Source organism: Haemaphysalis longicornis, unplaced genomic scaffold, assembly GCF_048455015.1.
Source record: "Haemaphysalis longicornis isolate Haplotype H1 unplaced genomic scaffold, Haemaphysalis longicornis Haplotype H1 scaffold_6, whole genome shotgun sequence".
NCBI lineage: Eukaryota > Metazoa > Arthropoda > Arachnida > Ixodida > Ixodidae > Haemaphysalis > Haemaphysalis longicornis.
In genome coordinates this window covers 94,256,487-94,373,055 of record NW_027526407.1, presented here as the reverse complement: position 1 = coordinate 94,373,055, position 116,569 = coordinate 94,256,487, and the positions used below count along the sequence as shown (strand labels likewise).

The window sequence follows — 116,569 nt, the reverse complement described above, 5'->3', positions numbered from 1 at the left end:
AGCCCGAAGCAGCGCTAGTATTAAACCAAGAGATATATTAAAAAATATTAAACATAGGTATATTAGTCCTTTTTGGTTAGATGACATGTCATCACCCCGCTACAAAGGGGACACCTATGGCGATCAGAGGTCAGATCAGATCATCATCAGATCAACGTAAAGCCCCTTGCGCACGGACATCGCCAGACATCGGCACGGACATTGCGAGGTCCTAAAGGACTTCGCCCATAAAAGTGCGTACCCAGCACCTCTACCAGATGTCATGAAGCCAAAGACGACGCAGTTGTCGCGAAGGAAAAACAAGTTCATTGGATCAAACTTCTTGTGCTCCCCTAACAAGTCAAAGAATGCACGGGTGGTGAAGCAGCAGTCAACTAAGTGACGTGCGCAGGCGAGTGTCGGCGAATCGAATACCGCGGCGTGTGCTCTGTAGGCATTTTATCTTTCGGCGCGAGCGTTTCTCGGACCGTCGAATTACATTCATAACACTGTAGATCAAAGATTATTCTGGGCTTGTGATGTTCAAACACTCGCTATCAAAGGAGATAACACGTGCGGCATAAAAAAAGAATGGAACACACGCTTCACTTGGCACACAGATAACAGAGCCCGGCGCACCCGGTCGGTAAAACGTAAATAAACAAACCCAATGCATGGTTCGTGGAAAGATATGTGTATAAAGGCTTTACAGATTATTTTAGTAGGGTTTAAAACCATCTTGAGGGCAAATTCAGCCACAAAAATATCTGGCATATCTCGCACGTAGGGAAATTGGTGGAAAAAATGCTATGGCAAGTGCATTGAGAAATACCAGACGTAATGAGAAACCCTCCACAACTTAATGTTACCCGCCGCGGTGGATCAGTGGCTAAGGCGTTGTGCTGCTGAGCACGAGGACGCGGGTTCGATTCCCGGTCGCGGCGGCCGCTTTTCTGATGGAGACGAAAAGCAAAAACGCCCGTGTGTACGAGATTTCGGCGTACGTTAAAGATCCCCAGGTGGTCAAAATTAATCCGGAGCCCTCCACTACGGCGCGCCTCATCGCCTGCGTTGCGTCGGCGCGTTAAACCCATCAATCAATCAATCAGAACTTAATGTTTCCTGCAAACTCGTGGTCAACCGCACTACCATTTCTTGAAGCGAGCGCTGGTTAATGGGAAGAGTCAATGCTAAGAAGATGCATTCGATAGACATTCCATGAAGGCTAGTGACAACTAGATTGCGAGTTTTCAAATGTAATCTATATTCTCCAGCAAAAACTAATGGTCTTATATTGCATTTGTAGTTGCAACCAGAAATACCAACCCCTTGTGCATAGGGTGACGGAGCATGAAATTTGCCTTGCTGCCAGACCAATGTAAAGGATGGGCAAACCGATGTCCACAAACCCACACTTCTGTCATGCAAGGCAGGTGTTCCCCTTACTACCAGCAAGAGTGGGCTCAGCCTCTGCGACAGCTGGCAGTAACTGGCTTGGCTGCAAGATGAGTCATTCGACCGGTTGAATCCGAGGCTGTCCAGCCAGGCCAGCTGCCACAAATGGGCAGGCCAGTACCATCAAGTGGGGTCGGAAACACAGCGATGTGTTCTACAACGTCACTGCAGCAGCAGCAGAGCTCAAACAGTCAGAAAAGGAGGCATATATAGCTTCTGAAATTATGAAAGTCGCAGGCAAGCTTTAATGCACCACCTGACAGCCAGGGTTGAGACACGTGCATCAGAGCCAGTTCCTATAAACACTAAAAATAGTAAAATCACTGGACTGTCCTCGACATTACTTTTTTCCACTAGTTCGGCAACAGGGGAAACATCGCGGTATTTGCACCGACCTATTAAAACTAAATCTTACCGGCACTCGCCTACGGGGCAGAAACTTGGAGGCTCACGGAGAGGGTTCAACTTAAATTCAGAACGACTCAGCGGGCAATGGAGCGGAAGATGATAGGTGTAACATTAAGGGACAAGAAGAGAGCGGAGTGGGTCAGGGAACAAACGCGTGTTAAGGACGTATTAGTAGAAATTAAGAGGAAGAAATAGGCGTGGGCAGGGCTTGTAATGCGAAGGCAAGATAATCGTTGGTCATTAAGGGTAACAGAGTGGATCCCCAGAAAAGGCAAGCGTTGGATTGGATTGGCAGATGAGATCAAGAAGTTTGCGGGGATAAATAGGTCGCAGTTAGCACAGGATCGGGGTGATTGGAGATTAATGGGAGAGGCCTTTGCCCTGCAGTGGGCGTAGATAGGCTGATGATGATGATGACCTAAACTCCACCTCCCGCGCTTTCTGATCATATACCACAAGGCCGCCTTGCTGAGATGGTGTGGGAGCATCTCTTGTTCACCTCTTGCTCCCTGCCCTTTCTGAGCCCCGCCTTGCATTGCAAAAAACGCCAATGGCTTAGCCTACACCATGCGGCATCATCACAGTTTTTCGCTGCTGTGTTTGCAGAACGGCACGGAAATAAGAGCACCCGGCAAAATTTTCCCGGCGCCCTTGTTTATTTTAGTACCGTTGTCAACAGTGCGTGCGATATACGAGCAGCAAACGATGCAGTGAGTCGAAAGAAATGCTTTTGAGAGTGTACAGAAGAACTGCCTCTGCATTGCCCGCCACACTGCCATGGAGATGGCAAGTGTAAGCATGTCACGCCAGCTTCCCGTGCCACGTGGAGGCTCGTGACTCCCGCAAATGCTTGTACACGTCGTGGAATGGAGTCCGCAGCCACTGTGGACAGCAATAAAGAAAGGACAGGGAACGACGGCTACGAAATTTGAATACCGGCGGGCGACTAAAGAGCTACAGGCGGCCAATGCCGCTGATTAAGCAAGCAAACGTAACCACTAAAAGTGCTAAAGTGCGCTATGTACCAGGGATGTGTGAAAAGTGCTGTATCGCGTACTTGCGAAAACAGAGCAAGGTATGCGCTTATGTAGAATACATTTTTTTTTGCTCTCTTCACGCTACCTCGGGTCAACTGTTTCATTACCGCGGGAAGTGGACTGATTTCGAAGGGTCTAACAGAACATTTTTTCTGCGCTATACATATTGGTTAGGCGCACATTGGAGTGACATAAAATGCAGATGTACCACGCGTTTTCCAACGACACCAGTTTTATTAGTTTTTCATAAATGTTGGTTGCAAAAAAATTATCAATATTCAAATTTTTTGTCCAGGTACTGAAGAAAATAAAAAAGGGAACTTGAGTGTATAATAAACCACCAGTAGTAGAAAAAAATTGGAATATATATTTTGTACGTAAACATTTCAAAAACCCGTCCTAGAAACAAATTAGTTGCGGGGAACAATTTATCAGATGCAAAAGAAAATGTTAATAAGCGGGGTGCCCGTGCCTTGTGGTAAAGCCCAACCTCTCTTTCAAATTTTTGCAATTTTGGATGCTTCTCTTGAAGAAATCTGGTGGGTTGATGATATTGTACGTGAAAACGCCTTGTCATTGATTAAGGCCAGCACAATACCCAACCAAGAAAGCAATACGAGAAATCCACTCCTAGTTGACCATCCACTCGATAAAGGATGGTTGTTGAAGCTAGATCTGATCATCACTTATCAGTAAGAACTTTAATTTGCGGTTCATTATCACCTCCTGACTCGCTATTGTAGCCCTGCTCGCAGGAATAATTGCGATGCGCTAGAATCGTGCCCAGCAAGCTTTCACCAGGCAGCTGTCGCGCTGTGAAGAGAGTTCAGCACTACAGGCCCCTTACGCTAGTGCGCCACCAAACAATTTCGCAAAGATACAATATCAAGCCTGTTGGAGACTGTCAGAATGGACAGTTCTACTAAGAAGTGACAGTCGACCTCCTGAAATACCCTCGTACGAAAATGAAACTGGCTGCATGCTGAACATCTGGCGATGTTGAAGGCTGATTGGAAGCGTTCTCCTCGTCTGAACTGTGGCCGTATTATCGACTGCACATATTCACCATGGAGGAAAGAAAAGTTTAGTTGGGAGCGTCACGTGACAATCGTGAAGCCTAGTCATAAAAAAATAAAAAGGAAAAACTGATGGGAGTTCCACTCTCACGTGACAGGCAAGCGGTAGTTCTTTGCGCCTCATGTGGCCCTTCGCGGACGCTGCGTGCGTGCGTGCGTCTATCCGTTTGGTTGCCGGGCCGTCCGCGTATTCGAGATTCGGAGACGAGTCGTTGCGCGCAGCTCTGCCTGCAACCCGAAACGCGCAGCGGCCTGATCGTGCGGGCAAAGTGGTCGGACGGAAGCGGCAGAAAACATCTTTGTTTACTGAGCTTTCGGACCCTTCGAAGTTCACGCCACAGACGGAGAGTTGTGTGCCGCCGCCGCGTGCAGAAGTGGAGATGATCTTTTAAGCTTTGCCGCTCAGGAGAAGTTGAAAAGATCAGGCATTCTAAGTAATCAACCATTTATTGCCAAGGCGCAGTCAGTCCACAATTCAGCAAGGTCCCTCCCAGGCGTAATCTAGCATTCGTTTTTTTTTTCATATACGTATCGCACCGATCGAGCGGTCCTCGGCGGACAAACAGCCGGCGTACTGCTTGCGACGCGAGGTGGTCACACCCAACATAAGGGTTCTGAACCCTTTGTTTTCCAGTGCACTGCAAAGCTAGTCTCACCACCTCCCCGCCGACACGACACTCGTTACGCGCGATGACTCAGCAGAATGCCAAACGCAATCGTCACAGCACACCTGGCAAACACCGCGCAGCTGTAGGCCGCTCCATGCTTGTGAATGTTTACGGCGGCGCGTTCGAGCGATCCAACGTCAGAAGTGAATTCGGCTTGCAGCTAGTGAGGGTGCTTCGTAAGAATGCGATCGAAGTCTCGCCTTGCTTTGAACAGCGACAGCGGCAGTACTTCCACGACACGAAGCTTGGAGCGCAACGCTGGCGAACAGTCTTGTAAGTTGTACGGCGCCTTCGGCGATGGCGCTCGCCTCCACCTCCACCGGCAGCCAGCCGGAGCCTCTAAATGCTACCGCGGGCCTGAGCGTGGTGAATTTTCCATAATGCATTGCGCGGGAGGAGCCCGAGGAGAGGAGAAAGCGGCTTCAGAGGAGGTTGGCTTGCCGAAGCTGGGCCGCCTGACGTCATGCTCCCTCCTAACATTTTTCTTCCTCCATGATATTCACCATGGAGGAAAGAATACTCAGGAGAGGCCCCTATACTCGGTTACAACTCAAGAACGGCACCACCTCATCTAGTGTATCACTCCGCCAAAGCGCCGGACCCGTGACGTCTGTGCGCGCGCGTTTTGAGAGGGGTTTGCTATGAATGCGTGATATCGTCTGCCTTGTCTCACGCAGTTTGTTTGTCGTCACTGGAGTCGTTTATAAGCATACTAAGCATACATACATAAGCATACATTCTTTCAGAAAGGAAAATTTCTACGATAATTCCCAGGGCAGTGCTTTGCTTTTTGAGGCTAGAGCAGGTTGCCTGCGAACTAAGAGTTTTGTGGGGAAGTATTCACAAAATGATGGGGTATGCGTGGTCAGCGGAAAAGAAACAGAAACTAAGCGGCACATCGTGTTAGAATGTGAGGGTATCCATCCAAATCTACAAGAAGGGAATATTGGGCTTTCAGAAGCCCTAAGATTTAAAGGTATCACAGAGGAAGTTAACTTCAAGGCTGTCGAGGGGACGAAAAGAAGATTAGAATGCTGGTGGACGAAAAGCAGAGAGGGGAATATTGCCTAGGACAGTTACCACCTGTAACAGAAAAAAAAAGTATTTTGTGCCTAATAAGCTTTTTGTGCCTGCCCTAAGCAGCGCTAGTATTGAACCAAAAGTGTAAAACATAGGTATATTAGTCCTTTTTGGTAAGATGACATGTCATCACCCCGATACAAAGGGGAAACCAATAGAAATCATCATCATCATCATCGGTGCCGTTAAATGCATTGCGAAAAGTGTGGAGGAAGTCACATGATTTTTTTTTGAGCCCATAGACAATGTTGCTTACGTTTAGAACTCCGGCGGCCAAATTTGGGCGAATAGAACGGACAAATTTCTCAGGCGCTTGGTATGTGGCTACCTCGATACGCTTGCAAACCAGCGCAGTCGCTACGACAAACGTTTTTAGATTAGGCCAGTTTGAAAACTTTGCCGTCGGAGGCGGCCTTAACTCGTACCCCGGCCGCAGCGGCGCTTACGTCGCGTCGAGATTGGCGGAGCTAAGGTCTCGCCGCCTTTCGCCCTCGCCCGCGCTCCTTTCCTCCTTCGTTTTTTGCCATTTTCTTCTTCGCCGGTGAACGCCGCGCGCCATTGGCCAACGGCCAGTGACGTAGTACCTCGTACCCGCGTTGTTCGTTTTTTCTTCTCTTCGCCGCCACTGTCCATTTAAATTCGCCATTTTAGTCTCAGCTGCCTCGGAGCAGGCCTTATCGAAGCCGCCAGCGTATAACAACCGATAACAACCGAAGAGTCAGCTGCTCGTTTCAAACAAGTGTTGCGTCGGCGTCACTTTATGTAGCTTCGCGATGCCGAGTTGTGCCTTCGGCTGCTCGAATAAGGTCAGTGCAGTCACGGCCAGCTCGGCTGTAGCAAGCTGTAATTTATGAAAGCCCACTCATGAATCAATGTTAGCTGTACAGCATAAAAAGGATTCACAATTGCGCTTGTTAGCGCGCTTCTGGCCTTGGAATACGGTAGTTATAGAACTGGGCACTACAGCTAATTATAAGCGGAGCGCATTCTTTACCTGCGCGTTCTTTGTGCCAGCTTTTTCCAGATATGCCCGACAGGGCCTTACTCGAAGTAATTGTGAACGCCAATCGCACGAACATTGCTATGCCACGGACGTACTGCCAAAAGTACAGCCGTCATGGGCGAGGCCAACGAGGAGACGCGAGAACTTTGACCCTGACAGCAGCCTATTACGACGTGAAGGTGACATATATTTTGCAACAGCGTCAAAGCACCGGAAAGTGCACGGAATAAAGGTGGCATGAATGTCAGTAGCTAATGCGGGACGCATACTGAGCGCTGCCTAATGATCTACAACTAAGGCAAAAAACGCGAACGCAAAAAAGCCAGCGCAGCGCTCGAACTGCCGCGAACCAAGGTCACCGCGAACCATGCGCAAGCCCTCTGTGCAGCGCTTGCATGACCACAATTTAATCACGCAAATGCAAGAACGGAATTACTGTAACAGAGCAATTTGAAACGTCCACGTTCGATCATTTCGCGTTCACGAACTATCCTGAGCATGCCGCACACGTAAACAAACACCGCGCTGACCGTATGCGTCAGCGGCATCCATCCCGCAAATATCCCCTTCTACACAAAAATATACAACAAAACAGCCTCACTTAGGGCGTGTTGGTAAAACGGGGCTCTAGAAATACTATTAATGCTACCAAAGAGCGATTGCGGCGCGAAAACAAGAGCAAACTGCACGAAAAACTGGAGCGAGTGGCCCGAAGCGTTGCGAGGGCGTCTGCTTTCAGGAGGGCAGCGGAGAACGAGGGAGCAGTTGGCGCTACCTTAGTAATTTTAGGGATCTTAGGCGGAGCGAGCCGCTGCCGCCGCCGGCGACCTGCGGGGAAAATCCCCTTCGCTCAGCGTTGGCGAGAGCCACAGGTCGTTCTTTGCTCATTTTATGTTTCTTCGTTGTGAAGTGAACTGAAATTTATCGCTCCTGAGACGTAGCGCGCAAAGACCGCAGTGCTGTACGACCCCAAACAATGCTCCCGTCGTCTGCGTTAGCCATCCCGCGAGCCTGCTGCTATGACGACGACAAACGCTACTTTGCCAGGCTTAAGAGCTGAAAAATCGTCCTTCTATCTCAAAAACGAAGGCCGTTTTTCGATTGAAACTTTGGGTGAGGGTTAGAATAGGCAAATTGAAGGCGAGATCAACAGCTTAGAACATGACATCGCGCCGAGGAATTAGCGACGAAGCTGTTTTCGCTTCGAAGCGGGAGGGCAGGGTGACGCCATGTTAGTCAAATCAAACCGGAGACAGCAAATGATGATGGGATAGAGTGCTGGGCTCGGTGGGCCCAAGTCATGGCGGGAATCGGCTTCACAAATGTGACGTCAGAGCCTCTCCTAACCTTTTCTTTCCTCCATGATATTCACAGTGAATTCGCCATGTTTATTGCGTAAGCACAACGTAAGCAATCAGTAACGTCATACACGTATAGCTATGACGACCTGCAGTGTAATTTGATGCTTTACTCATGAGACGACGCCTACGCGGTGGTGGCGGTGCGAGCCGCCACGGGAGAACTACTGAGCGCCATCAGCGTGCGCGCCAAGTCCGCCAGACAGGCGGAGGAGGCGGCGATCGCGCTGGCCCTGCTCCACCCGGGGACGAAGACGGTGTTCAGCGACTCCAAGTCCGCGATAGCCAACTTCGCCAGGGGCACGGTGTGCAAGACGACGATGCGCGTCCTTTCCGGCATCGGAGATGGAGTGCGCAAGAACACCAGCACGACCATCCGGTGGTTTCCGGCTCACATGGGCCGGGAGCTCCGCAACGGCCACCGAAACGTCAACGAGGTAGCCGACGCCGCGGCCCGTGATCTCGCCACGTGCCGAGCCGCGCCAGCGACGGACGCCGACGTCGACGAGGAATCGAGCGAAGAAGGAGAAGGCTACGACGCGGAACCCCTGACCACGTACGGCGCGACGCTGCGCTGGTACAGGGAAGAGAGGCGGGCCTACCCTCCGCCCCATCCGGGGCTCGCGAGGAGGGAGGCCGTGCTTCTGCGGCAACTACAGACTCGGACGGTGCTGACGCCGGCGCTCGCGCGCCACGTGTGCCCGGACCTGTATGAAGACTGTGTGTGCAGTGCTTGTGCGTGAGTGACCGCGGACCTGACCCACCTGATGTGGGGTTGTGAAAGACACGACGCGAGTGACGGGAGGCCGACCCTCCCTCCGGACGTTACGGACTCGATCGGCTCTTCGGAGCGCGAACACCAGCTAAGGGCTATCCAGCGGCTCGAGGCTGCACTGGGCAAGCAACGGCGAAAGGAGAACCCGCACTCCTTACGGCCTCCTCCTGCGGGAGCGAGGGCTAGGGGAGACAGCGGCGGCACTCCAAGTAGCCCGCGCCGACCAGACGCAGGCCTCGGGGTCGGCCCGACGCCGCAGTGAGCGGCGAAGACTACGGGACAGTGACGGCCTGCGAGGCCTAACCCGTCCCCGACCGCAGGAGATCCAATAAAGTCGTTTCTCTCTCTCTCTCACTCATACGGATCACAACTAAGGTATCAAATATTGCGCATAAAAGATGTAATAACAGTTGGCATGTATTATAAAAATTAAGGCGGTAGGTGAGGCTTGCAAGGGGAACTTATTCTGCTGGTCAAAATTGGCGTCTACACCGAGTAACGTTGATCCAAAAAACGAGAGAAAGGGCATGTTGGGCTAAAAAACATCACACAGGGCCCCATTCACGACTGCACAAATTCCCAGGGAACTGGGGAATTAGCCGGAAGTTTTTTTCTGATTGGCTTTCAGTTTTGGTCACATGCTTCCGGTTTACAAAGCGGTTGTGTGTGCTTTTTTCATTTTGACGTTTCATGACGTTTACGGGCACGAGTGCTAAAGTTTGCCCTATTTCTCTTTACCGAAAGCGCATAATTCTTGGCCGGCAATGAAAAACTTGGCTAAATGCACCGGACATGACAACGTAGGCCTGTCTTTGCTATTCAACAACAGTACTGATTATAATACATGCCCTCTCTGTGATTGGCTGAGAAGGCGTGACGTAATTTAAACAGTTGGCGGGAGTAATCACGTCACACACTGGCAGCTTGAGCATGCGTAAAAGTGACGCAGTGTTACGTAACGGCCTAAAAATGGCGGCTGCTTTTGCCCCGAAGTAGGCCAGAAATCTCACCGACCTTCGGCGCCGCAAAATATCTGGGAATTTGCAGCAAGCGCCGTTTCGCATGACGCGCAGTTTAAAGCATGTTTTCTACCTAAAGAAATAATAGTTTAGACTGTTTCCAAATCAGCGATCACGGAACATACAAATAACGGGCAGTATTTTACTTTTATGACTGGCAGTAAAATAAAAATGATTTGTTTGGCGTAACCGCAACATAAGAGGGCAGTACAAGCCTCGCCATGACAACGAGAACCCAGTGCATGGCATTTGTCCATTCCTCTTAGTAAGCTGCTGGGTCACATGATCGAACTCAAGAGAAAAATTCCCGCGCCTTCCCGCGAGGGGAACACGAGTAAATGCAGAGCATTGGGGCCTCAGTACTGGTTGAAGGCAGTGTTGCTTCCATCACTTCTTCCGTGATGCTGGAGTAGCAGACACGAGTAAACGTGGGAGCGAGCGTCAACCAAGGAAGGAAGGAGCAACGCAGTGACTGAAGCACGAGCGACCGCTAGCGGCTTTATATTTGCAGCGCGCGCAGTAGAGGGAGAGCGGTACGGGGGGGGAGAGCGCGCATGCGCAAGCAGCGCGCGCTCTTCTACGCCCCACCGCGCGGCTATCACGCACCTGTTACGCCGAGACACGGCCGGACTGGAGGAGCGGCGAGCACGCACTTTCATATGAAAGTGCGCGCCCACCGCTCCTCCAGCCCGGCCGTGGCCGAGACCGCGACGGAGCGTTCCGGGGGTGACGAGCGAACGGGCTGACTACGACGCATGCGCGCACCTGCTGCGGACGCGGAGCTGTGGACGCCGTTAGACGCAGGAAGAGGCGAGGCTAAGAAATGCTCTGCATTTAATAACAAAATAAAGTGACTGTTTTATGCATTACTGAGCTGATTGAAGTCGAGCTTGACGAATGAGTGAATCGGCGACATCGGTATACTCATGCCATAAACATGTAACATGGCAGCAGACGATAGCGTGGCGGCGGTGGCGGCCGGGAAGGTGATAGCGCACCAAAACTTCCATTGAACAGAGAGCTCAACTATGTTACCTGTCTTCAACCTGTCTTCACCGAAGTCAGGCGCCAAATAGACATCCTCAGGCAACGCGACATACACACTTATTGAAAGAACTCGACCGGTCACAATTTATTGGCTTCATGCATGCGTCAACCTAGAATATTATCTTCCTTCGCGCTCAACATGTTTTTTGTGATCGCAATATGTCTAACTACGCGCGGCCATTTAGAAAGTGAAGAAACTGGCTTGGCATGGCTTCATTTGACTACAATAACAACTTGAGTAGCCCAACGCTGCCGTGCATTTACTTTACAATACGAGGTACAGAAAAACCGTTTTCCTCAGTTCTCTCCGTGATCCAATTTCTCAGCATCGCGATTCTGAGAAAACAGATTTGGTTGACAATATAGATTTGAAAGTTTACTATGTAGCATCGTATTAAATGCTTTCGCCAGATTACGTTCGTGGCCTCAAAAATTATAAATGCTGCAATGAACAGGTGGAAAGTGTAAAATGCCCTTACTTATTTTAGAAAGAACGCTAAAATTAGAACCTCCCTTCCTGAGAACACGGGATGCTCTGAAACAACTTTACGGCTGATATTTTGAGGACGTACTGTGTACGTCATTCAAATAAACTTTTGAGTACACTCGGCGAGAAATATACTAAGGACATGCTGGGGACGTTTAAGGAAATGTGAGGACGTTTGTGCCGTTTGAGGACGTCCTGTGTATGCTGTGTGTTGTCTGGGGATCGATTTGAATAGGCGTGGTTGCGAGGCGGACAATCACGTCCAAGTATCGGCAGAGCAGTTATTCCGCAGCACGTTTCCTGAGCTCTGCAGTTTCCAAAGAGGAGGTGACGACTCTAGGCGACGATTTTTGTGGCATCAATTTTTGTGATCGCGAACTCTTCGGGAGCTTACTGGCAATTATTTTTTGTTTATCTCCATGTCTCAATCTACTGGCGTCCTCAGGAAAAGGAAAAGCACTGCGTGCCTTTACTGGTTGTGCCCACTCCTCCTAAGGTCTACACTATCATTGGGCTACCAGTATCGATGTTGATCGATACTGGTATCGATGAGGGGTGGAGCGGTGGCGTAGAGGCAAAGCATCCGCCTCGCGTGCAGTAGGGCCGTTTCTCGAATTCCGGTGCCGCACAATTCCAACGGGAATAAATAAAATCCGCGTGTTGATGGAATTACAGAAGGAGGCTATGCAGGAGGCAAACGAAACTAATCATTCCGAGGTCTGGTACAGCTACCACTTATGCTTTAAACAGTACATTCCAGAGTTACGTACAGCTAAAGCAAAAAAATTACGCCCCCTTCCCTCGCGGGAACCCTGTGTAGATGCGACACATCGTGGGTTTCCCTCGGCGTTTCCGTTGGGTTTATTCTCCCACCGCATGAAACGTGCCATGAACGCGTACAATGCATTTCCGTCTACTACGGGGTTCCCGCATCCCGTGCACGTCGCTTTGCAGCCTCATCGTCGGTGGTGCTAGCAGTTCTGTTATTGGGCTGGCCGGTGCTTGTTGCGGTTGCCCCGACCATCGCGATAGCAGGCTTGTTAGTCTCAATTCAAAGCAGCGTTGGACATCGGAGCACCGGCGCTGGAACGACGGAGCGGAGCGGCGCAGGTACCGCGTTGTATACCGCCGCATAACGGTGAGGGGAATGAGAGAGAGCAGCGCATGCGCATGCGTTAACCGAGCGCTAGCGCGCGCCGACGCACAGCTGGCATTGCGAGGAGCGAGCGCTAACCCGCAGATAACACTGTGGTGAGAGCGGCGGAGAGCGCATGCGCAGCTGGCGCGGACAACGACGACAACGCCGGATGGATGGAGGGATGCATGTATGCATGGACAAGGTGAGTGATGAAATGCAGTCGCATCTAAAATTCTTCTCTACAGACCTGTTAAATATTCTTACATCTAACGCCGACAAGTTTTGGCGCATGATTAGCAATAAGCCCGGCTCTAATCTAACTTACAGACCAAGGCAACGAGCCAATAAATAACGATGAGTGTTCAGATGCCCTAAATGGCTATTTTTGTTCCATTTTTTCCGCTAGTAACACCGCAATTTTTTCCCCAACTTTCAACACTTGCGGGAGCTCGACGCCCACTATCCCAGTTAGCGGTGACTGAATTTTCAATCTCATTAAAGAACTCAAGTTGTCGTCTTCTGCCGGATGGGATCAAATTAACAGTAAATTGTTGAAAAACACTCTTGTTATCCAGCCAGATTTTTTTCCTGATATTTTCGTTATCCTTAGAATCTAGCATCATTCTCGACGATTGGATGGTTGCACATGTTGTGCCGCTGGGAAATCGAGGAAACCCCGCCAACTATCATCCTATTTCGCTCACAACAGTCCCCATGCAAATTGCTAGAGCATATAATAGCATCTGCCCTTATGAATTATCTGCAAACAATTAACTTCTTTTATCTACATCAACACGGTTTTCGCAAATCATTTTCCTGCGAAATGCAGTAGCAGAATTTACATATGACAACTTTTACTACAAAAAAGGCAACCTTCAAGTCGCAATATTTCTGGATTTTTCAAAGGCGTTTGACCGGGTCCTCCATAATCTTCTCTTGCTTGAGCTCTTTTCTCTTGGAATTCCCATTAACATACTACTCTGGATTGAACCCTTTTTACAGGGCCGCATGAAATATACTATTGCTAACAACCAACGCCCAGGCGCCAGCCTATCACCATTGTTGTTCCTATATAAATAAGCTATTTAGCGACCAATATTACAACAAAATTACGATTATTCGCTGACGACTGCGTCATCTATAACCCCATCCGCTCTCCATCCGACAACAACTTCTAGCAACACGATCTCAACACAATTTCTACATGGTTCGATAAATCCCTCATGCCATTAAACCTCGGAAAATGCAAAGCCTTGTCATTCTCCCGAAAGCACACAATTGTTGAACACATGCACACAACTAAATCAGTACAGTAACCCCCGCCACCACGCACAAATACCTTGGTGTTCATCTCAAGTCATCGTTGTCATGGGTGTCCCATATTGAATCCATCTGCTCAAACGCTTCACACACACTTGGCTACCTCCATCGCAACCTTAAAGGGGGCCTGAGATGGATTTTAAAGTGTTTTTGTTTGTGTCAGAAATCTACTCTATAGTTCTTGTAGAAACAAGTCCAAAAATAGTAAGCATATTCGCTCACGCTAACAAAAGTTGTTACCCCGACGAGACAGAACTATTTGTTGGCTCGGCGGCTTGCGATGACGACATAGTCCGACCTCGTCCGAGGCGAAGCACTCATTTCATGGTTGGCCGCCGGAATGTCCGCGATTTTTGACGGCGGCGGTTTGGTTTAGAGCGTCTTCGTTACCATGGTTACTTCAGCGAGTGGGTCGCGCATGAGACGACGACGACGTCCTTTTTTTTTTTTTAAGCTACGTTTTCAGTCTTTCCGGACTTTGAGCAGGAGATACTGGTGATCGCGGAAGTCGACCTTGCATGCGCGAGAGTTTTCGTGAACGGTAACTTATTTTTACCGTCGCTACATAGCGATACAGAGGCTAGAATTTCTACCGAATGTAGTAGCGAGCCCCCTGCGCCGGCGAAATGTACGCTCGCGTTTTGATTAGATTACCGGAAAGTTCCGAGTGAACGCCCTCCACCGAAACATCGCCCACCCCCTTTTATGGGTGAAATATTCAATTTACTGAAAGACGCGCGCCCACCCCGTAAAATCCATGGCTTTAGCGCCGATGAGTGAACAAAACAAACCCGAATCATCTCTTCATGTGTAGATGCGGTCACTTATTCGTCCTTTCCGCGCTTGACCCGAAATTTCGCCCATCTCGTATTTTTTTTCTTCCGGAACTTTACGGCACAGCAAATGCGCTGTGCTCTGCGCTTCATGCAAGCAATCTTAGTTGATGTTGTTTACTACATTCTTGCTAAATGATGATCAGGAGCACGATAAATGACAATTTTTTTTAGAATGAGCGAGCAAAATTTCCGCCCCTACTCCAGCTTTCCACGCTTCCAATGGTTCAGATGCCTTTATGAACTAGCATAGCTCTTTTATGCTTTCAAAATCGTCTTGGGCAAGGTAATATAGGTAACTGCGGAATCATTACAATATATCTTACTCATTTTATATCGAAATGTTTAGCGGTGGCGTGAATTCTGGTTAATGCCATGTTAATGCAATACTTGGTCCTAATTGTTCCGACTAGATGGCGGCGTCAACGTCATGTTTTCGATTTTTTAAGCTCTACAAAGTATACGGCTCTTTTAAAAAAAAATTATTGTATTGTGAGAGTTCAATCTAAGACGTCGAAGATTCAAGCCATTTCAAGCGTAAGCGAACAGCTCTGGGCAACAAACGTTTGTGTCATTTGCTTTGCGACAAATTCGCCAGATGTCGCTACTCAGCAGAGCCGGTAAGCCGGAATGCAGAAACCGCAGAGTGCAATCCTTTCGTTTTCAGCGGCAAACGGCTACTCTTGCTTCATTTAACACGGTAAACGGTAAAGCGCGCTAAGGACACTAGGCAACATGTTCATTCAGAAGGCCGGTGCAGCAAACCACACTTTTCCTGCGATCATGACTTGATGGGAAGCAATGAAATGAAACTCTTTGGCAGTTGTCGTTACGGGATGAGCATGCTCTTGCCCTTGTCGCGACCGCCGCAGAGAATCAGCTGCGACAGCGTTTGGGCTTGAACTGATTTATTCAGCCCGCGTGAGCGCACTTGAGCGTGCGCCTCGTGATCACGAGCAGTGCCCGGCGTCGTCCAAGCGCTGCGTGCGCAGCTCCTCCTTCGTCGTCGGCGCGGCGCTCCCTTGGCGCGCCGTTCGTTACCACTTCTGAAAGAACGTCGAGGCTACGCTCGAAACACAGATGGTGCAAAGAATCATTTCGGGTACAGCGTTCAAGAAAGCAAATGCAAAGAAAACTGATGATACTCTAACACCAGACACGAAGCGCTGAGCGATCACGCTGGCTGCAAGCGTCGTTGCTCCTGCGCTCACTGTATCCTTCCGCCGAGAACGGAGGAGCGTCAAGCCCGGTTTGGCCCGGTGTGTAAGTGCTTTACACTCCGGTATAAAACAAATATGTGTGACTGTGTAAAAGCACCCACACACAAAAGATGTTTTTTGTAGCTTTCTGATGTTTTTACGCTCGTAAAAAATTGATTAAATCAAGAGCGCACAAACACGTCACGATTAGTTCAAGAAATAGCCGTTGCGCTCCGATACCATCGACCCCCCAAAAACCCCCATCTCAGGGGCCCTTTAAATCCGCATCTCCCGGCACTAAAAAATTTGCTTATCTAACTTTCGTTCGACCAAGGCTACAATGTGAATAATAAATTTGGAACCCCTCGCAATCGTATCTTTCCCACGATTTGGAATCGATACAAAACCGTGCCCCCCTTTTTATAACATCACAGTACTCGCACACAGTCACTGCGATGTCACTCAAACAGCCCATCAACCTCCCCACCTTTGCTAGACGCCGCATTATCGCTCGTTGGTGCCTTCTACTCAGCTTTTACGGCCTGTCGCTAGCACGACATGTTTTATTGATGCCCCCACCAAGAGATTTCTGCCCGTCTGTACCACAGGCACACTATCTAGAATCAAGTACCGTTACTTATCAATGAATAGTTCTTTTTTTCCTCACGCAATAGAAATTTGGAATTCGCTGCGCAATGTCATAGCTTCGTGCCCTAACCGCAAAATATTTCGCCTTGAAACTACGAACCTATCATCCTTCACCCAGCACCTGCAAGTATTTGTGTCTCGGTGTTCATTCGCGGGGAATGTGCTGCGTAGTGTGGCTGTCGAGCGAGTAACGTAAGCGTGAGCCAGAGTGTTGGAATGCGTGTGCCGTGGGTTTCCATCGGCGTATGTGAACAGCTGTTTACTGGCGGCGAAGTAGCGTAGATAGTATCCCTTTATGTAATGAATGGGATGAAGAAATCTCTTGGTTTTGCTTTCCTTGAATTCCTGTGTTTAAGCCTTTTGTGAATGAAAACTGGCGAAGTGTTTGCAATCGCAACCTTGCACTCCCCTTATATCGCTGAAGTGTTCACGGAGCATATATTGCAGAATGCAGCTAGGCACACAACCTAAGTGCCACAGGAGAAGTTCTAGAGATCTGCTAGGCTATATGCTAGCATGGCAGCGTGCTAATAATTTCACAGGGGCTGCTGCTGTCGCTGTGTTTGAAGTAGTGGTGATTCTCTTCTGGCTGCAGCCCATGCAAAAATATCGTATGGTCGGCTATTGAAAACCCTTCTTATGGTTGTCTTTAGCTATTTGGCCCAATTATCTTTAGACATTTCTATGGCTGTCTTTAGCCATTACAATCGACATTCCTATCAGTGTCTTTAGCTTTTTCTATAGCCATAGTGATATCAAAAGTACAGCTAAAGACCGCCGTAGGACGAGCTATAGAAGAAGCTAAAGATACCCATGGGAATGTCGATACGGATAGCTAAAGACGACCATAGCACCGGCTATACAAGAAACTAAAGACACCCTTAGGAATGTCGATACGAATATCTAAGGACAACCACAGAACCGGCTATAGAAGACGCTAAAGACACCCATAGGAATGTCCATACGAATAGCTAAAGACAGCCATAGAACCGGCTATAGAAGAAGCTAAAGGCACCCATGGGAATGCCGATACAAACAGCTAAAGACAACCATATAATCGGCTATAAAAGAAGCTAAAGACAACCGTAGAACCGGTCATAGAAGAAGCTAAAGACACACATAGAAGTGTCGATACGAATCGCTAAAAGCAGACATAGAAAGGGCTAAAGATTATTGGGCCAAATATCTAAAGATGACCATTAAAAATGATTTTCTATAGCCGACCGTACAATATTTTTGTATGGGAGATCAGTACATTCTGTAGCGGGAAAGGCTAGGCTCGGATGGTCGCTGCTATTTTCGTTCAATTTCTGCACCAGTGGAACGAAAATTGCGTCCACGGAAAGAACGCATATATGCGCGCAAAGAATAACCCCATTATATTTACTCCGATCAAGAGGAGGAAACCAGCATGGCTGCGCGTCCAAAATGTCACGACGCCGGTGATTTTCAGAACATGGAAGTCACACAAGCGTGCACAATTTCCGAAAAATTATTGGGATTTCCGCATTCTTAAATAGCAATGAACAGTAAAAAAATTGAAATTGCCACTTGGTGTAACCGAAAGTAATTGAATCAAATATTGTTGTGAGAGCTGAGAGCACGACCCGTGGCTTCTGCAGCCGCGATGGTTCTCTTGGAAGGTAACACAATGCCTCGCTCGCTTCCGTTTGCCATTTGCCTAGCCCGAAATGCTATAAAACACGAGGGATAACGTTTCTGAATGTGTACTTTCGCGAAAAATAAAGCTCCTTTCACCGCTGAACAAACGGTGAAAGTGATGCGAGGCAGTTGAACTTTAGTCTGAGCAAAACGTGACAGCTGCTTTTGAGTCCCCTGAACAATCATAAGCGCATTTGCCATATAGTAAAGAAAAATAATACTTCCGCAGTGCACCTTAAAACCACAGTAAACGTGATAATCCCTACTAACGAATGTGCATTTTTTTCAGCGGATCTTTTTCTAGTTTATCGTACCGGCTCTACAGCTGGTTATCGCGAGAGTATATCCGTGATTTTTTTGTTGTAAAGAACCTCTAGCGTTCGACACACTAGTCATTGAACGCATTATTAAAAAGCTTAATGTTTAGTTCTATGGGGGTGTTGGCAACTTCGTTATTACACTGAATATTGGACTTCTATCACGTTTAGAAAACTGTTCACTTAGTTCTTTAGGACAAAATTCATCCCTAGTGACTGGAAAATTTGGAAGAGAACTCTGTTTTACAAATTTGATGATAGATCTTCTCCTTGTAACTGGTGGCGTTTCTCATAAGCTATATGTTTTTTGAAAAATTGTGGAAAATGCCAATTACAGAAATATTTTACGATTTCTTGAAGTTTGATTTTTTTTAGTGCAGGCCAGCTTGGCTTTTCAAGAACATGTTCTTGTGAGACCCAGATAAGGGGTTCAACTCATGATGGACTTTCTTTTCTTTATGGCACATTTTTTACAGACCGCATATTCTTATATTAACATAGCGATTGAAAGTCGGTTCCGCCTAATTTACTGTTGATAAAACTTTCCGAACTGAACTTGTATCATGATGTATTTGCGAATTTGCATTCGTTCTTTACTAATAAATATGAGCTTGCGGGTGTAAATTCTACACACTCCCCTGCTTCTATGGTTCACTCAGGCGTACGGTAAACATCACTCCTGTGATGTCTCCGATTTTTAATTTACACAAATAACCTCCCAAAGTGCATCACCTCGTCGGTCAGTTGTTTTGGCAAAACCGGTTTTGTTTGCAGAAGAAATAACCAAGGATGATGACCGAATGCTCAAACCAGATATCCACAGTATTTCACATTGGCGTGAAATATGAAAAATAAACTAATTAACGTCATTAAATAAAAGTCATCAGGAATTATTTATGTAAAGCTACAGCTCCTGAATACTTTTTAAACAATGCTCGCCTCGAAACTGTGTCGTCGTAAATTTACGTGTGATAGCGTGATAGAGATAGTCCTAGAAATTTTGCCACGAATATTTGTATGTTATGCTAACCGTATATTTGGATAAATTCGCAGGGACATTATTTCTTCGACTAGTTCACTTAAACTAGCCCTATCGATAATTTTGTTACGTTCAACAAAGTTACCTTTAACAAAACAACAAAATTAACAAAACAACCTTCTGTGTAGCATTCTCGTATTTCATTGCTCACTAACGAACTGGAAGTGGTTCAAAATTGCTCAGGTGGGTTTATACATTCAAATTTTCGCCGCACGTCACTCGTCCCGAGAATGATAACTTTAACACTTTTTTCTTTTTTTCTATGTCACAAAATATACCACAGAGATTTTCGCTCACTACTCAATCTATTGTGTATGTGAGCGTGGGTTAATCCCCTATTCAAACAAGGCACATCTTGTTATTTACAAAAGCTCTTTACGATTCATTTGTACCATGCGTCTGCCTCTGTTAACGGGCATCCACTGCCACATGCAGTTGTGGAAATGTTGGAGGTCGTAAATTTTTAAGTGAACTACGCAGATTACTTGAGTAAAAAGGTGTTTGTTATTATGTTCTTGCGTACCCTACATGGAATATGGCTGTTTTGACTTTTCAAGTAAAGGATGGTTTTAGCTATATTACGGGTTCTACCTGTGCAGTGTATATTGTGTTGAAGAAAAAAATGCTTGTAAGATTCAGTTCACCATATGTGCAACGCATGCTTTTTTAGTTAGCAGCTTCTTGCTGCTGCAATATTTTTTGCTGTTAATGTCGCAGTTTTTGGGTCCTGTCTGTATAGCTGCTTGTTATTCGTTTATTGCTTGCTCAATCTGTAGAAATAATTTTGTGAGTTCCTACTCTGCTCTGTAAAGACCTTGGACCCGGGTGCGTGATGAACGAACAAAAATAATTGCAACAATAAATAAGCGTCGTTTTTCTTCCGGATAGGTTCAGTCCTCTGCTGTGTGGTTAGTATGCACTAGGCTCACAGAAAGTATTGAGGAACGATAAATAAAAGGTTACTCTCAACTACAACGGACACAGACTTGTTCTCGCGGTATTCTTTCGAAATGATTAGTTTCGCTTTTGTAGTGGCAGTATATATCGCAAATGAACTCGCAAGGCACTTTTCGTACACAGGTTACCAGGAAGAGAAATACGCAAGCTTCACACAAACACTGGTATAAAATGCACTGTCGATTACTGTACTCCTTAATGCGAACGTTGTGTGCAGCGTGAACTGTAGGGTTCCCGGTCATGGCATATATTGGCGTGGTGTCAGGAAGTCATCTCGTGATCAGCTAACGCACGGTGGCGCCCGCTACTCTGCCGTTATCTAGTATCGCTTCGCTGCCGCCGGCCAGGACGTTGTTGCCAATCGTGTTTAAACCTCCAGCGCAAATGCCATGCGACTATGTTGAGCCACAAATGGCGGAGAGCAACTGGTGAAAGGGTTGCGGGGAGGCAGTGAGACGTACTGAGTACTGAGTCTGGGCGACAGGATTGGAGAGGACGCGTTGGCAGCGCGTGCCGCCTTTCTCTCACAGCGCGTGCCGCCCCCCCCCCACGCCCCCCCCCGCTTCGGCAGATGCTCCTCTGCGACTTTTTTCTGCTGGAGGTGCTCGTATGTTCATTCGTTCGTCGCTTTCTTCGATCGGACGTGCCTCGCAAAGCTCCGCCAACTTTTCGAGTGTTGAGCTGAACCGCCCTCTCAGGGCCCTTAAAACTAGTGCCCATCTACGTCGGAAGATGTAAGGAACGGTCGGACATCAGTTTTCCGGACTTCCTTGCGTTTTCCTGAACACAATTTCCACTTTTTTATGAACCACGCCGGGTTTAGGCTTAACGGCCGGGCCTACCCGCAGCCAGCCACTTGACCCACGCCTGCAGCCGCGGTCATGAGGTCGTAGTGAAAGGAGAGGATATCGACCCGTCCGAACTTACCCAAGTTGGCTGGGAAGTAATACGACAACGGCAACGCGCCTATCAGCACGCCAAAGTGAGTCTTCTCGTATTCCTCCAACAAACAACGCACCCGGCCGCAACGGTGCCCGGAACCGACCTGCCCGCCGTGGCCCGCCAGCATCGCCACTTTCCGAGGGGGTCATTAAAATCATTCTACGCGCAAAAGGAAGACTTGACCTCGGATCAGTGCCCCAGGCCACATTGTCCGATGCTATTTTCCAAGAAGCCTGCATTGTCCAAAACATAATCGATCAGATACGGGTTCACCGAACGCCTAACTTTTTGCTAATCAGCACCCCCGCTGAGGCGAGGGCTCAAAAATACGCCTCAATACAATCCCTAAGCATCAAAGATCGACGACGATACGAGTTGGCCGCACACGTCTCAGCCCCAGCCAACACCGTCGTTGGCGTCACATTCAATATACCCGAAGACGAGTCCCCCGAAGTCATTTTCCGCAGCGTCACCAACTACAACTCCGACCTCCAAATCCTGTGAGCAAAACGCCTCAGAACCTCCAGCATGACACGGATTCTATTCAATGGCACCCGAGTCCTCCCTTTCTGTATCAGGTACAGAGCAGCGACTTGCCGTTGCAAGCCCTTTACTTTAACGGAAGACCAAGGCCTGCACAGCTTGTTGGCAACCCTGTCATCGACAAGCTGCCTGCCCTAATGCAAGGTCACTGCCAAGGTGCAACACCTGCGGGACACCCAGCGCTGCTGCAGACCATACATGCCTCCCGAAGTGCATCGTGTGTGATGGCCCACACCTCACTGGATCAGCGGACTGCCCGCGACGATTTCAACCCCACCGGCAACCCCCGACCTACAGCCAGGCGGCTATTGCAGGCCACGGCCAGCACGACGCAAACACCACCAACAAGAACGCCCCAAGGGATCCGAGTACAACCTAAATAAAGAAAACGGAAAGAGTAACCAGATACAAGAGAGCTAGCAACAACAGAAGAAAGCACCAAATGTACGATCCTCGAACAAGCAGCCGGGCAGCGACAAGGTGAGCAGCCCCAGTGCCTCCTTTCACTGCTCGCGTCAAAGCGCTCAAATATCCGCCCCCTCCCCACAAAGCTAGTCAAGAAGCTAGCTAACATGAAAGTGGAGTCGGCGCTTCTGAGACAAAAAGACTGCACGCTGCGACAAGAAGATAACGTGGTAAAATCGCAGCTTGAAAGCCGCATCCAGGAAGACTTGGATCCTAACCCCCCTGCCTCCAAACGTACAGCTGTAGATGACTCTCCGGAAAATAGGGTAGAGGAAACTATGGAGGATGACGAGGTAAATAAACGAATTACCATCCTAGAAAAAAGCTAAACGTCAATAATAAAGACCTCTTACGAACAAAACAACGAATTACAGTCCAACATGACCGCAATGCAGGCTAGCATAGAAGCTCTCCGAAGTGAGTTGCACACGTTAATACGTAACGTCATGCAAAATATAAGCACCCCCGCAGGGCTCATAACCCATACAGGACTTCAAACGGGACTTCAACAGGGATCCGCACCCAATAATAAAACCTCCGCAGTTAGAATCTGGCAATGGAACTGTAGAGTTTTCGCGAAGAAAAGGTGCAATCTCCAGTTACTGGTTCATCAGTTGAACTTCCCCCAGATGTCATAGCCCTACAAGAGACGGGCAAAGCAGTCAAACTACCAGGCTTAAAGCCTTGCAAAGCGATAGCGATCACAAAACTGCAGTACTATATGTTCAGCGTAATATTTCCGCCAGTAGGACTCAATTCGATAGCGTAGAAATATCTCACCATTTCATATCGATTCTGCCCACCAAAAGAGGAGCGACAAAGCTCTTTATTCTAAACGTGTGTAGCAATTCCAAAGCGCAACACCATCCGTTTAACCTTCTATTCTCGCTAGCCAGACGAGATGCGGGTCCCCACACATTGGTTGCGCTCGGAGGCTTCAATGCACCAAAGAAAGCATGGGGATACTTCAAAGGCACGAAAAAAGGCAATGAAATCTGGGATCAGGTGCAAATTCATCTCTTTGCAATAGAAACAGAACCAAATACCCCAACCAGGATAGGTAACAGGGTACAGAATGACTCGACCCCACACCTCACTTTCACTCTACACGCCAAACAGGTCAGGTGGAAAACCACGGATGAATCACTTGGAAGCGATCATTTTATTATGCAAGTTGACCTTTAGCTCACTCACGCCATCAAGAAAACTCATCAACAACACCTGACCGATTGGCACCAGTTTAGAAATGTCAGGAAATCACGGCGGGACAAACACACACGAACCCTTCGGACCTCCACAACTGGGTCAAACAACTGGTTAAAGACGTGAAATCAGCCACTCAAACGGCAGACGCAGAAATTCCATCGGAAACAGTGGACACGAACCTTCAACACACATGGGAAGCATTCAAAAGCGTTCAAAAAAGGTGGAGAAAAAAAAAACACTATCGGAAACGACGCCGAAAACACGCCGATTTGCAATCCGCCATCCAAAAACACTCTTCAACTCTGAGACAACCAATGGGACGAAATTTGCGACCGAATGCAAGGGAACCTGGTGATGAAACGCACCTGGCAACTACTCAAAGACCTGTTGAACCCCAGCAAGTCGAAAACAGAGCAGGCTCACCGACTCACCAACATCATTCAAAACTTCACTGGCTCGGACACAGACCTTATTAATCGCATCAGATACGTACTTTCCAAAACCACCAATGACCCCCTCCCCCCATACACGGGCACAGAGAACCCGAACATGGAAAGGGACATTACCGAAGCAGAGGTTAGGGGAGCCATACTCAAGCTACGACTTGGCTCAGCCCCGGGGCCTGATGAAATCACCAACAAGATGCTAAGAAATTTAGATGACGACTCGATAGTCGAGATAACCAGCTACTTCAACTACTACTGGAAATGGGGCACACTACCGCATTCATGTAGACACGCCAAAATAACATTTATACCCAAGCGCGGTAAACCTGTCTCTCTTGAACACCTGCGACCTATATCCTCACATCGTGTCGGGGAAAACTGCTTGAACACATGATACACGCAAGACTAGCCACTCACTTAGAAACGATGAGCTATACCACATATTGTGATTGGATTTAGGGTGGAGCTTTCTACGCAGGATATTCTTCTCCAAATCTCACACGATATCATAAGCCCTCAAAACTGCCTCGACACAGCAGCCATCCTAGCACTCGATCTAATAACAGGATTCGACAACGTATCCCACTCAGCCATTATGCGAGGACTTAGTTCAGTAAACCCAGGGCATCGCACATGCAGTGTACGGAGCTTCCTAACCGAGAGAACGGCCATCTTGCAGATTGTAGGAGTTACGAGGAACAAGGCAGGACTCCAGGCTAGAGGGACACCCTAAGGAGCAGTTTTGTCGCCCCTGATATTCAATCTGGCCCTACTAGAAATCCGACAACGACTTAAAACCAAATTCCCAACGTTAGATAAAGTTTATACGCCGATGACATCACCTTTTGGGTCAAGGGTGGAAGTGACGCACAAATAGAACAAACCTTGTAGGAAGGAGTACAAGAGGTGGTAAAAGGAGCCCAGAAGGCAGGATTAACATGCTCTCCCAGCAAATCCGAATTGCTTCTACTGACCCCCAAGACACGTTGCAAAGTATCCCCCAACATCAAAGTCCACATAGGGGATGATCCCATACCAGAAGTCTCCACGCTCAAAATTCTAAGAATGTTCATCCAAAGCAACAGAGCAAATACCGAATATCTGAAAAAAATTAGCAGCGGCTTAGTTCGGTTATGCCAGTATATACGTAGCGTGAGCTAAAGCTCAGCTGGTTATTCTTAGGTTTTCTGGTTGTCTAGAATTAGCTGATTATCATGCTTACTGCTGCTAAAACGATTTCCAATCCAATCCAATCCGATCCAATCCAATCCAGTCTAGTCCAGTACAGTCGGTGCTCCTCGCGCATGCGCAGCACGGCTCTCCCGAAGGCACGCGAAATGGCTATTAAGCGGCTCCGGCGCAGCGTCAGACTTCCCTACTGCGCAACGGAGGTGCACAGCTGGGCACGCGCCGGCGCCAGTGCGTCTGCTGCTGCTATGACGTCACTCCTCTGGAATGCGGAGACCGGCGAATGTGCAGACCCAATTCTCTACATACCCGTACTCCAATTGGATTGGATTTCCAATCCAACCCAATACAATTAAATCGAAATCCAATCCGATCCAATCCAATCCAAGGCTCATCGTGCTTGCGCAGCACGGCCCTTCAAGGTACGGGACACTTCTCAACGTCGGCCAGTATAGCTTACGCCACAAAACCTCAACGGCACGTCGCCCAAACGATAGGCCTTACCAGTAAAATCTCTAACCGCCGGAAAGGCCTACGTGAATGCGAAAGAATCTGGCTAATCTAGTCATCCATCATTAGCAGGATCACATACTCCCTACCGTACTTGCACCCCCCTAAAAGCGAATTGGAAAAGTCAATATACTAATTAGAAATGCATAGAAATCGGCGCTTCAGCTCCCTCTAAGCACTTCTGCTTTCAGATTCAAGGTCTGAGGGGTACACAACACGGCAGAAGAGCTTATAGAAACTCACATATCGAATCAAATAGCTCGTTTATCCAAAACCCAACTGGGAACCACAGTCTCAAACTCGCGACCCTTCCCCGCATCATTTAGGGATGCATCAAAGACACCTTTTCAACCATTTGCTCCATTGAACAGTGGGAGGAGGCACTGGAGAGCTTAGACCAGGATATCCAAATTTCCCCAGTCACCAGAGCGGCCGACGTCACTGCCCCGCATAAACCGGCACCCACAACAGCCTTCTAGCCGCGCAAAGCTCAATAAAGTGCTTTCTCTCTCTCTGGGAATTGGCGCCGACGCCGCCGACGTCGACGCGACCACGAAACTCGGGAACCGGGCACCAAAGAGCTGCGCCTTAAAGATTATGTGTGCTACAGCACACCCTTCTGTGGTTTGTCTGGCCAATCTGTTTTTTGTTGTCTATGAAAGAATTGTATATACCGGAATAACAGCCGTCGTTTGTTTCTACGCAGTAAAAGATTTCCAACATCTTTTATTCTGCGAAACTTATTCTGCATACACTTGACTGCATCCTTTGCAGCTCCCACACCTGCCTTTTCAGTTTTTTCGGCAATGAATGTTACGGGTACGTTGTGTTTTTTTTTGTTGAGCAATAATGTGCCAATTTCACGATATGTTGTCGCTTTACTCCATATGTAACAAGAATTTCCAGCATCCTTCATTCGAAGAAATTTATCTCGCGGAAAATTGGCTGCATCTGTGCATATTCGTCAGCTGCTTTTCAAGTTTTTCTGCTATCAGTATTGTTGTTCACCAGTCGCCGTTTGCCCTTATCATGCAATAAAAATACGTCTGTAAAACGCACTCCCGCTGCAACGAGTCCCGGTGACTCAGATTTCATTAGAGAGGAAACAGTTTCGAAAATAAAAATAAATCGTGCGAACGGCAACACAAGCAAGGCCGTGGCGTTACACGTCGAGAAAGGTGCGCACGCGTGTAGGCCACCTGTGCGGACGAGTTGTTCCGGCGACCTTCTCGTCGTTAAAACGAACGCACCAACTTTCCCTATGTTTTTTTTTGTCGTGTTAAACTAAAGTGTTCGGTACACTAGAGCACTGAATCCTCGGCTTTAGATCATTTTAACGCGCCGCACGTTTTGCGCGTCTGCCAAATCACTCATTTTGGTGAGCCTAGCTCAAGCGTGTTCTAAGGAATTGAACAATTGCACAAGTAAGTTTTGTTATTCTTCCTCCATTAAGCACTTCAGTCAGTCAAAAAATCCGATTATAATTTTTTGCCGGTATTTTCTACAGTGGCAAAGTTCCTCAAAAAATTAAACTAATCTTCAGCATGCTCTGGCGTCGTTGTTTAATTTTTATGGCCCGTGCCTACTGTTAAAAAGACGTGCAAGCATTTTGGCAACGTGTAGATTTGTTGTAGGGTGTTCTGGTGCGTAACACAATAATAACAACTTTATATTGGAATATTTGAAATGGCACGTGATGTTCTTAATTTCTCCAAGTGCAGAAAGATGGCGCAACATTTTTCGGCAACGTTGTACCTTGTGTATCTGTCAACAATGATACTTTTGCGAAATTTACCTGTTCTTGCTTCGGACGTCGATCAAGATGCTAGACTTGGCACGGTACGTTAATATTCCTTTTCTGTACGTCGCCACTTGTGTTTAACTAACGACTGTGCGAATTGTATTGTGTCACTACCAGTGAATTTTTATTTAACACGATAGACAAGAAGGTACAGTGTAATATTACACCTTAAACACTCTTTTAAATTGTTTGAAGCAAACATACCTGTCATATTTGTACAAACTCAGCCACTTGTGTTTACTAACAACTGTGCGAATTGTATTGTGTCACTTCCAGTACATTTTTATTTAACACGATAGACAACAAGGTACAGTGTAATATTACACCTTAAACACTCTTATAAATTGTTTGAAGCAAACATACTTTTCCTATTTATACAAACTCAGTTGGTAAGATATTTGTGCACCACAGCAGTATTGTCTCTGCTGAGACATAGCAATGTTGCTTACAAATTGCAAAGTAGCCTTTGGAACCACTTTTGCCCCGCTTCGCAGAATAAGTTCCCCGCTTCGTAGAATAAGTCCCAGCTAAGAGTGCATCGACCCTATGCAAAAATCAAACAGTTAACAAAATAAAAGGTCCATCATCTTGCGTAGTAAAGCTCGAGGCCAACCACGTGGAGGAATTAGGGTTGCTTGGGTCGTGATGATGTGATAAAATCGTCGTCGGGAAATACCTCGTATATAAAATGGCCAACGCGTGGTTGAATCGGGTGTAGGGTCCGCAATAACGTCGCAGCAGCTCCTCACCCAGCCTGTAGCACTTCTCGTCATTTAGCCCTTCGCGACACGGCGTCTACAATTGTACACGCGACTTTTAAGAGAATTTTTGTTAGTTACGATCGCCGTCACCACCACTTGAACCGCTCAGCCAGAATTCGCATTCCGCACTTTATGGAGCGGTGCTGCCATTTCGTAAATACCGCGCCTTTACCATCCACCAATGCTTTACCCAAACAAGAGAGAAAGATGAATGCCTCTGCGTTCTACGGGGCTTCAAGAGGTGTTCTTGGTGTTACTTTTCTGTCTACTTCAAACGTTTAATAAAGCAAAACTGAAGCTGTTAACTTGATATATAAGGGCTACAGATCAAAATATTGTGTGTACATTTTCTATTGTAGCAATTGTTTGGAAACGGTGGTCGCTTTTACGATGGCGTGCTTACAATTAGGACACCACCTTATTTATTAACTACTGATGAGATCGAGTTTTTTATGATTTTTAAGTGAAAGTTTGGTTATCAAAAGCATACATATGCAGTTACAATATTTTTTGACGGCTACATCCTAATGCGTGCCGCAAACGGTTTGGACCCAGTTGATGTGTAGCGGCTGTCTGTGTAAGTGTTCTTTATGGTTTCCCCGTCTTGTCATGCTTTTACCATGTCGAAGTGCTCTACACAGCTAGCCCAATTTTAAGGTTTCATAACGGCGTTTTGCAGGCGGACCTCATTCGGAAATACGGCTATAAGGCGGAAGTTCACAAAGTAACCACCGAGGATGGCTACATTTTGGAAGTAGACAGAATACCAGTGTCGTCAGAGCGAATTGCTGCAAAACAGATTTACCCAGTTCTGCTTTTACATGGAGTGCTAGGGAATGCTGCAAACTGGGTTGCCAACTTCCCTTCGCAAAGCCCAGGCAAGTACGACAGAGCTTTCCAGTTTGATCTCAGGGAAAAAGAGAAAACAAGCTGCGATTGTCAGCTGCTATGGAATAATTTCTCTGTAGAGATTTTTCGGGGTAATATCGGAAATCAAACATTATAGCGACTCAAAAGTGGTTGTTCATTTAAGTGCAGGTACACAAATCAGTTTCATTGCGGAAGGTGCGATGAATCACGCGCACACCCGGTTCGTGTGCGGGTACTCGACAAACGCTGGCCTTGGCAAACGCTGGGTTAAGCTGAGCCCTAATGAAGTGCTTTGTGGCAGCAGTTTGCTGACCATTTTGGCTGTCTTACCACATCATATATATATATATATATATATATATATATATATATATATATATATATATATATATATATATATATATATATATATATATATATATATATATATATATATATATATATATATATATGCATAAGAAAATGGTTGATTCACAGTCTTCATCTGAGTAACATACAACCTAGAAGCACGCACGCTTGTATAGGTGCAGAAGGTGTGCTACAGGGCATCCTTGTTAAGAACGTAAGTTGGCGGGTTGAGGCGAGGGAACAGGAAAAGGGAGGCAACTATACATGTGCGTACAAACTTTCGTATCGTTGTACTCCTCACAACCTCTCCACAACAAAAAGAAAAAAAGAAGAAACAAAAGAAGAAAAACGCAACATTTCCTAGTAACACGATATGCAGCCCCGCGGGCAACAAACTCTTTTCTGAAAAGCAAAGCAATAAGCAACTTAATTCCATTGAAAAAATACAGTGTGGGAAGCCGCTGAAAAACCGACTTTTCACGTAGGAATTACAGGAATAAACGAATAGTGCAGCGAACGTCTCAACACACGAAATGCAAAGTAAGCAGGCTCACAAGAACAACACATACAGAACAGAGGCAGCGGGTGGCACGTCCATTTCTGAAAATACCAATGACCAGCGGCGTGGGGAATGTCAGGGCAGTTCACAACGTCACAGAAGTCCTAGGGGTGCCAGCGCCAGCGAAGCAACAAATTATAAGAATATGTACTCGCAGTAGCCAGGCATGTCCTGCGTGGAAGTTACCATAAAATCAGTCACCAGTAACCTGTAAGAGTCAAGTATATATATATACGGTGTAGCCCGGTTATAACGAAGTTGGCGGGAATCTGAAATCACTTCGCTATAACCGCTTTTTCGCTATATCTGGACTCTAAAAAAATCAAACGTTATGCAGGTCAAGAAAAAAATTTATTTACACTTTCTGAAAAAAAAAGCGATCAAGGGTCCCTTGCATGCGTTTCGCGAGCGCGCGTTTCAGAACACGGTGCTCAACGTTGTCCAACAGATCGCGACTGCCCGGTTCGGAGCACAAGTACATACGCAGCGTGTCGACATCTGCGACAGCTGCTCCGGTGGTCCCAGGCTGAGGCCCACCAATGTGGTCACGTTCGCCTTCCGAGGAACTGCTATCTGCGGCCGTTTTCTTTTCGGAGACGCTAGGGGCGAGTTCATCGGTGGTGAGCTCCTCCCTTGCGACGAGGTCTTGATCCGCCAGGGCAAAGTCCAGATAATCCAACCCGCTTGGGACAAGGCTTGCATTGCCCGCGGCCTCCCACAGCTGCCCCAAGCTCGTCACTGCCGCGGCACCATTCGCTGCAGCAGCATCGATGTCTGCTTCTGCTGTTATTTCTTCGGCAGCGCTGCTTCCCCGCGAAAAACCTGCTTTCTCGAAGCACCGTAGAATGGTCTCAGACTTCATGTCCCTCCAGGCTCCGCTTAGCAAGCTTTCGCAGGGAGCCGAGTGGGGCGAAGCGGCTGCCGGGAGCCAAGAATTGGCAGTTTTTCGGCCTAGTTAATTCACGCGAAAGCTCAGAGGGTGGTTTGATGGATTTTTTTTTGCCGTTCTCGACAAAAAACTTCGCTATATCCGCTGAGTCGCAGTTTTTCACTTTGTTAAAAGTGGACTTAGAAGGCATTGAAAATGCGGAAATTGGGACGGCAAATCACGATCACATCGTTATAACCGCTATTTCGCTGTAAATGGGTTCGTTATAAATGGGCTACACTGTATATATATATATATATATATATATATATATATATATATATATATATATATATATATATATATATATAGCGAGTCAGAAAATGGGAAATGAGGGGCTTTGTGCATTAAGACAGAATAAAGGTTGGCAGTCAAGAAAACCTCGGAAAGCGAAGGGGGGGGATGCGGGAGGTCATAGAAGCAGATGAAGAATTTTTTTAGTCAGAAAGAAAGTGGTAAAAAAAAAAAATATATATATATATATATATATATATATATAGAGAGAGAGAGAGAGAGAGAGAGAGAGAGATAGAGAGAGAAGAGAGAGAGAGAAAGAACGGTCGGCCGTCGTGACGCGCGTCTCGTTAATTCAACTTTCTTGGTTCAAAGTAGAGGCAGTAGCACCGACCGAACTACTTGAGGTTTTACTTGGCAACCAACGTTCTTGTCCGATTTACATCTGCACCGCCAGCATCTCTTTTGTGTGCCTTTGATGACACATTTATAAAATCTCCAGATGTTCACCAGTTTAAAACACGTATATTTTGTTTGGGACACGTTGTTCCTGTCAATCTTTGTCACGTAGCGGGACACCGAGGTGTTTCGCGGCACGAGATGACGGACATGCTTTACGACACTTTCGGATGCGAGAGGAGAAGATGCCTGTAAACAGTACGAACGCGTAATCCTATTGAGTTCAACAAAAGGGATCGCCTGCAATATCAGAAAAGGTGGTCGACAGGAAATACTGACACAAGATTGTACAGTTCGATATCGAGCATATTCGCATTCCCCCCTTTTTCCCTCACCGAAGCAGCTAAGTCATTTGATAACCGAACATGCATGGTTTCCAGAATATTTTTATAGATTACAGCTGATAGCAACCTGTCAATTGTTCTAAGGACAGAACGCCCATCGAATTTATCACCATTTACAATATTGTGCAAGTGCAGTAGTTTATATTTGAAAAATCCACGGCCTATTACGACAAGGCCTACCAAGACCCCTCTTACGAACAATATTAAATAAGAGTGTAGCAGTAAAAATTATAACAAAAATCGCAGACTAAATTTTGAAGTAACGTCTTAAGTTTGACAATTTGTCAGCACCTTGAGCTAACAATAACATTTATGGCGGGTGATGGGCGCAGTATTTTTTCGCCAACCAGGGCAACGCTCAAATGTTTAATTTTTAGTGTAAGTGATTTTTGTTCTTCGCAGTGTGCGGGTTTGAAATACCAGCCGAGTAGCCGAATGTAGTAGGCAGTGTGCAGTGTGCGGTGCTGGAGCCGCAAGGGATTTGAAAAGCTTGTGGTAGCTGCCGTATGAAGTGCGCGGCCCTGTAGTTTAGTTGTACACGTGAAATATACGTTAACTGTCTTCTTTCTTTTCCTAATGCAGTTTTACTGCTGCAGTGACCTGCTGTTTCCACACGTGTCTTAGTGGCCGGATGTATGCTCTGGCAAACAAGTTAGAGGTGCCATTTTTTAATTGTGACAACTGTGTTCCTAAACTGTACTGTACTGTACTGTGCGGGCTATTACAATATGTGAGTTGAATGCACTTTTTGGATGTGCGTGGGGCGGCTACACTGAAAATTTTTATTTGTACTGATTTTGTTTTACTATTACTGCTCCGTGCTTCCCCTCTGCGCCATGAGCTTGCGCCGACGTTTTGGCCAAGTGTAGTGAGATTAGTTTTGACTTGGTGTTTGCTGTTTTTTCATGTACAAATTAGTTTTTATGAGGAAATATGTTTAAGCTTCCGCAAGTTCGATTTATCTGCTTTTCCTCCACTATACCGTTAGCTCGAGGAAGTCTGCCCCTCACTGTTTTTTATTTCATATGAAGAACACGAAATGCATAAGAAAATAAAGGAAAAGTCTGAAACTAAGGTTTTCACGTTGATGGTTTGGTAGTATGGCCCGCTCTTAGCAACGAGTTTGATAGGTAAGAGAACAGATATGCTAAGACTTCAGTGTGGTCTTTGAAGATGTTAACAATTTTCGCAAGCTTTCGGATCGGTAATAGAGTAAGCGCCATGGCTCTATATGATTGTATCTAAGCTGCTGGATTGAAAAAGCATGTCGTGATGTTTTTTTACAACAGCTGTTACTGTCGCAAGAGTCTACACGCTGCAAGGCATTGTCAAATATTTCTCACGAGCAAGTTCGCTTGAATGATATTCTCTAACATTATGATTTCGTACAGCGTATCAAAAACTTCAACCCAAGGAACTGGGTGTGTGGGATACTCTTATTTTTGAATTTAACATGGCAGCTTGTAATATGTAGTTACTGATGCCTGGAGGTGTGCTTTTTGTACAACTTGATCGGCAATGTTTCAGCAACCTTGTGTGCGGTAACGTCAAGAAAGGTGTAATGTTCGGGGACTGCGAGAAACATACAAAAGTCATGTTTGAGGTTGTCTAAGAGTGTCATTATTTTTTTGTTCGCTTTCACTGGTCACGCTCTCACGACCCCCATTACGCTGGGCCCACGACGTGTGCATGGCTTTCCATTAGTTCTCAGAAGCGTACACACAGCAGATCTCTCCCTTACAGTCTGCTGTTTTACAATCGCTGGACAGGGGTTACTGCACGTCCACTGCCTGCCCTGTAAGCTTGGTAAGCAGATGGACTGTACGGGGATTCATTTCTTTCTGCCGCCATTTGGTCGTATGGTCCCAGAACTTCTCTCATCTGTCCTTTCCTTGTATCTTGCGAGGCCCGCAGGCTTAATTTGGAATCACAGGAGACAAACTTTGCAAACTCACCTTTTCGGATGACAGCCTCGGTTATCTGAATGATGAGTAGCTCAAGGCAGTTTAAACTGCGTAATATTTTACTTACTTTGCGCGACAGGAGAGGATTCTCAAGACCATCCACGACGTTGATGTTTTCTTCCAACAACGAGTTCCGGTATATGTCTGCCGTTAGCATTCCGGAGACAGGATGCTATCGCTCATAGGGTGCCAATAAAAGCCTTTCTGGCTTCTGGAGACGAATATCCTTGAAATATCTCCGGTGCGTTTGCAGAGAATTAGCAGCAGTCACATAATTCTGCTGGGTCAATTGTGAACGTTGCGGCAACACATTGATGATCATAGTAGCTGCCCACTTCTTATCGCAGCTAATCGAAACGGCTCCAAAAAATGCGCCCTTGCTACCGACGATCTCGCAGACTAATGGTCTTTTTCTGCAGACTTGGGTGAAGTGTGCCTCTTCGAGGCGCACACTACACTGATCTGTTTGTGAAAGACAATTTTCTGTAGTGTGGTTCGAGCAGCCGGAACACATGCACTGCTTGTTTTATTCAGTCGAGTGTAATCTCGTGTTGCATACCCCTTTTGATTTTGTGGAGGAACAATTGGTATATGAGCCTGGCCTACGCTATTCACTTTACGTTCCTTGTGGCCTTGGAAAATAGCAGCATTGTATGATATGGCTTCAGACTGCCGCGCTATAATAGTGCCTTTTGGAGGGTTAGCTCCGCGTCCAGGTGCTTATTTTCCGACAGCTTGCGGTCCCCAGTACCCACTACTATCCTATCTCGGCTGATCTCGTCATTCTATTCTCTTAACCAGAACAACGTGGTCAGTCGGTTTAGCTCTGTGAGGTCCTCATTGACGCCTTATCCTCCCGTTTTTCTCTCCGGAAGAACGTCGTTATTCCGTACACGACATTGCATCAAACTACGAAGTGGTTTTTAAATGCCTGCAATATGTAATGGCAGCTGTTCTTCTGGTTGTCTGTCAACTTGAATGAGGCAAGGGTGTCTTTTGTGGTATCGCCATACTCTAGAACAATCGGTAGACTTGTTCCTTCGAGCATTTGGAGATGAAGCTACTCATGAAGCGAGAACGTTCAAAACGTCGCTTCTAATGAGGCTAATTGCTTGGATGTTAGAAAGTAAACTTCTCCAGAGGCTTGCATTGAAAATTGCCCGTAGCCATTTTTTTGCAGGTATTGGAACCCCTCCATCACTCTTCATATCAGGCTCAAACCTCGGATGGCATCATGTAGTGGTCGCGTAGCCCGAGGAACGCACATCCGACCCATTTTGCGTTCCTTCTAAGAGTGGCTTTGTTTTTTAGCCCCGTACGGTGGACGCACCCGTATAATTCTTTAGACAGTGTCTCTATAAACTTTATCTTTTGTTTCAAAAAATTCTACTCAAACCAATTAAACTATTCCCCCTTGTCCGCGGTGGCCTTCTTGATGGCTTCATTTCATTTGTGCTCGTAAATTTAATATCAACGCAACGATTACGTGCAGCTCTTCAAGGAAAAAGCGCCAATAAACTTGAAACATAAAATTTGTGGAGTAGTGCATTTTGTAGGGGTTTAGAATAATGTTTAACCACTTCTTCCATCTTTTAGGTTACCTCACTGCAGACGCCGGTTTCGATGTCTGGCTGCTAAATCAAAGAGGCGTGCCAGAATCGAACTTTCACACAACGCTGACTACAAATGACGAAGAGTTCTGGCAATGGAGGTAAGATTATTGATCAAGTTGGGACATTGAAATTTTCTGTAATGCGATGTACTTCATACTTCTTTATACCTTAAAATTATGGTTAAGAAGGAATACTGTAAAGATGGAGGTAGAATACGCCTGCACAATCCTTTTTCAACAAGTTCTTGCTTTTAATATATCTTTAAAGCTGAACTTGCTGCCACAAGGCTTTTTGCTTCAATGGTACGGAAGAAATTCATTCGTGTGCCTGAAATTTTCACAGCATGTTTTTGAGACATTTTTGAGAAGGCATGTAGCGTGTGCTGGATCCGAAGTACCAGGTTTCCTGGGAACTTAAGAAATGTGAATGCTCAACAAGATATGGCCCTTATGTGAAGGAGCATGCGTATTTTATTTACGTTTTGGGTCATGGGGAATATGTAATTTCTTGTTTTTATGGTTCATTGTGGATTTTTTCTCGGGAGAAACTTTTTTCAGCTGAAAGACGCAGTTAAAATTATTATAGTGATCTTGCGCCATGGATCTTCATTTCCTGCGCTTGTTTTCCATGGCTGTGTAAATGAAACTATGTAAATCAAACATGGCTGTGTAGTGCAGAAATGGTTACCTTTTGTTAAATATTTCTGTTGTTATGTCAAGCAGAAATCCTCACGGATCATACTAATGAAACACGAAGTAGAAGAAATCCTGATGCGGTATAAAGACCCTATCAAACTTAGCGCTAGTTATACAACGATTAGAGAGAAAATGAAAACACAGTGCCGAAGACGCATTCAGAAATGGGGGGACCAAATGGGCAGCGTTCTCGACAGTTGTTTTATACGTCGCTGCGTTGGACCAGAGGTTCATTCTGCATCGCTATGGCTGACTACTCGACAAGCTCTGCTTGCGGTGGGAGGCTCCGACGAAGTACGTTATGCGGGAGATGCTAGGGTAGCGGAAGATGCCTCTCCTATATCCGTTACCACAAAGGAGTGGCTACGGATGAAGCTCATTTATTATAAAAATTTTTTCGCTAAGCCTCACTAATATAGGATACATTTCAGGATTACAATGTACCTATAAAACAACTCCGCGTTCGCATTTTTACTTAATTCGTATAATGGCGCCATGCTCCGTTTGTTTAGTTTTATTGTGCATGTGTTTGCTGCTCAGGACTGTTCGGGAAGGTCGTTATTCGCTATTGTAATGTGCTGTGCACGTGTTTAGAGTTTTGATCTCAAAGCACACACTCGCTTCTAAAGGAGCGTTGTTCATTCTTATGCTCAGGGCTATTCAAGAAGGTCCTTATTCGCTATTTCAATGTGATGTGCACGTGTTTACAGTTGTGATCCCAAAGCACACACTCGCTTCTAAAGGAGCGTTGTTCATTCTTTTAAATATTTTAGGTAGTTCGCTAACGCACTACGTGACACAATATTTTTTGGCATTGCTTCACTATCCGCATTTATGGTTTTCACTATTAGCATACTTTTCCTGCTGACACGCTTTCAAATATTTTTACTTTACACTGACGCAGAACTTTCTTTATAGTTTCGACGAAATAGGACGATATGATGTACCAGCAGTCGTGGACCACATATTGAATGTCACGGGGTCCTCCAAAGTCGGCTTGCTCGGCACGTCGCAGGGATTTACAAACGCATTGGTCTTCCTTTCTATGCGCCCAGAGTATAATGACAAGGCGAGTGCTGTGCTGACTGCAACTGAGTGTTACGTACAAGGCTCGTATTTATGAAGCAACTCTCAGTGGCTGTGGTCCGAAAATCCGCGAAAAAGCAGCAGCAGCAGGTGCAACTGTAGCTGCTGGTGTTTTTATCGCGTAACCACTTGGTCTAACATACAGCAGGTATCGCTCGCCCGCGGCTGTTGCTCACGCCGGGCGCCCCAGCAAGTTACGGCAGAAAACGGTAGCCTCTTGTAACAATCGTGAATGGTTGAGCAGTGTAGTGTGTGCAGGCACAGCACCTCAAAAAGCACCAGGGCTATGTGTATTTCGTTTTTGTCGTTTGGAGTTGGTGGTGCTTTCGTCAGAAGTACTAATACGCTGATCATTGCTTTTTATGGTCCCGCATTGCTCAACGCAGTTCCACTGCTCACCTGTTTAAAACACTAGCAACGACGCTTCGCAAAGCAAAATATATAAATGTTGCATGTCACAAGGAAGCCAGGAACTACGTTGATTGAAACCTGCACGTGAATCTGAATTCTAATTGATAAAAATAGTATTATGACAACCATTGCTGCAAAGAAACGCAAAACAAATTGTTTGTGCTCATTCTTAGGTTCTAACAGAGATAGAATTGTTTTCTCCGAAAACCACGGACTCTACAGAAGGCCTATAATGTTTTAATTTTGTGGCTATGCTCTTGCTATTTAGCAAGAGCATAGCCACAGCAATGGTGCGGTACTTTCTTGGAAGCAGTAAGAAATTTAGACAAGGATTGCCATGTGACTTTTACATAAAATACTGCTGGAAATTTTGAAAGAACGTTTTTAAAAACTCATAAACATGTGACCTAACTGCTGAATTGTATATTTGGATGACATAATCAAAAACGCCTAACATGCGTAATTCCCAGGTGAGCCTGCACTCCCCTAAGAACGCTTGCCGATTGGACATACTGCACGAAATACACAATGAAACCTACTCACTCAATTGACCCTACCCAGAAATTCTTGTTCTCCTTCGCCTTGAACAGGGCGCTCTTCCAGGTATCTCACTAGTACCTCCGGTTTAGGTATTTAGTACATGTTTGTAACTGCCAGGCTAAACTTTTATGTACCTTCACACATTCAACTCTGCAAGGCTCCATTTCCAACGTACAGAATAATAACCTCGACGACGTCCTCTTTGTTATATTTGTTTTCTTTATAATGAAATATTCTTGGCTAATATTGGCACCTTCCACTCTGCTATCCTGCAGTACGAACGTACCGAATGCTCAAGAAGACATCCTTCTTGTTATATTTGTCGTGTCTAGGAAATATCCGCGGTTACTATTGGCAGGGGGCCACTTTCCACCAAAATGGTGCGCAGAGGTTGGTCCCATCTAGGCGTTCTTAACATGGCGGGTTTAAAACCTTTACTTCCAGCCTTCTGCGGCTACTAGTAATAGCGGTGTAAAATTCTCTTGTAAAAGAGACACATATTCACTTTAGAAACGCATTTCCGATCTCGCTGAAGAGACCAGAGGCAAAATAAAGTGTTTAAACTAACTCATTAAGTTTAATTCATGACCTAAAACATTGTTTTACCTCTTCAGTCCCAAGAAGGCGCAAATACAAAAATCATTTTTAACGCACTTTTATTCGACTCATTAGCCATAGAAATAAACAGAAAAAATTACAATAGCAAAAAAGCAAACGAAAGTAATAGAATTTGACTGTATCCATTTGGGTACTCTGGGTTTCAGTGGGTGTGGAATGCAAGGACCAATATTTTCAAAATTCTACAATGCTTCAAAAATGCTACAAAAATTCTGCAACACACTTTTATTTGGTTCATTATCCAAACAAATGAGTGCGAAAAAATTACAATAGCAGAAAGCAAACGAAAGTTATGAAATTTGATGGTACACATTTGTGTACTTTGGGTCTTCTTACCCTGTGGACGCATTCGAGCGCTCGCGCCGGTGAAAGCCATGTTTGCCACCTCGCTCTTCAGAGATGATGATGATGATGATGATAAGTGGTTTTTCCTTTGAATCGGGGCGTCGGTTGTCAGCGACCGATTTGCCTGTTTTTTTACGTTCACTTGCCCTACTTCCAGCTAACCTATAGATTTGCTTCCTCCCTCCCATCTCTCCCTCTTTTTTGTTTTAAACTCATCGCCCCCACCCCCCTTTTTTCTCCCCTCGCTGTTCTAAAGTCTCATCCGTATGATTACTCCGCCTGCGTACCCACCCCTTCCCTACTTTTCCTCCACCACCACTCCAGTCGCCTCTTCGTCACCTCTATGGCCTTGAAGTTGAGGTTCCCCCTCGCCCCAAATCCCAAAGCCTTCGCCAGCGTCGTTTCCCCCATCACCCTGCGGTGCCCGTATCTCTGTGAAGCTCCTGACAATATGGTCTATAGTTTCCCGATCACTGCCGCAGAATGCACACGTTTCATCCTGCTGCCTGTAGCTACCCGTGTATGCCCGGGTTCTCAGGCACCCTGCCCGTGCCTCGAAGAGCAACGCACTGTCTCTCGTACTGCCATAGAATCCCTCCTCCTTAATTTCCCGTTTCTATGCCCTATAAGTTTCCAGGGTTTTTTTCGCTTCCATTCTCTGTGCCCACTTCGTCGTCTCTGCTGCCTTTACCTGCTTTTTAACTGTTGTGTAAACCCCGCTTTCCCCTACCGACTTTCTGTACCGCTTGGTCAGCTGTCTGGTCCTCCGTCTCCACCGCGTGTCCACGCTCCTCATATACAGGTACTTAAACACCCTCGCGGCCCATTTTTCTTCCTCCATGTCACGAAGTCGCTCCTCAAACTTTATGCCTGGACACATCGCGCCACCTAGAGCGGCTTAGTGAAAGCAAGGCCTGATTTTTGCGGGGAGACAACTTTTCACACGCTAATTTCGAATGGGGGAAAGCTATATCCTTTATGGTTGTGGTACCCATTTGGGTACCTCGGGACCGAGAAGGTTTAACCAAACAACTGCAGTCATTGGCATGTTTTGCTTTACAGATGCCGTAAGGGCAGCATTCACACCATAGCAGAACTGGAACAGAGTTATCAGGGTTGTAAAAGCTGCTTACTTCCTAATGATACGATCAAACCCATTTACAGACCCCACTGCCGTAAGCCGGCAAAAAATGGTAGAGGGTAATTCCGTTAAGCCGGCTACTGTTGCCAGAAATTAAATTTCTAATTGTTTCAAAATGGCTGAAGTCAATTCACCGCATCAAGTGTTTTCCAGAATATCGCCCGTATTTTTGAAGTTTGTGATAACATCGGAGAGCACTGTAAGTAAAAATCAGTCCTCATATACAATAAGCTTGCATTTTTTTCTTCATGAGCGTTTTAACCTAAACAAGCCCTTCGAAGTTGCGCTCAGGACTTTTCTGGCCACAGCTCAGCACAAATGACTACGCAACATATTTTTCTTGATCAAATTGCTTGTGTATGGCATCCGTAGTTAAAAATACAAAGAAAATACCGAGCGGTCGTGCAAGCGTGTTCACAGAGCACGGCGTGTAGACAGTTTTAGCCGCATCCATCAAGCGCACGTTCGTCAAGCCAACTATAGCCATTTAGGGAGATTGGCTAACATTGTGTACAAAAAACTCCAGAGTTCCCCGCATCAGGGCAACATTTGTTCGGAACACTTGTTCCAAAGTTGCGCCCAAACAAAAATCTGGAAATCAGCCTTGATAAACCTATTTGGCACTCTTATAGATTTATTTCGATTGGTACCTACACACAAGTATAAAATAATCATAGAACGCACTCAATTTTTTTGACCACCTGATATTTTGGGTAGTTTCAAATCCTGCGACAGGGCTCAGATTTAAAATATCATTTGGATCATTGTGCAATTTTGTATAATTTTCAATGCCTTATGTCACGTGACGTTCCATTAACTTTCAGTTATTTGGGCTGTACAGCGATGTCAGAGTATCCGTATTTAAACTGGTTTTACCATGAAGAAAAGAAACGATTGTAAGCTTAGTTCTTTCTGCGTTGTACATACTCCTATGCATAGACACAAGGAGCGTTTTTGTCCGTGTGTCAGGTAAAAAGTTACCTGCGCAGTGGCGCATGGTTCGAATTCTCCGTGGCGGAACCTACTCTGGTTTGAGTTAACAGGCTTATTTATGCATAACCTTCATGGAGACTTGGCCGGACCATTACGGGGAGATAAAATTATCCATAAATTGCAATGGCTGAAGTTTTCATTCACAGGCTTTCACTGTATTCTGTTCCGCGTTTGGAATCTAACGCTGCTGGAGCTCCTGTTTTTAGCTATCCCGAAGGATTAGAGAAAGGTTTAGTGGAAGAAGAAGCGGTTTGAAAGCACCGAGCTATTGTACATACCTCTAGTTACCCGCACGCCAATGGCAGGTGCGTGAGCTTGCTGTATTGTTTACGAAAGAAAAGAAAACTTGGCAGTCTTTTGGCTTTGTGTGTCCAAAGGAGCGAAGTTTCAAAATTTTCTCACTTTTACGATACGGATTAAGCTCGCTGAACTGTGTTATAAATCCATGAAATTCGACCTCCCGTTTGCTGATCAATATAAACTAATGTGGAGCGGCTGCACGTGTAAGGTTGTTATTCATGGTTAGTATGCCCGTGTGCTCATTAAAAGTTTGTACAAGAAGCTACAAAATTTTTGTTTGAGCCGCAAGTACTAAAAATTACTCCAAGCGTAGTGAAAGCCACATATACCATTGTGCGTTTGCGAAGGACCTGTAAGCGCGGTCTTCTAGGTTTGAGTTATGAGAGAATGTTGCACTTGGTGCCCTCCATGAAAAAATGATAGCCTGCAAAGTAGTTAGTAAAAATTAAACCTAATCATCTTGCCACATACCGTATTGATGTGCGTATAACCCGCCCCTGCATAGAATCCGCACCCCAAAGTGCAGTTCTCAAATAAAAAATAATTTTTTTCGCGTATTGCCCGCACACGTTGTACAAGAAAGGCTGGACCAAAGCTACTAAAGCTACATTTTTTGGACGGCCTGAGCCACAATCACCCATTGTTAATGCTCTCTCTAAGGCTATTGTCTGGGCTGCAGTCGTCACTGTCATACACAAGATCGTGTACCGTTTCGTCTATGCTGCTTTGAAGGCCGCATTCCTTAAGGCTCTTGCAAACAATGTCACCTGAAACCATCGAAATCGCATGCCTTAGCGATCTACTTACAAACTAGCGCAACATCAGGCCAACGGACGCAGCCGGATTTTGTGCTGTTCAGTCTTCAGCCAGCCATCTAGCGCAAGTAGGCATGACGTGAGCTTTCAATTACAGTGAACTAGGATATTTTACTGTTCTTTGAATAGTCTAGTCTATTCAAGAAGCGTCCACCTACAAAAACTGTATGAATGCAGAATACAGTTATCATGCAGCAACAGGTATATATTAAAAATAGTTTGCATTGAATATGGCAGCCAAATATAAACCAGTGTGGCGGCGACATTCGTCACTTCATTTCAAACAAAATTTAACTCATGCGTATCATCATCATACTATGAAGCGGTGTTGTCCTTGTGTTGTTAAGTATTGACACTGAAACACTTCACTCTTAAAGGACGCTTTTCTTCGGCAAAAAACTCTACTTCACTTGCCAAATATTTTTACTCAGGTTGTTATATTGTTTAGCTGTGTGTAAAAAATGAGTACTATCAGTGGGGTAAGCGCTACGTCATCGTCATTATCATCACCATCACCATCATCATCCTATTCTGGTTCACTGCAGGACGAAGGCCTCTCCCATTGACCTCTACTTGCTCCTGTCCTGAGCTGCTCTAGTCCACGGTTTAGCCCTGCATTTCTTATTTCATCCCTGGAACGGATTACTGGCCTTCCCCTTCTTCTGGATCCATCCCTTTGTATCCGCTCTGTTACCCTATTTATCCACCGGTTGTCGGTTCGCTTCACTACAGCGCCAGCAGAAGTCAATTTCGTTTTCTTTTTTCAAATATGATATGGTCCACTCTAGTTTGTTTTCTGATCCGGGTAGCTCGTTTTCTGTCCCTGAGTGTTACTCCTAATATTGTTCGTTCTATGGCCTGTTAAGTCGACCTACATTTGCTTTATTTTTGTTTAGTAACCAAGTTTCAGTTCCGCACGTCATAACAGGTAGTATGCACTGGTAGTAGACTTTTCTTTTGAGTGACTTTGCACTGTTTGGGAGTACTTGGCGAGTGCTGCCTAGCCATACCCATTCCGCGCCGGATTTCTCTTTCGTGGTTGGTTGTATTCTTGTACTTCTAGCTTTTCGTTTCAAAAGCTGAAGAGAACGTTTCTCGCATGGTAATAATTTAGATTTATTCACCTGCATCGTTAGCCCCTCGGCCATGCTTTCTTATTGTAGTTCCTCAAGCATTATTTGCACGTGTTCTACACTCTCACTAAGAAATACTTTGTCGTCCGCAGATTTCAAATGGCTTAAGTAATCCCAATTTATCTGTTATGCTACATTTTCCCAGCAAAGCTTTCTAAACACCTTTCCAGACCTACAGACATGCTGCGAATAGTTTTGGGGAGGTGGAATCTGCCGCTCTTGCTCCCTTCGGTATCGCAAAGTTATCGCTTTGCTTGTGGACGGTTGTCATCCCCGCGCATTCTTTATGAGTCTTCTCGAAGTCTTATGTAGGTCTCCTCTATTTCCTGGTCTTTTTTGTGTTTGTAGCACGGCTGCGGTGAGAACGGAATTAAACACTTTCTAATAGGCTATATGCGATGTAAAGGGGTTTAGTGTATTCGGCCGATTTTCCATCCCTTCATTGACAACACGAATGTGATTCATGGTTGAGTACCCTTTCCCTAAATCTAGCCCGCTCTCTGGATTTGAAAATCTAGACTGTGACCTATGCGGCTAACTTTAGCTTTGGTACAGAGCTTGTACACAACAAAGAGTAGGCTGATGGGTGTGTAAGTCTTGAGGTCTTGGAAGTCACCCTTCTTATGAATGAGAAAAATGCTGACGTTCTTCTAGGCTATGGGCCCTTTTTTAGTCTTCAAGCATTCCGAAAATAGTACAGCGAGTTTCTCCAGAACAGTATCTCCTCACTCTTTCAAAAGATCTACGATTGTGCCGTATTCAGCTGCAGCTTTTGCTCTTTTCATGACCTTGAGAGCGTTTCCTACCTCCTTTTTAGTTACTAGAGGGACATCAAGAGCTAAGGTTGTATTCACAGCGCTTTTCCCTGATACAACGTTGCTGGCATACAGCTTGGCGTAGAATGGTTCTGCTACCTTTAGTACCTCGTCTAAGTTGTGCGTTATGTTACCCTGCTCGTCTCTGAGTGCGTACGTTATGTATTTTCCGATGGCTAGCTTTCTCTTAGTTGCTTCCAAACTTTCTCCTATTTGCAGCGTTTATCCGAGGACTACGTTGTATGCATGAATGTCGTTTATTTTACTTGTCTCAATCAGTTTCGTAAGCGTGTAATAGCCGCTATTGCTGCTGTAGTGGCCTCAAGGCACAATGTGCATTGCTGTTGTGCTGCACCAAAGGAAATATCTCGCATATGATCCGCACCTCTACTTCACCTCTCAAATTTTCGCATTTCTGGTCCTAGTTATACGCGCGAAAATACGGTATGTACCTCAAATATACAGCTGAAGTCACGTGCACAAAGAGACGGAATGCATTTTTATTACCTCCATTTGCCGATTGAGCAAACATAGGCTGACATTTGCATGGCAGCTCTCGACAAGATGTTGACTGCAACGAATACAGTTTTTCGGTAAAATAGTTTCTGCAGTCGAAAGAAGTTGTAAGTTGATGGTTACATGGTAAATTTGTGCAAGAATTCTTCGGCTGAATATTGTATAGACACAATGAGAAACAGAAATCAATAATTTAGAGGTGAATGTTAGCTGAAATTATGAAAACATTACCGTAAAAAATCTCTTCCAACAACAATTACACTTCTTTTCCTCTCGCAGGTTAACATTCTTATGGGGTACGGCCCCGTGGCAAACCTAACTCACTTCACGTCTATCGCAAGATTTATCATACCTTTCGCAGAGGTTATACAGGTAAAAAGGTCACCGATATCATGCTTGCTTCTTTAAAAGTAAAAAAAAAGCTGCCTAAGTTGTCCCTCTAAATTGTTTTCCTTACGCACAGAATTAAAATGCAGAAAATGATTGGGTGGAAAATTTATTACCTCGGCATTAAACGCATACCGGCAATAAAAATTGTTAGCAGTTGTTTTACAAATAATATTACTTGGTGTTTCATAGTTATGTATATGTTGCGTAGACCGTTAGAAAGAATTTCGAGAAAGCCAGCTCAGAAATTTAAACACATCGCAACATAAAAGCGTCCCGCAAATCATGCCGAAGCGTTGTGCCTGTGCTAATCTATGACATAGTACGTGATATACGTACTGTGTGTCTGACATAGTTACCAAGCTTGCGGCGTAGTAAAACAAATATCCTGGTGCATGTGCACCAAAAGATTGTGCTCGCCTCTAAAGCTGCATTTCTTTCAAAAGACGATTTGCTCCTCAAGCTTATATGTCGTAACACCTCAAATGCTCTACAGAGCGGTTCAGTTATTATTATTATACCTATCATCTAAGGTTTCTAGAGGAACAGTAAAATTTATGCTAATAATTTTGTATCTTTTGTAAGGTATGACAAATGTCAACGCTTTAAAGATATCTAGTTTCTCTTCCATCATTACGTTTCCCTTCTGCCGTGCGCTGAAAAAGCTCCGCCGGTTGTCTAGTTTTGAATAGGTGCAATGAAAATTCCATTTCCTGTTTGTACATCACCTGAAAAAATTTCAGTGCCTGTAATAGATAAAGTGAATTCCACTTATATACTTCACCTAGCTGTGCCGTTATAAAGTGTGCTAACTGCGAAAGGGCGAGGACAAAATGTGACACCTAGCTGATAGCACATTTAAATTGAGATATAAATATTTATGCACGTATAACAGGAAAGTTTGAATAAAGCTTTGTGCCAACGTTTTAGCAAAAAGAGTTAATTATTATATGGTAGATATTGTAGAAAAGTGGTATGCAGACCATTCTGTGACTCATTTTTATTGTTTGAAAATTTATTTAGCAATGTATATTGCAGGGTTCAGTCAGGGTGTTGTGAAAGTGCTCAGCTCAGAGGATTCAGTAAATTTTTGCAACTAATGCACTGCAATTGCAGGCGGTGAATGACGCTTTCACGAACGGAGGATTTCTAGTTTCAAGTCAGCAGCAAAAAAACCTAGTGGCCACGGTTTGCAACAGCCCTCTGCGAGACATTTGTTACTCCCCGTTGGCTCTTATTCATGGGACAAATCCAAAGCAGTTGAATAGGGTAACTATACAATTTTCTTTTTTGTAACACACAGACACCACACCCTGGGTATCTCTCATTCCACTACAATAGCACTGAGAATCTTGCAAAATCTATGAATTTAAAGAAACAAACTTCAATATTTAGGGCTACATACTTTGCTTTGGTTTCTCTGCAGGCTTGGTTTTTTACGTCTAAACTCAGGCAGCATAAAAGCTGCGCATAGATGTTTGGACACGGATGGTATCATTCTATAAAAGTAAATTTACAGAAAAAAACGTTTTTGAAAACTTTGTTTATTTACGCTGTCTACATTAGATTCGACGATGCAAGAAAAAAGATGGCGATTTTGCACTTTAATTACTCCAGCAAGGCCTTTATTAAGGTTTGCTAACACTGGCTTCTGTGCATTTACAACTTTTTTTATGGGAGCACAGGTTTAATTGCCCAAGGCATCGATTTTTTTAATGGGTTCTTAAGTGAACAAGAATCAGCACATAATATAACGTACAACGATGTGAACTTTCTATACTCCTCACATGGCCAATAATGTCTGTAGAGGATGAGCCTAACTGTTCTAACAATGAGTATAAAAGTTCTTTATTGGGTAGCGCTGCTGCGAACAATGTCTAAGAAAGAGCAGGCGCTACGCAAGACATTAATGACAGTTGCAAAAATTATTTTAACGCTCTACATTATTAGGCTGATTGCACGATTTTCCGTGGCTGCTAGCCGTGCGCTTTCAGCCGTGCTCATCAAGCGTCCAAGGAAGTACAGTCGCCAGCAAAAGTTTGCGGGATGTGCGGCGCGTGGCCGAGCGGCGCAAAACTGCATTGCTGCGCCATCTGCAGCCAGCGAGCGCCGGGTCGAGGCTCAAGGAACTGGCTTGCTAGGCGCGCTTTGCGCATGCCTGTCGTTTATTTGTTACCGGGCATCTCTGATCACTCGCTTGTCCGTGACATGCTTTCGATGTTCGCGGCAGCCGCGGTGGCGCCGCGTGACCATCGCTGTCGTTCTGCTATCACTGGTGCTACAAATTACTCAGCCCGCGGCCGCCCTTCGCGCAGCGCCATAGAGATGATATCGCGGCGCCCAGCATTCAATAAATCTTATCTTCCAAGTGATGTAATGCTCCACGACTAAATTTATTTTACAGGAGCTAATAAAGAATAGCTGTTGGAAACTGCGTACTTCGATGTGGTGCTTAGAAAAATGTCGGGTCGCCAAATTTATTCTTGCGGCAAAGCAAACTTTCTGGGGAAGATCTAGCTCTCAATGTAATGTATAGGTCTCTGGAATTGGCCAAGGGAGGACTGGTAGCATTACGCCGAATCACATTTACCTGCCATAATTAGTTTTTAGGGAAGCCGTAAACGCTACGGCATTCGATACATGAGAGACTGAGGAGGTATACAGTTACAAAAAACGGCTCGAACTCTTGTTAGAACTACCCCAAAGGAAATTTCGTGATAGTTAGCCCCTGAGACGACTACAACAATTGTGGGTCAGCTGACAGTTTATCGGTGCTTAGATTAAAAACAAAATAAAAGCATTTCCTATTCAACCAGCAGTGCCTCTTGAAAGGTAAGGTCGGGTACAGACTCTCCGCAACTGTCGTAACTAACTTTAAAGACGTCATTTCACGTCTCAATCCACCGAACAGCGTGACACGCCGTCTTTTTACGTCCGTGGATAACGATATGGCTTTTGCGTCGATAGTCTCAACATAGCCTAAGATTTATTCAACGTTGCGCGCCGCGCAAACGGCGGCCGCGGGCTGCGTATTTTGTAGCACCAGTGATAGCTGAACGACGGCGATGGTGACGCTGCGCCACCGCGGCTGCCGCGATTATCGAAAGAATGTCACAGGCAAGCGAGTGATCAGAGATGCCCGGTAACAAATAAAGGACAGGCATGCGCAAAGCGCACCTAACACGCCAGTTCCTTGAGCATCGACCCGGCGCTTGCTGGCTGCAGATGGCGCAGCAATGCAGTATTGCGCCGCTCCACCACGCGCTGCACATCCCGCAAACTTTTGCTGGCGACTGTACGTCATCGGTGCTAACAGGAAGCTAAAACTGAGGCAGCCAAATATGAGGGCTCGCCGGAATCGGGAATGCCGAGCAGTGCCAAATAGATAGTGGAAAACAGCACAATAACACTGCGGCCGAGGCAAAACAAGATACGCTATTTGAGCGGGCGCCACGCATGCGCACTGAAGTTCGTTAGTCACACGCTGAGCAGACACGGTCTGCAGCAGTGCCCTTAACTGCTGACACCACCAAAGCGGCTCCCCTACGACCTAAAATGATTCTGGCGCCTACATTGGGTCCCGAAGCTTAAAAAGGGGGCAATAAATTAACGCCAGGTCCTCAGAAACACCCCAAAGCCTACATTGTTACTAGAAACAATTCAAAATACGTCATAATAAAAAACAACAGCAGGTATATGGTGTTTAATTACATGAATCTAAAATACCATAAAAATGTTCGGTGTCATGTCTCCGCCACAAACTCTGTCCGGCAGATGATTAGTGGTTTCACGAGGCACATTTATAAGAAACCGTAAACATCGGGCTACATGTGATCCCCAAAAAGTAATGTAGGAATCCCTGGCATGGCCTCACAAAGAAGCGGTCAAAATGCAAAAAAAACCTTTCAGCGTTCAGCCCACGTTGTAAAACGTCGGTGCAAGGGAAGTGCAGGAATGGCAGAAAAAATGTCATAGCTTGTGCAGGCTCTGATCATGAGCCGGGTATCGTACAGTCTGCAGTGCGATAAACTGCTAACCCACACTTAAGAAGGCCAAATAAAAACCATCATCAGGGCAGCATATAAGAGCAGCATTTAACCTCCCTATTTTCACAAACTCCGCAAAGATTCTTTCAAGTGGGTTTTAAAGCGCCTTTGAAGAAATCAGAGAGCCCACTGTCCTAGCACAAATGGAGTATCTGGGAAAACATAATGGGGACGGGTCACCCTATGAAAAATAGTCCCACCTCCAGAACAAAAACGCTGGGCGCCACGATTCATAAAAACCCACCCCCCTCCCTAATGAAAAATTTACATCCAAGCCTACGCGAGGACAGGCAACAAGTCAGGATGAAATTCCTTTGAGGCAAGTTCCAAAACCATGAAAACAACTCTATACGTCGACTCCGGGACGTTCAAGAGTACGAAGGCCACCATTTTTGTGCGGCAGTACCATGACAATTGCTGTAATTGTATTAATTTCCTACACACGGGAATTGAATCCTCTTTGTGACCCCCTAGCGGAACTATCGAAATATGCTTAAATATATATTGCACACGTTAGTGTCTTGGCTACAGGCAGAAAAGCTTGAGAAAGATTCTCCAATCCACAACGATAAAAGTTCACATTACATTATCACATGAACACAAGGGCGTGAGAAGGAACGGCGCAGCCTTTCAAGAACCACACGTACTCACACGCCGTGCTCCCTGTTGACCACGACTACCACACTCCCCATCTAAAGATCTCCTCACCCTACGCCTAGGCACACCTTCTCTCCCCCCCCCCCCTGCCAGGCGGAGATCCGGTCACTTCAGAATCGTAAACACTGTTTACGATAAAAACCAACACTTGTATCCACAAATCTACATGGGCGAAGTTGTTTGGTAGCTAATGGTGAACATTAGCTTAATACGGTGCCAAATACGGGTAAACACTCACTCTATTATGCGAAATCTGGTCTTTTCTAATGATAGGATCAGGGGTGAACAATTTGAACATTACGTATGCAACCTATATTAAGAGATGAGAGACTGCCCTGATCACGTTGTCACGTCAAGATCGGCGTGAGCAGATTCTGGCACCCTGGAATTCTGTCTCAACCCATTGGGTCTACCATTTCTTTATCCCTTTATCCCCTTTTCCTAAACTCTCAATAAATCTTACTCAAGAAGGACATTTCTCACCCCCTCTCTCTTTTTGGCTTACGGAAACCCAAACTTTCAGTCAGGTCAACACAATAAACACCTCTAAACTTGGACACTTGCTTTCTCTCTCGAACTGACCAACACCCAGCCGCCTCAACTTTTCACGCCGGTATCTTAGGCAAGACAAGCGACGACCTCCTCCGAGTTTCCCGTTCGGCGGTGGCTAAAACCATTGTGGCTAGCCTATATCTTGTTACAGCACTTGAGTATCTGGAAAGCATACATGGTAAATGCAGCAACTGGATTCTAAAACGCTCCCTCGACGCCGAAATAACGCTAGCGCTTCATACATCTGAAGACCTAACATAGATGCCATGTGCAACCTTTTTTTATGGCGTACCACCTACAAAATAATCAAAACCCTTCTTTTCAGTACAAGGTAGGGTAAAATGCCAAGCTTCCTCCCATGCAAACTTAGTGAAGAAGAAAGTCGAAACGCCACTTCCCTCCCGGAAGTCTAAAACTGCAATTTCCAAAGTCTAAAGCCAAATTCTACTTTAGCGAAGCCAATGTCAAAGCCCAAGCCAATCCCTGCTTAGAGAATATATTTTAAATCTATCATTCCTAACTTTGTATACCCCGTACCAATATTTTGCATATAACGAGAGGTTCGTTAGTTATTCAAGAGGTTGCTATGGGGTGTATGTTTGATGCATCCTTTCGCCATACTCATTGTGTAAAGTTGGCTTTCCTGTAGCGTACTATATTCGGATGTCAACGCCAAAAGTGAGAGATAGAAAGCGCCTCCTTTCAAAAAATTACAGTCGAACAGAGAACACTGTATTTTTTAATTCGTGCCTCTTTTATAAACTCAAACTCTCTCGGTGAAATAGTAGAGCCACAGACAACGAACCTATTGCAGGAAGCAAAACGCAAGGAATCAAATACGGAGGTCCAAATTTTTGGCCTTCTCTTATTTTGTAGTAAGGTGTAATTTTAGACAGCGTCAGGACACAAGGAGACGACATCCGTGTTATAGCGCAATTGTGGAAATATACTTAGGGGCGGTACCAAACGATTTGCTCACTTTGTGCGCATTGGAAGTGCTTCGCATTCTTTCGAACATAAATGCATTCTCCCTTTTTAGTTACGCTTCGTGATACAAAGTTTCTACGCAGAACCGTTTAACGAATTTTTTTCCGGGGTTTTACTTTTAGATATACTAGCACCATCATGTATAAAGATATTTTTCCCACCGGGCAGCGGTAGTGTATTTTTGAAATACGTGTCCAACCTAAAAAAACCGCTTCTGATGACAAATTTTCCGCAGACAAGGATTCCTGTCTACATCGCTAATGGCCCAGTTGGAACATCCAGCCAGGACCTCGTCCACTTTGCGCAGGTCGGAAACTATTCCTTTACATTGTTGAACAATTAAGAGATGATAGATGTAGATTCTTTGAATGAGAAATACTATTTTGAACTGGTTTTGTTTTGTAACCACTAAGAAAATTCCTGACATTTCTTTCGAACATAGCTACCAACACCTCTGAAAGTCGTTTGTGAATCTTTGTCTGAGCTTGTAAAGAAGGCACACCCCGGCAATAACACCAGATGATACTTTTGCGCCTGAGTCAAGTATACGGACTCTACACAAAAAAATTATGTAAAACCCAAGGAAAGTAAATCTGATATTTTTGCTTCCCTGCAATTAAAAACTACACAAAAAAAACCCTTTCTCGCAGTAAAAGTCCTTTATTAGTGTCGGAGCACTGCTTTGCAAATTAATATGAAATACGTACCTCTGTTTTCAAAAGTGATTTTTCGTAAAACAAAGCAATATAAACATTAAGATAAGATGATATAATTTGTGTTTGTATAAGCCTGCAGTATTGTTTATTTGTTGCGTTGACGGTCTCTTTGAATATTTTTGCAGGAAAGTAGGAAAACACCTTGTATACAAAACGGACTCATGTTTAAAAAAATGTCAGATAACGCAGAGACGTACTTATTGAAGGGGGTGAACAAAGCGCAAAACATTTATGGTGGCATGTATTACAGGAATCTTGAATAAAGTCGCTGCAAACTCTTGAACCAAAAGTAATATAGATCATCAGATCGCAAAGTGGGTAAAAAGGTAATCACTTCATGCATGCATGTGGTACAAAACCAAACATTTTGTGCGCTGAATTGTCAAACGACATTGTTATACCTCAATGCGTTAACTATTATTCCAAAATCAGTCCGTGGACCGGGTAGTGATAAACAACCACCGTAAGAAGCTCATTTTCTTTTCAGTGATTGAAATCTTTCCGGTGATACACATGAAACTAGAAGCAGACGCAGATTATTTCAGTGCATACATTATGCGATGGTTGTATACACGATTTCTATTGCTTAACCATCTGGACAAGCTTACAGGGTTAAGATTGTGCCCGGAAATTATTTGGAGCATGTGCGTACACAAGGGAGATCGGAGGATAGGAGTTAACTAGTGCGATCTCCTGACGTGCTCGTAGGTCAAGAGTTGTACCGCCACATGGAAACTGTTTTTAACAGGCGTCACATACACTCTAGCCATTTGTCAGCGTGCGGTTACTTCGCTGCATGTAGAGTATCATTAGCATAGCAGGTGTAGTTCATCGACACCACTAGCGCCGCCTTTGGTCACTGATGATTGAGCGAAGGAACAAAAGAAAAAAAACTGACTGTTGGAGAAATAATTATACTTTCTCAGCAGTGTCTAGAACAAGAGAACTCACGTGTGTCGTCTGTATGTAGTGAGTTAGGCAGCCCATGCCCATAAGACTTTTTATCGGGTACTGGTCCAAGCGTTTATCAAAGGATTATTGCGACGCGTGGTTTTTTTTTGCAAATGGTGAGATAAGTAAATTCAAGGCATGTAAATGGGCTTGCAAAGGGCCGAAGATCAACGCTACCTGCGTTTATATCACCATAATGTCGCGCAGTATTGGAGTGTTTTTATTATAAGATGTGGGGTCTTATTGCCACTTTTTGTTTCTGTAGGTTTTTAGGGCACAAAATTTTGTCAGGTTTGACTATGGTAAGAAGGAAAATAAAGCTCGGTATGGCCAGGTAAGAAACAAACTGTTCCACTACCTAGATTTGTGGCAACGGCATTGCACAAAATGCAATATTTGCTCTTAGGCATTGTTGGGCATTTTTTATGCGCAATTATCGAAACAAAATGTACTGGCGTGTGTTCGAGCCAAGTCATTTCAGCTGCTGGGGTGAAAGCTTTGCAGTAGTGCTCAGGGCTGTTAATTACAGTACCAGGCCTAATAAGCAATTGCAAATTTCTGCTACTGTTTTGTTACTATTTCGGTAAGATTAGTTCAAATCTGAAGCTAAGAGCAATATTTTAAGGAAAAATTTATTTGTTCACCCTGTGAGGTGTGAAATATTCTGAAACACGAGAAAATTTCCGCAGAGTTCACATACAAAGTCTTGCACTGACAGATATTTGAGGAAGCGTAAAAGGATGAAAATATTTTACGTAAGTACTCATATAAGTTGTTACAACAATATTTTTGGGCAACTGGGATGTTTAGCCACAAATTATTATATTGCCCTTGCAATCGCAGAACTTTTCGCCATATTGAGCACCAGGTATGTCCAGCAGTGGATCACTTGTGAATAAAATGTCCTAATAAAAGAACAACTTTTTTCAAAACAAACAAGATCAGTTTTTTCCACACAAGCTTTCGTCACAACTCGGTCCGTAGGTGAAATCGTAAATGAGATTGCTTTTCGCTTAGCGATAGCGAACATGCTTTCATAAAAGGTTGTTTTTTGTATTGTTTATTGCGGTTGTTTCTTGATATTTTTTCTGTATTAGTTTGTTTCCCCCTTCTCTCGGTAATGCCTCGAGTCCCGTAGATACAATAAATAAATAAATAAATAAATAAATAAATAAATAAATAAAATATCGACTTTGGTCAAAAATAAATTATGTGAAATCAGCCTATAGACATATCGATGAACGAAACGAATATATCTATGCAACGTGTATCAATTCATGTCGGGCTGTTGAATTTCTCTAATAGAAAAAAATTCCGACACCATTTGCTCACTTTTTACATAACGGTGTTTCCGTTAATAAGTGTGAAACAAATGCCTCATTTTTACATTTGCTCTTCAGCCAGCATCAAGTTTTTTTGTCAATTGCCTGTACAGCCGAAACAAGCGCCCATTCTCAAGAGATGTCGTTGAACACAATAGGCACTACCTTCTTTCCTGCTGTGGAATTGTAAACTGGCTGTACAATGGCTTCTATTGATATTTACGGATGTGGATCGATGCCTCCACGTCTATTCATATATATTACAATCGCAATGTACGCGGCGGTGCTTCAGATCGATTTTTGTAAACATCGGTTTGTAAACACCACTACAAACACCATCACACCACTACTGTAAAATATATAAATACATGAACATACTTCACAGGCCCAAACAACATACTGTTGGCAAAAGTGAAATGTTACCTATAGCAGACAACCTAATACAGTCGTAGGCTGTCATAACAGTTCTAGACAAACTGACCTAACGTACAGACGTTTTTGTGAAGTTAGGTCTGTTTCAGCTAAATAAAATGAAAATGTCTTGAATCATCAATCTTGAATTTAGCGTCATGTAAAAAAGTATCATTTCTCGGTGCTAGTCTTTTGTTAAGCAAGACGAATTCTACTCTAAAAATTCTACGTGTTTCAGCTTCCGAACTAGGTTTCTTTCTAATGTGAAAACTCCATTCTGCGCTGATGTTTTTAAATTTTGACCCTAAATTACTATGACTGGATCTGTCCTACAAAAAGCTGATATGTACGATTGGCTACGTTTACGATTGGCTGCGTTGGCTACGCTTGGCTGCTGTACATTTTTTAGGTATTTCAGAATATCAGGGAATGCTCAGCGTTGTATGTTAGATGATTTAAACTGTTTTTCGGACACACGAGATAACATCACATAATTTTTCGGTGTTTACTGCAGAAATACCCATGCATCAGCAGGGCGTGTGTTCGGTAGTTCTTATACAATCAGAAAATAACATGGATGGCCTAACATGCAAAGTGAGCAGGGACTTGACTGCTGTATTTCAAACCATGCATGCAGGAAATCAAAATGGTTTATGGAGCTGCTCTAAATGTGGAAGAAACGTCATGTAATAAAAATTAGTGACAGGTTGGTAAAATACATACGTAGGGTGTCACGACTGCTTAAACCTTATCTCATAAAACCATAGGCAATTTCTTCAGAACCCTCGATTCATGGTAAACTCATATCAAAGATGACTTTTAGAGAAGCTAATACCGTGCACATCACATTGTTTAGCGCTGTAACTAAAGCCTCAAATTGCTTTTTTGCTTTTATACTCATCTTTCAATTCGGAAGTACCGACAAGGTACCAGTAAGTTATAGTCGTGGCACCAATCGGAATCCAAGCTCTAACGCGAACGACCGATACAGGAAAATCGATGTTCAAATAATGGCTGTAATATGAAGCTTGGCTCTTTTGTATTGTGGTAATATTTGCGCGCATTCAAACGGAATTTCGCGTTAGCACTTTCATGCCTCATTAACTATTCTCTCATTTGCTATCAAATGTTTTATTAGCAGCAGAGCTTTTTGAGCTGTTTAAGCTTTCAGCAATGCCATGGAGCGTTATTACCAGTATTATCACCAGTATTATCACAAGCGAAACGAAGAGGGTGAAAATGGTAGGCCAAGAAGTTTGATTACTTGCCGCAGTGGATAAGTGGCTAAAGCGTTGTGCCGCTTAGCCCAAGGACGCGGGTTCAATTCCCGACCGCCACGGTTAGTTTTCTAATGGAAGCGAAAAGCGATAACACCCGTGTGTTTGAGATTTCAGTGCATGTTGAGGATCCCCCTGTGGTAAACATTAATCACGCACCCTCCACTGTGGCGTGCCTCATCGCCTGGGGAGCGTGGCCGTGTTAAACCACACACCAAATTAGAATCAAAACAAGAGTTATTGGCGAGGAGCCAACCAGAACACCAGGAAGTTTGGGGAGAGCGCGTGTCATAAAAAAAAAAAACTCAGGTAAAAAGGTCCCAAAAGTCGAACCTGAACTCTTGAAACCGGAAACATAACCAACGGACCACCCCAAAAACGTGAAAGATAAGTAGTTACACACGGCGGGGAACAATACAACGTGCAACCAAACTGAACAAACAAGGTTGTGTTGGCACAACCACCAGATGGAAGAAGCCCAAGTATGTGAGCCAAATGAGGGAATTTCAAAGCAAAAAAAAAGTGAATAAGGCCCTTTTGCCGATTAAAAACATCGAAGAGTTTATGAAAAAAAGGTGTCATATTACTACATCGGAATCTAGTCTGTGCCCTTAATTTCTTGCGCAGTGTTTGGTTTTCTTTCAGTGTTTTTATTAGAATACATCGGAACAGAATTGTCACTGTTACTTTGTCTGTTTTTTATGCTGGGGGACTTACCCCTGCATATCTGTGTGAAGCCTTTGCATAGATTAGCGCAGTGCTGTATACCTAGTAGTTTAGTTCTTGTGCGTATTTTTTTCAAATGTATTCAATGTTTGCAACAGTTTGAACACCCCCTCAACAATGCCTTGTGGACCATGAATTTATCTGAACTAAAAATTAGGCGCCCAAACCCTGCAAGAATCATTTGATATCGCCTTCTGTGCCCGCCTCATTAAAATACGGGAAGGTAGATGCACATGTGGTTTCTGAATGTTGGAAGGTAATAACAAAAGAACGAAAAACGCGATGACCTAGTGGTTCAAATTAGGCGAAACAAAACACAATAAAAAGCCTCCCGTGGCATGTTTCAAAACGAGAAGAGGGAAAGAAAAACGCTCCCGAGGTCGGGAGGGCTTGTTCCCTTTTTGAAAGAGGCTTTGATACAATTGCGTTCCTGGGGTGATCTTTCGCGTGCTGTTCTCCTCGCTGGTTCGTGTTCATTCACGCTTGATTTGGGGGCACCGAAGCCCAGTTCGCGCTACAGGCGTTGAGGTCGCGAAGACGGTTGTCGGGGATTCTAGCGCGTGCAAAAGCGGTTATCATCATTATATATGTGAAAGCCGGCGCACAATACGGCCCCGGCCATGCCAGTCATGGGGAAGTTTCTGCTGCAAATTAGAAAATACATGTGAGGCGCTACATCCGGGCCAACAAAGCGTATAGAGGGGCCCATAGAGTTTCATACTAATAGATACTAGAGGGAAATGTGTCGCTGCAGTCGCGGGCCGCCGCGGACGGCGCCATTGCCGCTAGCGACGTTCCTCGCGTTCTTGGCTTAGCTAGCCATATGGTTCCTTTTTTGTCTCGAAGCCAAAATCAACAAGAAAGGGTAACTGTTTTTTCTTGTTCATCGTGCACGAAGCTTCTGCATAATAACTGACAAATTGATCTTTTGGAGATTCAATTTTACAATAACAAAACAAATTTCATGAACCTTCTACAGTAACATTGTTGCTTCTTTGCAGTCAGAGCCAACTTTTCAGCCTGTTCATGAGCCATGCTAAGGACAAATGGAACGTGCCTGCCCGGTACATTACGGAACGCTCGCCGAAGTGTGGCTCCCCTAGACAGTGGCACCAGATTTCCCTGTATGTGTATATTAGTATGAAACTGTATGGAGGGGCCAACATAATGTTTGCTGTTTTTCTTGCCTTGCATCACTTGTGCAAACTGAGCCAGTTTTTATCGCCTAGTGCCCACATCATCAAACTAATGACACCTCGTGTAAGGTAAAACAATACCATAAAGCGGGCCTGAAGAACATGTTATTATCGCTGGTACATTTTTAATAATCAGATTTCGAATATTAGATTGAGTAAAAACACAACGAATGTATACCTTCCATGCCTGCCTTTACTTTTCGGTAGCACGTTGCGGACGTATTCCAAATTTTAAACGTTCCGGAGAAGTATGTCGATTACCCGCATTATCTATGCTATCGAACTTGTGCGGCCATCGAGGAAGACCGTAAGTATAATTTTAGCTACTACGTGCGTATTTTATTTGTTATACTGAATAAGAAGCCGAGAAAATGTTCTTAAATTTTGTAATTTTGGTCTTGCACGCTAAAATGTATGGAACCCGTTTTGTACTACTGTCTTGCAGGCTAAAATGTATGGAACTCTTCTTCTCCTAAAGGAATACCGTTCACGCAGGAAACCCCTCCGGCTTACCCACTGGAGAAGATACAAGTTCCAGTGGCACTGTTCAGAGGCAAGGCCGATGTGTTTGCAGACCCGAGAGACGTTGATGACTTGAGCCAGAAGCTGCACCAGGTGGTAGTCTCAGATGTCATGGTGGAAGACCCACGCTTCGGACACTTAGATTTTGTATTTGGATATAATGCAACAGATATTTTGCATCGTCCGATGATCGATCTGCTGAAAAACTATACCTCCACATGAAAATATCAAGCTATAGGCAGATATTTCAAACATTTACTTAAATTTTCGTATACCATTGCTGTTTCTCGCCTGAGCCAACACGGCTATCGTCACAAACCCCGCCACATCAACAAAATATTAGGAACACTGTTAAGACGCTGCAGAGCAAATTCCTAATATGAATATTGTAGGTTGTAATGCCCGCATTTGCTTCCTTGTCCTACCTGGCACGATGCTGTGTAGATAATGTCCCTGTAAGATGTAACATTAATAATACAATGCGGCATGTTTAATATTACGTTCACTTGATCTACATTCACTAAAAATGTTTCATAACTCGTTTTGTCTTCAACAAAAATCTGGGAATATTATTATTACCGCGCAACCAATCATCGTTGACTAAGTAAACCAAAATGTCAATCTTCTTATTTATGATTTGTGAGAGTTCCCTCGCGCCTGAGTTTTTGTCTTTGTTTACTTTCACGAGAACTTCTGCTAAATAAACTGTTTTTGAACCATGTGTAGTCCTTTTCTGCATAAGGCTGTTCTGTGTCAGTTTTTAATGTTAAAAAAACTGCGCAGCGAATGAAAAGCGAGAATAAAGCGTAAAATGAAACGAGGCCTTTAAAGGAAAGCAAACCATCGCATGACTCAGTAACTTCGCACAGAACCCCCAGGTGCGCTTTATATAATTACGGCTCCCATATCATATTCGTGGTCCCGATTTAGTATCACGGCAAAAAATGTCAGTATTTTGCACGTTCTGTTTTCTCCGTAATCAGTGCGAAATAAAATACTCTCCGCACAGAAAAAAGTAACTGTAAAAAACACCTTTATTGTCATTATTGTCCGTCGACACTGCAATTGTCCTGAAAGATTTGTCCTGTGCAGCAGGATCTGTGGGCACGATATGCCTCACTGATATATTTACGGAAAACGTAGACGGATATGTAGAAGGAAAACGTTTAGGGAAGATGAAAAAAAAGTTCAGATCAATTTCAATAGTAATATGTTACGGTGACGCAGTTTCTTTTTACGTGTTGCTACCGAAAAAAAAAATTTTTGAACATTTTATATCTCTTTATTTTACTGTGAGCTAGGTAAGACATGATGTACAACTGCAGGGTTTTGAAATGGACCGTAAATGGTGAATAAAACGCACAGGTGTTTGAAATATGTGAGGACACTACACAGAATAGTAAATAATTGACGCGAAAATAAGCGGAATGGGAGAAATCTTCTCCCTCTAACTAAAATATAGTAGAATTAGGAATATTTTGTTCGATTCGTTATGTTATGTCGTAAAAAAATAAATGAAATCATCGTTTATATTGGGAATCAAGCATATGCTTCCCGAATAAACTGCAAATGATTTAGCTAGTCGGCTATCAGGATTACTGCCTTGTCCTCCAATTGCTCGTGAATCTAAGTTTAAGAGTGATTCTTCTCGCGCTTGATTGTGGTAACCAGCGCCTCTCCGACTGTTGTGGTGAAGATGCGTTCTTTTAAATCCCCATGCCGTGACCATAGCTCCTACAGTCTGTGAAGAGCAGTGCACTTACCAGAAATCCTCATAGGTTACATTTAGGGGTACAGAACTGGGGACACAGCTCTGCATCCAGCTTTGGTTATTAGGCATAAGGGCGCATTGAAATAATACAAATAGAACCATCAACACTCTTAAACCTGTTCACATCATACGAAAAAGGTTTGTTTTTGTTTTTTGTACAAGTTAAAATATTTCGGCTAGCCAGTCTACGATGTTCTTCGTTGTCGGAGCGGCGCCGGCTGCAATTCTCAATCGTAAGATTGAATCCTACCAAAGTTGAATCCCCCGAGATCTCAAGAACACAGTCACCCAGATACCCGCATTCTGAAAGCGTCGGGTATGTAATAAGCTTTTTAACCGTGACCGCAATTATTGAGTTTAAGGATGTATTTATTTTGGCCGGGATTCATAAATCACGTATTAATGTTTCTTGTACCATTATTTACAGCATTAAAATAGTATACTAAAAATTATGCCAGAATTTTATGCCTATGTTAAGGTGAGTAGCTCTCAGAAATACCTTTAATAATCGGTGTATTGGTGTAGGACCTCATTGAATGCAATATTTTGAAATGGTTCATTTAAAGCTCACATAGGAAATGGAATTCTGTACATGACGCAACGGTCAAGGCAATAGACGCACCGCCTAGCTTGACGCCACTTGCAAAGAGTAGCAGTGTGATTACGCAGGCCGTGCTTGCACTGCACATCGCCAGAGGTGTGCAGTGTATACAATAGGCAGAAGACGGTATTTTCTGCAGTGCCTTAAAATATTGCTCCCACATGAGCTGCAGCCGCTACAATTCCACGGATGTAATTAAGGCACCGTTGGTTCTAGTACTGTGTGTTGTCGGCTCTGATCAATTTTATGTCGCGTAAATGAAATGTTTGCCTAATTAAAAGTAAACTGGTGGTCTAATTAGCTTTAAAAGCAATCGTATGGAAAAACATGCTCGTTAACTGAGAAAAACTTGATGTTGGGTGCCTTGGTGCACCTTTGGTGAACAAGCGCGGGCTTCGTACGTAAAAGACAACACACTCTTGAATGAAGGGACGAGTGCGAACTCTCAACTAACTTTTATCTGGAATGGTATTAGTTGAGGTCAGCGGGAGTATGAACGTAGAATTTCACATATGGTGCTTCTGGTTGCGGCAGTATAAAACCCCGAATAAATTTGGCTTAGTCTTGATACTAAAATGTTATTCAACAAGAACAAACCACCTGTCAAATATATTTTAGCGAATACTTTAGGCGGTATATTTAATTAGCTATACAGAGAAAGCTAGATTTTCTATGGCGAAGGTGCGAGATAGAACGGAAAGCTTTATCACAAACTCTATGGGATGCCTAAGAGTTTATATACAAATTGAACCTACGCCAGTACGTCGAATGGGGACACTGGACATATGTTCGCTATTCAGGAAAAAAACCCGCCGTGGTGGCTCAGGGGCTAAAGCGTTGTGCTGCTGAGCACGAAGACGCGGGTTCGATTCCCGCTCGTGGCGGTCGCTGTTCTGATGGAGGCGAAAAGCAAAAACGCCCGTGTGTACGAGATTTCGAGTGCGTTAAACATACCCAGGTGGTCAAAATTAATCCGGAGCCCTCCACTACGGCGCGCCTCATCGCTTGCGTTGCGTCGGCGCATTAAACCCTACAATAAATCAATCAATTATTCACCGAAATAAGAAATATTAGGGGCGAAGCCCCTCAGCAGCTCGGGCTACAGCTTCTCCTGCCGTGGTCGTCTTATTTTGTAGTAACAGTACTAAAACACCGGGACAATCGTTTTTTAACACCTTAAAACTCCTGGCTTTTGAAATTTAACACTAACTCCCTCCCGGCATTTTCGTTCACTTATTTTAGACGCTACACGCACGCAGCTGCTGGGTTAAATGAATTTGGCTGAAGTGAATACGTTAGAGTTCGTTCTACAATGGCCTCATCGCCTCTTTTCCTCTTCGTGGATGAGTTCCTCATTTGCAAAGATATGCACGAATATTGAGTAGTAATATAAGCAGCCCTTCCCCGAAAAACCACCAGTGTTTACTTCTCAACGGACTGGGAGAGTGCCACGTGCGGGAGAAGGAGGTGGTAGAAGAGGAGCAGTGGGGGAAAAATTGGAAGCACGAACCGCAGCGGCAAGCAACGTAAGCGCGCGACAATGCATGACCTCACGACGTATATCGAGTGTAACACGAGCTGAACGGATGATACTAGCTGAGTAGCAGCAGGGGATAGCAGGAAACCACTTCACAGAGCGGAAAGCATTGCAGGCGCGTGGGGGTACATGTGCTTTCCGGTGTCGGAGCAGCTGCGGTAAACGCAACGTGACAGTGACACCAAAGCTCAACGTAAGCAACACCTGTCTGGGGAAGCGCGGAATAGAAAATCAGTACAATCGGCGTAGTTGGCAGTACGTATTCGCTATTCACTCCCAAGCAACTAGCGACAGACTTTGCCGTTCTACTGTTCCTGGTAATGCCTGGGAGGAGCGGGTTTCCTGCAGAAAAGAACAACTATGGGCAGTCCCCGTCCACGAGTGGTACGAGTGGTTTGTACGGACCAGTCTACCAAGAAATGCCGAGCCTATGCGGAAAAAAATGCCAACAAAATTTACAAGCAAAGGCGGTGCAATGTGGCGACTTTTTACAAAGCGGCGATATTTTTGTAGCCGCCTTTTATGGCTGAGCACACGCCCTTCTTCGGTGCCGCTGTATGTCTGCAATTGCGGAAGTGGAGAGGGAGAGTCGTGGACATGCAAATAAGCTCCATTGCTTCACACGTGGGATGGATTCACCAGCGACATGCAAGTGGGAGATGTAAAAGCGGGTGCATCGCGGCCTTATGCGATCTGTGTGCTGTCTTCTGTGGCCGCTCTTCGAGTTGGTGTGTCACACGAGCGTAAGATGCCTACTACGCGGGCGGGAAACGAACAGTGCGAAAAATTATGGGCGAAAATAAAGCTCCAGTGATTTCTGAGTGAGTTCATTTAGCAAATATCTAGGAAGTATGCTCAATGGCAAATTACAAACAAAACTTTTGTTTCGGGATATCCTCTCACCACGCCCAGCTTTGCTAGCCATCCTTCTTAACAATTAAAAATAGCAGTGACTTTTTTACTCCGTACTGCTGAGGCCATTGTCTTGACCGGCCAGCGATACCCAAATCAAAAACGACAGCGGCTTTTTACAGCGTGGGGCTCTGATAGAATTTGCACTTTAAAAGTGGTTTCCGATAAGTGATTTTCACCACAGCGCTGAACTGCCATCGCGTCATTATCCTGCATAATTTAGTTACGAAGTCTTCGAATTTCACGTGACCACGCTAGAAATTTGCCACCCAATGACCCCTCCGTCTATCTCGAGCACAGTTTTTTTGCATGCTTACTGTGCTCGGCGCCTGCAGACATAAACACTGAGACAGAGTATACCGCCGAAAAATCGCTCGCTTTTAACAAGGTGTATAGAAATTTCCCACAGGCGCATTATTCAGAAAGTTGGGTCAGTAACCACCTGAAACATTGTGAGTAAGCGTAGGCCATTATATGTTTTTAGCAGGGAGGTCATGAAACGCCCGTGTGTATGAGATTTCGGTGCACGGTAAAGATGCTCAGGCGGTCAAAATTAATCCGGAGCCCTCCACTACGGCGCGCCTCATCGCCTGCGTTGTGTCGGCGAGTTAAACCCTACAATCATCATCAGGAAGGTCACGAAAGACTCCTTTTTATTTACAAGTGCTACCGCACGGGTGTTGCTATTCCTCCCGCGGACGAGGCGAGTGAGTGTGTGAGTGACTGAGTGAATAAATTTTTTGTAGTCCAGCTTCAGGCGCTGATGGTTGGGCGCCCGCCCGGTTGAGGGCCACCTCTAGTTCGGGAAGCCCTGGTCCGCGCTGGCTGCCCTAGCCCTCTCCACCAGGCTACGCTGGACTGAGAGGTCGGAGCTGGCCGGCTGGCCCACCCACTGCTCCTATGTCAGGTGAGGAGTTGGGGTAAGGGATGGGGTTTTCTGATACTCCCAAACCATGCAGTACAGGGTGCGGGTTTGGAGCAGAAATTGCACGCAGAGTAGTAGAGAGTGGGGTCCGTGACATGGAGGGTAGGATATCAAGTTTCTGTGTTATGCTACCCAAGTGTCATGAGCAACGGCCCCGAAGGAGTATTGAGAATAAATATCTTTATCTATCCAGTAGAGGCTGATGTGCCGGCATCGCTCCGTGGAAAGCGTCCCTAGTCCGGTATGCCTTGCCGTCGGCTGGCCGTCCGTGCTCGGGTCACCAGTCTGAGCTGGATATCCGGGTCCGAGATGGCCAGGGAAGCCCTCCACTGCTCGAAGGTGGGGTTGGGAAGTGGGGGCAAGTCCGGTGTTTGTTGGCACTCCCATATGATATGGTAGAGGGGGCCAGGCTGGGGGCATTAAGCGCAGGGGGAAGGTTGTTGGTTGGGGAAGATGAGGTGGAGGCGGGTGTGATGCGGGTAGGCATTTGTCTTTAGACGCCGCCAACTTGTAGCTTCCTCTCTGGAGAGGCGCCAGTGTGGTGGTGGGAGGCTGCGGCGAGTTTGCTCGTAATGGGAGAGAATCTGTGGGTAGCCGCTTAGTGGGTGGGGTTGATCTTGAGGGGGTAGACATTGGCTACCGTCGGCAACGGCTCGGTGTATGAAATCGCGAGCCGCGGAATGAGCCGCTTCATTACCGGGGATGGCGGTGTGTCCAGGAGCACAGACGATGCATGTATCAGGGGTGGTCGAGCAGTTTTGGAGGATGAGTGTACTGAAATAAACATGAAAATTCGCTGCAAGCAACAAGAGCCAATCGCACAGAATGAGCATGAGAGGATTCGGAAGGGGAAGAAAACGAGGAGAAGGGGGGAGATCGAGTTGACCAGGAGATTCACCAATGAACATCATCATCATCACCACCACCACTACCACCATCATCATCATCATCATCGTCATCTGACCAAGCCACGCTCCTGGAAGCGTATAGGCCTTTCCTAGTCAGCACAGCCAAGCGAAGCATGGCGCCATCTAGTAGCATGTTGGAGCTATGTCCACGTGCATGTGGCCCTGAACTTAATCGCTGAGAACCGCTTGGTCTCGTAGTGTAGTAGTTCCGCTCTTGCGAAACAAACATCCTCACACTCACGCGGGTTCAAATCCCCTCACCTCTTTTTTTCATTTTCAAGGGTGTCATATTTGAATATTAACATTTGTTATCACACATATAATCTAATTATGACACCTTTATACATTACAAATATAATTGCGAGTAGTTTCGTTGCCTTTTGGTCAGTTTAAGCTACTGCTTCTTGTACGTTTTTGCGGGTTTTGCCCCCTTTAGCTCGGTTTTGGCTATTTCTGTAAGATATTTTTCTACACCGTGGTTTTGAACCACTGCAGGTCCGTTTTGGCTGTTATTTATTTCAGTTCGGGTGGTCTTGTATGCTTTAGGTAAGTTTATGCTGTGATGTAACCCCCATAAGCAAGCTCAGGTGACGGCTGGCGGTACTGACTAGGAAACGCATATACGCCTCCTGGAACGGAACCCAGCCTCGTTGGACCCTAGGCAGGGCCGGACGACGTCGGAGAACTATAAACACGACACCACTCCTTCCAGTCTGTGATCCTTGAGTCAGACCCCACTGCAACGCACTGTCGGCGGCTCAGTACTACCCAACAAGATCCATCTGGACCGCCGCGTGGTATGGCTCGGGCTGCGTATCCGTGGCCCCCCCGACGGCACCCGGGGCTATACACCCTGGGCTCTTGGCGGCTCCAGTTGGGATCACTACAAGAAATTCCCCACATGCATGACAGTCAACAACTACGATGTCAACGACTGTAACGTGAGAATGCACAGCACTTCAGAACTCTTCCGTGAATGAATTTTAACTACGAGAACATTTTTGCTTCACTATATAGTTAAGTGTGTCGTTAAGGCAGATACCGTCTCTGTTAAATAAATGTTTTTTGTGTATCCTGTCCACTAACTCGATTGACGTTGCCCCAAGCAAGACATAGAAAGAGAACACTGAAATCACGGATAGCTCGCGACATGAAAACACTGAAATCACGGATAGCTACATCACGCGAAAAGAACTTTCAAAACTCCTAATCGTATTCAATCCACCGCGCGAAAGTAACATGCATTCACATTATGATGGACGCAGCAACTATCTTCTACGCGCCGGTAAATTCTTTTTATATGACTCTTCTATGTAACAGCTGCTGAACCGGTACTTCATGGAGAAACCCCGATTCTATACCCATTAGAAACGACCGCAGTGTTATTACCCGAGAAATTATGCGACGCTTGTTCACATCGGTGCTAACACTTTCAGGGTTGCAAGCTTGCGGGATGACGAATTAGTAGTGTTAACCAGGAGCGAAAGAAGACGGATCTCGTGCGCCCCAAAAAGCACTCTCTAAACACAAATAATACCCTACTGTCACTCCATTCTGAACGTGCCCCGATGCGCACATTGGAACTGCACAAACAAACGTGCCGCCTATTTTGTCTAAAAACAAGCAGAGTAGGTGGACAGGATGCACGAGACCGTGTATATGGCCTAGAACAACGCGCTGATTGTTCTTCGTAATCTAGAAGAGAACAAACGCTACACTCGAGCAGCCAAACAAGTATGGGGGCCGTTTATTTGGCGGTAAAGGTTTATCTGCTATAGAGAGTTGTGCTTGCTTTCGAGCGGTCACTATCAGCATGACCATAGGTGTCGAATCGTGTCAAGTGACTGCTGTCAGCGCTTAAAGTTGAACTGCTTCGGGAAGCACACTCTAAGATAACGAACTCAACAATCTTTTTAGTGCGTGCGCTTGTATGTCTGTGGCCGTTTTCATATCTGCGTCCTACGTGCGAGGGTTTGCATGAGGGTTCTATCAACAACACACTTTCGAGGGCCGTCTGGTGCCAGAAGGCGGCTAGGGCAAGGGCACCTAAGTGGTTCGGATGAATTGTGAATACGGGTGGAAGATCGTGGATTTAGATCATTTTTCAAATTGCAGGTATTACTAAATACCTAGCAATTGATCTGAAGCGCATTTGTAACTGCTTCGTTCAAACCAGTATTTATCCCCGGCAAGTATATGGTTATCCCTGTTTCTAGGGAAATTGACCCTTCCAATGCGGAAAACTTAGCAAAATCCTATCACGTTATTTTTACGAAATGTTAAAGAAACTACTTGAGGTAAGAATGAATAAAACTCCGATATTTTATTATACTCACTTGGCACTTTTACTCAATATATAAATCTTACATTGACGAAAGTATCATTTCGGGAGCCGTACGAACAAATTTCTCCGAACATTTTACACTGTGTAAAACAGCACATTTTTTTTAAATTTGAATAATATGGCATGACGGGACCGGGTACAAGCAGTATACCAAACGTTTTCTTCAGGACAAATATGAAATCATTTCCATAAACATTAACTCAGAAAGCATATTAATAATAATTATGCAGTGATTCAAGACGTTCTTTCCGAGGCTCTTTGTTATTTTTAACATACACTAAGGACCACTCTTTATGTATTTTGTGTTCCCCATGTGTCAAAGTTGATGACAATGCGTTTTTATGGTATTAGAAGGATATAAATGCCCCATATCTAATTTACAAGCGCACCTCTGCTCTCTCGAGCGATGATGCCTTACTAATCGTATGACTAATGACACCGGCAAAACTTCTGTCGTACCTTTCTATTCCCCGCGAAAATAACTGATCCCCAACTCGTCTGTGTACATCAGCCCCAAGCAAATTCCGTCGCATGAAAAGATTGCTTTCCTGCGCATCAGCATAGACAAACACCAAATTTTGCGCTGTCATTTATTTTATACTAGTTAAAAATTTATTCCAGCGTAAATTAAAACTAAGCATTGGTTAAGCATGCGGATCTGACTAGTTCCTGTTATGCTGTATTCATAGTGTTACTTGAACTGCTGCCCTTAATGGTTGGGAAGGTTATGACAGCTCGAAGTCGCCGTGTAAGAAAGTTGCAAAAGAGGTCGTGCGCCACGCTATTTTCTGGCACTGGCCTCTAATATTTTTTATTTCATTAACAGGATATTCCCTTCTTCTGAAAATGCTATAAATACAGCCTTGAAATTATGTTCTTCGCCGTTACAAATAATTCCCTCGCCCCTAATAAGTCATCTTCCCATTTTGTTTCTAACCCAATTAATATTCGTTTCACGACTAAAGGTAACATCCTGTTGCTGAAAGGGGCACTAACATAAAAAAACGCCTCTTTTCCTCAACAAGGTTTTGGAAAGGATTAGCAATAACCTCAAGAAGTATACCTCCCTTTCGTCTTTAGTAAATCATACCCGCAAATGCCTATCAAAATCGCGACTTTAGACTACGTGTTGTATTTGTCGTGGTGGTATTAGTGATTTTTAAGTTATATTTATTTCTGTACCCTCTTGAGTTCTTATTTCTGACCTAAAGTTTTTCCAACACACGGGAGTTGCGAAAACTAAGTTTTGATTTTTTAATATTCTTTTTTTAACTGAGTTTGTACCATGTGTGAGGCATCAGGTCGTATTTTTATTAAACTTCCGCATTGTTTTTTTTATGTCATTGCATTGTAAGAAATTTTTTAGACTAATAGCGTGTGTTATTTATTTATTTCAAAATACTGCAGGGCAGAATGGCCCTACCAGGAAGGGCAAGTGAAGAATACAAAGGTCACTACTCGGTATCAGCAGCAAGAACAACAACACAAAAAAACGCAACACTACCTGGAAAACAACATAAAACAAAACAGCACATGGACAATATACGTCATAAAGCCGATCAGAATGCGATATCAATCGTACCAACACACTGATACACCATCACTGTATTGCGTCAATACCATCGGTTCAACAAGACAAGTGCTGCTCCAATGCTCTAGCGAAGTTGTCAGCTGCTAGAATTGACTCAGGAAGTAAATTACAGTCTTCTATGGTACGCGGGAAAAAGCTATTTTTAAATGAACTAGTCCTTGCGAAAATAAGCTCTAGAGCATGCTCTCGTGTGTGACGCGTTCTTCTCGTGGTTAAGGGCTTAAGGAATGTAGGTATAGGCAACGAAACTTTCTTGGTCAGTATATTGTGAAGAAGCAATAGACGGTTTAGCTTCCTTCTTGTTTCTAGGGTCGGGATATTATTGTTGGTCATGAGCAGCGAGGGGGAGTCTTGTCGTCTGTATTTGCAATAAATGAAACGAACGCATTTTCTTTGGAGCATCTCAAGTTGGTTGACATCTTTTTTAGTTTGCGGGTCGCACACAACAGACGCATATTCAAGTTTTGACGTGATGAAAGTCTGGTAGGCTAAGATCTTAACATTACTCGGAGAATGCTTAAGCTTTCGCCGTACCAAACATAGCGTTTTAAAGGCTGATTTTCGGTCACCTCACTATATTAATTAAAACCTCCCGGCAAATGAACGTCGTTCATTGGGTATAGCGTCTTTACCTTTATTGTGTTTGTTTCACGCCGGCCGAGCTGACTTGGGCGCGAGGGGCGTCAGAACAAACCGCGGAAGCTCCTTTTCTGTTCTCGGTGCTATTGCGTTCACCCGACGAGCGGGCTCGTAGAAGACTTATACAAATGCGTCGGTCGCCCCAAAGAAGTTACAAGCGACGTTAGCACTTGAAAGAGGAAAGCCTTTCGTACCGGTGGCGGGGGACCATTGACGTATTAACGACCACTATTACCGCCAGCAGAATGCCCGAACCGGACGGGAACTGGAATTCAGTCAAGGGGTCAAAGGCAGGAAGAGGGCACCAGATGTTCTGTCTACCATGGTTACAGCGATCAAAGCTATTGGGCGAAGTTTCCATTCGCTCCACGTCTGGCCCTGGCGACTCGGTGGCTGGGATTCGTCAGTGGGTAGGCGACCAGGCTTTGTTGGGTGCTCGACGTCTTTACAAAGCAAAGGCATTTTAGCGGCGCGGGGCATAAATATTTCTGCAGTACTTCCGTTGGAGTTACAGGTAAACAGCTGCGCTGTAAAGAAAGTTCTCGGGGCACCTTGCCCTAATCAAGTACTTTGAAGGGGAAAGCGTTACGGCTGCTCCTTGCGATAGTAATCAGGAACTTCTTCCTTGCCACGTTATTTTTCCGCTTCATCGTTTGCTCCGTTTCACCCTGTTTTAGAGCGAATTACTACAACAGGCTGAATAGCGACACTGCACACCGCGGCTTCCCCAGATGCATAATTCTGCGTGCCTGGCGTGCGCTTGGTCCGCACCCAACCAGTGACTTCCGCATGCAACTCGAAATGTCACGGACTTTTCGCGCTCAACGCTATTTCTTGCTTCACTACGAAGGAAAGACGCGCACCCGCCGCGGTGGCTCAGTGGCTAAGGCGTTGCGCTGCTGAGCACGAGGTCGCGGGTTCGATTCCCGGCCGCGGCGGCCGCTTTTCTGATGGAGGCGAAAAGCAAAAACGTCCGTGTGTACGAGATTTCGGCGCACGATAAAGATACCCAGGTGGTCAAAATTAATCCGGAGCCCTCCACTACGGCGCGCCTCATCGCCTGCGTTGCGTCGGCGCGTTAAACCCTACAATCAATTAAGAAAAGTGCGCGTCACAAAGCGCAAAACCCGAGGACGAACAGGTTTTCGCGCCCCTTAGAAAAAGCGTGTCGTCAGCTGTTTTTTATATCCTACGTCACTGCCTCATTGCGCACCTTTTGCAATGATGTATCAAGAACAAGTAGCCCAACTTTCCATCGTGCTCAATTTGAATAATAATTCAGGTGTGTTTTTTTATTCTTTGCAGGGGCGGCCATTTGTTTTACGTAAAACCACAATAACCGTGAAAATGCCAGTTGTTCGCACAACAGGGATCTTAATGCTGCCGCCTTAAATGTGCACCTGCTTTCATGGACGGAAAAGACCCACGTAAAGAAGTGGTTGGCTTCTTTCGCGTGGCGGTGTTGGCTGCTTTGAAAAAGGGGGAAAAAGAGTCGACAAATGCTTACTCCGCGAAATGACGCCGCGGCGTCGTTATCGTCTAGAACAGTTGTCGCTTCAGCGATTGCATTCATATTTCACCATTCTGTAGCCTTCAAATCTTTTTCCTGCAAGCTGGGGTCTACCCTCATTTCTTCGACGTTCTATCTTTCTGCGTTACGAGTTGTTTTGACGTGATTGCTGCAAGTTCTCGTGGGTTGCCGATAGGGGCCGCGCTTTGATGTAGCGGATTATTTACATATACAAGGCGTATGTGTTTCACACACACGGTCGCAAGTTCCAGCTTTGTCGCCTCTCCACTTGTTATTCAAATCAGTTGATCCTGACGCTAGCAGCGATTTTCTAGCTGCAATATGACTCTTCGCCACGGAAGTCACAGAACTGTGCTCGTGGAGTTGTGCGTGTACGTTTGGTGCATTACAACGAGATTTCTGTTCTCTGTTTGGTTTTTTTGGGTACGACCTCGGCAGGTGCCAGCAGTCGGCGACGACATCCTTCTTCGTTCCGCTACGTCCCTCGCTGCTGACATTCGAACGGGCAAGGTGAACTTATTTCCTTTCAATTATGCTCCCTGAAAAGTCTTAATCCATATTTGATGTAAAAAACCGCTCCTGTCAAAATCCTAGTACACCGTAAAGAATCTCATAGAAAGACATTTTCTAATCATTTAGAGAAGGAGACTAGCCTGAGAAACTCCTGGCGAAAACAGAGCATTACCAGGCGACAGTAGTCGCTGCTTTTATTATATTAACATATAGAGAGTTTTTTATGAGCAGTAAAACAAGCAATTCTCTCCAATTTGCGCGTCTCACTGTTCCAAACCATGATGGTGACAACAACGCGCCTGGTTGCTCAACTGGTTTCAAGAAGACTCCTCACTGACTCTTGCCAAAACAGAGCTGAAGTGAAGTGTTTTACTGAATCGTAGTTTTGTGAGGTAATTTAAACGTCAAAAATACCTCCTTAAAACACATTCTGCGCGATATGTAGCTTTTAATTGACCGGGTACCTCGAAATAGCGGAGATACTTTTTAGCCAAGTAGTAAACATTTGTACTATTGTAGGACTACTCGTGCACTCCTTGCCACGAGAATATTCAGTGTTTTCTTGCAAATATTTGTATATACCCAAGCATTTGAAGAGAAGGAGAAATTTTTACCATCCATGCTCAAAATAAAGAGATGTACTAACATGCGCTGGCTGTTCACACGGGGTTCAGATTAAAGGTGAAAATAGGGCGTGCTTCATAAAGGCTGCTCTACACCTAATAGTGACAGATGCCGCGTTCAGAGAGCTATACTGTGCCTTGGGAAGCATCTACTACGCGGCTAGTCGGTTTTATGTGTTCCTTGTAGGAGAATAAATGGATCTTCGTCTGGTTTCCTGAACACGACATTACGTTCTGCGGCACTAGAGTGCCACAAAGAGACTGCTACGAAAGATGCTCTCCGTAAACAGAAAACATTTATGATGGCATTTACTATTTTTAAGGCCTCATACACAATGAAACGTTCTCAAGAAAGGCAATTGCGTTAGGTTCTGATGTGTGTTGCACTTGAGAAAAAAACCAACCGTTAGCGGCAGCTCTTTCGATGGTGCGTCGTAAAGGTCAAAGCAAACGCGCTGAAATGCATTTTTTTGCTCTTAGGTGAAAAGCGTGCAGCTAATTTCAGCGTACATTGAGCGGATTCGCTTGGTGCAACCAATAATCAACGCCGTTGTCGAAGAGATTTTTGAGGAGGCCCTCCGAGATGCTGATGCTGCAGATAAGCTTGTGGCTTCCGGAAGCATGACCATTCAAGAAATGAGCCAACAGAAGCCGCTGCTGGGATTACCCATCACCATAAAAAACAGCATTGCTACAAAAGGTAAGATGCGGAGTACATCAAAGTGGAAAACGTATTAGTATACATAATTTTGAAGGTTTAGTGCACAGAAACAGGGACAAAGAAAAGAACACACGGACAAGCGCCTTCTATCAAGTGAGTAAAAAACGCGAAAAAACACTAGTGCTAGGCGACGCAACGGAAGACGAGAGCCAGAAAAAGGTCCTTAGGCCAGGGCCCAAATACTGCGTTGAGTCAAAAATCGACATAGTCGACAGGCTGGCACTTAGAAGAGACGTCGCATGGTATGTACCAGTAAAAGAAATGGACAAATGGGTCGTGGAATGTGTCGAGGTCGTGGCCAAAGCTTCAATGCGCGCTAGGACTGGGCGGAGCGTTGGTAAGGCTGCTAAGTATTTGGTTGACAACAACCTACGTGTTGTTCAGGCAGAGAGAGAAGGAATGTTGGTGGTTATACCCGATGCCATGTATTTAGAAAAGGCTGCCATGGCAGTCGATAAATGCTTCAGCAAAACTGAATCAGTGTGCAAAGTGAGAAAAAACAGGCGGTAGAGTTGTTAAAAAGTAACCAAGAACAACTACAATCAGAGGTTAAAAACACACAAGATTTTAAGGTTTGAGGCTGGATGTTTTTTTCTGCGCAAAGACACATAAGCAAGGTGTTCCGTTTAGGCCAATTGTTTCTGAGCGGGGTTCATGACGAGTACTTGGTCCTGAGTTTTTACAGAAGATGTTGAATTCACTCAGCACGCATGATCCGTTTTTATTGGCTAACTCTGAGGTTCTAGTTAAGTTGCTGGCGTCTTGCTGTGAAGAAAACAGCTGGGGCTTTAGCGTTGACGTTCAGGATATACAGGGTGTCCCAGCTATCATGCACCAAGGTTTAAAAAAAGAGAAATTGCATAACTCGAAGAAAACCTAGTGCATAATGTTCGCAGTACTGTGAAGAAGCGGAGAGTAATTTTTCCGTTAATGAGACTTAATTAATTAATTGTAATTAATTATCTAACTCGCGAAATACTGTCCTAATCACTGAAGTGTCAATGAGGCACTTGTAGGTAACCACGAGGGGCATCTAACTGCGGTATTTTCAGCGACGAACTAATCGCGTACACATTTATTCTCACTGATAAAGGAAACCAGCGAAATATGAAAAATACCACGTGACGACGCCTACGCGCGCATTGTAAAGCAGCGTCCCCAAACAAAGCAGATTAAAAGCAACTGCTTCGCGTGTTACCCGCCCGAAGAGACAGCGCATCGCCTTGATAATCGCATGCATGGAAGGAGCAGCAGCAGCAAGATTCGTGGAACGCGTGTGCAGATAAGGAACAAACTCGGTCGCGATTTCTTCTTTCTTTCTTTTGTCTATTTCATGCTGGCTAACTCAGAGGCTAGCTGTTTGAGGGCGTTGCTTTACGGTGCGCGCGGAGGCGCAGTCACGTGGTATTTTTCATATTTCCCTGGTTTCCTTTATCAGTGAGAATAAATGTGTACGCGATTAGTTCATCGCTGAAAATACCGCAGTTAGATGCCCCTCGTGGTTACCTACAAGTGCCTCATTGACACTTTAGTGATTAGGACAGTATTTCTCGAGTTAGATAATTAATTACAATTAGTTAATTAAGTCCCATTAAAGAAAAAAATACTGTCCGCTTCTTCACAGTACTGCAAACATTATGCACCTGGTTTCCTTCGAGTTACGCCTTTATTCTTTTTTAAAATTGTGTTGCATGATAGCTGGGACACCCTGTATATTACTCACTGCCACATGATGTTTTAGTGCTCTGCGTCAACGAATTCATAACAAAGGATAACGATGAAGTAGTTTTCGCAAAACTGGGGGAATGACCGTGGAATCGTTCCTAGAGCTTCTTCCTTTCTACACGAACAACACACACCTCGGGTTTAGTGACAAGACGTTTATACGTACTACAAATGTTTGCATTGGATCGAAGGTGGCCCCTGTCCTAAGCACACTTTTTTCTGAGTAGTGTGGACCACGAGCTGGCCAAAGATTTAGATGGCGCGGTTACGAAGGTGTTCAGATACGTGGACGATTACTTAGTTGTGGGCTCAAAGGTCGACAAAGAAGTGTTCACGAAGCGGGTGCTAGACGCGTTTAAGTTACGAGGCAAGGGGTTAATGTTAATTTCAGAAGTACCCGCTAGTAATATGCTGCAGTACCTAGGTACAAAATTTGCCTTTCAATCGTATCGTGTATGCTGGTCGTATTCTTTTTGTGCTGGAAAGCCTCTGCTTAGCTATGCCTCAGACCATTCGAGGTTGGTCAAACATGCGGTTGCTGAGGCCTGCTTAAGATGTGCTTTGTTTAAGTCGTGTTGTTACGAAATGAACGACGGTTTCAGACAACAAATACGCCGTTTGCGGGACGCTGGTTATCCGCACAATGTTTTGCTGGCATCTAGCGGCCGGTTGCTTCGAAGGTAAAACAGGAAAAACAAAGTACGACGGAAGGAAGCAGTCCCAGAGAGGAACGGTCCAAGGTTCCCGTAATACCTTACGTGCATGAATTCCCCTATAGAATTAAGAAGGTGGCAGCAAATTACGATGTGAAGGTGGTGTTTTGAGCAAAAAGCAAAATAGAAGGTGTGTGTCGCATGATCAAACAAAAGCATGAAAAAGAAAAAACATATGAAGGAAAGAATGAATGCACTGTAAGGCATGGAAAGCAGTTTGTTGATTGTATAAAAGATGTCGCGTATCGGATACCTATGACGTGCTGTAAAGTATACGTCGGGCAGATCGGCAGGTGTACAAATATAAGACTGAGAGTATGGTTTAAAAGGACGGCCATGCACTCATTTGGCCTTACATTGCAACAGGTGTGGATGTACACCCTGCTTTGACAACACTGCCATTTTGTTTAAGCACCACAATAAAACATCAAGAGAAATCCTTGAGGCATTCCATATTTCCCATTTAACAGAAGATTGTGTAAGCCAACCCTCAGTTACATTGTTAGATAAGGAACTTTCGCTGCTATCCTCGTTGGTGTGAATTGTTGACTGTAGCGTTTTTGCTATGTGCGCCGTCGATGGGTTTCCTGTACTGGTGTACGCAGTGTTGTAGGGGAGAAAAGTCTGTGTTTTTCGATTAAATCACTCAGTTGATACAAGTCGCTTGTCTGTATGTTCCTTTCCCTGTCCCAGTTTCTCTGCGCTAATTCTTCAAAATAAATCAGTTCCAACTAGGCCGGCTCGCAGTGATGTTTTAGTAAACATATATTTACGGATGAAAAGACCTACAAACAGAGCAGAGCGACTTTACCGGGGCAACCTGTAACCTAATCAAGATTTTGTGGACGCGTTGGTCTGCGTCTCCCGAAATTCTATACACTGCATTTAAAGCCATTGGAACAGGGATGGGTGTGCACAGATGATTTTGGTGCGCGGCTGCCCTTTTCTGCCCCACGGTGATGCGAAGTCCGATAGCCAAGCGGTTGGTTTCCGCTGTACTTTGCATAGGAAAGGAGGTACGATTTGAAACGATTATTACGACATTTACGGCCTCCACGCGCAGAGTAAGCCACTTCTGGAATAACCAGTTCCTGCTCGAGAGCCTGCATTAAGCAAGTTTATTTTCTTTGGTCATAAGAAATGTTTTTTGAAGCATGGACTGTTTGAGATGAAAGGCCCAAAGAAAGATGAAAACTGCATGAGAGGGGCCGTGACACTCAAAGAGATAGCACGGAACAGAAAACAGCAAAAGCACTCTACCACTAACCAAGAATGCGGTAGCAACGCGCTAAGGACATTAAAAGTTTTTATCGAGGCACATAGCTTTTCCCTAATCAAAAACAATTATTTCGTTAAGTATGCTTTGGTTGGTAGATGATGGTTGTACGCGAAGATCTCTGGCAGGTATTGTGCTAACGTTTACAGTACAGCAACTGAGGAAGTCAATGTTTTAATCCCCGTAAGGCCAGTAAAACAGCAAAGTTCTTGTAGGAAAACCACTCCACAGGACCCGTGCTGAAGTGCCCTACACAAAATATTTTGTAGGGGCACACATAAGTGGTTTGAGGGAATTCTGGGTCAACAGGACTGTTCTCTGTGCATCCCACTGACAAATGTCTCTTCACAGGGCTGAGGCAAGACGCCGGCTCGTTGCTACGGCTTGGCCATCGCGCAAAAGAAGACGCCCCGTCCGTAGCTCTTATACGTGCGGCTGGTGCCATCCCTTTGGCCCTAACAAACGTACCGGAGTTGTGCTTGTGGGGAGACGCTAAGAACTGCATAGACGGCGCCACTCGGAATCCCTACGACTGGAGACGGAACCCGGGAGGAAGCAGCGGTGCGTTTGTATACATTAAAAAAAATAGCTACAGCACGAATGGAAACAAGGACAACCGAAAGACGACTGGACGAGCGCTGACTTCCAACTGAAATAAATACGAGAAATCGTGCACCTTTTATGCGCATCTTGCACCTTTTATATCTCGTATTAAGTTCAGTTGCGAGTCAGCGTTCGTCCAGTCGTCTTTCTGTTGTCCTTGTTTCTGTTCGCGCTGTAGCTATTTTTAAAGTGAACTACCAACTTGCCCAACAGTAAACTTTGTTATTAATCACTTCCTCGGGCGAGTCTCTTTGCAGGTCCTACCTAAACATCACGCACTCAGAAAAGCTGTTTTAACAAATATAACCCGACTTAACTTAACCTTACATAAACCTAACCGAAAAGCATCCTATACTAATACCACCTAATCTGATCAAATTCATCTAGAGTTATTTTTCAATTAGTTTCACACAAGGCAATGCGATGCTGTGGACGGATCAGCAAAACGGCTGTTCCAACTACCACATGAACCTCTCAATGAATGTCATCGATGCTGAGGTTGGCTGCTCCAGCGCACTCCTTGTACAATTTCATGGTGGGAAATGTATTATTTGAACCACTAAATTACCTCCACGGGAGAACATGTATTGAATGTGATGATTTGATTTTTGTTGGAGTGCGGTTAAAAATATTTTCGGAAATTCTTAATAATTTTGAACAGAAAATATGTGGTCATGTCGCGGAAGATATTTTTATGAGGCTTGCATTGTTAGGCAGATTATTTCTTGCTCAATCGCTAAAGTATGGTTTTTATGGTGGCTGCTTTTAAAATAATTCAGCGTTCGTATTTCGCAGTAGAAAATGTCAAATTTAGTAGTACGAGTCTGCCACTTTATCTGAGACCTAGGTTTAGGCGAGTGTTTTTGCGTTAGGTAAACTGAATGAATTTAAAATTTAGAATTTTGATCTCTCTCCTTGAAACTGTTGCAGGCTGAGGAGTGATTACGCTTTAGTAGCTGCCCCAGTTTAGCGATTATGAACGCTTTCCACACAGCGGTTCCACCGGAACAGCTGTGTTGAGCCACACCTAATGCCCTCCTATCGCAGCCGATGCGACTGAAGTAGATGTTGCTCAATACGCAGAAATGACCAAAATATCGGTAGTGGCTGCGCAACTGGATACGTTCTGTCCAAACAATCCACATGCAATTTACCATTTCATACTCTTTGGAGGCCAAAAATTAACAAATCAGCACCCGTCGCTGATGCACAGTGGCTAAGGCCTTGCGCTGCTGAGCCCAAGGACGCGATTTTCATGGGAATGCTACTCTGGCTGCTTGTCACTGTTTGTGGAGGTTGGGATCAATGTTTTTGGTAGGAAGAGGACCATTTTTTTATACCTTTTGCCTTACCCGGCTCCTCGTTTTCAATAATTCAGTGCACGTCCTCGAAGGGCCGCACTCTCTGCAAGATGGCAGGGAATCCTTTGTTTTTTGCAATGTTCATATACGAGATTACGTGTGCCGCGCTAATTTAGTGGAAAGTAAGCGATAACCCTAAAATTATATGCGTTTCGTTTGGCGCATAATTTGGGAGGCCGAGGGCCACCTTGTAAGCCGTGCGGAGTGTATTGTTTGTTTGTTTTGCCTCCTTTCAAGGCAGTGCAAACACAAGCTATAGCTCCACCGTAGTGAGGCCGGCTCTGTTTATAGTTTTTCTACGCACTATTCTTGCGAATGCATACTTGACTTTTAATCTTTTTTTTATGGTGAAGTTTCCCTAGCCATACCTGTGTACGAACATTCAGAGGACTGTCATTTCATCTGTTTCAGGTATCTTTGTTGTCCAAGCTTAATGTTTATTTGCCCAGAGCTTATGCAACGGGTGCTGTTTATTCGGATGACCTCGGATATTTGTTCTCTACATAATATTGCATTTTTGCCATTGAGCTTTTTCACCCAGCCTGGTGCCAATTGAAGTCCCTCTTCTTTTTCAGACAGTGATTCTTAAGGCCTAAAGAGACAAGTCTATGTGCAAATGCTTTGTAGGTTCTTTGGGATTTAATCATGGTGATGTTAATGGGGAGAAAGACTGCCAAGTCTGCTTAACCAGCGCGGGTAGACAAGAAAAATTGCGCCCCCCCCCCACTGGAGAGGCATTGCGGGGCGCTGGTGTAAAGCACGTGTCCATTTCATCTTTTCCTCTTTTGTTTTATTTCTTTTTTTGGGAACATTGCGTTTGTATTTACAGTGCCTCGAAAGCTGCGTTCGTCGTGGCGTCGCCAGGGAGTAGTGGTTAAGCCACCTGCCTGTCACCGCGCTTTCGTTGGGTTGTTTCAGGTCACTACCACCTTTTTCAGAAAAAGATGACGCCATGTTTGCTCCATCCCAATAGTCTAGTTGACTCGATCAGTTAAGGGAAAAGCGCGAACTTCATGGGGTAAAGAGCTGATATTCATTTTTCTTGCGTATTCCAGGAAGCCTTACGCCTTTTCTGCCGTTAACGCCTTTCCGTTGGCGCCTTTTCAGGTGGGGAAGGTAGCCTCATTGCGTCCGCCGGATCTTTGATGGGACTCGGGACCGATATCGCCGGAAGTGTTCGACTGCCTGCAGCCTACTGTGGAATATTCAGCCACAAGCCAACATCCGGTCTGTATTTAGAAAACTCGAACGTGTTTGTACAAACTTTCCCAGTTGTATCTGTTTTTCCTTTATCGCCATGTCCAAATTTCCTCTCTTTTTCGCACTGGTCCGGCTAAATGCCATGGTGACATGTCACATGCCGCACCTTTCACGTTTGATGCGATGGTCGTAGCACACTTAACCTGTTCTCTTAAAAACTACTGCTGTACGAACGATACTTGCGGGGTTTATACCGCATTCTTTTCTTCCCGAGAAAAAAATTCTCGTTATTTTTTCTCTTTGAGCAATAAACTTCCTGTGTTTGTTTTGACACATTGCAGGAACAGTACCAAATGGTGGTCTGGTACCTGACGTTGGGGATGCCATGCGGCAGTACAACTGCGTTGGCCCAATGACAAGATTCTCGGAGGACTTGCCGCTGCTGCTCAACATTCTGGCTGGCAGTAACACCAATCAGCTTAGGCTGAATAAGAAGGTGAATGCAGTCTGCGGTCATCCTATAATCAGAGAGCATAATTTTAATGAAGACCAGCGATGTTAGCCGAGCCGTCGGGCTGGCTTGCCACGCTAGATGAGAGAAGAAAAACAAAAAGAAAAAAGAGAAAAAAATATGAAAACGAGAAGGTGTCATTTGATGCGCCCAAAATTTTCAATAAGTCAGAACGGATGATCGGCTAAGGTCTGTCGATAAGGGCCTGTTGTAGGTTTTTATGTGATACATAGTTTACTTTGAGCATATTTATTATACGTACGTTTTACAGCTTTCTCTGTGAGGCTTTATACTTAGCATACAGTTTCATTTGAAAATGATAGCAAAGAAAACAGATATCTGTGGATTGATTGCTTCCTACAACACAGTGTTGTTTAAAATATCCGGGAGTAATTATTAAGAACCTTTTTTACCTAATTACCGGCAATACACTGCGATGCCTGGGTGGGAAACCATACTAATTACAAAAATTGGTATAAAAATGGTCGAGTTATCACTTCCTTGTCTTAATTTGGTCGTTAGCCTTGTAGTTGAACAAAATTACGAACTCCTGTCTGATGTAAATGCATGGGCTCCTCCCAGAGACGCGATGGTATGCGAAACGCCTGGAACTCGTTCTTTATTCGCACGATCACGAAACAAGCTGTACGATGATGGGGCGCTCAAAGACTACTTTCTCGTGGGAGGTGTTATGTGGTAGCTGTGAAAGATACCCATCGGTCACAGTTTTGGAACAAAAAACATGGCCTTCTACGGGAGGCGTGTGGTTGAAGAAATTACCAACAGATGGCGAGAGCTATGCTGTGCGGGAAAATTGAACTGAATTTCCCTTCGAGAGGGTTGTAATATAAAAAATCCCGTTTTACTTTTATACCCAATCTGGGTCAAAATAATAAAGCTAGTTTTTGAACAATTTCATGGGCAGCACATATAAGCAATACGTACCGGATATATGCAGGGGTTAAATATTTATTGAGAAATTCGTAAAAACAGGTAATTTGAGTTACTACGTTGTTGTTATGGAAGAATCTCTTAAATCAGCTTGTGTTGGTTATCTATATATACAAATTCTTTTTTGATGTATCAAAGGGCCAGCCATAAAAAACAAAATTTTCTGGAGCAATTCTTTAGCGCTTCTTATTCTATCAGGGGCGTAAGTTTTAAAAGAATTTGTCCATATAGAGAAAGTAGGAATGCGCTCGTAAGTTTCGAAGTATCTGTAAAGAGCAGTTTGGCTTGGTTTTCGCATCAAATGTTGGGCCTACTGGGCCCGTGAGTGATATAATTAAAAAAAGTTCCCTTTTAGCGGCGTCGCAAGGTAAAATTCTTAAAATTGGTTTTGTGGCTGGATGGAGTAACATATAAAAGCCTAACCCAATTTGGATGCACCAAACAGTGACACATATATTAGCGGATCTTCAAAAATACCCCATTAGCTCCGAAACGCAGATTCACTCCATTCGCGTTGAAATGGGCAAAACTCAATAACTACATTTCAGCTATTCTTAAAAGCTACACATATCAGGAGAAAGCACTTCGATATGGGAACGGGTGCGTGAGATAAGTGCGAATTTAAGAAAACGCAATTTTTCGATTCCCACCGTTAATAGTAGAATTTCAAAAAATGTTTGCCTTAATAAGCCCCTACGCCATTACAAAAATGTACTCCTGAGTTTTATAGTCTATAGGTGTGGCAATTTTGGCTGGGCATTGATGAGTCAGTCAAATATTTGGCAACTGCCTGTATATGTGCAGGTAAGGTTTTATTTGACTGTTGCCGTATATGTCAAACATATATAGTGCTTTCACTACCAATTGCGAGGGGATTTAGTATTGCGCTGCAAATAAATTCCTGCGAAGCTGTTTTTCAGGGCTGATTCCACTGTAGCTTCCAGCAAACGCTTGTACAATATCTACACTATGCTTTTAAAAAGCGGGGAGCCTTCACCTATCGCTATCGGGACAAGTTTTGGGAATTCGCAACACAAAAATCAGTCATAGTTTTCGAAGGCTATCTAGAAACGTTAGGTTTTATGCTAGACCTTTGGCCCATGTGGAATAAATGTCGATTTCACGGCACGGTTAAAAAATGCTGGTAAATTCAAACCTTACTTCTCGAACGGCACAATAAATTGTGAATCCCATTTTAAAATGACGGGTTCGATGCGTGATTAAATATTATTTCTACGACGTACAGCTCACTAACGTGAATGCATTTATTCGGAATAACATAAAAGAAAGAGGGTGGCGTTTTATTCTGAGTGGAAATTTGTTTTTCAGGTGAACTTGAAAGATATCAAGGTCTATTTTTCTAAAACGGAAGGATGCCAGTACTTCAGCCGGGTGACACCTGAGGCTCAGCAGGCGGTCTGCAATGTGAGTCACTTTGCTCAAAAACACAAATGGCATATTATCCGGTGTTTTTTAACTTCCGTCTTGGCGTTTGTTAGTTGAGCTAGCAACTTAATTTGTTATTACGCTGGAATAATATATGAAAAGGTGTCATTCTACGTGCTAGTGGCGAGAGGTCACAAACGTGGAAGCTATTTATTTATTCACGATGACTAAGCATACCATCTGGATAAAAGAAGTAGGACATACATCTATCCAAAATGGCGTAACAAAAACGAGCGTTAGGACGGGGCTTCGTCTCGAATTAGTTCAGAATTATAACCTGCTCATTATGGATTGCATTTTCTACGCCCTTATTGTTTCATCCGTTTCAGCTTAGAGTCGAGCACCATGGTGTTATTTTCACACATGTCGCACACGTAACATTTTGTTATTGATTAGCCAAGCCGCACCTCCTTCAAGACAATCTACGTTACGAAGCAAAAAAAATGTGCTGTCAGTAGGTACTATGTTTGGCTAGTTGGTTAGCAGTCGCAGGACATTCCGGGCCTTGAAACAGCAAGAAACCTGAAAAAATCAGAAGAAAGGGAAGCTTTCTTTGTGTACGTGTTGCGCTGTATAATATGAGTGCATTTTTACTTTTTTACAAGAGAGAGTGTCGATCTACAGGATCCCTATGTTGTCTATAAAGCGCGTACGTCTCATAAAAATGCAGCTGTCTTGAGTACTCGCGTCGTTTTTGGATTGACCGCTGCAATAAAATTGTGCTATCTCTCAGTCTAAAGGACGCGAAAAGCGTCCCGACCTCTTTAAGCCTTACTGTGTTGAAAAGGTAAGATATTTGACCTTGTAACGAGTGTAAATTGGGCGGCTCCCCACATTTGACAGAGACGAGTGGTTTGCCTGAATTTGGCGAGGATTGCGGTTTCCTTTGCGGTCATCGTTTGCTTCCTTTGCATGTCATTTCTGTGTGGTGGTCCTGGTACAATGTAATGCAATCACGCCAATCCTGCCACAAGAATTTTGTTTCCTTCATTGGTTCCTGCAAGGTTGATCTGCAGAACATAAAATACGAGCAAAACTATTCGCGTCCCCACGATGCCTGTTCGTTTGCAGTGCGCTCATATATCAAGAAGGAACAGCTTTGCTACTCGGTCAGATTCGCCCATCTGAAGGCGTATTATAAGCATGCTGTTATTGTCAAAATGTTCGCAAATTGGGTCCATCATATAGCACTGACGCGCAGAAAAATCCCTGCCGGCGCACGATAGGTAAAAATGAGGGCGCCTGTACGTTCAGCCAGCTACCGCCAATATTTGCACTGGCATGAGTCACCGGTACGTTAGATGAGAAAAGGGAGCAGAAGAAAAAATTTCTCGTTCCTGTTAAAGCTTCACTCAGATTTATTGATAAGACAGCCGGGTTAAAAAAGAACGGGCTGCGAGAATAGAAGAAACCAACGAACACGAGGCGGGAACACACCGCTTCTTTCAAGGCATGCGCAGCGGGAAAAACAAGTTGCAAAGAGAAAGGCCAAAGCATCGTGTTCGTGTGAATGCTACATAGAGATATCTGCCGAAACAACACAGTTCTGTCTTCGACATAACACGCGCTTGATCGTTTTCAGCTGGAAGTTTTTTAATGAAAAACCATCTTTACAAAAAAGGCTGTACTTCGAATTTTCGAAGTTATATTGGGTTGGTTATTATTAACACATACATGCCACCTAACAAACTCAATAGAGATGGATCCTAGTGGCATTTGAAAAGTACCTTTCGGACAACTATAGATGGAATGCCGAAGATTACAATAAAAGCATCGGTAAAATAGAGTCTTCTAAGCCTCCCTTAATGTTTTTTGTTGCGTGTCCCCGCGCTCGTACGACGCGTTTGCAGTATTTTTGTTAGCGTGGTTGACGCCAATTCCACTTCGTTATCATTGAGATGAACCTGAAAGTGCCTGTATTCCTCCGGCTGAAAAGCGACCGCCTGGAGTACTGTTTCGAAGCACTTCCCCGAGCCGCCATAAAACAGGTCTAATCGTCAGGAATCATGTGCTGGGGAGCGGTGCATCAGCGTGGCATCTCGAGATAGTTGGCCATTCATTTTTAAAATAGGTGGGGGAGGCACGAATAATACTCGAGGTTGGCGGTGCAAGCCCTACTAACTGCTGAACAGTTTTCACTCGATTTGTCCTGTTTTATGTCAGTAAAAACGCAGCAGAAAAATGAAAGGATATAGACGCGGTTGAGTGAAGGAGAGTGACATGTGTAAAAACCGGGGTACATAAACATGCATAGTAACACGTAACTGTGTTACCGTTTTGGGATATCCGAACTTTAAGTACATGGTTGTACTTTACTGTAGTTCTTGCAGGGATTGCGCAATTTTTAACGCAATAACATGAAAGGTAATCTGAATAGAGAGAACGCATAAATATAAAATCCGGGATTACGCAATTTTTCTTGTTAGACGATCTGGTGTACCTGGACGACTGTTCTTGTTAGCTGATGGCTATGTTGGGCAAACATGGCTGTCTTGTGATACTGGTGCCTACATGCGCAGTATTGACAGTAGACGCTCAAAGGTGCGTTAGGGTATTTTCCACATTGTTCCTGTGCTGAGCCTTTCGTTTATGCACGTTGCATTTCTATTTTATTTTCTCTTTTTGTCCCAGGTTACGCAGCACATGAAGGAGGCGCACAATATAACCGCTGAAGAGCTCACTTTGCCGGAGTTACAGAACGCGGTGATAACTTGGCTGAAAGTCCGGGCTGCAAAAGATCCCAATCCCCTGGACCAGCTGTTCAGGCCCGGTGGCCTAAACACCTTCTTAGAGCTTCTTCGCATCCTCATCAGAACCGGGCGACACACCATCGCCGTGCTCGTCACTGCGAAAGTCGCGGAGTGGTTCCGATTCTCGTCGAAAGCTAAAGCCGCGAGTTTTGTGAAAACAGTCGAGGCCCTTCGTGACCGCTTCGAAGAAACCCTGGGGGACAACGGAGTATTTGTTCTACCTGCGGCAACGAGTGTGGCTGGATTCCAGAATCAGGACGTGCTCATGTGTGACTCGCTGAGCATGACCGCACTATTCAGCCTTTTTCAGGTGCCTGTCACTGTGTGTCCGGTCTTGATGCATTCATCGAAGGACGGTGGGCGGCTGCCTCTGGCTGTGCAGATAGTAGCAAAGCGCGGGAACGACAGGCTTTGCCTAGCTGTGGCGTCGGAGATAGAAAAGAAGTTCGGTGGATGGCACGACCCTGGAGCGCGCCACAAAGATTAGGGTTAGCGGCACAGACCGGTAAAAAACGTGCACAAAATCATTCACCTCACTACCCGCTGAAACCTGTATAGGATCAGAAGACCTGACCACTAAGAACAGCGACAATATAATGCTAGTTGCTTGATTTCACGCGCGAGAAGATGGAGCTATGCACTTCTCGCTTACTGGTGATATTAAGGGGGGAGTCTACATATTAGGATCCGGAATGTGTATTGTAGAACGAAACTCAGTTTTAAAGTGGTTCTCGAGGAGTGACTTTGCTCGGGCATAGTATACAAAATAAAATGCAAGTCTCTCTTTCTGGCGGTTTGTCTCACTACCCAATGTCTGTTGAGTGGGAATCTTGTCAACTGAACATTATTATATCCCTAGCCTGCAGGTGAGCGCACCAACGCCCCCAAAAAACTTTTCTCTCGTATATAAACTGCACATAGAATGAAGGTTATAGATTATTCAATGAATGAATGAATGAATGTATTCTTATAGAAGAGGTCTGTGGACTAATGTTTGGGAAGAGGAACAGCAGAAGAGAATAGGGGAAAAATCATGTTTGCAGGTGGCATGGGATTATTTCACACATAAGCCAGGCACAGGGACAATATAGTGCAGAATATTTGGGGGAAAGTACCCTGCCCAGAAGGCGGGCAAGTGTCTTGGTGGTTTCTTTATGCCCTTCCCACAGACGGATGATCTTCCATTCACCGATAAAGGTTGGTATTTTTCGAGAAGGACCTGAGGGGTGGACCCGTTTTCTTTTGGTTCTGCTGTGGTTTAGGCCAGTCTTCGTATGCGCAAACACATTGTAGTTGCTGCCTCCTGCTTTCTTGGTCGAGCTTGCTACATTCCCATATAAGGTGCTTAACACTGAGTTTGCTGTTGTGGCTTAGTACACGCGAGCGGAAAGGTGGGAATGTGGGCATGAGACCATCTGGTTTGTTTTTTTTCCAATTCGTCACAGCCATTTCTACCCATCTTTTATGTCTGGCGTGATGGCGTAGCCAGTCCGCGCTTTGCGATGTGAGACTCGCAGGCTCCGCCAAATGTTCAAAAGAATGGGTTTGTGAGGTCGTGCTGTGCTTTTAGCCCGTGTTTGTTGCCTAATGTTTTGGCGAATTTTACTCGCAATGACGTCTTGGTTGGCATCCACCGGAGGAAACGGGTCACGTAGAGGACATAGGCCCTGAAGGAGGGATTAGCCGCAGATGTCATGTCATGAGCGGCTTCGCTGCAGGGTTGTTCTGGCGTCCGGGGGTCCATTCCATGAATACGGGGATGCACTGAAGATCGACCAGTCGCTTCACTGTATGGAGAATGGTGCGGGTCAGGCGGCTTGTTTGGTTGGGGTTTCGAAGGTCATTTATGGCGGACGCATTTTCCGTATATACACTAATTCGTCCCGGTTTTTATGCAGCTTAAATTTTTCCAATGTCTCTACACCCTTAATTGGGAGCCGGGAGAATAGCCTGTAGTTCTACTGTGGTGAAGTCCAGTTCAGCTGCATTATAGATCGTGACTACTGCTGAGAATGATGAGTAAGACTCATTATAAATGCTTTTTACTATGGCTGTTTCTCTTCTGTATACGTCGGTGTAAATAGCATTGGTTCCTCGCTCTGTGGAGTAATGTAGCGTGCAGTGCATGGCTCTTTGGTGTCTATCTGCGTTGTCCCTTTCCGAATCCAGGTGTGTGCAAGATTGGTTTGCTTCGACGCATAGGTTGAGGTGCTTGCGTGGCGGGATTGGTGCGGATCGGCTCTTGGCAGGGCCTCATAATAGTGGATTACGTGTCTAGGCTTAACTGCCAGTGTCCTACGGTCTTCATGGATGCCGTTGGCGTAATACATTTATAGATTCTGTGGCTGGCAGCTCGGCTTAGGAACAGATGTGATCAGTCGGGTATGTCTTGCAAGGCCGGTAATGACTCTGAGTAGGTTGTGGTGCAACATTGTGAGTTGCTTCAGCAGAGTACGAGTCAACTTGAAAGAGGAACTGCCGCATGGGATCCGGGAAGAAGGAACAGCATGACCTGCGAACCGAATGCTCGCCCCTACAAATTTGGTGCCTATTCGATTTAGAAGATGTATTGTGGCGTCCCTGTGTTGCAACGTTGTTGAATCCAGGTGGTGGAGTTGCCTTAGCTGTTGATTGGAACACCGAAAAGTTTGATCCGGCCTTCTTGCAGTTCCAAAATTATGTAAACAGATGTCATCAAAATTCTAGCGAACAGATGCAGATTTTCAGGGAACGTTATAGTGCATTGGATCGAAAAACCACAAACAGCACGTACGTAACCAATGCTCCCTCAACAGTAGTAAGTGTAATTCAATTGGGTAAGCATGCATATCACACAGCTCACGCCACGTATACGTCTTTCAGCCACAATACATGAACGTTCTACTGAAAGACCGCAATGGTGTCTAACACATGAGTAATTGGAACGCCTGCTCGGTTGCCAGTATTTTAGACATACGCCAGCGCAAAATAAGACAGCGGTCGTCCCCGGAATCTAAAAACAGTGCCTAATATTTCTATTGTTAACTCAAAATGCAGAGATAGAGATAAAATGCTCTTTATTGTGAACTGGTGAAGCCAGGCCTGCTAGGGACAAGGCTTGCTACACCAGATGGGGGTGACTACGTTGATAGGTGGTGAATATCAGACATTAGGGTTACAGCAGAAAGGAGACGCTGAAACTTTAAAAAAAGGACAAGAAAAACAAGAGAATGCTGCCAGCAGAGTCCGCACATAAAAATACAATTGAAAAGAAAATTGTTAATAGAAACGCTGAAACAAAATGGAAAGTAGACGACGGAAAAAAATGAGTAACAACACCAACCCAAGAAAAATAATCAGATGAACGCCACAGTGCGAAAGGGTAGACATTGTGACACACCTGCTCTGTCTGTGATATAGAGAGATTTGTCCAATTCATTCTCTCGTAGGAACTGTAGCAGAACTCTTGTACCTATGGTACTGTCAGCAGTATTGTCACAGGGTTAAGAAAATGACAGAGTTCGAGACTGCCACACAGGAGAGGGAGCTCGCTGCCGTTTTTCGTGCAGCAGCGAATCGAGGGCAGACCCACAGCACGTGATTTACAGTCTCGCACACAGCGCAAGTCCGGCACAGGGGGGAATCTTCCCAACCTATGGTAAACTTAAAACTCCGAGTAAACGCCACATTCAGGCGCAGTCGGTTCAAAACTTCTCCACACCGCTTGTTGAGGCCGCGTGGAAAGCGGAAGTCGCAGTGCGTGTCAATAGCGTGCAGTGGTAGATACCTGCGGTTAAGGTCCTGCCACTCCGACATTTTTGCAGCCCACCCACTTGCGAGGATAAGAGCGTTGCTGTCCTCCTGCGTTGGCTGCTTCGTCGGATCTAATATTGCCTTGTATGTCCGAGTGACCAGGCAGCCAGTGAAGAATGATTTCATGACCTTCGCGCGCTGCCATTGTGTGAATTTTGGCTATTTTACATACAAACTGACTGTGGTCGTTGTGGAGTGTACGGAGCGCTTGTAAGGCGCTGCGCGAGTCGAGGAATATTACCCATTGATGGGCATGATGTCCGCTGATGTAATGAAGTGCAGCCCTTACAGCTGCCAGCTCGGTAGCAGTCGAGGATGTTTCGTGGCTAAGTTTTCTTTTGATAGTGCACCAGGCTGATGGGATCCACACGCCGATGGCGGGTGAGCCCGGGCGAACCGCAGGTAACAAATCGTTACCAATAGGCAAAGTCACCATTCCCTCTACCAAAGCAGTGGTACTACTGCGAAAATAAAATACAATGATTTAAAATTTAAAAATACGTATGAAATCTCCTCTGAGGAGGGCTTTAAGGGCCGGAAAAGCAGAAAAGAGCCACCCAGTGAGCGGCAATGTGAAGTTGTTCAATTATTCTCTCACAAAAATACGACTTAAGTGTGAGGCTGACAGCGCATGGCTGAAGTAGCAATGACGTTCTTCTAGCGGTGCTTTTTCAAATTGCGAATAATAAACACATTTTTGTTGCTTGCTTACCGTTTTTAACTAATCGAAGACACGGATCCATAATTCGAAAGTGATGCCCCTGAAGTTTCGATATACATTTCGAAACTGTTTATCGCATGAACGAACATAAAAATTTAGCCTGATTGAGCGTGATTATTCATGGAGTTTTCAATGTCCGGTGTATATTTTTATGACGGGCTGACTCGAAAGATTCAACAGTACGATTAAAGGAAAGGAGACTGCGATACACGACCAAGGCAAAAACCACAGCAGGACAATGTATATAATAAGAAACAAATTAATGAGAACCTCAGTAATTTTAAGGGAATGGGATTGCGAAAGGATTAGTATCGAATCATTGAATGTGTACTCTCGTGGCCGCTTTGTTTCTTTTCCTTCTGCGTTTTTACCGTCTTTCGTCGGCTCCAATAGCCGAACGTGTCATCTGAATATTATCATCGTTATTTCCCTTTGCGTTTTTGTCTTCTTTTTTTGTCTATGACTGATAGTTTAGGCCAATCGCGCCTCCTTCACAGTAAAATGAGGCACGTTACGCAACGGTAGGCTCTTTCCTCCTCAGCCGTAAGCAGTGTTGCTTTGACAAATACAACTCGTATATGCGGGCGCAGGTCCGATAGAAAACCATACGGCGCCAGCTTGGGATTTATAGTTGACAAGGCGTGAAGTCAAATGGTCAGCGAACTTATAAATAGAAATAGGTTCAGCACAAGCCACAGCTGGTTATCGTGCAGGTTATACTGAACAAATAAAACGCGTTATTTGTTTCTAGTGTTCGTGAAACCGAGAAAAGGTGGAAATTTATCCTTGAGCAAGATGGGGAACCCGATAGAAGTGGAAGAAGAAGAAAGAAACTACCCGTAGTGTGCCTGAAACGTATGTTTGGAACCACAACCACCTCCCGGAGCCTCAAAGTTCAGTTACGAACTACCGATGGACTGGATTTTCAGCTTTCGGGGTAGGAGTGCCGGATCTCCGCGAGTGCCAACGCCAAGGGTGGACGTTCAATCATGCACGGGAGAGACGAAAGGTTCGCCGAGCGTCCAAATTCCCGGACGCACGGAAGAGCCTCAAGAAACACCGAGTCGGAAGGTCAAGAGGTCACCGGGACTCACACCGGAACTCCTACCAGGAGAAAAGAATGACAAAAAGGAAAGAAAAATTCTTCATGGGACCACGACCTTATCGGCTATGATCAAGAACCGCCCTAATCTTGGGACTAGTAAGAGTAAAAGAATGTCCTCTTCGGTCCCTATCCCAACCCGGAGCGGACACGACACAAAGAAAACTCGCAAGGTTAGTGCCTCAAACGAATACTTATAAGTCACTCTGTAAGCCTAAGTAACACTGTTTTTGCTGCTAGTTGCGCAAAGCCTCATTCATATGCAGCAAGTCTAGAAGTGTTTGCCTCTGAGGACGGATAGGCCGAAAACGCATTTGCATCTTCATTAAATTAGGTCGAGTGAGGGTAAGCGTATGAAGAGTTAACGACAAGTGGAGCTACTTTTCAGCAGTGCTGCAGACCGGTGTCTGTATTTTACTGTGGACTGGGAGTTATTCATCTGCTATTCCTGTTAAAATGACGAATAACGTAAGTGCTGCATGCAAAAAATCTACCGGAACAGTCTCCTCGCTTCTTTTGATCTGTGCAAAACCGATACCTAAATGCGTATGTAGGACCTTTGAAAAGCAACTGTGAATTAGCGTTTTCTCCTCTGGTGTGTGCAATGGCTTATAGACTTGATTTGGGTCTGGGCGCATAGGCTACGAATTGCGATTGAAATGCTTGCAAAATTATGGCGGGCAACTTTTCGAGCTTGTCACTTAAAAATCTTACATTTACACAGTCAATAAGGGCACTTCAGAGAGTTTTAGTTTCGTTTTTAAGAGTTACACAAGTATGCGTAGAATATTGCTGGCTATCAGGAGAAACTATAGTGTTGGTAGAGTGACGATCATTCGTTTCGAAAGCGTTTATTTAGAACAGCAACGGATTCCTAAAAAGTGACCATCAAATCACTAAGTATCTAGCTTTTTAATGAGCTGGAATTAAAATCCCTAATGGCTTTTGTGCCGACTCTGTAACAAAAATTGCGCGAAATTATTGGGGGAGGCACCAGTTGGTATGTTGGTGTAGAAGAGCCAGTTTACTATTTCAGGTGTATTCCTCAAACTGCCGTACTTTGTGCTCCGGCGGCCACAGCTATTTCAAAGTTGCGCACAGAATCAGGAAGAACCACGGGGTCTTGGAAGAAGTGGGGCAGTTTTCTTGAGAGTTGGTATGGTTTATTTTTGTTAGTCTAGGCGTTTCTTTTTGTTATAACACGGCAAGCGAGCAGTGACGCTGAGAACTGTTCATTACAAAAGCATGGATCACGAAGCTGTAGCTTGGGGAAAGCGAACATAAGAAAATCGATTTTCAAATTGTCCCATCCACGGAAATAAAATCGGCCTCAGTAGTTTTTATACTTAACTGCAATAGCAGTCCTAAGTATTCACCGTGTGCTGCGCTCCAGAGCACAGCAGAGTACTTATACGCACAAGTAAAACTGACATTTCTGTGCAATTAATTTGGCTCAGGGTTAGGGCAACGTCAGGTTATGTCTGAGCATATACCTCACCACGTTCTTCGGGTGTATTGACCACTGACGATGGCAACTCCAACACGACACTCGTTGTTATTTTTCCAATTATCGCTTTGTAGCTACCGCAACATACCCACCCACGGTCATCATATACCCACTCACGAGTATTGTCCAATGATCCTTACAATGGGTGTCACAACCTCACTGTTGATTCACTAATTTTCCCTCAAATGTTGCTCAGTCGGTTCTAAGCTCTAACAGATCCGCTCAGTTCAGTTGGATTGGCAGAGTAACATATACCCATTGGCTGCAACCTTACGTACCCCCTCCGAGGGTAACTTCGGCGTTCAGTTCGTCTGTAATGATGAACTATTCAGAATTCATGAGGCGATGTGTCCCCGAAGTTTTTGCAGACGATAGCCTTATGGGCTACTTAATGAGAAAACTTTGGTCTCTATGTGTTTACGTCGATATTCCTCTTCGGAGCTAAAGATCAAAAATTTTCAAAGAAACGTATATAAAAACAACACTTCAGAAGACCCAAGTCGGGAAGCATGCTTTATACTTGTCGACAGTGTTCTCAAAAAGACAACATTACGGACAGTTACGGCAATCCGGAATAAACCCATTACTGATACGTACAGTGTTCTTTTGATTAATTATAGACGCGTATTGAGCTTTTGCGATACCCAACCGAGAAAACACGTTTGAAAAATTATTTGGTGCTCCAGAAGCAAAAATGGCTGCTGGAGGAGCCTTGGGCTTGTAGATCGAGCGTAAGCCGCAACATTAAAAAAAGTCTCAAAAAAAGGACCGCCAGCAGTGCCAACACAAAAAATTCAACAAATAATTATTTTGTTTATAATTGTGGGAGCTAGACAATAGAAAAACCGTGTGAAAGATGGGCGAGGGAGAAAGGAACAGCTGTTACGAGGCTTGAGCGGCAGAAGACTTGTGTTTTACCGACATTTGCAGTGAAGCGAGCATACAGGCGGGCCGCCTTTCTTTTTCTAAACTGCCTATGTTTACAGTTACACCTAGATGGAACGAACCTCTCTGTAACGAATTCCGGGATTTAACAAACTTTTCAACTTTCCCTTGCAAGCCCCATCGAACGCCATTGTGTTTGGTAACTCTGTATAACGAAGCCGTTGCGACGGTTAACCTTGATGGAACAAATTCGCAACGCTGATTAGTCACTGCTTTGTGCGCTTTTTCCTGGAAAATCGGCTTGACATATAAATTAACTAGTACACAATTTCGCCCGTGGCGGCCACTTTTCCGATGGAGGCGAAAAGCACAAACAAATTTCGGCACACTTTAAAGATCCTCCGCTGGTCAAAATTATTCCGGAGCCCTCCACTACGGCGCGCCTCATCGCCTGCATTGTGTCCTTGCGATAAATCCTACAAGCAATCAACAATTTCGCCCGCATTGCAAACTACCGTGCGTTTCGACGTGTAAGTGCGGTGCCGGTATGCCGGCCTACCTGTTGACATGTAGTAAGGCGTCTCCACTGCTTTCTGTGGTTCCGGTTCGTTGTTGATGAGTTCTGATGCCAGAAAGCGAAACGTTTTGTCTTTTCAAGACAAGCTCGCAATTTTAAATGCCGTGGCCTCCGTCGACATATAAGAAGGTCACCACCTGGTACACTATCCCTGCTAGCACCCTTTCACCAATTTTGAGTGAGAAAAGGAGGTCAAGGTCATTAAATTCACAAAAAGGGGACTTTTTAGCATACGTTCGGCCGTCGAAACACGTTAGGGCACCAAAAAGTGTCAAAAGGCAAAATCGATAATTAAGTTACGTTATGGGGTATATGACTTTGCTATTTTGGGGTGCCGTTTCGTGACTAAGGTCGTGTAAACCGGCTTCGCAAATCCCGCAGTTTTCACTGTGAAATAAATCCATGAAGGGTGAGATCATCAACAGTGCATCTATCATTCTCGTTCTGTTTCTGCTGCACTCACACTAGCCTCAACTTGAATGTTGCCTCTAACAAAAACCTGCATGTAACCGAAAATTGGAAATGTTTGTCAACTTCCTTATATCCAAGTTTGCTGCACTAAAAGCGGAAATATATACTCCTGCCGTAGCTGTTTTAGTTTAAACTGGCAGCATCGCTATGCGCTCAAAAAAATGAGCGAACATAAGACAGATTCTAATTGGATAGATGAATCAATCAGATCTGACTACATGCAGTTGGGTGTAAAAGCATACTAGTAATACCCTGGGTATATTATTGAAACTAAAATGACCGCTTGGGTATGAATGAAGCCAGCGTAGTTTTATGGAAGAAGTTAGAGGGGTATCACACAAGTTCTTGGTGAAAACGAATGTGCCGACGAAGCATCATAAAACACTTTTGCAGCGTATTTAGACATGGCTTGTTCGTGAACTGGTGGTGGGACTGACACAAAACGGCCGCTGTGGTTGCAGGCTAAAAGACACAGTTACGGTGCCCAGCACGGAGCGGACGAAGAATTGGAGAAGCTGCGCATTCACGTAACGAATTTAACATACACTGATCAATCATTTCTGACAACGCATCCAACATCTTCGATGCTTGAACTCATGGAAAAGGTAAGCAGCATTTTTGTATCAATCAATCAATCAATCAATCAATCAATCAATCAATCAATCAATCAATCAATCAATCAATCAATCAATCAATCAATCAATCAATCAATCAATCAATCAATCAATCAATCAATCAATCAATCGATGTCTGATTGAATGGCTGAAGGAATGAATGAATAAATGGGTCAATCAATCAAAACAAAATCAATTAATACAATATTTGTTCTTTGTCACACTTAAGCTTTCACCCTTTAGCCCTGGAATTTTTTTTTCAATAAAAAATATTTGTGTGTGTTTCCAGTAAGTTCTGGGACTATAAACTTACAAACAATTGAGCTTGTGTTGCAAGTAATTAGCGATTTGCAAGCATATCCTCTTACAAGGTGATTAGGTAATCAAAGTTTTATTTTATAGCAGGCAACTTATTTTTCTTGTTTTTCTATTATAGTGGCGATAGCTTCAGTTACTATCAGAGCCACTATCCCCATCATAGACGGGTGCCTACCATCATCATCAACGGTGCTTGCCCGGCTAAGCCAGCAGTTCCACGCGACACAGAAATGAAACACGACTGCGCAGTTGGGCGGCCGCTTGTCCACGCCGCTCTCTAAATTCAGGGCGGGCCTTACGCACCTGAATAAATGTAGGAGCGCCACAGCAACCCCGAGTCCACGGTTCCCTTTCTTACACTATGTTTCAGGGAGCTTCGAGCCCCCATAGAAAAATGAAGCTGGTAGTGCAAGTATTTTTAGATTTACAGCCACGGAAACAAACTGAGACTGCGGACCTTCGGGTCACCGCGACGTCAGCCAGTTCTCCATTTCAACGCCCTCTTCTTTCTAGCCCCCCGCTTTAAAAAAAAAGATATGGTTGTTTTCTCTTCCATAGGAACCGGTAAAATACTACAGTGAATTGTGCCTTCACAAGAGCATTCTAATTTTTAGTGTGCACCGATGTGAACTTGCACGTCGCCATTTATATTTCGTCAGTATGGCACCGTTAGATGCGTCAACTCTAGACACTGGATTGCACGCGTAGGAGCATTGCGTAAATCCGACTGAAACTACAGGCACAAACAAACCGTCCGTGCGAACGAAACCAGACGGGTTGTCGGCGAATTGTTTGGTGTCCACGCGGTCCGCGGTTACGAGCGCGATATCCACAAGTCGGCTTCTCCACAGCCTACGCTGCGCTGCACGTCCCCCGTGCACGTAGGCGCTGGCATCGAGGCGCCAACTGCTGGCGCTCATTAGCGTCATGATGCACTACTTGCTTCGCCTGTCCTAGATAGCAGCACCATCTTTAAGGAAGGCTATAAGGCGCGTTTGTCGTCGAATTGCCGCGTGTGTTCATAGCGCAGTCGGGAGTGCATTTCGCACCTCCCGTCGCGCCGAAAGAGTTCGTAGCTCGAATACCCGCGCCACCACGTCAATCGAAGTTTTTCAGGCGATGTCATTTCTGTGACCGATATGGTGTCAGTTAGATCTTGGTGGACCGCGGCATAAAACACTTTCGTATTGAAAACGAATACTGGTGATATGTATTGCAAGAGGCATCATCAAACAGCTATTTCACAGAAATATAGCTGTTTGGATCAATCTATGAGAAATTTCATGTAATATCATCAATAGAGGACTCCAGGGCCAAACGTTTAGCGCGCAGAAATCGCAGTTAGAGATTTCGTCTGCGAAATGGCGTTCCACGCGTTGCCTTTCAATCAGTGTACCGGTGGAAGCATTAGTGGTGCTTTTTGTTGCCTGTTCGCAGCGAACAGAGCAACTATAGGCAAATAGGGCTCAGTTATAACACACTGACTGAGCATTTCCACATCGGTGATGGAAAATTTGTTCTTACGGCGGATAGTTTTTTGCGCCAATAAGACGCGCAAAACGTAAGATATCGTAGGTGCAAAATAACGAGGGTAGTTTCGACATTACTGTATTTAATTAAGACCTTGATTTCTATTACTGGGTATAAAAGCGGAGTACGACTTATATAAAAAAGATCAAATCTGCGATAGTCCAAGGAAACGTAAATTCCACAATCTCAGAACCTCGTTAGCACAGATACGCTAATGGAGTTAATCGACCAGGTTTAGGGGAAATCCCCAAGGTGGAGTAACTTTCTGTAAAGGAAAGTTTGACATCCACCTAAATGCAGCCATACGGCTCCAAAGGAAAGCTATACAGCTTTCTCGGAAACTTCGCAGTTGAAGAAAAATTTGTCCTGGTCCAGGATCAGGACGAATTTTTCTTCAACTGCGAAGTTTCCGAGAAAGCTGCATAGCTTTCCTTTGTAGCCGTATGGCTGAATTTAGGTGGATGTCAAACTTTCCTTTACATACGGTAATGGAGTATAAAAATTATGCAAAAATGTGGGTGAACGGGAACATACAAAGGCAAATGACGGTTTCGACGCAGGTAGAAAAAATGCAGGAATTTTTTAACAAGAATCAATATGTGATTAAAAGTGATTAGATGAAACAGTTTTGGTGTGCCGCCACGCACAGACCATGCTGGAAGCACGGGTAACGAGATCACTGATCAACTGGCCACCGCTGGTACACTTGCAAATACAGGGACATAACAGTACCCTACACCGAACTCAAACCACACGTAAGACAATACCTTCGCAAAGCATGGCAAGCCGACTGGAGTGCACAGTCAGACAACAAATTACACGTAATAAAATCACACCTACAACTTTACACTATACTCGGTGACAACTTAAGAACGGCACCGGAAGTTGCCGCTGTGCCTTATCACCGTAGCCGGATGTTTCTCCGCGCGGCGCAAGTAGGGCGTTACTGGGAATATTTTGAACATGGCGTGAGCCGTTCCCGAGATTTGTTGTACCTAATATGCTTATAAACGACTCGAGTGACGACAAACAAACTGTGTGAGACAAGGCAGACGATATCACGCATTCATAGCAAACCACTTTCAAAATGCGCGCGCACTGACGTCACGGGTCCGGCGCTTTGGTGGAGATACACTAGATGAGGTGGTGCCGTTCTTGAGTTGTAACCGAGTAAACACACTTACACAACAGGTTGATTGAAGTGCTCTAGCTAGATTACGTATACGCCACACACACGCTACACTCCCATCTGCTTACTTGATCTCCAAGACCCTTGTGAAGCAGGTGTGGGGAGGGCCTATCTGTAATTCACGTTCTAATTATATGTGAAGCAATTGACACAACACGACGCGAACACTTCCCACAACTATAAATGCAACACATTCCACTACACCCAGCAGTGTTTTAGAGGATGATCCCATGATTCCTCTACAGCGCACTTTTAAGTTTCTCGGCACAATGAAATTTTTACTCCTTCTTTCCTGTCACGCGTAAAACACCCTGGCCCTTTACACCAGCCATCCTCATGGTGTTTTAGTGATTTTAATTTTGTTTTTGTTGAGCGATTTTAGAGTTTGCATCTTCATCCTTCATACATAACCACTGTTTTGGTTCTCTTTGCCCTAGTTGGCCACGCGGCGTAAACATCCAACAATAATCATCATCATAATCGTCATCATCATTATCATCATCGTCATCGCAGTTGAGAATACTTATTTAGCCTGGTTATATTTGTAAAACCAAGCATCAGTACTATTTTGCCATAACTAGTAAAAATACATGGTCTTGGCTTTGCTTTTAGAATGAGTAGTTTTGGTAGAACGTTTCTTTGGGGGATTAATTTTAACTTTTTTTCCCTCTTTTATCGTAGTGAGTGCATGCGGGCACTGGGTTAGGTGGGCCAAGGAATTATTATGTATGTCTAATTTATTATTGATCCATTGTACAGCAAAGCTGTTTAAACTCCTAGTTACGCCGCCTTGCGTTACCAGAAAAAAATACTAACAGACATATCGAGCCCATCACGTAAGCGTGCGGCTCGTGAAAAGCGCCCGGCGTCGGCCAAGTTGACGAGCGAGAGCAGTCCGCTCCAAGCTCATTGTATAATCACTCGCGTGCTGTTTCCCTCTCGAGTTCACGTGCGTTCGGGCGTGCAATGCGATACAGACGCCGATGCAGTTCGCGATACAGACGCCGAATTCGTGAAGCCGGTGGCCACGGGTACTAGCGCGTGCTAACACGGCCCACTTCGGGAGAGATGTGAAAGACTGCAGACAAAACTGTCCGGGCCTGCCAGTCATGGACTACGTTCAGTTGCAAGTTCGTAAATGCATGTCAGGCGCAACTGCTGGGTCTCCGACGACGGGAGAGGGGCCGCCAGTTCTGCTCTTTTTACAGCCTTGTACCACTAGTGGGACCTGTACTAAGTTTTTATGTGCTTAGTTTTGTGCAACTGCCCGTGGGTACAAGTATCCCGATTGGAAAAATGTCGTTAATTAAGTTACAATATTGGTATTATATTTGTTACTTTTTTCTTCCAGTGACGAACCTTTAGAATATTATAGCAATAGATGTCGTGTCTCAGCCCGTGTCTTGGCCCGATATTTCCATACCCGTGTATGGAAATATCGGAACTTTTTCGGTCGCGTGGGAATGTACAGTGAAAGCAGCTCTCGCAATTAAACTCGCTGAAAACATGTGCCTGCGATAAAAACAATGTAAGTAGTTTTTTTTGCAATTGTTTCCGAGATGCAGAAATTTTGGAGCGAAGTTCTTACTCATAATGGCGGAGGTGTTTTGCTGATGGCGCCGGCAACTAAAGTTGCGCGGAGGACGTGGAGTGTTAGTCAATTCTGTACTGCGGTTTTGTAGCTTCCAATGCCAATAGGACAGTTGGTTTAAAGTTCGCGCGGTTAGGTAAAGTGCACATAAAAACGCAATATTATTTTCAAACTAACCATAAACGATATTGCTTCCCCTCCTTTTCAGGAGCGTCAGAATAAAATCTCGGCCATGGCAAGTGCAGCAGTGTCACCAGAGGGGATGCAACCTCAGGGCTTTCATATCATCAATTCTCCAACGGCACATTCCCCACCCGCCAGTGCCGGCAAGAAGAGCTCCGTTTCGACCTTCGACGACGATTCCGGAAAACGAGGAAAACGAATACTTCGCATTTTCTCCTTCAAAAGTCGTCGCGACGCGACCCCATACCCTATGAACCCAGGAAGCACAACCCATTCAGCCAGTATGGATTCCCTGGCTAGTTCCAGCCGCTCCACTGCCGCATCTACCGGGCGCACTTCAGCGAATACGCGAATGTGGCGCTGCGAAGGGATGTCACTGGCAAGCCTGGTGGTCGCTTTGGTTCTTGTTGTGGTCACAACTGTTTTTGTGCTCTCGATTTACCTGATCGTGCGCAAGACGGAAACGAAAGAATCAGATTCAGGTTCGAAATCAGCAGTTACTGATTCCTTAGTGAAATCGTTCCCAACGCCGCCTCCACAGGATATTCCCTCAAACAGGCCAATACGCCGACTCCATTACGTTGATTGAGGTCATTTGATGTGATTGACTTTTCTCTTGTATGCGACCACTCAGGAGTATGCACGTAATTCATTTTTGATCTGCTTCATTCTGGCTTACGGTCGGTTGCCCGCAGAGAAATGTTTTCGAGGTAGAAATAAAATCAGAGCAAGTTACCTGATTTTCTTCTGTGCGTAGAGTTTCTGGAGGTTCTTATAAGGCAGAGATACACATAAAAATTGGCCTCAAGGAGCCTTAAATTCGACATAAAAGTTGCTACATTGTCTTCATCCCGACCGTCCCCAATCCCAGCAAGAGCGGTGACGCCTTCAGTTAAGAGGTTTAATACTCATTACGGAAGCTTACTTTTGCACATATTCTCGGAGGAATGGAGAAGTATTGCTCGCATCAAATGTCTTAAGCCTAAAGCCAAACTCGGAAGAAATATAAACACGAAAATGGGCATCACACTTTCTAGAACAACATAATAGTTGGCGTCGGCCTAAAACATAAATATCTGCAACCATTGACTTTATTAAATGGGCTCATGGACTGAAACCTTTCCCGTTCCACCGAGGTATAACGGGTAAATTAAATAAATTGAAAATGGATGTTTGGATATAAAATAAAAAATGTAAAAAGGTAATTAATAAGATAATTACACAGAAAATGACTCACTACAGAACAATGATAAATACAAAAGATCTAAAAGCTATTATGGCGTTATAAGCCGCTGACTTTGTTTCTGCGTGTGAGTGAAATTGTGACAAAATATTTGAGGGGTTAGTATTGTTGAATATTAGCGTTAATTAGTATTGTGATTTCCTCTAAAATTTTTAATGTTGTCTGTTTTTTCAGCTCTGGTTTCCTTTTTACGAGATAATTTCTATGGATATCAAGAAGTTGTTCTCTGTGTTTGTTATTGGACACACATATAGATGTGCATTTACTGACATACACGGACTCACTCACACACTAACGCATGAACGCGCACATGCAAATGCGTCGCCATTTGATAATTACCATTCAGAAGCAGCACCTGCGCAACGAGGCGTGGCGTAGCAGAGGAGTGCAGATTAAGGCGTGACGTAGCAGAGGATCTCGGTTACCGCGAACGTTCGCTGAAATCTCGACACAAGGACGTTCTCAGTTGTAAAGTGAAGCTTCCTTGACCCCACTGATGCGACGTTGCCCAAAACGCAGTGCAAGAAAGCCAACTTTTCTGATTACATTGATTATGATTCCGAGTCAGCGAAAGGCGGTTGAAACGCGAAGCTTTCTGCGGTCGAAAGTGAATGCCTTCAAAGTGAAAGTCAAGAAATCGAAATAGTTACGCCCAAACCACATGGCAGGAACGCCAGCTTACAAAATAATTTTCAACAAAGGCACATGAACAGCCTGAAGGAAAAAAAAAAAGACGCTTCTCGTGGTCCACATCGAAGCCGACGTCTACTTCACCATGCAATTCCGGCATAGTTAAAAAATGTGGAATTTGGAATCTGACTTTTATCAGGTTTTATGGCAGACAGCTACGCGGTTTAACCGTCTTTCTTCTAAAAAAGGGGGCTTTGGTTTATTTACGTTTCATAAATATTTGCTGTCACGGCAGGGCATCAAGCTAGGCGCATCTAAACAAGTGGCGTCGTTTTGAAATGACGCGGTAGCGTCTTGCAAACGCATGCTTTCTTGGGCTCGGGCATTGCTGCTTTGTGGTGTTGAGTGGTAGGGGGGAGGGGGGCGAAATTGGCCCGAAGCTGCATTGTACCAAGCGAGAAAAGTCGCAGGCGATACGACGGGGGCAGTGCCCGTCGTTCTGTGACGTTGCCTCAGTGCTTCTCTGTGCGACTTTCGCCTCCGCATCCCTCAACACCTGGAAGCAGCGCCCCAGCCCAAGAACACACGCATTTGCATGGCGCTACCGCGCCGTTTCAGAACGGCGCCACTTGTTCAGAGAATTAGACCCCTGGTCGTCGCGATGAGCAACAGCGAGACACCCCGCTGCGGTCACTACATAACAGCCCCGCAACCATACGAATGCACAGTCGAGTACACGCCAACGCCATACGAAACAACACACGAACGTAACTGAACTCATGCTTAGTAGGCAGTTTAACTGCTATTGCAACATGACCACGCGAAATGACTCCAGACTTCTATATTTTCTAAATCACTCTTATTCAATCTTTTCCAGTTTGGAGGGAATTTCTTGAAGCGTGTTTTGAGAAGCCGGTTTTTCGACCCTGCTTTCGACAGACTTGTTTGTGAGGCTTTATTTGTTCTCGTTCGGGAAGTCTCTAAGCGTTTTGAAGTTTATATCTTGTTTTTGTTTAGCCTGATGCACCGCAGACGCAGGCCGCAACGCCGGCGTGCGCCGAACGACGCTGGGCCTAATGTGACGTGGTGATGGCAACGTCGCCGACGAATACCCACGGCTTCACGTGTAATGAGTGTGACGTTGGTTGGCATGTGGTAATACTGCCTAGCGATAAGCCTAAACACAGCCCGCACGGCCTCTCGTCCCGATTTGAGGTCGAACGTCGTGGAGAAGTGCTCATAGGCAAAATTACTCATCGCATGCGAAGCTGCTGTTGGTGGTTGAAATCGGAATACCTCAAGGCCACGTGTTACTCTTATGCCTGCAAATACCCCACAGTTGCAGCTGCGGCTCTCGCGGGGGCGGCGTACTAATCGCAGTGAAAGAAGAGTATCAAACATCACAAATAGACGTCGATTCACAATATAACGCCTACGGGACCCTAGCCGTATAGACTAGGGGACTGCAGTTTGCCGGCGCTCCAAGCCCGGGCATCTCGATATTCACTTTTGGGTGAACAAAGTTTCTACCACCACCAGGAGCAGCAGCCCACTGCCACAGAGCGCGTAAGCTGCTGAGCCGATACCTCCTTGAAATGTGTACATAAAAACTGACCTTGTATTTGCTCCTTTCGTTGCAACTGTCGTCAAAAGACGATAGTCTTTGTAGACATTTGCCAAGGAAATGCCCCCCTTCGCTTTCCCGCTCCCCTCTCATGCTGTTCCTGTTCCGTCGCGCTCATCCCAAGGTAAACACACTAAAGGTTTGCTCAAGGCGATTTGAATTCACCGCGTTCCACTGCTACAGGTGGGGTTCCTCGATGCCAGCTCTGCAGTACGGCAGAGACGCACGTGAATCGAGGCGGCCGACTTCAAGGTTTATAGAACCGCGTGGCCGTGCTCCACGCGCGTTCCAAACAGAACGTGAAACCTAGTTAGTGAAGCCTTTCTTTGCTGTTGCCTCGTGATTTCTCATATGCCGCACGGAGGTGGCGCGGGCAACAGCAGGCGGTACGCGTTGTTCTGCAGTAGATGCAGAATATCATTTGCTCTCGAAAACCAAGCATCCAGGAATTTTTTAATAAAGGAACACTGTAAACATCCCTCGTGTACTAATTTCGTGTCTTAAATTTGCGTAAGGTCTTGTTCTTGTTCAACAAAGTTGACAAGTATGAACATATAAACCGGGCTTATACGTTTACATTTGGCTGTGAGTATATAAGACTATTGCGCAGTAAGCATTTTACTTTGGCCAGGTGGCTGAATCGAGTTACAGACAGACAGACGGATACACAGACAGACAGACAGACCAAAATTTCTGGGTTTAAGTAGCCCAAGACAGACTATCGTCTTTGAAATAAAAACCCCCAAACCCCACAACAAATAGCCGGCCCAAGATATTGCGTAAGAGGCATGGAAAATGAATGTGTTGCAGCAATTGTTTCTAGCGGTCATTTACGATAGTATGTGGGGTGAAAGGGGACGCCATGCTCGGGTGCCTCGTACGTTCGAAGTGCAAGAATGCGGAGAGTACCTGCGGAATGACAGGTGCTATTACGAATGAGGGATGAGGGTCGGCCCTCCTTCCAAACGTGACCCCACGGAGGGATGCGATTGAATGGAGGTCGTTCTTGAGGTCTTCTTTTTTACTTAACATTTCTTTCTGCGCTGGCGCTATATAAGGCCGCATCGCGCGCGTCGACACTCGGGGATGTACGTGTAATGAACTGAACGCAGCGTGAAGCGTGAAACTGGAAACGTAATTTGAAACACGTCAATCGTGCTGCGTATTGTGAGGGAAAGGAGGTGTAAACCGAGGAATGCCGGTTGCCGTTCAAACTGCGGGCGTTCTGTTGGTTAGCCGAGTGATCGTTCCAATTTCCCCCTTAAACGGCCTTGTTGCGGTCTTAGGGCATCATCCGCCATTTTAGGCTCTCTTCCCATCCTCAAGAATAAGTGAACGAAGACTGATTCTCGAATACAGCATCGATGTCAACTACAATGCACACTACGTTGCAGTCTAAACCGAAAAACAACTGCGATACGGAGGTTCAAACAAATAATGCAGTACATTTTTGTGTTTCTCTAATACTGAGTTATTGCGTGTATTTTATGCAAATATCGAGAGAAGTAATACCCATTTTTTTTAAATTACGTCGAAAGGTGTCTTTTTTTTACAAATTTTTATTTTTTTGTCGCCCTTAATGAAACAGTATTATTAAAAATTTTCTTTCTACACAAATCAGCAGGATATGAAGTGTTCAGAATCCCCTGTTAAACAAGCCTAAACAGCAAGACAGCTCAGCCTTTAGGCGATGTATAAAAAAAGTTTTTTTTATTTGCCACTTTTGGACAACATTGATCTAGCTGCTTCGTTTGAGCAATATTTATCAAAAAAGAGAGATATGACGATTTCAATTTATTGAAAATCCAGCAGCCAAAATCTGCAAACATTTGACCAAAAATAACGAAGGCTTACAAACATTTTCTCTTAGTTTTACAGGACCCCAAAGTTGCCTCCCCGAACATTGAGGAAGGTAGCCGTGCCCGATTGCGTTCTAAATATTTTTAAAAGAAAGCACCTAGGGCGTTTCATTTCCAACAAAAATGGTCATGGCACTACTTTGGCTGTCCTTATCTGAACGCACCCAATGGGCCCTATAGCATCCTGTCGAAAAACTAATGCACTTCACCATAGACCAGTTGGTCAACCTTAAAGGTCTGATAACATTTCTGGACACACGGCGCTAGCGTGAACGCGGACTTCCATTATGTCACAACGGTTACTTGAAAATCGCGAAAAAGGAAATGTCTATATAAGTCAATACCGGCATTGATCATGAAGGAGTGCAATTGTATACCTGTATCCCACGTAACGGTATACATTCAGATCGTTCGTAGATGCGTTTACTCAGGGCGCGAGAGATCCTCGCATGGATTCGTTCGTCGTTTGGGATTTGGGTCTTTAAATGTTAGGCAATCGATTGGGGGCACATAGAGCGGTCGTTGGACGCACTTTAGTTTTCGCGCTCGTCCCAACTTTGCCAAAGTGGTGGTAATTTTTTATCTTCATTGTCTGCATATAGATGTAACAACTCAGCAGACAGACAGGCTAAACTGTGTCATCCGAAACTCGGTTGAGAGTTGGCGCTCTAAAATCGCTTGGTAGAAACGTGTTCGTTCAATATATTCACACATTCAGAGGGTTGGCTCTGAATAATGCTGTTCTCGCATTTGCACCTTAGTTTCGACAAAGTGTTCGCCGAACACTCAGTAAATTACATCGCTATGACGCACACCCATCAAGGCTTCGCATAGGCTTTGGAGGCCACAAAGCATATAAAGGCCAAAAGGAATGCATCAGCCATTAACCCCGGACTAGTACCTAATACCATGCGGTGTTATCCTTAATTTATTTTCTGGGGTTTTTCCAGCACGTCCAAAATAGCAAGTCATCCAAACAATATATGGAAACTTGTTTCATAGCTTTCTCGGCACTGCTCGATATAACAACGCAAGATCAGCTTACAACCTTCGCTGTGTAAACAGTTATCCAACACGGCAGCTATACTGACGTCAGTGGACGTTACCCATACGTGGCCAAATAAAGGTTTGCAAAAGGCTACTTGTGTTGCGGTTAAATAAAACCAATAACACCATTTTATAGCCGCAAGTAAAAAGATGTAATCAAAGTTGTTTTATGCTCACTGATATTTAGGCCGGCAACAGAATAAATTATATTTTTTTCGCTAAAAAAGTTTCAAACAAAACAAAAATGTTTCAAACAAATATAAGCGCACTGAATCTTCCACAGATATGTTAGCAAGCTACATCCTCCAAACACTTGCGGTTAAGCAAAACAAGCGCGCCTAAGTTTCTTTTTCAGCTACTTCACAACCATTATAAAATTGACCTATCATTGTACATCCGTCCATCTGAATCCCGCGTTACCAGGCACAAACATTCACACACACTGAAACAGTACTCCTACCGCAATGACACATTCAAGCACTCCTTCTTTTCACTTGCGATAAGGGAATGGAACTGTTTAAATTCCTCCTTAACTAATGCGAAATTTTTATCTGACTTTGCACCAAAATTAGAAAATATGTTCTCTTAATGCGGTAACACTCGACTCCCAAGAGGCATTGCACCACCAGTGAAACCGTATTAGTGGAGTTTATAAGTTTAACTGGAGTGTTTGCAAGTTTGCTATTATTTTAATGTGTACCACTCCATTTTATGCACGATTTCTGTTCTTTTTGCTGCGGTTTTTTGTCTTGTCAGAGGTTTAAAAGTGCTAGTTGATTATGCTTCTTGTTATAGGTGTGTACATGGTATAAGTTTTACAAGTGTGTTGTTTAAATAAATTCAGCTGCGTATTCTTCCTACCTATATTTAAAAATAAAATAATTTGTATATTTCTATAGCTCTTATACTTTGCGATGACTGTCATTTCACTACATTCCTGCTTCTGTTTTCTGCGCTGATATTTATTTATGTACTACCTGCATGTACAATCTGTATGCCCACCTGCTATGGTTTCGGAATGAGATTGGCAGCATTGAAAAAAAAATAATAATCCGCGCCTCATGCGTGACTGCGCCTGTTTAAATTTACTGCAGTAGCGCGACGCCTAAGGTACGTGAATTTTTTTCCCCAATACGGGGTGAGGGCAGCCGCCATTTGCGAGCTCTCACGTAAATCACGTAAGTTTTGCACTTGCTAAAGTTGATAATGTGTAACATAACATTCCCGCCAACTGCTTATAACGCGTCACGTCTTCTCAGCCAATCCCGAGGATGGCTGAGAAGACGTTTGTCACAGTTTGTCGAATAGCAAAGATAGGCTTACCTAGTCGTGTTTGTGAATTTCGTCTAGTTTGTCAAAGCAGGCAGTGGTTTGAAGCACCTTAAGTAGCTAGTGAATCTGTAAACATTAAAGCTGTGCAAGTCAACATCATTAAACGTCGAAATGATGGAAACAGGCACAGATATTTTGTCAACCGGAGGCACGTGACAAAACTGAAAGTTAATTACAGAAATTTTCCCGCGTATCGACGCATTCACGAAAAAATCATAAATTCGAGAATAAGGTGCGCTTTTGCGTGGTGGCGTAGCAATACCTTTCTGCCGCTGCTCTCGCGGGATCCAGATTTTTGTTCCGACAGTGCACTTGGCTATCTGTTTAGTCTATCGTAACGTCACTTCAAAACACTATGTTTCGAAGCAACTTTAAAATTAAGCACGCTTCCATAATCATATTTCGGTACATATACACCTCCGTGTATCAACCTCGAACTAGGTGTGGTAAAGCTAAAATAGTTCCAGATTTAGGATACCGCACAGTTATTACTCAAAATACATCCGTAAAAATATCTGCAAAAGCTACCCCTTTGAAGCGACTTTTAACTTTCATGACTTGCTTGTCCAACATGACCGCCCGGCATTATGCGCTTTCTGCTGTCTGTTTATACACGGGAAAAAAATTTTTCGTACAAAACCAAAACAGGTATTTTGTAAGAAATACTCAAAAACAAGCACAAGCTTTAAAACAAATTTTTACTGTTCAAAGCACAAAGCCATGTTAGTTACAGCGCTGTGAGGTTTAGCGCTGCTAGTGTTTTCACTCATTATTTAGATAAACCAACTAATACTAGTTTGCTTTAAAAACTTAGTTTCACCAGTATGTTCAGTGAGTTTATGTTCTGCGATCGAAAACAAGCAACTTGGTGGCTGGTTACCTTAAGCACACGTGCAAGCAGAACTTTCGTTAAAAAAGTGTGCTGTTAAAGTTCTTACCTGAACGTTTCTTAGTAAAGCAGCTAGGTGACATGCCACATCGTGGGCATGCAGTGGGGCATTATGGGCCCAGAAATATCATACCGCATGCCGGGCGTTGCGGCAATACACAACACATCGTGTCGACGGTGCGTTTTGTGTCATTAGGGGTGGGCGCTGATGGTGTCGGAAACAAATCTCGGGAACTCTTTCTGCACGGCTGGACACCATGAATCGATAAATCCCCATCGGCTCGGGTTAGCGAAAACTTTAGCCCGACATTTTATTCTGCATTTTGCGGCATAACGGGTTCAAGGTAACCAGCGTTCGCACGGCCGACAATCTTGAGGGCACCTAAACTACAAGCTCGCCCTGAAGCATTCTGGAATCTCAAGCAACGTAAACGAGCATAACGTGCCGGCACTGCTGACAGAAGGTCTACAACGAGCACGAGAAAAGCAACGCAGAGCGGCAAAACCAACGCATTAGCGGATGACCGCTCCTACATGCCCCCCTCCCTTTGAGAATATTTGGGCTAGAACTCAGTGTGGGATGTGACGCGGGCCGTTATTCTTCAAGGTCACTGACTCAAGTCACGGAAACGGCAACCGGCAAGGTCCCACAGCGCGGACGTGTGCGTGGGAAGAGCGCGTTACGCTTGGCGTAACCAATGTCTAAGCGCGGGCGACACGTGGCCCCTTATCGGACCTTAACCCCCGTCGGAAGCTCCCGGTCACGCTTGGCCCCTCTTGCAGTTATGAACGCTTACGCATTCGCTCTGTGCTTCTGGGGGACGTTTTTACGGCTTATGAATGCGTTTGTTTGACCTATACATGCACACAGGAACAAAATTGGCAATGACAACGTTTATAACGTAAACTATTGGCGTGCTCGACGAAAAGCAGCGAAAACGTGTGTGCAACCACAAAAACACTGCTGAATCGAGTACATCTTAGTTCGATATTTATCAAAGTAGCAGGTAAACTGCCAACGTAGTTACGTAGTTATTGATTGGAAGGCGTAAGTTATCTTGGCTAACCAAAAATCTGGCCTCATGTGCGAAGGATGGTACACCGAATGGCAAACAGGGGGTTGACAAAATAAGTCAAGGCTCAGAGATGTTTTTGAAACTGGCCAAAGATGCTCGGATTAGCACCGCTGAAAACAAAATAAGTCATTGAGTTAAAAAGGAAATTCTGTGAATTGAGCTATTGCTGGGATTCGAACACGGCTCCTCCGGAATGCAATGGGAGCACGACTTCCCCAAACACCGTTACTGCTATTTTTTTATTGCGGGGGAGCGAATTTCACTGGAATAACCCTAGCAGGAGGTAGGCGAGGCAGAGAGATACAGGGAGTAAACATATTTATTGTTCTCTCGAAAAGACCCTTTAGGGTGCCCTTTTAATTCCAAGAGTTCATTGGCACGGGCCGCGTCTACTGCCCCCACCACCAACTTGCGCTAGACATCGAGGGGAGAGCTGGCCAAGGCACTTTTAAAAGCTGCAAAGTGTGGAAAATTTAGGCCTGTCAAATGGCTTTTGCGTAAAGCCGCCGACCATACTGAAAAGTATGGTCGGCGGCGTTTCAGGGCGCTGAATCGGTTATGTATCCCACACGCATTCAGGACCAATGACATGCGTTCGCAGAAAGATTCTCTGCGAGTTCTCACATAAAATATTCTGACAGGTGGAATATATTGACACCTGAAATACCGAAAGAAAGAAAACAGCAATCGCCATAAGCAGTTTGACTTCGAACTCTGGCACTCCGTCTTCAAAGGACAGGCAACTTTTGCCTACAAATTGCTCGCCAAACACGTTAACCAGCCGTCTCGGACCGTACTCGTATGCTTGCCCGTAACATTTCTAATAGTTGTAATAGTTAATTGCTAATTGTTCTCCGGCTTCCAGGGGGCTACGTACGTTCCTCGGGGGCTACGTAAGCAGGCAAACTATAGTCGCCTATCAAACGCGACAAACAACAAAGCCAACATATTACAATAAAATCTAAGTGCCCACAAAAGTCGCAATGTCACAATAGATCGCACTATAAGTAAAGCATAGACCGGCATCGATCGAAACACTCAACCTACCACTGCTCGCTTGCGTCGCTAACTAAAGCAGGGCCAAAATAATGCTTTGTGGCCTTCAATTTAAAAAAAAAAGTGTATTAGAGAGATGTACTGACACCTACACACGTAACTGGAAAATACTAACTACAAAAAATATCATTAGGGGGCGTATCGAATTTTGTTTTTGCTAACAGCGTCCTTTGATTGGTGATGCTAGCGTGGTATGCGTCAAGTCACAGGAACTCAGAGAACAAGAAAGGGCAGAGGGAAATGTGTTGCTATAATAACAATTAGAGGATACGTTCGGCACTTGGGCACTTCTGAATTCCCACACACTGCGTCACAATAGTTTTTAGTTTCAAAGTAGTTTTGGTATTAATGGGGAACTCCTACTATTAAGAACATAAAGTTTTATTTCCTAAAATATAAAATTTCTCGTTATTTATGGTATTCATTAGTGGTAAACGTTATATGGCATGCTGACTCCAATCAATCGAACGTGGTAACAGCAAGCCGCATTGTGATGGTATTGCGACGCTGTAATTCCACATAACGTACCCGATTTGCGGAACTTGACCTATGCCGTAACATGAAGGCGCGTCTGCTTCGACTCGCTCGGGCGACGCGCAATTTGTCTTTGTCTCGGAACGGGAACAAGAATGGCTGCATAATTCACACAGAGCACCGTACGTTTCGGCGTACTCCAGGAGCGAAATGTACGAGGCGCAGCGTGTGTCACAAGAGGTCATGCACGTTCGCGCAGGCACGACTCGCGGAGACCTGGAGACACTGACCCCGTTTCATGGCTCGTTTACTCTCTGCGCGAAGCGCGAGGAGGAGTGTGTTTGAAAGAGACAGCTGATAAGATTGAGGAATAGTTCCGCAATGAAAAAAAAGAGGAAGAAAACCAAGCGCACCTAAACAGAAGCATGCCAGCAGGAAAGCAAGAATCGTCTCCCTCTCTTCAACAGGGTCTATCCCATTCATCTCGTCCGTACGCCTATTTCAGCTCCCTCTCCATTTAATTGTAAAATAGAAAAAAAAGGAAAGAAGAAAGTGCCGTTCGTGAAATAGATCTGCGGGCCGTTATGCGGTAAAATTTGGCACACGCGAAGACATCCCGCCGGCGGTGTGGCGGCACCGATGGCTTCTCCGTTTGTTTAGCTTCGCCATCTCTCGTAGCAGACGACTCATTGGTTGCCGAGCTCAATCGAAGCGCTGACGTCACGGATACGTCACTGAGTGTGAAGATTAGAAAGAAGTCGATTCAGGGCACGGAAATTTTAGCGCCTCCCCTCCGTCCTGGGAATTCGCCAACAACGTTGTACGCACATTTACCAGCGGGTCCTTTTGTGACCATCCTCAGCCTTCGTGGAAATTTACTGCGTCTTTTGGAACACCATTCAGGAAAAATGAATCAGTATCTTGCTGCCAATTAACTGATACCTTTAGGTGACCTATGAACGGTATTGGTAGCAACCGGATTTTACCTTTTATGAATGCTTCCATGAGATGTGCGAGATAGAGAGGATACCCCAAGAGCACCATGAAATCGCAGAGGTCAGTGAGTGCAACGACGTTTCTGGTTAAAAAGCAGCGCTGCGTGTTCAACTTGGGTGGCGGATAGCGCTGTCATCGGAGAAGACACGGCGCGATGTCGTCCACGATAGCAAGGAAGACGTGTTGGCCGGTACTGGCCATGCTTTCCGTGATTCCGCACGTTGTGTTCTCCGGAAGACTGGTGAATCGGCTCCTCGGCGGCAGTCGGGACGTGGAGGAAGACGCCAAACTGAGTCCGGTGAGTCGTCTTCAAACCCGGTGCAATGACAGAGCCCCTGTGTGAAGTTTTCTGTTAAACATGCGAACAAGCACCATTTGGTGCGTTCTTGGAAAGGAAGTGTTTTTGGAATTTCCTAATTAGTATGTCCTGTACATCCGTAGATAAAAACGCGGTGTCTTCAAGTGTCGTACACGTTTTCTCTATTCTGTGACACCTCAGCGTTGAAATATCCTGCCCGTTAACAACATCCCAAATATAAAAGTGTTCCTTTATTGAGTTCGCGGAAAAATGTTTGTTCGCTTTGAACCTTGCATCTTTGTGTAATCAATGATTGTATGGTTCCTATTTATTTATTTATTTATTGATACTGCAATCCCACAAGGCGATTTTGGCAGGAGGGTAGAAATGATCAGAAATTCCGAAAAAAAAAACAAACAACACATACTTAGGTACAAAAAAAATAAAGGGTTATACGCAGCACAATTTGTCAAGGGAGTTAAACCTCCTATATGCCAGCTTTTCACGCTACCAAAAATGAGGAAGCCTAATTAACAACTTCATTCGGCCTCAACACTAGTTGGTGGCTTTAAAGGCGGCACTGTAGGTGAAGTGCTCACATGCGTATGCTTTTCCTCAAAGTAGGCTAACACACCCCTTCAGCTCCCGCTCCAATCGTTGTGCATTATTGCCAAGTGTATTTAGCTTGAACTGTTGCTTTAGAGTCAGCGTATTTTATAACGAAAATGTTGTATGTCGGGGGGTATAGCAATACCTCGCCGACGTTATAGCCGTCATGGATATGACATCTCCAGAAAAAGTTCCATACAGGCAGCGGCGCGGGGATTCGAGCACATGACTACTCTTGCCAAAGGAGTGAAATGCTCTGCCAACTGGGCTATGAACTCCAGCCTGCACAGCTGTACAAACGCGCCTTATATCGTTCTCTATTCAGACGGTGCGGCGACTAGGAGAGGTGAACCGAAGTAGTGCGTCACGACGATAATGCGCGCCGATAGTTGGCGCCTCGACAGGGCAGCGCCGTGGGGCAGCGTATAGTAGCCCTTTTTTATGCTGCGGGTGTGATGGCCCCGTGCACGGTGGAGGAATAATTCCTCCACCGTGGACCCGTGTTAGAAAACTGTTGAATTAGGGCAGAAGGGAGACGACGCCGATTGGCGAATGTCGTTCTCCTGACTGCTTTGGTGCGACGCCAGGCGCCAGTGGGAAGCGGAACGCGTTCACGCATTCATGGTCCAACCTAGGAGCTCTGCCTCTTGCGTTCCGCAAGCTGATCTCGTCTTAACGCAGGCGTCTGCCGTACACACCGCGGAGCAGGAACGAAGTGTTCGCACCTTTGCCGATGCAACCCGACAGCAGGACGTCGTTTGCCAAACACACACACAAGACTGCTGCCGACCCGCAAATCACGGTCCTTTCGCTGTTGCGGACCTTGACTTCACCAAACGATTCACTGACAACTCATTCGGTTTCGCTCGCATGGTTTGCCAGCGCCTGGAGTTTCAATCGGATTTACGCAACGCTCTGGCGTGTGCAATCCAGTCTCTAACTTTGATGCACCTAATGGTCCCGTACCGACAAAATATAAATTGCGATGTCCAAGTTCATATCTATGCCGAAGAAACATTCAGCTGCTCCTGTGATGGCCCATTTCCCTTTCGGGTTGAACCGATTCCTATGAAAGAGGCACCAACCACATTTTTTCCCTTAAAGTTGGGAGTCCAATTTAGTGTCCTTTGAATGAACACGAGTCCATGCTTGTTCCTTTTCTGAAAAACTCTTCAACTTGGATTCACAAACCAAAGTATTAAACCTATTTCGAAGACCGAAGGTGATTGAGATCATTAAATCCGGTAATTGGGGTAACTAAACCAATTTACTGCAGTGTTCCCCTCCCCCCAGAAATACAAGAAAAGCGCAACTCGTTTACTCACCCTACAAACCTGAACGTCGAAGAGATTTAAAGGAGAGCAGTGCGTTTTACTTACTCGACGTATGGTAGTGGTACACCAGTTACTAAGCTAATGCGAGTTAATGAATTCCAGCGACGCCAGCTTCTCCGTCTAAAATTCTTGAACTCACTAATTAACAGCAAACTTGGTCTAGACACATCACATGACGTCATCCCAGTTTCGGCCAGCCAAAGTCGTCATTCTCATGTGCTATCTTTAACTTCGTATTTTGCACGGACAAATGTGTTTGTTTTCCATTTTCCCGAAAACAGTCACAGAATGGAACAACTTGCCTTCTGATTACCCCCAAACCTTATATCTTGAAGAACCAAATGTTTAATTCTGTGAATCTTGACCCGCACTCCGAACATTTCTTGAATACTTTAATTTGATGTTTTTCGTCTGTTCGTTATCCTCTTACGCAGGTGTATTTTGGTCAATCTGTGTCAATCGTGTACTGATTTTGTAGTAGTGTTTGTGCCCCTCCTGCTTGGGCCTTTTTGGCCTGCAGTATTCTACAAATACATAAATAAATACTCGTTACCAAGAATAGATGACCCTAGCGGAGGCATAAGGTACGTGTATAACCTCCAACTTATGGCCTAGACTTATAAAGAAGGCTAAAATGCAAGCATGTATTTCAGGGCGCTGAATGAGTCGTGTGTCCCACAAACCTTGCCGACAAATGACACAGGCGTTCGCAGGAAGATTCTGTGCAAATACTGACATCAAATACAATCAGAGGTGGAAAATATTGACACATCTGAAATACCGAAAGAGAGAAAGCAGAAACTGCCATAAGCAGTTTTACTTCGAACTCTGGCCCTCCATGTTCTGAAGGCAGGCAACGTGTCCCTGCAAATTACTCCCCAGACACGTAATCGTACGTTAGCCCTAACACTGGTAATTAGATGACAAATGTTCCGAAATTCGGTGATTATCGTCGTATGGGTAACCTCCCGAGGCATTTTTTTAAAGCAACGCTTTCTTTGCCTCACTGATGGCAACCATCGACACCCAAAGGCTCTGCAGGAAAGCAAAGTCCATCGGACTATGATGATGATCATAGGTGTAGTGAAGATGGCTGAAACGCGAAGCTTCTTCCTCTGATGGAAAGTCAATGTATTTAAAGTCCGAAATCCACATCTTCACGCGCAAAACTCACTGCAGGAGAACCAGTTTACACAATCAGTTTCTTGAAAGGCGCATCAAGCATGTCAAGAACAGGGGCGGTATTCCCGTGTTTTGTCCCTTTTGTGTCCCTTTCAAAAGTGCCCCTTTTGAGCGAGCCCTGATTGGCTAAAAGCGAACACCTGGATGTGACGCCATGCAAGCACGGCGGATTTATGAGTCGTGGCTACTCGGAGCAGACGATTTGGAGCAGACGATTTTTCGTCGCCTTATTGTTGGTTCGCTCGCGGAACAATAAACACATAAAAGATACTCTGATACGGTTTCAGTTCTTTAAAATGTGTTTGCAAGAACAGTTGCGGTATTTGAATGAAAGGCCCACTGCTTCACCGGAAGTACGTCACGATGAAAGGGACGCAAAAGGGACGTTTTCAAAAAGGACAGTTACGAGAATACCGCCCCAAAACGCTTCCCGCGGTCGCAATT

The 116,569-nt window shown here is 44.9% G+C and overlaps 2 protein-coding genes across 4 annotated transcripts; both read left to right on the top strand.

Moving 5' to 3' along the window:
* The first annotated feature begins 26,988 nt into the window (after positions 1–26,988).
* LOC144141034 (lysosomal acid lipase/cholesteryl ester hydrolase-like) lies at positions 26,989–59,575 on the top strand. Of its 3 annotated transcripts, none has more exons than XM_077672535.1 (10): positions 26,991–27,229; positions 27,522–27,644; positions 29,047–29,245; positions 35,670–35,784; positions 37,300–37,450; positions 45,374–45,466; positions 46,598–46,750; positions 51,959–52,030; positions 53,656–53,724; positions 58,818–59,573. In XM_077672535.1, the coding sequence occupies exons 2-10, from the start codon at positions 27,531–27,533 to the stop codon at positions 59,064–59,066; spliced, it is 1,215 nt and encodes a 404-aa protein (XP_077528661.1). In that variant the 5' UTR covers positions 26,991–27,229; positions 27,522–27,530; the 3' UTR covers positions 59,067–59,573. The 3 variants fall into 3 exon arrangements, with proteins under 3 accessions (XP_077528662.1, XP_077528661.1, XP_077528660.1); XM_077672534.1 differs by having other exon boundaries at positions 26,992–27,229; positions 27,527–27,644; XM_077672536.1 differs by lacking the exon at positions 53,656–53,724 and having other exon boundaries at positions 26,989–27,229; positions 27,527–27,644; positions 58,818–59,575.
* Positions 59,576–71,752: 12,177 nt separating this feature from the next.
* Positions 71,753–86,768, top strand: LOC144141033 (fatty-acid amide hydrolase 2-A-like). Its single transcript, XM_077672533.1, has 7 exons — positions 71,753–72,113; positions 73,220–73,439; positions 77,526–77,735; positions 80,246–80,365; positions 80,680–80,834; positions 83,130–83,225; positions 85,878–86,768. Exons 1-7 carry the CDS (start codon positions 71,925–71,927, stop codon positions 86,481–86,483), a joined length of 1,596 nt encoding a protein of 531 aa, XP_077528659.1. The 5' UTR covers positions 71,753–71,924; the 3' UTR covers positions 86,484–86,768.
* The last annotated feature ends 29,801 nt before the right edge of the window (positions 86,769–116,569 follow it).

Bases quoted from the DNA above. Each gene is read 5' to 3' on its own strand.
- LOC144141034 (XM_077672535.1), top strand. From the start codon at position 27,531: ATGGCGCAACATTTTTCGGCAACGTTGTACCTTGTGTATCTGTCAACA. The intron at 29,246-35,669 runs GCAAGTACGACA...TCCATCTTTTAG, and splicing joins CTTCCCTTCGCAAAGCCCAG to GTTACCTCACTGCAGACGCC. The intron at 53,725-58,817 runs GTAAGAAACAAA...CCGTTCACGCAG, and splicing joins ATAAAGCTCGGTATGGCCAG to GAAACCCCTCCGGCTTACCC.
- LOC144141033 (XM_077672533.1), top strand. From the start codon at position 71,925: ATGACTCTTCGCCACGGAAGTCACAGAACTGTGCTCGTGGAGTTGTGC. The intron at 72,114-73,219 runs GTGAACTTATTT...TTTTGCTCTTAG, and splicing joins CTGACATTCGAACGGGCAAG to GTGAAAAGCGTGCAGCTAAT. The intron at 77,736-80,245 runs GTGCGTTTGTAT...GCGCCTTTTCAG, and splicing joins GAACCCGGGAGGAAGCAGCG to GTGGGGAAGGTAGCCTCATT.